Raw genomic sequence first — 126,759 nt, 5'->3', positions numbered from 1 at the left:
TTTCCACAAAATTCTTTCATTTTTATATATATACATATACATATATATATATACACACATTACATGTATTGATCAAATTGAATACCAATATGAATTATAATTATTTTGGTCACACTTTATATTAAGTGTTTTTAACTACTATGTGCTAACATTGAAATACATATAATACAATGTATTTACTTTGTAATTATATGTTGTTCTGCAAAATTCTCACAAGATTCACTTTAGCTGCTACTGAGATTAAGGTACAGTAGGTTTAGGAGTAGGGGTAGGGATTGGGTTTAGAGTTAGGGTTAAGGGTGAGGGTTGGGTTAGGGTTAAGGTTAACAGTGTAACTACAAATGTAATTAATTGCAGGTACTTTAAATGTAAGTACAATGCAACAACATGTATGTACATAATAAGTACATTGTATCAAATGCTTTAGCACATAGTAGTTAAAGGCACCTAATAGAAAGTGGGACCATTAATTGCATGTAGTTGCTGGAAAAGCCCACAAAAAGAGAGAATTAAAAAACAGAAAACTAAAATCATTGAGTAGACAGTGCAAAAATGGCTTTAGATATCAATATCTTTTTCATTTTAATCATTGACCATAAGCTTATAACTACCCTCAGTTCACGGCAAATCTATAATTTTATTTTTTAGTAGACGTAGGGGCACTCACACAGAACAAAAGTTTTACATTCCGTTTAAGCAAATGTGTACATTTTTTATTGTTTGTCTATGTGCACATGCATCAAACAGATGTTGTTGGCCGTTGTGTCATGTGTCGCTGTTTTGCTGTTTCTTGCACCTTGAGAGTCGCATTTGTAAGACACCACGTTAAGTTAAAAGTAGTTTGACTTTTGTGATCTGTTCCATACTGTTGTGCTCCAACCAGCTCTTTTAATGCAAGAATGGGCTCTATTTATTGCTCATTAACAGCACTTTAATATATAGTGCAGTGCTGCCGGTTACCCAGAATTCTTTGCAGCTGGGGCAGATGGCTCTATTATTTCCTTGTTGCAGAATCTCAGAATTCAGTCTTAAAAACACAATTACTATAAAACGTGGAATGTCACGAAATTTGAGATATTTGGGATAAAATTAATGCATAAATGCAGTGCCTTGGGGCCCATATCAACGTGGTTGGCGCTGTCTTGCAGCTGGGAATCAATGTCATCCCACAAAAACAGGGGTGGAATTCCGAGTTCGCCCAGGAACCAAGGGCGGTGAGGGCCCAGACCACACCGATTTATGCACCATCACCCGTGCCTTCAAGGTCAGCTGATATCCCATCGACAGAGATGAAAGAACAGCTATACAACAATCTGGATCTCTTTGCTGCCTTAAATAAGGAGTGTGGGAGGACAGGGTTGGTACACAATTGAAATCATTGTTGCTCAGCCCATCTGCCTATGGCCACATCGACTACTGTTGACCGAGCAACTTGCAGCAGAGAAAAAGATCCAGGAAATGGAATAGGCAGGAATCATTGAGTCATCAAAAAAAGTCCATAGGACATCCCCGAAGTGCTGTTGCGGAAGAATTTTTCCTGCTGGCAGCTCTGTGTGGACTATCGGTGCCTTAACGGCATCACCAAAAAGGACTCATACCCTCTGCCCCACATCAATGTTACATTGGACTATATCGCTGGTTCCAGTTGGTTCAGCTCGCTGGATCTCTGCAGCAGTTCATGGGAGGTGGAGTTAGCCCTGGAGGCAAGACAGAAACCTTCACCATTGGCCATGAGCTATGGCAGTTTAATGTGATGCTGTTCGAGCTGTGCAATCCACCAGCCACATTCGAGAGGTTGGTGGAACGGATGCTGGAAACTGTGCCCCGCAGTTGTTGTCTCAATTACCTCAAGGACCTCTTGGTCCATGCTTGGAACTTTGAGGCTGCATGGCAAAACCTCCAGGAGGTCCTTGCGGCTATCTGCAGATCTGGCTTGAGACTGAACCCAAAGAAGTGCACACTGTTGCAGAGTTTTTGCTGGGGCATGTTGTTGGTGCCGCTGGGGTGGCCACGACCTAGCTAAGGTGACTGCCTTAAGAGACTGGCCCGTAACAAGCGACATCGGCGGATTGCGACCCTTCCATGGGCTGGCCTCAATCAATAGGTGGTTCATCCAGGACTTTGTTACAATCACCATCCCGCTGCACCAGCATTTCTCACATGAACACTACAGCTCAATGCGAGAACTTGAGCAAGGCATCAGGCCACGGCTCCAGCTGTTTGATTTTGTAGTTGTTGCTTTATATACAGTACCTGATAAGGTTAAGTAAACCCGGTGGTGCACTGGGTTTTTTTTCTGTCTTTTCCAATCAACTATATCTTATGTAGAAATGTATTCACTTTTACACTCTGATCAACAAGACCTCATAGCTTGCGTTAGTTGCTGCTTTCAACCTAATTTGACCAATTTTATCAAGATTAGATGACTTTGACCACAATGTTGTGTTTTTACATCTTAGACATTTCAGAAGGCCTGTCAATTTGGGAATGGAAAGTGCTGTTAAAAACAGGTGCTTCTTTAAAACTGGAGATGAGCAGTATTATTTATTTTCTCCTGCCACACATATTGTCGCATTTGTTTGGCTGCCAACAGATGCTGTGGTGCTTGGCATTAAAGGTTTATTTATTCCATAATATTATATGTATTTATTAACTTATACATTGATTTATTATAAATATATTTTTATATAATTTATTATATAATTTTATGAAACTGAGTGTTGCCATCCCGGATGCTAAACGGTCAATGCAGCTTTCCATTTATGCTAAAATAAACAACATATCATAGAGGCCAACTACTAACCATAGTTTACATGCCAGGCACCATATCTTATAGTGAAATTATGACTTTTCATGAATTTACTAATCTTTTAATGAAATCTGTGTTCCTAATAGGCCTATTGGTATTTTGTAGTATTCATTTAATAAAAAGTAAAAAGGCAGTACCTCCAATGTGTGTTGTGCAGAACAACACCCTTTAGCCGTTACCATATCAGCTATAGCACAACCTCTTGTACTTTATTGCTTTAATATAATTTCATCTTTATGTATATTTTTATTTTTTAGACAATATATTTAAATATATTTGGTGTAAAATCACTAGTGAAACATTTATTATTGCCTAAGCGTCACAATTTATTATTGCATGATTTTTTGTTTCCGTTAAAAAGGACAAAAGTTGCAATTGTTTATTCATAGTCTCTAATCATAGGAGAGCAGGCCCACACAGACCAATCTGAAGTATAATTGTCAGACAACCTGCTCTTTAAGAGTTAGAGCAATATAATATTGATTGTTTTTCTTTGCATTGTCTTGAGTGATTATACATTGATTGTTTTCCAAATCACCCCTGCAGTGTCAATTAAATATTTGGCTTTTGCTCACAAAGGCATCTTCAAATGTAGAACATAATTACACACAGAATGGCAGAGCCTTTTGTTATCTGGAATAGGTTGAACTGACATTTTTAGTGTTAACAGACAAAATGCAACGCATGCAGACATTTCCATATTGTTGGTATAAATATTGAGCTCAGCATTTGCGTTTTGACACTGCAGAGTTTTAGTGATGCTAAAAAGGAATCTCGTCCCATGCTGAATATGTACAAAGGGAGGAAGAGGGCAGCCACTGGCATTTTTGTCAGCGGGCACAGTAGTAGCTGAGGTGTAAGGGAGGTGGAGCGGTCTATTTCTACTCCTTTATTCGAAGGTGCAGCTCATGGAGAGATTACTTACCCAAAATGAAAATGATGTCATAATTTACTCAACCTTATATCGTGCCAAAACTGTATGAATTTCTTTCTTCTGTGGAACACAAAAGGAGATGTTCAGTAGAATTCTGAACGGAGACCTTCAGCTATCTGCACCATATCTGCATGGTTTATTGGTACAGTATATGTACATGACCCTGTTGTAGCATTTACTGTTCTTCTTTATGATTTAAAAAACTTTTTTTTTTAAACTCACAATGTACTCAAGTATCTTTTAAGTGTAGATTAAATGGACACATGTTGATGTCATGGTTCCATACCGTTGATGTCTCATATGTGGTTTTATGTGTATTCTCTGTTGTAGTTTGTGTAAGGGCAGGACCCTATACTCAGTGGTACGAGATGCAAAAGTCAGCCTTGATGTGAATAAGACCAGACAAATAGCACAAGAGATGGTGAAGGTAAGACCAATCAAGGCTGTTTTCTAAATGTCAATAAAAATGTATTCACATTTTTGCAAAACATACATTTTTTTCACACAATATTGTAGAGTTGGGACGCTTTCATAACTATACCTATTTAATAAACACCAGGGTCAGAAATTAAATGGGGGTCAGGGCAAAAATACCTCTGAAAGTGACAAAAATGCCTCTGAAATTCAAAATATGGGGCAAAAAATGTATTTCTCTATTCACACTCAATGTACATTACATATTACTGCATAAAGTTGATATTGATATTGATTTAAATTCACAATCTATTGAATTCTAGGGCAAATTTGACCCCCTTAAATGGAAACTGGCCCTGATCAACTCTCATCTAAAGCTATACATTTACTCCTTTACACGTACAGCATGTAATCACATTTAGACATTTTTATTATAGGGAATGGGCTACCTACATGCCAAGGGGATCCTTCACAAAGATATGAAGTCAAAGAATGTATTCTATGATAATGGGAAAGTGATCATCACAGATTTTGGCCTGTTCACAATATCTGGTGTTCTACAAGCAGGCAGGTAGGTCAAAACATACACTAATATGCACTTACTTAATTTTTTATTAATGATTAGACAATTTAAGTCATTTTAAGGGCAACTTCAGACATCAATTTGAACCCCGCACTAACTGATCTCTTTGCAGACAAAATATCTGTCCCAAAAAGTGGTGAGCTGCCTTGTTTTCTACTGCCTAAAGTAGGCAGCTGCTTTCTAAGGGGCTGTTCACCCCTAAAATCTTTTTGCGTCCTTTTTGGTATTGTTTTTCTATATAAACATAGAAATGATTGAAGGACATCTTGTTCCATTGCACCATGTTTTGCTGAACGCCACATTTTTAAGTCTACAGGCCCTATTTTGAGAGTGCTAGTTCTGAGTACAGCACTATGCCATTAATCATAAGCGCAAAGTCAATTGCCATCGCCATGCAGTTTGGGGCCATGTTATTCAGGAAGTCTAGGTGCAAGTGGTTTGGTGAAATCACCAATTGCGTATGCAAAGCGCTAACAGGCTGGCTCAAACTGAATTTCATTCTGAGGTTCTTCTCCGGTTATTGCAGCATGTGCATGCTATTATATTGTCCATTCCCTCAAGAACCAGTGATATATACAAAGACAGCACATTCTTAAGAAGTTGGTAGTGTGCATGGGCAGTAGGCAATGAATTAGAAGAATAGAGATATGGACTTACATTCTTTTAAGCATTAACTGCATCCTTGTTGAATATCAGGCATATTTATATGACAGTGTTGAATATCTCCTTTAGATTGCAGTATTATGTTGCTGTATACCATTTGGAACATTCTTCAGGAGGGCTCCTATAATGCTGTTTATATAGGTAGCTTACTAGATTTAAAAATAGAGCTAGATCTAAATCTAGAGTAGTCCCCTATATGAAAAGAGCTCTGCTCACAATATCTCTGTATTATCAGTGGAAGAGTGACAAATGTACAACCTTCCTCCCTGTACATGACAGGTCATTAAGAACCATAATGACTTTCATAACTGCTTATTAAAACCCCAAGCCTTTATTAAAAGAGTGTGGGCCACAAAGCTACAGTAAATGCAGTTTAACCTTCAATCCTCTCATAGTTCTTTATTAATATCTGTTCCACTGAGTTGAGGTAGCAACAGATGTTATAGACATACAAGTTTGTGGAGATCTCAAACTTGAGGGGAGGGAATTTATTTAATACAAAAAGGGCAAAAAATCTAACCAAAACTCACACAAAGGGGACAAAACAACAAAAACTACCCCTAAGTGGAAAAATACAAAGTAATAATCCAAGCTGGGGAGGGAAACAGGGAACAGGACCGACTGGACTGGAAAAGAGGAACCAGGGAAAGAGCAACAAGACCGACTGGCTGGACCGACAAGGGAGAACAAACAAGACTGGAAACAAGACAAACTTGCCCTGGACAGCAAATATGAGGAGACTAAAATAGGGAGAGAAATCAATAGGTTAACAAGACAGGGCAGGTGTGACTAATAAACTAATAATGGACAAACAAGGAGGCAGGGTATGATGCAAGACGGAGATACAGAAACAAAACAAAGCCACATGCTGTCACAAGACAAGACACCTGAATAGGCATGAGCACACATCGCCAAGACAATGAGGCAATATATGGCATGCCAACCAACAAACAAGATGAGAGAATGCGTACCAACACCAAACAAAGCGATGCCACACATTCTCACACTTAGCGAAACCTGAGTGTACATTGCGAGGCAAACACTGTCGATCCAATGTCGTTTGGCAGTATTGAAATCAAACCTGCCATGATGCATCTTGCCACGTTAATTGTATACTGTAAAAAAATTCAGTCATCTACTCACCCATTCAAAACCCCTTTGGCAGAACATCTTATTTTGTGTAAAAGTGAAAAATGAAAATCATAACAGTTTCAAACAACATAATCGGTGAGTACATTTTTCCATTTTTAGGTGAACTATGCCTTTAATTGAGGTGGCTCTTCCTTTGGTTGACTTCATTTCAGTTTAGATCTCAATTATAAATTCAGCACTTAGAATATTCAGTTTATTATGTTTTATGCCATTTTTTGTGAACTAATTAATTCTATTCTGGCAGTAAATATATAACGTGGTGGAGACCTTCGGTGTAATTTGATTTAGGATCGGGTTTCAAAATCAAGATCTTAAGTTATCATGAGCAAAAAAAAAAAACATTTCTCTCAGATCACAACTACAGCTAGCTGAGGGGAGTCTGGATTTAACATCCCAAACGAATCACCTCCACCTTCTTAATTGAGTTCCACATGCTCCTTTGAGATATGGATCTACATATATACTATCTCCATCCAAAGACAAAGACATGAAATAATCCTTTCTTTGTCACACTCCTTTGAATATGGAAATCCATGAAAATGTTTTGTTGCTCTCTTGCAATGAATGAAAAGGAAACATTGTCTTCTTTATGGCTGGCTGAACTCAAAGACATTCCTTCCTGCAGGCAAGGTCACTGAAGAAACACAAATGGTGGCAGATGTTTGATTTGTTTTGTAAACCTGTGACACACTCTATACATATTGATTATTTATCAGATTTGAAGATATTTTATATAGCAAATAAAATTGCAAATACAAGGTACCTGCCCCCATATGTATATATGTATATGGGGGCATATATAGTGTGGATAAACGTATATACTTATACATATATATATATATATATAATGAGAATACGATTTATTTTGCATAATGAGAATTGCTGGCAGGGTTGAATTGTTTTGAGAATAATGTCAAAATGCGAAAAATTACTTAATTACAGTAATGACGTGAGTAATGAAGCAATTTCTTAATTTAAATCAGCATGTATTCAAGGTAGTATAAAAACATTACAAATTAAATAATCTATACTACAGATTGAAATATAAGCATTATAATTTATTAATATTATTATTAATGAATATATCTAATCATTTATTTTCTTATACTGTATACTGTATGTATATATATATAAATACTGTATGTGCATAGACATTAATATATATATATATATATATATATATATATATATATATAAATACTGTATGTGCATAGACATTAATATATATATATATATATATATATATATTTATATAAAATCAGTAATAATAATAATATTAATAAACTGTCATTTAAAAATGTATTAAATTATTCTGTTTATATTGTACATTAAACAGTATATACACTGGCGGTCAAAAGTTTGGGATAAAGTATATATTTAGCTGTTTCAGAAGGAAATTGGTACTTTAATTCACCAAAGTGACATTCAACTGATCACAAAGTATAGTCAGGACATTACTGATGTAAAAAAACATCAGCACCATCACTATTTGAAAAAAGTCATTTTTTATCAAATCTAGACAGGCCCCGTTTCAAACAGCCATCACTCCAACAACTTATCCTTGAGTAATCATGCTAAATTGCTAATTTGGTACTAGAAAATCAATTGCCACTATATCAAACATAGTTGAAAGCTATTTGGTTCATTAAATGAAGCTTAACATTTTCTTTGTTTTTGTTTTTGAGTTGCCACATATGCTGGCATGTCTTAAGGTCAATATTAGGTCAAAAATGGCAACAACAAAAAACTGCATTCTCTAGAATCTCATCAGTCAATCATTTGTTTTGAGGAATGAAGGCTATACAATGCTTGAAATTGCCAAAAACTAAAGATTTTCAAGGTGTACACTACAGACTTTAAAGACAAAGGAAAACTTCTTCCTCTTTGTCTTCAACCTCTTACAAGGACAGAGAGAGATGTGGAAGGCCAGATGTACAACTAAACAAGAGGATAAATACATCAGAGTCTCTAGTTTGAGAAATAGACGCCTCACATGTCCTCAGCTGACAGCTTCATTGAATTCTACCTGCTGAACACCAGTTTCATGTACAACAGTAAAGAGAAGACTCAGGAGGACTTATGGGAAGAACTGCAAAGAAAAAGCAACTTTTGAGACAGAAAATCAAAAAGAAAAGGTTAGAGTGGGCAAAGAAACACAGACATTGGACAACAGATAATTGGAAAAGAGTGTTATGGATCTTAACCCCATTGAGCTTTTGGGATCAGCTAGACTGTAAGGTGTGTAAGAAGTACCAGACAAGATGGCCACATCTATGGCAAGTGCTGCAGGAAGTGTGGGGTGAAATGTCACATGAGTATCTGGACAAACTGACAGCAAGAATAACAAGGATCTGCAAAGCAGTCACTGCTGTACATGGAGGATTTTTTTTTATGAGAATTCTTTGAAGTAAAATTGTTTCAAATTGTAATAGTAATTTTCACATTATTAATGTCCTGATGACATCACTGTGACGATGAATAAAAGTACCAATTTCTTTCCTTAAGAGCAAAATCTGTACATTATTCCAAACTTTTGGCCACCAGTGTACAGTATATATATATATATATCATTGGCATTACTCATTATAAAAAAAAAATCTTGTTGCCAATATATACATTGTAATGCCAGAAAAAGCATTATATAAATGTAATATACAGTATTTACTGTATTCAGTTAATCCATCCATCCATCCATCGTCAACCGCTTATCCTGTGTACAGGGTCGCGGGGGGCTGGAGCCTATCCCAGCTAACATTGGGCGAAAGGCGGGGGACACCCTGGACAGGTCGCCAGTGTATTCAGTTAATATATATACAAATAATGACATACAATTTTTTTGTGATGAAATTTAAGGTGGGGTGGAATTGTTCTGAAAATAATGTCACAATGTAATATAATTATTAAAATAGTCTGAATGTTCTTTCAGTAAAATATAATTTCTTATTTTGATTTTGGACATGACCTGGACATGTTCTTGACAGGTTTCGTGAGTTTCACCCACATGTTTTAATTGCATTTGTTCCTTCAGTGCAGTCTCTTCTGTCAGTTAATTTTTTATTATTTTTGTTTTATATAACATTTTATATTTGATTTATTATATTTTATATATTTTATTATACTGATGACCGTGATGATGTTGATGCTGTTTTTGGCACTCGTCCAGTTTGTGTTTCTCGCCTCTTCGAAAATGTTTTCATTGGCATCCAAAGCAGTACATCAGCATCCCCAATGGAGCAATATTACACACACTCATACACATCGGCTCATCTGATTATGAGGCTGATTTTGCACAAGTGTACGTAAACAACAGTATGTTGCCAGTAATTACCAGGAAAGGCTACGTCTCCATAGTGACAGGTTTACATTGCAGCCATTGTTCATCAAGTCTGTTGGATGCGTGTTCTGATCAGCCCACCTCCACACCTCTGCAACCATGTGAATTATTATCAGTAGTTATTACGAGGAAAGGATAGTATTTGAGAATGGGAATTGCATGATCTAGCATAATTGCGCATTGTTTATCTGTACAGCTCAAGCCTGGCTCTCAATAGCATTAGTTATGTATTATGACTCAGGTCCTGACTGGGTATTGTAATAAGATCTGATTATTATGGGATTTGGTGTTGTTTGAAATAAAACATCCATCAAAGGGAACAACTAGCAGGTATGGAGTTTAGTGAAGCTGTGTACGCACTCATATTGAAGGATTAGTAAATGTCAGGGATGTTTAAGAGGGGCTGTGTGGGTTTGGGCCTTTTCGAGAGATGAAGTCATAGGAAATCTACATATATGATGGGATTTGACACACTAGCTGTTTTAAAGCACAGTTTCGGAATCAGACGGCAACACCATAGAACTGTCTAATGCATATTGCACACAAAAATGTAATCTTTCTGCTCCATTCTACAATTTTGGACAGTCAGGGTGCACAGGGTTTTATCAGTCCAACAGTAAACAAAGTTGTGCTTACAAGTTCCCAGTATAGTTTTTCAAGATACATGGACAGTCCGTGTTATTGCATGCCGCCAACACACAAGCAATCATTGTGCGCAAGCTTTGGACATGTCTATACAAGCTTGCAACCAAATGGTATACTTTGAAAGTCTGTGCACTCGATCGTGCATGAGACAAAACAGCAGGTGGAAAAACTTAGTACTGTATACCCTAGCATCAAGAAAGAAGTAGTCACTAGATTTGAGCCTAGTTTGAGTTTCTTGGCATTGAATATTTGGAAGATATGTGATGGGGTTTTGTTTGAGACATTCAGTAGACTCCTTGAGTACACTGTATTTATGATTTATATGTACGTTTTTAGAATTACCCACCCCTAAACATCACATAAAAGAGCGAGGACAGTGGTTGGTTGCCTTACATGTCACTCAGACCAGGTTTTCCAGTCTAAATCTGCAGTTCTTGGTAAGAATAAAAGCTGTAGTGTGGATGATACAGTATATTGGTAGTCAAAGTTTAGCTATGCGAGACTAACATTTGACTTGCGCTCATTATATTGGATTTATGTCAAGGAATATTGAGCTTTAAGGTTTTTTTGTGTGGATAATTCACTAAGAATGCTTCACACGCTGTTTTATAATGGTCTTCTCCATTATTTGACCAATGTGCTTTACAACTAAATCTATAAAACACAATTCTACAGTAGAATAAGACTTAAAAAAACAATAAAACAGTAAGACAAAACACATTAGGCAACATTAAAAGCCAGAGAGAAAAACTACGTTTTTAGCAAAGATTTAAAAACCAACAATGTCGGAGCAGATCTTATGTGTATTGGCAAACTGTTCCAAAGCTTGGGTCCAGCTTTGGCAAAAGCACATTCACCACTTTGCTTCAGTTTAGACCTGGGTACAATAAGCAGTCTTCGAGCTAAGAGCTCTGGTGGGATTATATGTACTAAGTAGGTCAGAGGGTTAAGATGGAGCTAAGTTGTTTAAGGACTTATAAACAAATAAGATAACTTTAAAATCGTTTCTGAAGCAGACTGGTAGCCAGTGTAGCGAGGCTAAGATAGGTGTAATATGTTCACTCTTCTGAAGACCTTTCAAGAGTCTTGCCACCGCATTCTGGATCATTTGTAGAAGGACCAAAGATGAGTTTATTCTGTAATACAGGGAATTACAGTAGTCTAAATGGGATGTAACAAACACATCTTTCAAAATCTCTTGTAGAAAGAAATGGCTGAACTTTAGCTAAAAGATGTAAATGGAAAAAAGTAGATCTAAAAACTGAATTTATCTGTTTGTCTGATTTAAGATCCCAAATTCTATACACATGATTTAGCTTGGGAGGCAAGGTGGCTTAAATTAAAATTGTGGGTAGCAGTACCATCAGTGAGACCAAACAAGACAATCTCAGTTTTATTTTCATTTAAATCTAAAAAGTTTGAGGACAGCTATAATTTTATGTCCTTCAGAGGCAAATAAATCTGGGTATCGTCAGCATAACAATGGAAGGATACACCATGTTTCATAAAAATAAATCTGATTGGAAGCACATATAAGGAAAAAATAACAGGGGCGAGAATGGAACCTTGGTGAACCCCCACAGAAGATGTGCTACAGAGGACGTGAAGATTGTCTAGGCTGATTGAAAACCCTCTATCTGTCAGATAAGAATAAAACAAAGTGAGAACAGTTCCCTTCATACCCACACAGTGCTTGAGATGAGATTTAAAGATTCCTTAGATAAAAGATCAGTTATGCACCAAGCATAAACGTTGAAGTCCCCAAGAATTAAAAGTCTACCATGATTTGTGATAATTCCACCTAGAAATCAGCAAACTCATCGATAAATTCCTTGATAGGTTTTGGAGGTCTGTAAACCAGCATGACCACCACTGGGTTTACAGTGTTAATTTGAAACATTTGTAATTCGAAACTATGGAAAGCATCTGTCGGTAGGGGCCAACACTGAAATTTGTTTTTAAAAAGTCCTCCACCCCATCCCGTGGTCCATGGGGAGTTAATAAACATACAGTATAGTACTGAGGCATGAGTTCTGAGAAAGGGATTGGTCTGAATGTCTTATTTACCAGTGATCGAGTGTTTATCAACGCCATCCTGGTAAACCCCACATCGTAAACCGGCTGTGTTTCCTGACATAGCAGGCAAAGATTGCAGGGATTTACTTTTCCATGGCAAATCTGGGGCGATACACCCAAAGAGGATCTGATGGTAGAATCTGAGGCAACAGGTAGAATCCAGTGTTATGGCTCCTCCAAGGAGTGCCAGGAAATGAATTGATCATAGCCCAAGGTAAAGGCAACAGAGAACGGGCAAGATTGAGATGCCAACCGAGTTGCCAGATATGACTTCAACTTGAGAGCGGTAACTCCTTGCTTTCCGCGTCTTCTGCGATTGCAACATTTCCTCCGGGGAATATAATAGTGGTGGCGGCACAGGTAAGCAGGTGTGTTTGCTAGGAAGGGGGGGAGGACAGGAGCATGGTGCTCTTAGAGTGTTGTTAGATAGACTTTGGAAGGTATATTGAATGTCAAAAAGCTGTGTACGGTCATAGACCAGCAGAGTAGTAATTTGCAGAGTTAAAAGGAATATAAAAAGTACAAGATCAAACAGAGCTCCCGGTAGATGGCATGCCACACACACTGGCAGCATCTTGCTCATGGAATAAGAACCGGAATTCAGTGTACAAAAAACAAAGCACAATCTATATAATGAGCTTGTTTTACATAGAAAGAAGACCTGTTTGCATGGAATGACAATGACTTTATTGAAATATTCCAGACACAGCGCTATTTCAGCACTGATCACATCTCCTTAAACTAAATTGCAGGTGGGTAGGGCTAAAATACCATGCACAGAAATGGTGCAACCATTTAGTGAACTCACCCACCAGTGTGTTGTGGTTGATCATGTTTTATAATTCAAGTCTCTCTCTGTCTCTATCTTTGTTTATGTCTCTCTATCTCTCAAGTAGGAGAAAGGATAAGTTGCGGATCCCAAGCGGCTGGCTGTGTCATCTCGCTCCTGAGCTCATCCGTCAGCTCTCCCCGGAGACGGCAGAAAACCAGCTTCCTTTCTCCAAACAGTCTGATGTGTTTGCCTTTGGGTGGGTCAACCCTCTGCCCCCGCTCAGCACCTGTATTCTCGCTCTCACCAGATCTCTGCCTTTTATCACTCAGAAGCCAAGTTTATTCACAAAATTAAGCTTTTGACCATCACCATGCCCTTATAGTGTCAGTCAGCATTCATTTGGGATAATTGACCTAATTAACCATTTCACAATGTATATGTATTATGTAGTGATGAAGTCATCAAATCAGAAAGGTTAAAACACATGGCAATACTATGGAAGCTTTTTGTTAATGAAATTATTAATTGGGTGGCAGGGGCTAGTTGTCACACTTTTTACCCCAGTAAATAATTTCTCAGGCTAGGTCAATTTCAGGTCTAGTTAATTGAACATACGTTGACCTTTAGTGACAACATGTCCCAATAGTGAGGCATATTGTGAGACACTATATGGGGCAAGTTGTCACAATGTAACTGGCATGGAAACCAGTGGCTTTTGTTTCATGTTAACATTTAGGGTGATGGGGGAATGTGTCCCCTCCATCACCAACAACAAAACACCTCTCTTTAAATCTGCACCTGCATTAAGCTGCCCATTACAAATAAACCCTCACCTATCATATCACTTTTGAAAATATGGATTAAAACACTGGAGTTTATGAAGTCTGCATGTACTTTTTGGAGCTTCACGTTTTTGGCACTAATTCATTTTCATTTTATGTAGCTAGAGAGCTGAGATATTCTTCTAAAAATCACAATTTGTGTTCTGCAGAAGAAAGTCATACACATCTGGGATGGCTTGAAGGTGAGTAAATGATGAGAGAATTTTCCTTTTTGGGTGAAAAATCCTGTTAAGTTTACTTCAGGGGAAAATTGAAATGCTACAAAGAGCGGTATCATGGAATCGATTCTCCAGTGCTGTGCCTCCACCAATCAGATTGTATACATTAAAGACCATTTGCAAAACTGGAGCTCCATCTGTAGTTAATTCTACCTGACCCGGCCCTTTCCAGAGGCTGTGAGCGTGTGGGCCAAATGGATAAAATAATGGATGGATGGATGACTAAAGAAATGAAGGAATGCTGCTCTGTTGGGTCCTAACGCAATTGCGTCCTCAGCTGTTCTCTCCATATGGAGGCTCTGTCACACTGTCACTCGATGGGAGCCAAATACAGCACCCATGCAACTGCCCAGCTGGTCACACTAAAGGGACACTACCTAGAGGTGACCCTACGGCAATTCTCCCTTTTGTCCCTTCTGCCTCCTCTTCATTTGCGTTGTTCTCTTGGAATGTGTTATTTTAATGCAACAGAGTTCATCGTGGCTTTTAACAGCAGTAGCTGTGTCATTATGTGGGGTATGTTATGCAAATAATGCTTTTATGTTCGGTTTTGTGGACTTTTTGTAATTTGTTATATGGTGCACACTGTACAGCAGGGCTCTTCAACTACTTCCTTGCAGGGGCCAGATTATCTAGATGAAAATGTGACGGGGAGCAAACTTTTGATACTCCGTATTATCATTGTAACTCTGCCATCATTGGTGTGTGAATGGGTGAATGAGACGCAGTGTAAAGCGATTTGAATTCCGCTAAGGTTAAAAAGGCGCTATATAAGTGCAGACCATTTAACATTTGATTTGTGCAGACAGTTCATGTACATGAAAACACAGATTCACTGATTATAGTCCCTGAGTTGCATTTTCGGTCTTTAGGTCAAACCATGTATTTAAACGTTGCTGTTTATTACAAATTTTTGTTATATAAATTAGGGTGTTTTGTAGTTGTATTAGTTGGATTTAGTGTAAATGTATGTTCAAGTTTAATACTGTCAAAACTAAATATGATAAAAAATGTATAGAATATTGTAAATGGGATAATGAGGGAATAACACACACCTGGCCATGGAACAGCTGAGCAGCCAATTGTCCCATTACTTTTGGTCCCTTAAAAAGTGGGAGGCACATATACAAACTGTTGTAATTCCTACACCGTTCACCTGATTTGGATGTAAATACCCTCAAATTAAAGCTGAAAGTCTGCAGTTAAAGCACATCTTGTTCGTTTCATTTCAAATCCATTGTGGTGGTGTATAGAGCCAAAAAGATTAGAATTGTGTCGATGTCCCAATATATATGGACCTGACAGTATTATTCTCATAGTTGAAAAAAATTATTGCCCCTTTAAGTACTGTTGCTTAAATGTAGTTAGCTGCTTTTTCTGTAGCTAACTGCATTTTCAAATGGTTTGCTTGATTGCAGTTTAACAACTTAATGAGTATCTTGTAGCTTGGCAAGCTAGAGTTCCAAAGTAGCTTCCCCAACACTGACACTGACCAATATGTTATGATGTGACTCAGTCTTGCAAAAGCCACTTCAATTCTATCATTATTTCAGACAAATATTAGATAGTGGTATATTTTTAGTTTGGTTTTAAATAGCAGAGCTTAGATGATTTGGCTTTTAGCAGAGCTCTTGTCTCAATGATTGATAATTAGCTCATAAGTGTGGTTTAATAAACTTTAACACGAGTGTACTCTTTAGCGCAGAATACCATATTTTTCAGCAGTCAACAACTCCTCAAAGTGATTTATTAATTATCTTGGATGACTTTTAACGATATCAGCTACACAGAATGCAAAGTAGAGCACCAGAATTGTTTTAATAAAGCTTTTAACCTGCCGTATTGTGGCCCGTCAGGGAAGCCCTTACAAATCTTCAGGTGCCCTCGTCGCACACTCAAACTACTTGTGAGGATTTCCAGTTGACTTTCTATTGTTCTTAAATTAATCATTTTAATTGTTGATCTATTTATATCTTTTAAGATTTTAACAAATACACCATTTATAAAACTTTTTTTTATTCAGTTCTATGAGATTTTACTGTATTTGTGGGGATGTTGTCAGTAATTTACCCCTCACAATATAGAGATCAAGTACACAAATTCAAACACACATATGTGGGGCTCTGGGATAGTTGTCACACAGGGAAGTTGTCACTAGGGTTTGATCTCAGTAGCGGTTCAGTTTGGAGAGTTTTTAGAGGTTTTGTATGTTGATTTCAAACACCTAATGTAGCTCAAAAACTAATTTTTTTGTAATTTTTTTTTTACCCTCCAATATAAATGTTCTCTATCATACTATTTTTGTATAGCTCTTGGGTAAGCAAGTGAATGTTATCAGACCACACTGGCATACATTAAGACAAGAGTCAATCATACTATGAAGGCAGATTTTTACCGAAAGGTTTAAATGTGTTCTAAGGACTTAAGAACAGGGCATGTTGCCACATTTTTATTGGGGCAGGTTGTCACTTGTGTTTTAAATGTCATAAATGTATACAATTTATTAATTAAAGTATTTGTTGACCAAAACAATGTTTTGTTATTTTTGCATATTACCTTTTCCATTTTTGTTGTTTCATTAATAATGTTGTGCTTCATAATTGTTTTACTTAGACAATTTGTCCGAAAAGCCTACTATAGGCTGTTTAATGCAGTGTAGATTTAAAGAGAGGTATAGATTTTAAATTTTTTTTTGGTGGTTGTGAAGGGGGATGATTGGGGAATATTCCCCACTATTGGGGCAAGTTGTCACAAAAGGTTAACATCCTGCTTAAAATGGTGAAAATATTCAAAAGAGTCTCTTTCTTTCTTTCCTTTTATTTATTTAATTATTAAATTATTTATTTGTTTGTTTTTAGCCAAAACTTTGAGTTATGTGGCTATGTAGTAACTGACCCTGAGAAATATTCACTGGACTAAAAATTGTGAACACTAGCTTTGGGTTTTATCTATTTGTAAGGACTGTTTATTGTTCTTAACTTGAACAAAATACAATTAAGAATTGTATATGTTTTTGGATTTAATGTAATTTAAATAAATATATATATATATATTAGTTAAAGACATTATTTGGCCATTTACAAACATTTGATTAAAAAGCATTGTGAGACAAGACACACAATAACTCTCAGTGTCATATGTTTCAGCACAATCTGGTACGAGCTCCATGCACGTGAGTGGCCCTTTAAGAACCAGCCGGCTGAAGTCATTATATGGCAGGTGGGGAGCGGAATGAAGCCCAACCTCACTCAGATCGGAACGGGCAAGGAGATATCCGTGAGTGTTTCCCTATGAATATCAGCTATTAATCTTGTTCATCATTTACTCACTCTTGTGTCTTTCCAAACCTGTATGACTTTCTTTCTTTTGTGGAACACAAAGGGATATAAGAAGTTGAATCGAATATTTAGACTGCCATAAAATGAAATTGAATTGGGACTGGAGCTGTCAAGCTCCAAAATGGATTAAAATGCTTCTTGAAAGTACCATAAATGTAGTCCATACGAGTTGTGTGCTATATTCCAAGTATTCTGAAGCCATATGATACATTTGTGTGATGAAAAGACCAAAATTGTAACTGTTATTCGATGAAAATCTTCCCTTCAGACGGAGGTCTCAAAACACATTTGCACTTACGCTCAATTCAAAACATTCAAATGAGGTACATTCGCATGGTCCTGACACACATCTTTGCACACCATGTTTGAGTGAGCACAAGCCATCGTATGGCTTTAGAAGACATGGATAATAGTGCATGAGTCACATATGGCTGGTTTGTCATCTGTGAAGCTTGAAACCCCTATTAATCTTCCACTTTCTCTGCACGGGAAAGAGCAGCCTGGATATTCTGCGTAACACCTCCTTTTGTGTTCCACTGAAGAAAGATGGTCAAACGGGTTCAGAACATCATGACATTTAGATCACATTTAGGACCAGAACCTAGAAATCCTATTTTCTTCCATCTCGTGTAGGACATCCTGCTATTCTGTTGGGCGTATGAGCAGGAAGAGCGGCCCAGCTTCTCCAAGCTGGTGGAACTACTGGAGAAACTCCCAAAACGCAACCGTCGCCTGTCTCACCCAGTACACTTCTGGAAATCAGCTGAGTATGTCAAATGAGCTAAGCTCAAAGCGCCTCAAAAGCTCAAAGCGCCTGTTTATAAAACAAACAAAAACATACAATAAAACGCGAAACAATCGTGAAGTAACATTAATGTTAAAATGAAGACTCTAACCTAACCAGAGTCCCTTCTGGATTGTGCATGCATTCTGCTGTATTTAGCAACGTTTCCTAAAGGCAGTGATCATTTCGCATACTCAGAGCACACAACTTCATAAAAGGGAGATGTTTTCATTTTTGGCTTTTTTGATCTGTTTTGCATATATCAAATGCTTGTGATTTATTTCTCATTATTATCTTTCGGTGAATGTTTTTTCTTTCGTTCAACCACATAGTTTTGAGTCGACAATGCATTTTTATAAACAACTGAATCTGGTTTTATTATAAGTGAGTTTTTGTCTGTATTGTTTTTGCTTTGTTTTTTAGTCATGGAATGAATGTATTTATTTTAAGATTTGAAAAATGTACCCTTCAGAATTCTTTTAAACTTGTTTATTTTCTATCATTCACCGTGCACCAGTGTTTCACAGAATTCCATCATGCCATTTATTTTTATGTGTGGCCATTCCAATTACAAAGATTTATCGTAACAGAGGCGGGCGCTGATTCCAAGAATGTGAAGAATGTTTCTCCCTTCCTGTCAATTGTGCGTTCGCAGAATTGCACCGTAATTAATGTGCCAAAGGCTTTGTCTCCGGAAGGCACCAGCGTATGTATATTATCGACACTTGAATTGTATCATGCCTAACTGTGACAAAACAGAATTACCTGGTGTAACCTGCTATTCCTGAGCCTACGAAAATGAAAAGGGATAGATATAGCCAACTGTATCTATCACACTTACAAACCTTTTTATTATCAATGCATACTTAAGAATGTTTTAGCATAATTTAAAGCTTTGCGTTGTTTGTACAAGGCTACACATTCTTGTATTGTAGATATGCGTAACTGTGCACTTTTCACCGTCACGACATTTGTGTATTATTTCACATCACATCTCATTAAAATTACTGTTGCATGTTGCAAGTTATGGAGAGTCCATGTTGTAACAGAACGCTGATCATGTCGAATTGAGTGTGAAGGTTCGAATTCAGTCTCTTTAAGTTGGTGTCGCTAGCTCGGTATGGCTTAAAACGAATCGCTAAAATGCTTATTGCCGTCTCAGCACAGTGCACTCTGGGTACAGACAATCTACTCACATGTAAAGCCATGGTTTATGGGTCATAAACTTGTTCGCAAAACTTGCTGCTGCTTATTTTCAAAGTGCTCAAAGTTTATTTTAGGATCACAAAAATACAGAAATTGTCAAGTGGGCGTTTATTTTTGTACGGTTGACCGTTTTTACATGCATGAGTACATTTTTAAGGGGATCTGTTAAATGTTAAGACCTCCAGAATGGTATCATACAAAGTAGTTTTACTAAACTTAATACAACAAATTAATGAAATAATAAAAATGATGTTAAAGTCTACTGTATATCAGGCCTAGCGAGGCACAGTTTTAAACCTATAAATAAATGACTGTGCTATAATGTTTATAATTATTTTTAAACGGGATCCACGAGTGTGTGGACAGTGTTTTAACGAAATTCATGGAAATGAAAGTAAGAAGAAAATCTGATCTTTTTATCAACCATTATTAGCAGCACCCATATAAGGTCTTTTTAATAGCCTGTGGACTTTGCTTAATAATCTGTTGCTGTAGTTAATATTACAATCTTAAAATCCGACCTCATTGCCATCTTCTATATTTCTGCCACATTATGAATGTATGAACTGTGTTCTGTGTGTATGTGTGTTATTTTCATCTTTTTCTTGCTAGCCACGTTTATTTGGTGGTCATTGATTAATTATGAACACTTCCATCGCTCTGGTTTTAATTTTTAAATTTAATAAATTTTTTCTGATATTGTGTGCGTGTCTTTGCAGATTTATTTGATGGCCTCCATGATTGAGTTTTTTTTTTTTTTTTGTAAATGTATTTCTTGTAAGTATATATAAAAGCTTGTATTTACTGATGCCTTATGGTCCATGGCTTAGCGACTGGTACTCATCACAAGCTCTTTCTTTGCACTCATCCTTTATGAAAATATATGAAAATAAAAAGGTGTTGATTTTGGACATTTGTTTTTCTGTTCGTCATTTCTTTTACTCCTTGTCATGATTCATGTTTTATGTTGTCAGAAATTATAAAGTACATTGTGTAAAATCTTTAAAAATGAAATTTTTAAATAATATACCATATTTATTTATTTGATAAAGTGTTAAATGGTTAAAATATTTGCTGATATTTTATTGAGTTGGATCGAGAGAAAATAAAAGCTTTTGCTAAAATATTTTATTGTAGCATAAGTAAAAAGTCGCTAAAATAAACCATAAATCCTCATACTACTTTTTACAAAATGCAATATATTCACAATTAACAAATTATGTTTATTTAAAGCATAAATTATAAGTACAGATTAGAAATAAACAGACATGATTACATTAAACAGGCCTCTGACCTATCATTTACAACACTGGAACTCAAAGCATATCAAAGCAATGAATCAAGACTTCTATTGAGGCAACTTCCACACTGATACATTTTCCTTTGAAAATGCATTGAATTTGCTATGATTATGCCTCTCATCCTTCCTGAAACTGAAAATTGGAGAGTTTCAAAAATGCTGTCTAGTACCTGAGATTAGTAAATCTCCATCAAACTGAGATTTCAATCCAAAATGTGTTAGTGTGGATGTGGGCCGAATCTAGCTGGCAGGTTTGAGTCAAGAAGGAATATTTTCCCTTCAAACATCCAGAGCTATAACTCTTTTGTATGTCTAAGAATCTTGGTTATAGACACCATGTGAATGCAGATGTCAAAGGCCACACCTATAATGGCTAGTCTTTCTAATGAGAGAATTTTCTGCACCTGTTGCTGCGGTCTCTCCCTATGGTGATTGCTTGCTTTGGGTCAGATCATTGTTTAAAAATTCTTAAATGAGGTGCGTCTGCAACTCACTAGAGATACAGCACATGCAACCAGTTCTCCTTGAATGAACATATTTGTAAACGGATTATTATGTGCTGCATTCTACATTTCGCTTCCGTTGCCTGGTGAAATGAGCACAATACACTACAACAACTGTGCTTTTCACTTAACACAAATCAGGAGTACAACAGAGCTTATGAATTTATAAACACGTATTTTTCGCTCTGTCACTCACACACTGCTATTTTATTTATATCAAAACACTTTTACTCAAACGCATCATTTGAAAAACGATACATTTTAACGCATGTACAGTATTACAAACCCCCAGCCTCCTACATGCAAACACATATTCCAACGTGATTAGCTTGTGCAGTAGCTCATCTGGACTTTAGAATCAGAAGACCACAATTCGAGCCCAGCCAAGCACACAAGCTGACCCATGAGACATAAGTGTAATATAATTGACACAAAAAGATATTGCTTCTGAAAATGTGCTTTTCATGTCGCATTTGATTTTACAACACTTTTAGTATAGATGTTGGTTTGAGTAAGAATGTCTGTTTATCTTTTACGTCTCATTTGCATTTAGGACACTATTGGTTAGGTTTAGGTTAAATATTTAGGTTAGGGAGGTACGTTTGACTCTTTAAAACCTACATCTAATATTCACTTTAAAAGCCTCATCTGATAATGAAACAATTTCACTGGGAAACTGCAGAGAAACATGTAATGGAGCATGTAATTTTGATTTGCAAAAATATTGCCATGGACATAATATTCATGAGATCAAGCTGGGCACATGGCAATAAAATGGGTCTTAAAGGCATTTTACAAAAATGATTACATATTGTTTAACTTACAGTATATATTTTATGTCAAATATTAAATAAATATTAGTTAATTTTATAAATTGTGTTAAATTTCTTATTTTATATGCATTATACTGTATAAAGCCTCATGGTTGTCAACAAAGAAGATGATTCATCCATCCATCTTCAACCACTTATCCGAAGTCGGGTCGCGGGGGCAGCTGCTCCAGCAAGGGGCCCCAAACTTCCCTATCCCGAGCCACATTAACCAGCTCTGACTGGGGGACCCCGAGGCGTTCCCAGGCCAGTGTGGAGATGTAATCTCTCCACCTAATCCTGGGTCTTCCCCGAGGCCTCCTCCCAGCTGGACGTGCCTGAAACACCTCCCTAGGGAGGCGGCCAAGGAGCATCCTTACCAGATGCCCAAACCACCTCAACTGACTCCTTTCGACGCAAAGGAGCAGCGGCTCTACTCAGAGCTCCTCACGGATGACTGAGCTCCTCACCCTATCTCTAAGGGAGAAGCCCGCCACCCTTCTGAGGAAGCCCATTTCGGCCGCTTGTACTCGTGACCTAGTTCTTTCGGTCATGACCCAGCCTTCATGACCATAGGTGAGGGTAGGAACAAAAATTGACCGGTAGATCGAGAGCTTTGCCTTTCGGCTCAGCTCTCTTTTCGTGACAACGGTGCGATAGAGCGAGTGCAATACCGCCCCCGCTGCCCCGATTCTCTGGCCAACCTCCCGCTCCATTGTCCCCTCACTCGTGAACAAGACCCGGAGGTACTTGAACTCCTTCACTTGGGGCAATACGTCCTTCCCTACCTGGAGTACGCACTCCATCGGTTTCCTGCTGAGAAGATGATATGCTTAAATATGTTTATGCAAAACAAATATTTAACACTAATTATAACCTCACTTAAAGGTACTGTAAGTGATGTCGTTGTGCTAACTTTCACGACTGAAAAGAGTGCAACAGTTGGGTTCTGTAGTAAAAATCCAATTTATTTTCTCCATAGGTGAATAGATTTTTACCAATTACTTATAAGCATTTAAAGGGATAGTTCAACCCAAAATGAAAAGGCTCTCATCATTTACTCACATCATGCCATCCCAGATGTGTCTGACTTTCTTTATTCTGCAAGTAGAGTAATTTTCATTTGTATAGCTCTTTTCACAACACACATTGTTTCAAAGCAGCTTTACAGAAAATGAAACTGTAATGTCCGTAAAGTTTTAGAGTCATCATTGTGTAGTTTGATTAAATATGATTGTAAATTTTGTATAAAAATAAATAATTAAATAATAATTGTATTTAGAACCCCAGTGAGCAAGCCGAATGTGACTGTGGCATGGAACTCAATACTCCATAAGAATTTGGATAATGGAGAAAAATAATGTTGGGAGAATCAAGGCTCACCAGGGGAGGGCATTTCCCCTCTGGCTAAACAGCATAAATGTTATGCCAATATTAGTTATTTGTGTGCAGTACTAGTCATGTTTTAAAAATTAGTAAACTAAGTAAGTGTTAAGGGCCATTGTTTAAACAAAGATTTTGTATGAACTGTGATTAATGACTAATGTCTTTGAAGTCCATCTTGGATTAACTGTAGAAGTTCACATAGATTAATTGTCCTTTATTAGTTGGCAGATAAAGGCTTTTGTTGCCAATTAACAGATAGTCTATGCATTCTATTTTAAGAGTGCAGTCCATTATTAGACCAAGGTGATGCAAGCAGAGATTAGTGAGGTGCATTGCAGTTCAACCTGCAGGTGTGGAGTGGTGGTAGCGTAGTGGACTAAAGCACATAACTGGTAATCATAAGGTTGCTGGTTCGATCCCCACAGCCACCACCATTGTGTCACTGAGCAAGACACTTAATCCAGGTTGCTCTAGGGGGATTGTCCCTGTAATAAGTGCACTGTAAGTCCCTTTGGATAAAAGCGTCTGCTAAATGTAAATGCAGGTAATTTTGATCCAAGTTTCAGTCAATGGCATTTGAAGTATCCCATGTCTTATGGTTGCAGTTAGCATCAGTTCATCCTCTGAAGTTCATTGTAATAGACTGAGTGATGTCTGGATGGCACCGGCTGCATTTATTCATTATCACTCAGAGACACGTAGCAGTGGAGTCTGACACCAAACAGGAAAAAATATGGATCTGGCCAGCTCTGTTAACCCAGGGAAACAAATGGAATAACATTAGTGTAGATGCCATTCAATTTATTGCAGAGTTATAGATTATGAGCATTTTTCTGATTCCGGCAGACCTAACTAAAGCAGCCAAATTGTTGATGGATAAATTAGGTGGTAATTATACGAGTCTTTAGTCTAGACTTAAACTGAGAGAGTGTGTCTGCGTCCCAAACAGTGTGAAGAGTTAATAATATTAAGAAGAAGTTCTGAGATTACAGGGAATACCTCTTTTAAGAGCTTAGATCGTATTGGATCTAACATACAGGTTGTGGCTTTTGATGTTTCTATAAGTTTTTTTTAGCTCTCCATGAACTATAACAGCGTAGGATTGAAGTTGCTTGTTAGGAAATTTATGAGGCACTGTTTTCTGAGGTACTGTGACAGATGATTGCATAATTCCAATTTTATTTCTGATGATTTCAATTTAATCAGTAAAGAAATTCATGAAGTCATTACTATTGTACTGCGACACAATATCTAATTCAGTCGAGTCTTTATTCCTAACCAATTTAGCCACAGTACTGAATAAACATCTAGGATTGTTGTAGATATTTTCTATGAGTTTGTAACATTGCTGATCTGGCAGCTCAAACCTGGAGTGCTTTAGAAGACTATATTTATATTTTCTGTCATTACATCAAGCTCTTCTAGACTTTTTGCTTACTGAGACAAATCTGGAAGATTATTAGTGAAGTTATCTTTAATGGTCAAAAGAATAGTTCTGCCTGAATGGTAGTGTAGTGTAGATTGAGTGACATTAGCTGATCACAGCATACAAGATAGGTATGATCTGAACTGTCCTCGCTCTGTGGCAGAATTTATATAGTATCAACATCAACTCCATATGACAGAATTAAATCTAGTGTATGATAATGGCGATGAGTTGGTCCTGTCCCATTTTGTTTGACTCCAAGAGAGTTGAGAATATCGATAAATGCCAATCCCAATGTGTCAATTTCATTATCAATGTGAATGTTGAAATCACCAAAAATTAAAGCTCTATTCACAGTAAATACTAGATCTGATAGAAAATGTGTAACTTAACCAGGGAAATCAGAATACGGCCCAGGTGATCTATATACCGAAGCAAGGGCAAAAGATAACAGAGATTTTTTATTTATATCTGACGGTGTCACATTGAGCATTATTAGTTCAAAAGACTTAAACTTATATCCTGTCTGCTGAGTAACACCAAAAACTTCACTCTAAATTGTAGAAACACCTCCTCCTCGACCCTCCAGATGAGGCTCATGTTTTCAACAATATCCTGGGGGAGTAGACTCATTTAAAATATTTTTTTCATCCAGTTAAGCCAGGTTTCAGTCAAACAGAGTGCATCCACTATGCATCCACTATGATCTGTAATAATTTATTTTACAATTTATGCTTTGGTTGAAAGAGATCTAATGTTTAGTAGACCTAATGTGGTGGGGTGAGCAAGAGATAGACACAGTGGGTGTGAGGCATTTTTTGGAAGTAATAATAAACATAAAATGTCCATAAAGGGGATAATAAAGTGTCTAAGGGGAATAGGGTTCATAATAAAGGGGGAATCTGGCATCCTCGCGGTAAGATGGGGCTCCATGAAGGGTGGGGTAGTGTCTATGGAGTGGCCTAGGCATGAGCTGTGTCTGTCGGCTGCACAAGCGGTAGGTGAGAGGGGAAGGTGACCCGGCCTCTAGCCCGTCGGCCGCAACGTGTGCTGTTCTCCCCTGGCGACTCATTTAATCTGTCCAGGGGTCCAAAGAGTGCGTCCGGTGGTGCATCCACTCGTCCAAACCCTCCCTACTCTGGTCCTGAGCATGCAATGTTGGCAGTCTGTGGACATACAGAGCTGAAATATTCTTCTAAAAATCTTCATTTGTGTTCAGCAGATGAAAGAAAGTTAGACAGATCTGGGATGGCATGAGGGTGAGAAAATTATGAGAGAATTTTCATTTTTTGCTGAACTATTCCTTTAAAGACAGAACTGCCATGAGCTCCAAAGTTGTTAATCAATGGTGTATGCTTCTGATAAAGCCATCAGTCAGCATTATTTAAACTTCATTGTCTAAAAATACATTTAATGGTGAACTTTGTGGTGAAGAACTACACTACACATGATCCAGCAGAGCAAGATCCACCAATCAGAGTATTGTGTCTAAACAGCTCAGCATAGACACCCACTTCCATTACAAATGTTTTGCAATACAATTTAAATGTATTGTTGCTATACTTAATGGCTTTATATTTATATACAATTATTATTTTTAATTGGATTATGTCATTCACAATACTGAATGGGATTCATACCCTACTAAAAGACATCAGTATACAGTTGTTACCTTATGTCTGATTTTCAAATACCTTTTTGCTTCAAATCAAAGTTTTTGATGTTTTGATTCAAATCAGAGCTGGTTGGTTTGGTACATGGCTTAGAACTCTTTTAAGAAGGAAAAAATGAAATACCTATGGAAGAAATGAATGGGAGAAATAACCTCAACCCTTTTTCACTGTTTGCGCTGTCACAGAGACAGGTGTGATTTCTCAGGACACCTAATCAATGATATCTGTCAGATAGTGGGGACATTTTATGTGTGGTTTAAAAAATATTTTATTTAAAAATGACATGAAATTCTTATTAAATTAAATGTTTTGTGTAAAAATCAGTTTCTTGTAATTGACTGGCGATTCACCATTAGCCTGAAGAAATACAGTATGCACAGAACAAACTGAGAGACACCTTCATTAAAACCCATGAACTGCCTCTTAGATGATCCTCCAATTACAAGTAGTTGAATTAATTTATTCCCTGGATCAGAGTAATATGAGTATTAGCTTGTTTGCAAGGATGGCAAATAGAGCACTAGCTTAAAGGACAATGAATGCCAAGTCACACAAGATTATTAGCAGAGAATCTTTTATTGAATGAGGATCAGTACGTTAAAGAGAGAGTGACTTTAATAAAAGAACTGAAGGGGGACTATGCAATTAGCTGTCTTTTCAGTAGCTGTCTATTAAGAGTAGGAAAAAACACACAGGGTTGGAATACACAGGTACACACCTTAAAGCAAACAAATCAAGTTGTATTTATTTAAAATCAGATCGCCAGTACAGCTCTGTTCCAAAACCTAGTGAGTTGCCAACAGAGGCAGCATTTTAAGGCATCATAGGTGCGTTCCCAAGTCGAAGGCTGTTCCAAAAGCTAGGCAACATAATTATGCTACCTAACAGTGTTGGGGAATAGTTTACTAAAAGTAGCAATGTAACTAAATGCATTTTTAGTGTGACGGTAGCTCAGCTATTTTCACAATAGTATTACTATCCAGTAACAAGCTACATTTTCCAACGAGTAGTGGTGTGGGGTCACAAAATGCTACATTTGTCACATTGTATTGTGAACACTGCAATGGAGCCAAAGGAGTAATCAAGCAAGCTCACATAAACTCTCCTCTCATTCTCTTATGTATTGATGTGAAATCCAAATCATTACATTTAATTGGTTCTTTCTGGCAGTTCATGTAAATAAACTAGTTAATATAAATAATTCACTGATTTACTTGAGCCCCACGAAGCCTTAAATGGACTTTGCCTTGTTTTGTTGAAGCAAAATATCAGCCATTATTTGCTGCTATTTATAACAACATTTTTGATTGTTAAATAAAATAGGGTTTTTAATTTAATAGTGTATACATTTATGTTCAATTTAATGTTTCACCCCATTTGTTTGAATGAACTATGGTTTTAATATAAGTAATATAGTAACTTTGATGCTGCATCAGGAGTTGACGCCATAGGAACACCTTCCAGGGGTAGTAACATTGATAGCCTGTACCATCATGCCAATTTGATTGGCTGGTGACACTTGTCACTCCATATAAACAGGAGCACAGCATCACACCAACAGCATGTTCAGGGCAGCGTGGACATCCCTCATGCTCTTGAAACCTAAACCCTTACTTAGCTGTGGATTGCACCCAGTCAGTGAGAACAAGTTACATTTTTACAGTGTGTTCAGTGTGTTCACATTGCACTCATAAAACATTAAACTGAAGCAAACTAAAAGAAAAATGTGCTGAAACATGTCTTTTTATAAATTCCAAATATACCGCAGGTGTTTTTGTCCTTGTGAGGGTTACATCCCCATGTCTGATGGGCACGAGAGTTGTCTTTCATTATTGGGCCTCTTTGGTGATGCTATTGATGCTTTCACCGAGATGTTCCAATAAGCAAAGATGCAATCACTGGACTATAGACACATTCTGCTGTGGCGGAGAGGTTATGCAACCCAGATGGTTCACTCACGATTTACCTCAGTGCATCCTCCAGCTAAACAGAGTGTTGCCATGCCCATTCCTGTGCCTTCCCATAGAGTGGAAACAGAGCAGATGAAACCAAGCATTCCTGATGCTTTGGCACCTTGGAAGTGGGGTCATACGCACACAGACCAGTCTATGGTGGCTCTGAAGAAGGCCTAGAACACTTTTCCATACCCCTGAACATTCCTCTTGCTCCCCCGAGATTCATAACCACGGTGAAGACCAAACGTCTGTATTTGTTGGCTCTGTGCCAAATGTTTGTCACGACCAAATAAAGTTTGCAAACCTCATGGAAGTTGCTCGAGGCACAAACAAGTTAATGAAAAGGGACACATTTCCAGTTTTAATCAACATGGATATTCTGAGTGACCAAGGGTAGGCAGCACTCAAACCCCAGTGGACACTGTACAACCGCTGTGTCCCCTGACCCACTACTTCCAGGGATTTCCAGCTGGGTACTGAACATGATCCGCACATGATATGTGCTTTCGTTCAAAAAGAGGGCGCCACACATCAGCAACATACGTTCCTCCACCATGCTGGTGCAGGATGTGCCAGTTCTACGCTCAGAAGTACAGATTCTCCTCGCTATAAACAGGGATTGCACGACAGGCAAGAGCAGAAAGGTTTTTACAGGCATTATTTTGTGATCACCAAATCGAACAGTGGATTGCGGAACTTACTGGATTTGACAATTATCTGATCATTTTGTCTTTTTGTTCAATGACTAATGTGTTGAACTTGACGTTTTCATGCAAGGTTTTGAACCTTTCATTCTCAACCTTTTAATTTGTGACCCTACTTCTCTCATCCATAATGATTCTGCCATTCTGAATAAACGGCAAAGCAAAAACCAGGACTGGAGTTAAACAAAATTTCTAAACCTTGTTGCTTTACACTAACATTTGTGAATTTGAACAAAAGTTTTGGCCTTAAGCTCAGTTGTGCACTAAAAATGAGCATTTTCGCTCCAGACTTAAGGGTGTCCAGCCACAGGTGTATCAGTATGTACTTTTTTGACATGGGAGGACTTTCTGACCAATTTCATGCTTCAGATGTTTAATTTTAAAGTCATATGTGCAGAAGAGCACAGGTTTTTCTTTATCACAGAGAAGACACCCACACACTTCACTGAGCTTGTGCTGATTAGTCACGAACCTAGGCCAAAAATGAAGAGTGCAGAGAGAGAGAAAAGGGTTATATTTAAAGATTAGAGATAAACAAGGGGCAGTATGGTACAGCACAGCAGTTTGTTGATAAACTGACAATGGATTGACGGTCATGCCAAAAATGCTGATATAGACTTTGTCTTGTCTTCCTTATTGTTTTATTGTGGGTATTTATTTAAAAAAATGTTTTACTGATAACAGTCAAACGTATAAACATGACTTTTAAAATGACCTGTGTTGGGAAGCTAAATAAAAAGAGTCCATTGGGTGTCACATACAGTAAGTGATAGATCCAAAACATGCAGATACACCAGGACCAGGATTTGGAAACACTAGAATAACGGTTACAGTTAAAAAAGCAAAAGACAAAAAGAGAGACAAATGTAAATCATTTTAGCCCATGGCATTTCTGAGCTGCCATCCATCTGTTAACAGTAGAAATGTGATTGTTAGTGCTCAACACACTAGAGAGCAAAACTAACTCTCCTGAACTCATATGAGGAGATCCTCACAGATAAGAGGGGTTTATAGGAATTGACTAAACCATTTATTCATTTTTATTCCTAAGACAACAGACCCATCAAAAATGGAGGACAGAAATATAGTCCCTCATGCTGGTTCAATTTTATCTGTTTTCCTTCTCATAGGCTGTGACAGCAATGGGTTCCTGATCTTCACCAGGCCATTCTATCGCCCTTTTACTCCCATCTGGACAGCATTCTCACAGTTACATCGAATAAAGCTATGGACGGATCAGTCATGTGACAGGAAATCCTGGTGCTGGCTTCCTGTTGATGTGAGGAATGTTCAGTATAGAATACAGTCTATGTAGACTAAAGCTGGTACCTTTGGTAAGAGTTAGGTTGAAGGGTTTGTTCAGAAATAAGAAGCATGCATCTTTTTCGAAATCTGCATGGATGAAGACCATATCTGTCACTCTATACCAAAAAAGAAATAAATAAAATATCTCAACCATTCCTAGAATTTTCATGCTCTGTGAAAGAAGTGTGTAATTTTCTCAATGTTGAAGAAGTAGTTCACCCAAAGAGAAAGATAATTCTGACCTAATTTATTCACCCTTATGCCATTGTAAACCTGTATAGATTTTTTCTTTCGTAGAATACAATAGGAAATTGACTGCTCTTTCCCATACAATGAAAAAGTGATTTAGACTACTGAGCTCTAAAAAGTACAGAAAACAAAACAAAAAACCCCCATAAAAATCTCATAAAAGTGATACATATGACTGCGCTATACTCCAATGCTGTCCGAATTTACGCATCATACACTAGTCTTTGAATTTTTAAATTGTAAAAGTGAAACTTCCAGAACATGTGATGGCTTGCTTCGATGTCCACACGTCTTCTCTAGCCATACCATACATTTGTATTTGAAACAGACCAAAATTGAAGTAATTACTCAGAAAATATTATCCCCTATTTACCTCTCAATTCTAACACATTGCACAATAAAAACATTGATGTCAAATCTGGCACGATGCGCCATGTTTGAATTTGCACACTGTTTTAATACTGTGGTCCATCACTATGTTAGCTTGAGTGATCCAAATGGCAACTTCTGGCTCAACCAATGGCATGAGTTTGGGGTGGGACAACCTGTTTGTTTGAACACTGGCAGACAAGGGGGGCATGGCATTAGGGCAGTGTTTGGAAAACTTTAATGGACATATTTGTTTATTTTGCACTTGACCCCTCGCATAACAGAAGGGGAGAGAAACAATATTTAAATTGAATGGCTAATATTAACTGCTCGTCTTCATTAGAAGAGAAAAGAGGACACATTAATTTCAAAGGCTGCCCAAATTATGTTTTAAAAAACCTTTTGCAGTCATCGGTGGCTAATATCTGATTTCAGTAGATAAAGAGGCAAACGTAATGACTTTTACAATAAATTTATGGGGATTATCAAGGTGGGACGCATAGAATTCATGTTCTAGTGACGGTTGGAATACATAAAAAAATTATGTGTTAAGGAGAATGTGACATGGCGGAGGGCGGGGCCTGGTCGTGATTATATACACCCGGTCCCTTATCAGGCTAATTCTCGCCTCCTCCTTTCCCATATATCCCTTTACACTGGTGCCGAAACCCGGGAAGGAGGAGGCATATGGCATAGTAGAGTTCTCGCCACTACCATCCACCCCAATGGAGCAGCCGCAGCCGTCTGCCGGGGGACGGAGGAGCCCGGCCGCCTGGAAGCGGAGAAACTGCCGCCAACCGCGAGGGGAGAAGGGGCTCGCTGCCGAACACCTGATGCGGGAGAACCGCTGCCAGGGGCGGGGGAGACCCCTTCTGTTCCCCGGGAACGCGGCTGGGCGTTCTGTCTGCCAGGGGCTGGAGGACTGCCTCCGATCCGCCCGGGGAGGTGCGGCTGTCGTTTGTTAGAGGGTGGAGGAGTGGCCGAGGAACAAGCTACGGCATATCGGAGAACTGGCGAATAAGTATTTTAAAAAAAATGTCATCTCTCTTTCCTCTCTCTCGCCCACTGCCTCTTTGCGTCGGCCTTTTCCCTCTCTTTTAAATTTTACAGTGTTTTTTTAGGGAGGTACTACACTTTTACAGGAAGTACTCCCCCCCCCCACCCCCCATATTTTAAATATTTTTGTTTCCCTCCCCCTGTCCCCTCCCAGATTCAGGAAGTCGGGGAAGACCTGCCGGGTGGCTTAGGGTACGCCCTCCCCCAGGGAAAGAGGGGGGGGCGTGTACGTCATGCCGGGGGCTCCCCAGCCTGAGAGGACGAGAGAAGAATGTGACAGGGTGGAGGGCGGGGCCAGTTCGTGATTATACACACCCAGTCCCTTATCAGGCTAATTAAGCCTGCGAGTGGGATTTAGGCCGACTGTGGATGGTGGTGCGACGAGAGAGAGATCGTTCACGGTCAGCTGACCATTATGTGTGTTTGTGTCTTTTGTTTATTTCTTCATTAAACTATTATTTATATTGTTAAGCCGGTTCTCGCCTCCTTGCCCGTCTAAATATCTTTACAGAGAACTATAGGTCATAGCAGTTGCCTAGCATTATTTCTGGTTAGTCTGAAATGTGGGTGTGATTTGGTGAATTGACTGCTTTGAAGGAATAGACAGTTGTGTGTTGCATTTTGAATTTTGACTCCCTGCAAACCTGTATTGCAAATGGCAATCAATAATTGAATATAATGAGGATCACCGTTATTGCGGAGCACAAAATATGAAGACACGTGGAAGTTGCGCTTAAGGAAATTTACCAATAAAAGGGAGAACTGCTCTTAAACGTAATAATGGTAACAGCAATTCTACACAGCGCATGGTGCAGGCGACAGTGCCCTTGGGTGTCAGAGATGAAAAGGAAACAATGATGATGAGCCAATATAGCCGACAGACAAATTTTATTCACTGCAGCAAGTTATTGACATATTTCCTTCTCTCTCTGGCATATGTATAATGATATCAAATGATCATAAAGTTTAGCTATCACTGAGTCTGCTTTAAATAAATAATTAAGGGGTGCGGAGTATCAGACACTGTATCTATATGCATTTGTATGCACTTTGTTTGCCCAGTGAAACGCATTGTGCATTGTCGTTTGCTGGGGTGGAGGGAGGTCTGTTATCATTCTCAAAATGTGGCCCCCTCTGATATTCCACATGCCCTTAACCAGACCATGCCTTGGCAATGCATTGTACTACATTTCAGGAAAAATAGTTAAACTAGTGAACTGAGCCATATATAGAGACCAGAATATCATTGAGACTTGGGAGTGTCCCAAATTGACTTGGACCAGTAAGCAACTACCTATCAACCACCCATAAAACCCTAGCAACCGCATAGCAACACAATAGCAAAGACATTGCAATGCACTAATGTAACTGCTCCGAGCTGAATTCGAACCGGTGTCAGCCGGCATGCTAACAAGGAGTCTAAAGGCTGCAGCCCCTAGCATCAGTCGCTAGTGCTGCTCTTGAGGCCAGGGGAGTAAGGTTTTCACATACCGCACAGCTAACACTTACCAGCTGGCTCCCGTTACACTTCCCCCCCTAAACCACTCTCTCATCCGGGTCATGCCACAACTGTAACCGGTCCTTAAAAATCTTATCTTAGCAACAACATAGCAACACCCTGACGACCTTCACAGCACCATAGTGTTGTGGCAGAGTTTTGCATTGGCAAGCACCACTCACATTTTCAGAAAATGTAGTTAAGGTAATGCATTATATGTAATGCTTTCAGATCAGTAGTTAGACATATTTTATATAAATATTAATATACATAAAAAGTTTAAAGCTTCATGAGATTTCAAACTATTTCACTGTAGGCAATACATTAGCTTTGTCAAGCATTGCCCAGTGTGAAAATGTTTATTAAACATTTGTTCTTCTTTATGTTTTTTCACCTTTCCTCTTTCTAAATATGCTTGTGTTAGTGTGTGTGTGTGTGTGTGTGTGTGTGTGTGTGTGTGTGTGTGTGTGTGTGTGTGTGTGTGTGTGTGAGCGTGTATTTATCACTTTGTGGGGACCAAATGTCCCCATAAGGATAGTAAAACCCGAAATTTTTGACCTTGTGGGGACATTTTGTTGGTCCCCATGAGGAAAACATCTTATAAATCATACTAAATTATGTTTTTTGAAAATGTAAAAATGCAGAAAGTTTTCTGTGAGGGTTAGGTTTAGGGGTAGGGTTAGGTTTAGGTGATAGAATATAAAGTTTGTACAGTATAAAAACCATTATGTCTATGGAAAGTCCCCATAAAACATGGAAACACAACATGTGTGTGTGTGTGTGTGTGTGTGTGTGTGTGTGTGTGTGTGTGTGCGTGCACTTCATTAGCATTCTAAAAGCAGGAAGACTGGCTGATTAAGCTGTGTATCAGTAAATGAAAGTACATCGTCAACAATAACCTGAGTGTACCGCACGCAGTCGACATGCCTCTCAGAAGCGTCTAATTAAAAATGCAAAGCACTTAATTACTTATGATGCGACATGTTTATCATCACATTGTTGCATAAAAAAACGTTTTCCCTTCAACAGCTGATTTCATAGTTCTACAAGTCCTTAACACGGAATTGTAAATTTTTCAATGCGCTCTGCTTTGAGGCATATTTTCATGTAATTTTCAACGTAGGGGAATGATTTGCTTCTTTGATAATTACCAAATAATTAACATTCCAGATAATTAGACCAAACAACTCTGTTAGCAAGAGAATTTATTTATAATCTTAACCTCTGATGATCTGTTTCAAAGGCATAGCACACATTCCCTCTCTCTCATGGCATTTGCTTTAGATATCATCACACTCTGATTAGATCACACTCTTTTTTTTTTTTCTTTAATCAGTTAATTGCAGTTGCTTACATGTCATTTTATTAGTTTGCTTGAGTTTAACTTAATTAAGCAATGACAGAATTTTCATTTTTGGGTGAACTATTCCTTTAAAAAACAGGAAAAGTGAACTTTAAAACCTGTTGTTTGCTGCTGTGAGTTCATCATAGCAAAATCCTTTGCTGTAGAAAAAGGATAAAACGAAACAAACAACTTCTCATATGAACTAACAATCATTGCAGCCTGTCAGAAATCAGAAGTCAGAAATTTGAACTTCACTATATTTTAGATATTCCTAATTGTGTATATTCCTATGAGGTAATAAAATATGGACCTCCTACACCTCTGTATACATCTTTACATTATTGAGTACTTTTATGATGTATGTAAGAATGCTTTGTACTTTGCAATTTTAGGATTATTTGATGAATACAGCACATGTTAATCATTCAAATTAATGTACAATAGTATTTGGAATATCTAAAATTAATTAATAATTTAAAACAAATCTTATTTTAAAGAATTGCAGATAAAAGTCTCACTCAGCTGCCTATGTAACGGGAGCCAGCTGGTACGTGTTAGAAGTGCAGTGTGTGTAAACCTCACAGAGGAGCACTAGCAACTGACGCTTCAGCCTTTTTGTTAGCACACCCACCTCCCATGCCGGTGACACCGGTTCGAATCCCGCTTCAGAGCTGGTTGAGCAGGACCGGTTACACCTACATCCTCTTTTTGTTTTTGCCCATATCAGTAAATACATAAGAACTATTTATTTTTTCTGTTTTTCTAATGGAGTTTGTTGAATTAATAAATGATCTGAAAATCTGATCAATCTAACTGTGATTCATATTTCGATTGCTACACATTTCACCTCCTCATTGAGTGTCCTTTCACAAAACAAATTGTGAGCAAGAATCACATATTGTGCAAAAAAATGAGGATAAATGGCTGTGTACATTTTGTACAGTGATATTTCTATAGTTTTTCTACTGTAAACATATTTATATCAGCAGATGTCAATGAATGTCAGCTCCAGAGCACTGCAAGCCAAGTTACCAAATAAATGTTTTTGTTGTGCCGCTTTTGGTCAGGTTCTACTTTTGCCCTGAGAAATAAAGATTTATTTATGAAAAAGGAGTGATGTATGGTGATGTTTTTTGCACAAGAACAAAATATTGAATGTGCTTAACTGAATGTGTGAAAGTGTTTGTGTGTGTGTGTTTAGAAAAGATACCTAACAGGACACCTTTTAAAGGTGCACTAAGTTCACTTAAAAGGTTTTACACCGAATGACGTGTAATAACAGTCATATAGTGGCAATAACAATGGCTTCATTTGAATGAAGTTAGCCTTCCTTTTTATTCTGGCCCAGCATATGAAGTTCTATCAAAAATATATTTTTTGAGAAAAGAGAAGAAGCAGAAAGCAACGCAGGTTAACCAGAGTGTCTCACTAAGGGGTGTGAGTCATAACTTGCCTCAAGATATTATTAATCTTCCAAATTTCCGCCCATGTTCTGATATTGAAATTAGATCATTAATGCATTATTATTCCCTTGAAAATGGCCAGGGCCTTAAATGAACAGACACAGGCTATTTTGGCTGTCGGCATCTCTTTAAAAACAGAAAACAATTTTCCCCAACAGATATATTGCTGACCCTGATATTTATTCACATAATTCAGACAATTTGCATGCGCTTCTTTAATACTATGCGCATTAGATGACTTTGTCTTATTGCACATTTCCTCTCACAAATCACAATTGATATGATTGCTGTTGTATTTCCTTTGGCCATAGAAAGCTTTGCAGTATTCAAAGGCAGGGACAGGTGTACAAATAAAACAATATATATATATATATATATATATATATATATATATATATATATATATATATATATATATATATATATTTGCATCCACTTGGTTAGATATTTTGTTATCTAATGCAATAACATTCCTACATTTTCAAGTGTCCAAATACTTTCTGCATCATATGAAAATATATAATATTGTAAGCTATAATGATGTTGGTTTTGTATGTGTGGGTTCCATCTGAAATTGGAATCAGGCTGCAGATACAGTGGGTAAATATATTTTAGCTTTGGAGCAAAGGTATTAGATGCTACCAATGAAATGAATAGAAAACTTGCCCTGCCAACATTTTAATTGCATGCTTTTTGTTTGCGTTACGAGCCACTGAATGAATGGTACAAAGCCACATGGTAGAATCCGTAATGCTGTGATTAACTTTTGACTTTTTGCTCTCTCACCATTCTGATGCTTAAAGTGAAGCAACCCAGCACAAACGGAGAGCATCATACTTTAGAGAGAGCAAAAGGTCACAACTTAATCATACATGCTAAACTTGTCTTGCGCTAGTCATAAAACCCTTTCATCTCACTGACAGGTAACAGTTTTCATGACAGTACACCCGTATTTACTGAGACAAACACACACACACACACACACACACACACACACACACACACACACACACACACACACACACACACACACACACACACACACACACAGTTAAAGGAAGATTGCAGGTTCAATACAAGTTAAGCTCAATAGGCAGCGTTTGTGGTATATTTTTCATTTCAAATATTGTTTCTATATCAAGGGGACAGTAAGGTAGTTATGATGAAAGAAAATGGGGCCAATATTTTGAGGTTTTAAATGCAGAAATGTGAAGATTATTATTTTATAAAGCATTTACATTGATTCCTCTGTTAAAACTCAGAAATTCCTTGAGCTGTGCCATTTTATGACACTAAAATCATATTAAAACGCATTTTGGTTACATTTTGTGGCTATGTATTTGATACAGTGCCTATTTTAGGAGTGGTGGTGGAGTAGTGGGCTAAAGCACATATCTGGTAATCTGAAGGTTGCTGGTTCGATCCCCACAGCCACCACCATTGTGTCCTTGAGCAAGGCACTTAACTCCAGGTTGCTCTGGGTTTTAATATGTGCACTGTAAGTTGCTTTGGATAAAAGCATCTGCCAAATGCATAAATGTAAATTTTAATGTTTACAAATTGGCCCCATTCACTTCCATTGTAAGTGCCTCATTGTAACCCAGATTGAAATGTTTTTATTTTAAGAAAAGGAGGGATGAGTCTAAATACATTTATGTAGTTATCAACACAATGCCACAAATGCTGTTGATTGAGCTTAACATGTATTGAACCCAGATCATATCATTAATTTTGATTTCATGTTGTTGTTTGACCAGGACAATGATATCAGTTACTGTAGAAAGTGAAGCTTATGTAGCCTATACAGTATATACAATACATGTTAATGATGTTTAAAAAATCAAGTATTTCTGATTAAAAGAATTCTGTGCTACCACTGGAACAGTAACATTTTCTGATGAAATCGGCATGAATCGCACATGCACAGTCTGCAAATGTTTGGTTTGTAAAACCTATTTTTAATCCCAAAGATGAACATAATGACTATTCCGCAACATGTATTACAATGAATGCCAGGCTTGCCCTTTTAAGCCTGAAAAAATTACTTCTGCAGCCATTATCTCTTGGTCCAGTGGGAACCCTTCAAACAGAAAGGCCACATGTCATCTTGAGCTGGCAAGGTAGCCCTCTGGCCCTTTGCATATTGATAAAACACAAGTGCTGATACTTGTTTTTTCCTTATCACAGAATTAATTAGGCTATGTCAGTCTAATTAATGGATTGAAACCTCCATTTTCACTGCTTTTAAGGAAACCAACATTAACATACACTTCCATTATATATATATATATATATATATATATATATATATATAGTGAGAGAGAGAGAGAGAGAGAGAGAGAGAGAGAGAGAGAGAGATAGAAATGAAAGTTGGACATACACGCCATGGTAAAAACTCATCTCAGTATTGAGATCTCAGGATCAAAATCTCAACCTACAAAACAAATGCACGTGTTACTTCAGATATGGATGCACCAGACAATTATACAATATGAACAATACAACCCAAAACACAAATACACGTCATTTTGTATCAGTACAAGTATTTCAATGAAAACGTTGGTATGAACTCTGTCTCTGAAAATATAAGTAACTTCACCTAAAGCATATAAGGATCCATAACGGAACTCGAACTGGTATCTCCGGCATGGGAGGCGGGTGCGCTAACAAGGAGGCTAAAAGCTACAGTCTCTAGCGTCAGTCGCTAGTGCACCTCTTGAGGTCAGGAGAGTGAGGTTTACACACTGCACAGCTATCTACCAGCTGGCTCCCCTTACACTAGGTAGTAATTGATTACATGTAATCGGGATTGCGTACGGTAATCAGATTACGTAAATCAAGTACTTGTAATTGGATTGAATTAAATTTTTACTAATATATATGTTCAGTAACTCGTCAAGTGTTTTCAGAAGATAGGGAGTTGGGAGGGTTGTCAAATTGCACACAGACAATTTAAATCAATGTTTGGCCACTTGATGTACAGAGATCAGGGCTGGACTGGGAAGAGAAATGGGCCAGGGGTTTTACATGGCAACTGGCCCAAAATTTGTCCTGTTCTGCATATCGCGGCATCGTTTTGTGCTCCGTTCTGGCGGCGGCTCATTTTTGCTTATCGTGGCCCATTCGGCACATTTCGTGGCCGACCCATTGGCTCGCTCGGTTCTCCTGCTGGCCAGTCTGCCCCTGATCAGCCCCAAAGAGCTTTGGCCCACCGGGAAAATGGCCGTTATGCCAGATTGCCAGTCCAGCCCTGACAGAGATAATATAATTTTTAAGGCGACACTGAAAAAACATCACTGTGCAATGTAAACTCTGAGTTACAAAGGTTAATATCCTGTTAACTGCAAAAGATTTAACATCAAATTTAGCTTTCTTGACTTTCTTAACTCCTGACGAACACATTTTAAGTATTATTTGAATTCTCAATCTGTGTTATTTAACTATGTGTCACTATGTGTTTGGAAAGAGTATTTCCATCAAATGCATAAAAATGCCCAAATACACGTCATATTATATTCACAATTTAATCCTATTGCATTAATGGTTAAAAAAAATTGTTTTAGTTTTTTTTATTGTTTTTGTACTTTGCTTTAAATAAATTGCACTTTTGCTTTAGCGATAATTTTGTGACAGTTTTTGTAACGTTGACTCCCAAATATAACTGGTCTGATCACTTAAACCACAGCCGCAGGCTGATCTCTTGAGCCTGATCTCTTGAGCTCAGTTGTTAGAGCGGGTTGTCCACTAATTGCAGGGTTGGCGGATCGATTTCCAGCCCACACGACTCCACATGCCGATGTGTCCTTGGGCAAGACACTGAACCCAAGTTGCTCCCAATGGCAGGCTAGCGCCTTGCATGGCTCTGCCGTCATTGGTGTGTTAGTGCGTGTGAATGGGTGAATGAGATGCAGTGTACAGCACTTTGAATGCCGCTAAGTTTAAAAAGGTGCTATATAAGTGCAGACCATTTACCATACTTAACCACACAAGGGTGGCAGCAAATGCATGACTACATTTGTGTAATGCGCCCTGAGAACTTGTCCAGATTTCTAGAAACGTCCATAAGAAATGCAAGTGACATCAAATTAAATGTTTTAGTTAGGTTGACAGTAATCCAAAAGTAATCGGCTCGTGCTCTGTTCTCAGAAGTCCTTGGAAGGCGCATATGCGCAGACCTAGTTGTCATGGCAACTGAATAAACAAAACCTCGCCTAGTCAATATTTACTCGTCAAGTGCAAGCCAGACAGAAACTAAAAGAAGGAAAGACATTATATTTATTTTTATTAAAATTTAATGAAAGTACATTTAAATTTTGTGCGATCTACCAGCATTGCCTTTGCGATCGACTGGTAGATCGCGATCAACGTATTGGGCACCCCTGGTCTAAACGGACCAATAACAGGATGGGATGTCACAAGATGTGACCCTAAAAATCATGTGATTTAGCAGGGATTACAACATGGAGCAATGAGGAGGTAAAGTTCCTGTGGCAGGGCGGAGGGTGGGGCCGGGTCGTGATCCTACGCACCCAGTCCCGTATTAGGCTAATTATGCCTCCGTGAGGGTTAAAGGCTGACTGCAGGGGTTCGTGCGGGAGAAACACACACATGACGGACATTTCTGTAAACGATCTCTCTCTCCGGCACGAACCCCTGCAGTCAGCCTTTAACCCTCACGGAGGCATAATTAGCCTAATACGGGACCGGGTGTGTAGGATCACGACCCAGCCCCGCCCTCTGCCCTGCCAGAGTTCCTTATTAACATTTACATTTGGCAGACACTTTTATCCAAAGCGACTTACAGTGCACTTATTACAGGGACAATCCCCCCGGAGCAACCTGGAGTTAAGTGCCTTGCTCAAAGACACAATGGTGGTGGCTGTGGGGATCGAACCAGTGACCTTCTGATTACCAGTTATGTGCTTTAGCCCATAACCTTTTAACCTAGCGACATGGATGCAGCATCATTCAAACGTGCTAGTTTTCCATTACCAGCGCCTTTGTAGAAATGATTTATACACAGTCAACCATGATGAATTTAATCAATGAGTGAAAGTGTTCACTAAAAGGCTGGTTGCTGAGATGAAGTGAGCAGTATTTGGCTGGTCATGTGACCCTAACATGGCAGCCCCCATGAGGAGACCCTCTTCATGTAGAAACTAAACAGCTTTTATAAGGAAACTGGTATGGCTGAAGTCTTCATATCACGTGATTGGTCATGATTTTATGGGTCAATATCACCACAGAGTGCCTTTCAACCCTCACAATACTCACACATTTTGATTTTAATTTACCATTCGCTTTATGTCATGTCATAATAGTAGACACTCAAATACTATAATAAATATATTATCTGAGCTCCCACAAATTTTTTTTTTAAATTATGGGCCATTTTTTAGAGCATAAAGCATAGATATGTCCACCCTGTCGTGGACATATAAATTACTGTTAAATATGTTTTCATTGCATTATTAAGATACAAATGATACTTTCTGAAAGGTATGATGTCCCTTTCCTAAACAGGGTTATTTGTTTGCTTTCAAATTATAAATACATAAAAGATTTTATGTAAACCATGTGTTTTTAAAGAAACTCATACAATTCGCACATGTATTTTTTCTTATTTGGAGAAATATTTGATTATTTGGATGCAGTTTATTGTTTGCATGGTATTGCCCCCACACCTAGCACAATGGATTATATAGGTATGATTAAATTATTATTTTAAATATTATTATTATTATTTAAAAATACCAAGATGACAGGGTGGACGAGCCCACGACAGGGTGGACAAGCACACGACGGAGTGGACACATAAAGCAGAACACAAAAAGCATGACAAAATATGACAATGAAACATTTATTCAACTTAAAAAAATAAGGCCGTGTCCTGCCTCAAAGTAATTCCAGTTGATATTTTCAAACCCTAGTTTATATGGTTCTGTGGAAAGTAGGTAGAAATTCCCTTTCTGCCGATATTGAGTGGCTGGCCCGTCACTGAAGAAGTGAAGTTTTTTAACTTCAGGGAACCTTTGCCTTATCATACCAAGTACTGGGTCAAGGTGGGCCCAAATAGCTGTAGGGTCATGTCGTCGACTTGGAGAAATGGAGCAGAAGGCGAGAGGTGACTGGTCTTCAGCAGTGTAAAGTACCCCTGTATGGAGAGTTGCCTGTTGGTGCGATCCTCCAAAGTGGACTGCTTGAATTTCTTGGCCGTATTTGCACAAGTAATTTTCACTAAAATCAATGTGCAGCATGCACTCATCTGTTTTTAAGGTCTCCCTGATTTGCCTGTAGGCTGCGTATTGCCATCTGATGTTGAAGATGTGTTTCTTAAATCTGCTGAGCCTTTCTTGAAATTGGCTAACCAGGTCAGACTCGGTTGTTACGAGATCTCTTTTGACTGTAATCATGGAGGATTTGTCTTCTCTATGGATCCTTTCTGTAGTCCATTGGGCTACACAAACCTCTGCTTCCCCAGGTTGTTTAATGGTTTGATATGCATTGAGGAGGCACTCCCTACACTCACTGTAAGCACATGCCTTTCTCTTTGAAGCACACACACAATTGAATCTGCCATATCTTCTATACTTTTGGTAGACAATATACCATGACTGTGGAGGACATTTGCCATGTCAAAATTTTTATGTGTAGAATTTTCAATGTGTCTGTGAGTAATCTTTTTTGCATTTTTTTCTTTTGTCGTGTGATTGTTTGTTTGCAGCCTGGTTTCATACAGCTAACATCAACACGGAGATAAAAAAAACCTCACTTTCCTCTTGATCTCCAGAGCTGCACCACTTTCTTTTCTCTTCACGGTTGCACAAAGATCCACACTGAGGGTTGCATTTCTTTTTTTGGAGTAGCCAAATGTCTTTCTCTTACAGTTTTTGCATTTCTGTATTTTTGCCTGATGTTCTCAACCAGGGTGGTGTGAAATAGCAGGGCTCTCTTAATGGGTGACCTCACTTTTTGCCCTCTTACCAATTCCCTGACTTTTGAGTGAGGAGACACTGAGGGTTCTTGTCTCTTCATCCTCTGGTACCTCTTTTTGTATTTTTCTCCTTTTCTCTTCTCCTTTGCCAGTTTTGCTTTCAACTCTTTCATTTCTTTCATAATTTTCTTCTTTCTTCTTTCTCGAATCCTTTTTCCTTGAATGTGTTGCCTAGAATACATAAATTACTGTTAGGTTTTTAGGCCAATCACATTTAATTTGGCCTATTTCATCCCTAACTAAATTATTCAACTATAACCAGGGAAGCTATAATAGGTATTAGGTGACTATAATTAATACATTATTTGGCTAAGAGTTATGTTTCTTTTATATTATTCCCATACTACATTTATACTAACCTTGAGGGACCTAGCTGTGGTGGACAGTCCAGCTCCAGTGGTTCTGGAGTTGGAGTCTGCAACTCCACTATTGTCCTGGCTTTTGCTCTGGCAGCTTTCTTTGCCTCCTTCCATTTTTTCCTTTGTAAACGTTTTCCTCTCTCTGTGAGGTCATTAATAACTTTCTTCTTCCCTGTATCTCTATCTTTCCTCCATCTATCCCTTTCTTTCTTAAGGTACGCATCTCTTTGTTCAGGGTTTGCATCCCGGCGTTTTCTGTATTGCCGTGCACTTTCTGCCGCACTCAGAGGCATGTCCTGAGAACAGCAATGATTTTATATTTTTTTATATAACAAAATATTATCTTGTTATATTATATTATATGTTTCCATAAAATGTAATATAACATTTCTATAAATTGCAATATTAACAACAAATGAATGTTATGTCCACCCTGTCATGTGTATGTCCACCCTATCGAGTCTAAGTGGCCGACAGGGTGGACATTTTGGAACAACGACAGGGTGGACATTTTGAGATTCAATTAGCATATTAGCTTACAACAAACTGTGATTAGGTAAATAGTAATTAGTCTGGTTGTTGAAGAGAATTTGGTATATTAAAACGTACATATTTGGAAATTATTGTATTTGAATCACTTCCAGTATATTTTATGCCGACAGGGTGGACATGTTAAGCTTTGGCAAAACAAGTAAGCAAACTCATATGAAGAAAATTTGTTAGTTGTAAAATCAGCAGCTACTCACCTCAGCAGTTGAATTTCCCACCACTGAAGAGATACAGAAATCTGTTGTCCTGATGTCACTAATGGGGGTGGCCTATTCTTAATGGGGCAGATTCCACAATACGACAGGGTGGACATCCATTTAAGGGACATGGACAAACTCTTCTTTTTTATTAAATAAAAATATTGTTTTTATTATAAACTGATCAATACACTCAATTTGAGTAATACCTTATTAAACAAAATATTAATAGGGAAAAATAAATAAAAAATAAATATGATTTTGACTATTTTACTCTCATTCAAATTTGATGAGCAGTGCCTGGGACATAGCAAAATAACATACATCCTCTTATACAAAACTATAGAAAATCTTGAAAATGTATCTAAAGAGCCAAATAATGCTACTGTTATGAATACAAAACTTAGCCTTATATAACACACCCTTTCATAGTCATTTGTATGTTAAGTTATAATGGAAAATTAGTTATTTATGTTCAGGACACCAAAAGGCACCCTACAGTGATATTGACCCACATACATGTTTTTAAGGAATACAACTTTATTAAAAAAAAAAAGAGTGCACCTTTAAGGTGGACATATTGGAACAGTGAAAGTTTGCTACGAGCCTAGGTCCTAAGAGAAGTACAGTATAATAATCCTTCAGAATGAATTACTTACTTATTAATCATTACATTAATGGTGTCTGTTTAAAGAAAGTATATCCACCTTTATTACATTAAGAAAACATTTATCCTGCAGGAAGAGAAACCAGAGCTTAAAGCAACATTTACTTGCACAATTTGACATGGTTGAATGATCTCATCCTCATCCAGAGCTAGCTCATTAGCACATTGCCAATATTTAATTATCTTAGAATAAATGTTTTGATTTTTTGAGTGCTCTCAAAGACATGGAATGTACTCATAGTTCCCCTGTCTGCTGTCTTTGATATCACAGCTCAGTATAGTTGCTAATAAAGTGAGGTTGTTGAGAAGAAGGAATGAGCTTTGTAAGTATGGAGCTAAAAGAGTCTCAATAAAGATAAATGCACACACTACATTCACATATGTATGGAGCTAAAAGAGTCTCAATAAAGATAAATGCACACACTGCATTCACATATGTATGGAGCTAAAAGAGTCTCAATAAAGATAAATGCACACACTACATTCACATATGTATGGAGCTAAAAGAGTCTCAATAAAGATAAATGCACACACTACATTCACATATGCACACACATGATTCATACATGCACACGCAGGATTCATACATGCACACACAGGATACACAACCATATGTAAGACCTTGTCTTGCTCTGTCACTGACCCCTGCATTCTGACAAGCACTCTAAATTACAAAATTTGCTCCTGGGCACTATTGAAAGAGTTGAACAAATTATGTTAAAAGATGAATGCTGATGTTGTATTTCAATATGCAATGTTTATTCAGCAGTATCTATTCTGTGTTGTAAAGGATGATGTTGTGAGGACTTTTATTATGACGGGGGAGAGAAAAAGAGAGAGGAAAAAAGATAAAGAAGCTAAGAAAAGAACTCGTCAGTGTCTGAGGGTTTTATTTTAATATTTCTTTAGTCTTTTAGGATTAAGCCCCGAGAACACCCACAAGCAAGTATTACACTGGTGGCAGCGGTGGTTTTCGTCGGATATTCGAGTTTTTTTAGCTTCGCTGTGCCGTAACGAACTTCAGTGATGTCGGACGAGGAAGCATCAGTGCCGCGGGAAAATAGTGCTCATTCCTCGCGGCCACGCCACGCACAAACCGCTCCAAAGGACATTCCTTTACCGCCACCATTTCGCAACGACGGCAGTGAGTCCTTTCAGCTGTGGGCTTGTCGTTATGAGGTAATTCAAGAGGCTCGCTATAAAGATAGCAGTGTTGATTTGGATGCAGTGTTAGCACCAGAGTTGCCAACTACATTGCCACCTGAACTGTTTATTGTTTGGGACAATTTTCCACCTGAAATTCAAGGCTCATTTGTTGCCGCGAAACAACAGTTACAAGATGCATTTGGTCAAAAAGATGTGATTGCGTCTTTTCAAACATTTCCAAATTCGCGCCACAAATCATCTAATGAACCGATGGAAGTGTATGCTGCAGACATATGTCGACTGGTAAAAGAAGCTTTCCCAGATTTTGAACAAAATGCTTCTGAATACATGAAACTTTCAAGATGTATGGCAGGTTTAGATCAAGAACTTCAGATTAAGTGCCATGAGCGAGGAGTGAAAACTTTTAAAGATGCCTTTCAAGTCGCCACCCAAGCTGAACGAGCACGCCAGGCAGCCAGATTGGTACAGCCAGTTTCGTCTGCTGTGAGAGAAAATTCAGCAGCACAGACAGTCAATGCTATTTCTGACACACTTTTTCTTAAGCAAGCTGTTGTTGATCTTACTAACACAGTCAAAGATCTAAGCAGGGACGTGTCAACATTGAAATTGCAGTTAAATGATCAACGCTGTCGATCTCGTCAAACTCCATCGCCACATCGGCGCAGTCCTTCTAGATATGCTACAGCATGGAGTGAACAGTATGGACGTTCACCAATCAGACATTCAGATACGCGCTCTCCTTCACCTGTTAACTACAGAAGATCCCCCAGCCGTCGCAGTGATCTCTACAGACGACGGGACGACACATACACGCATAATGACAGGGTGGACTCTCCGCCTCAATGCATGGAGTAGTTCAAAGATTGCTATTCTCCAAAATACTCCACTGATGTCTACACTGACTTCTGCGCGGATGATTGGCGGGGACCACGGCATGACACCATGTCATACAACAGCTCATTTCAACGACGAAGTCCAAACACTCATCACAAGCGTGTGACCTTTGAGGAGTACGAAGGCCATCATTACAGACCTTCGCAGCACAGCCTGGACCGTCAGAGTGCTTCACATGGCAACTACCCAGCTCATCACAGACATCGTCAGGGAAACTTCCACTAGCTGATGCGGCGGGGCACACATCAGCGGTTGCACCACCAGCCCCAGATGACACCATATCCATGACAACCACCAACAGCAGCCTACCAGAGAATGAACACTGTTATGTTACAGATCTGACTGACACTTGTACAGCACATATCAGTGGCATTGTTGAAGGTACTGACATGCACATCATGGTAGACACTGGTTCTAGTATTTCTTTCATTAATGAAACCACCCGTGTAAAAGACCACTAAAGAGTAATTTCATTCTGTCAAAGTCTGTCACGGGTCAGAATTTAGACACTTTGGGAACTGTGACCGTTACCCTGAAACTAGGTACACTGACATTACAGCATGACATGCATGTCATAAGAAATGTGAATCAGGGTATTATCCTTGGTTGGGACTTTCTCCAGCAACACCAGGTAGTTTTAAATGTAGGCAAAGGACTGTGTTGTCTGTATGATCAAACTTTACCATTGCTAAGCACATCTCAACTTGCCCCTGTACATTGTACAGCTCAAATAACTGTGACTACCACCATTCCTCCTCAATGTGAGATGCACTGTACAGCCAATCTTATCCCATCTGCCATTAATTCAGGTTTAACAGATGGTTACAGTGGGTTATTTGAGCCATATCCATCTAAGTTGGATGGCATTGCAGTTGCACGCACCCTTACGGTAGCTGAAAACGGGCAGACTGTAGTGCGTATCATGAATCCAACAAACAGCCCTTTTGTACTGCAACCAGGTATGCAACTGGGGGAGTTCACCCCAATAGACCATCATGATGTCATTCAGTACTCAGATTCTGTATGTAATGTGTCTACCCCTTCTACACCTGTGCCACCTCTTCCATTTGAGATTAATAATGGGAATCTGTCTGACCCTCAGATGAACGAACTACACTCACTGTTGCATGAGTATTGTGAGGTGTTTAGTAAGAGTCTACAGATTATGGTAGAACAAACATAGTCATGCACAAAATCAATACTGACAATGCATGTCCCATTCAGAAACGAGCCTACCGTACTTCTCCTCAAATGCGTGATGTGATTCAGTCACATGTGGATGACATGTTGGCAAAAGATATTGTGGAAGTTTGTCATAGCCCTTGGGCTGCACCTGTTGTTATGGTACGAAAAAAAGATGGTACCTGGCGTTTTTGTGTAGATTATAGGGGCCTTAATTCTGTCACCATTAAGGACGCCCATCCTTTACCCAGGACAGATGACACCTTGGATGCACTCAGAGGTTCCTCTATATTCAGTACCATGGACCTTTCATCAGGATATTGGCAAGTGCAGCTTCATGAGGCAGACAAACCAAAAACGGCCTTCACCACTGGTCGTTCTTTATATTAGTTTACAGTGATGCCGATGGGTCATGTCAATGCCCCGCCCACTTTTCAACATTTGATGCAGCTAGTCTTGCATGGTCTGTCCTGGAAAACATGTCTTGTATATTTAGATGATATCATTGTCTACAGCAAGAATTTTACTGAACACATTCAGCACTTGAGGGAGGTTTTTCAACGTTTGAGAGCAGCAAACTTAAAGCTAAAACCCGCTAAATGTTCTTTTGCCAAACATCAAGTGACATTTCTGGGCCACGTTGTATCTTCTGCTGGTCTTCGGCCTGATGAGAGGAACATTCAGAAGGTTAAGGACTGGCCTACTCCTGACAATCCTACAGAAGTTCGAGCCTTCTTAGGCCTGTGTTCATATTACCGGCGTTTCATTCAATGTTTTGCTCATATGTCACAGCCATTGCATGCTTTAACCAAAAAAAGGGAAGCTGTTTGTTTGGACTGGTGTAGAACAGGAAGCTTTCAATTCTCTACGACATGCACTTACTGAAGCGCCAATTCTTTCTTACCCGGATTTTTCGAAAGAGTTTTTACTCTTCACTGACGCTTCCTCCACAGCCGTCGGATGTGTTCTGTCTCAGATGAATGATGTCCACAAAGAAAGTGTCATCGCATATGGCAGTCACATTCTGACACCTACTAAGAAACGATGGTCAACATACGACAGGGAGTTGTGGGCTATTGTTTGGTCCATTCGTCACCTCCGTCAGTATCTCATGGGTCATTCTTTTAGAATCATCACTGATCATAAGCCCTTGCTTAGTCTGAGACAAATGGTTTTGGAAGGAGATCCAACAGGTCGCAGAGCAAGGTGGGCTCTGGAGATTGACCTCTATAACTGAACCATTGAGTACCGTCATGGTCACAAACACGCCAACGCTGATGCCATGTCTCGTCGACCTGACAGGAAGGGTAACATTTCAAATGCCTTTCAGACCAAGCCTGTTCATTTTGTTACTGTTTCGACACAGACGGAGGTAGTCAAATTGCCATCTACTTCTGCACAGCCTGTTTCTTCTGGTGCAGATCCCGCCATTTCTATTTTCTCCACCGTTACACACCTTAGTATGGATCGTGAAGATATACTACAGGCTCAGAAATCTGACCCTGTTTTGAACATTGTCTCTGAATGGGTGTTAACAAAGAAGAGACCCCCATATGCAACGCTCAAAGGTTCCTCTAACGGACTTAGGCATTTCTGGAAAGAGTTTCCAAGGCTTACCTTTGTGGATTCTGTTCTTTGCCGTAGAGTCAGACCTCCACCAGGTGAACAGATACTGCAGCTTGTAGTTCCACCTGCACTACAGCACAATGTGTTTGAGACTTTACATGGTCATTCACTATCGGGACATTTTGGTGCACAAAAGACATTGTAACGTGCTCTAGTGAGATGCTACTGGCCCCAAATGTCTAGGGATATTACACTGTGGTGTGCCCAGTGTCAGGCTTGTGAATCAAGGAGGCCTCAAACACCTCATCAGCAAGCCCCACTGCAAAACATAATCACAAGCCTGCCTTTTGAGAAAATTGCTGCTGATCTAACTGAGTTGCCCATTACACAGAAAGGAAATCGGTACATTCTTGTAGTAATGGATTATTTTACCAAGTACCTAAACCTCTATGCAGTCCCTGATCAACGTGCAACCACTGTTGCCAAATGCTTGTTTGAAGACTACGTGAGCCAACATGGTGTGCCCCAAAGTTTGCACACTGACCAAGGTCGGCAGTTTGATACTGACTTGGTGAAAGAACTGTGTTCCCTCCTTGGGATACGGAAAACACGAACATCCCCATATCATGCCATGTCGGACGGTATGGTGGAACGTGCCAATAGATCCATAAAAGATCAGCTTGCAAAATATCTGTATACTAAGGGTGGGGAATGGGATGCCCACTTAAAATAGGTTGAATTTGGCTACAATATGAGTGTTCATTCCTCAACCAAACATACACCTTTCTTTTTAGCACATGGTAGAGAAGCTCGTCTACCTGCTGATTTTCTCCTTGGTGTACCCCCCGCAACTTCCACGGCAACACCCGGAACCCCAAATGAATATGCATATTCTATGCTTGGACGACTACGCTCTGCTTTTACCTCCGTTGCAGACAATATCCAGACAGCTGGAGCACTGCAAAAGCATTACCACGACCGTCATATCCAGCATATGGCTTATCAACTTAATGATCTTGTATGGGTTGATCTACCAGCTTTGTCAAGACACAAACTCTCTCCAAAATGGACTGGCCCATACAAAGTCTTGAACAGATTTGATTCACCAACAGGCGATATTGGGGTGACCTATGAAGTGAAAGATCTTATTGATTCTAGGTCAAAGCTAAAAGTAATTCACTATAATCGTCTGAAGCCTTACCGCTCTGCGTGGTCACCTGAAACACGTCCAGTGCTGACGTCCCCTCAAAGTGGACGCCCTCCACTTACAGCACTATCAGGCTCCAGACCTTATGCTTTATGTGACTCCTTTGTACCCCAGCCTGTACGGCCAGCTCACCTGATTCCAGAGAGTGATGGTACTTTACCTCCGCTTCCGGTTGAACCTTCTGAGGGTTCTAGAGCCGAATCCCAAAGAGTACTTCCTACTGAAAAGCCAACAACTGACATAAGAACAAGGTCAGGATGTTCTGTGCATCCTCCATTACGTTATAGGGATGTATAATGGCTTCTTATTAAAATCTGTCTCCACATATTCATGCTCATATACAAGTTCATTCCTGAGTATGAGATTGTCTGGTTGAGAACAGATTAAAGTATTGAGTTAAAGAAAAACAAAACTGACATGTATTCAAAATATTGTTTGAAATTCTGAATTGTGTTTTCCCCTGTACCTGAGAGTGTTTTAGTTTGAAATTGCAAAATGTTTGAAAAACATATTTTTGTTAAACATGGATTGTTTCTGTTCTGTTTATTTCAGGAAACGAGGACGTTTTTTTTTTTCATAAGGGGAAGTAGTGTAAGAGTTGAACAAATTATGTTAAAAGATGAATGCTGATGTTGTATTTCAATATGCAATGTTTATTCAGCAGTATCTATTCTGTGTTGTAAAGGATGTTGTTGTGAGGACTTTTATTATGACGGGGGAGAGAAAAAGGGGAGAGAAAAAGAGAGAGGAAAAAAGATAAAGAAGCTAAGAAAAGAACTCGTCAGTGTCCGAGGGTTTTATTTTAATATTTCTTTAGTCTTTTAGGATTAAGCCCCGAGAACACCCACAAGCAAGTATTACACTATGTCAGTGGTCAAACATGAATTTCTTTCAGTTAAAGTATCTGGTAATTTGCAACCGATCATTGTTGCCCTTTGCCCCTTGGTTTGAACTTACAACCTTTTGGTAACCTGTATGGAATTCTAGCCCCACCATCCACTAATAAGATTCAAAAAGATATTTGCAACTAAACTAAAATAAAGTCCACTATTTAGATCTGTTGTGGTGGTGTAGTGGTCTAAGCACCATAACTGGTAATCTGGTAATCAGAAGGTTGCTGGTTCGAGCCCCACAGCCACCACCATTGTGTCCTTGAGCAAGGCACTTAACTCCAGGTTGCTCCGGGGGGATTGTCCCTGTAATAAGTGCACTGTAAGTCACTTTAGATAAAAGCGTCTTCCAAATGCATAAATGTAAATGTAAATGTCTGAGATGTAGTCACTCATCATAAACATTGGTTAACACATTCTTTAGATGTTGTTGTTTGTGGCTAGAACTGTTTGGCCTGACGGGTTATTCCAACAACATTTCGCCTAGTTAGATCAATGGCAGATGATGAATCACAATTCACTGTGTACACTTTTGACTTAGCTGTTCTATAAATTTGCAACCCCAAAAGGGAGACATCTAAGTTCAGTTTGTGAATGTAGTGCAGAAATTAGATTTTCTAATATTTGATTTAAATATTTCATACTTAAATGCCTGTGCTCTTTCAAGAAATATTAAATGGATAGTTCCCTCTGTTTTTTTTCCTTACAATGAACATTAATGGTGACATCATTGTCCCTAATAGTTCCTTAAGTGTTCCACAGAGGAAATAAAATCGTGGGTTTGGAATAACATGAGGGTGAGTAAATGCTGACAGAATTAATTTTCCTTTTTGGGCCACCACACACCAACCATTTCTGCACTGTTCTATTTTTTTATATAATATAATATAATATAATATAATATAATATAATATAATATAATATAATATAATATATCATATATTATATTATATTATATTATATTATATTATATCAATATTATATTATATTATGTATTGCATATTTTTGGGAGATAATCATTATTAAGTCCGATGCTATGCTCCCTCATAATTCGGTTGTGGATATTTATGTCATTTGGGGTCATAACAACTGAAGCGTTCTATATTTCGACTTGGAAAGTCAAGCTTCATATTGGAAAGCGTTAGACGTGCAAGAGCGGAAGATAAACAGTTATGTATCATATACAATTTCTGTTACCCTTCACTGAACAAAAGCAGATGGCAGAATCATTTTCCTCAAACCATGAAATCAGAGCAGCATGGACAGTGAACAAAGAGCATTTTCTGACTTCAATGATCCAGGGGCCGTGCTGCAAGTCACATGCTATAATTATAGGGACCATCTGAAACATACTGTTGTCTACCTGAAATCCAGCTGACCTGTCACAAATGTAACTGACGTCATGCAGTATTGTCAAAAATATACCAGGTATCTAGAGAGGCTGCTGCTATTTTAGATTTGTCGTTCAAAATATTTAAATATATCAGGAATATTCGTCAACTCCACATGGCACCCATTTGGTCAGACTAACCCCCACCCCCCCCTCTAAGCTACCATTCAGAGACAACTATAAGTGAGCCGGAGATTTTATAACATAAGCATTTGCAGACTGATTTCTGCAAAAAATGTAAAACTGTGACGGTGGCAGTTTAAAAACATTACTTTGTTTGTTGGAGCATTGCAACTTGCCAGAAAGCATGAGTTTGACCGATGGCTTCCGTTTGGGAAGTGACTATTTTCTTGTACAATTAAAGGCAGACTTAAAAATATGAGTGCTTTGTGATGTACAGTAAGTGGGGAAAACATTCATTTAAAAGCCAAAGCAATTTATAAAAGATACTTTATTATAATTCGCTCTGATGAATCGTTCACAATAAGGCCAGAGATGTGTATTAGGATAGTAAATAGATTCATTTTGAATCCATGTTGACTTTAGGTTAAATGTTCCTTATCTTGTATCAAGATAAGATTTAATGGTCCTTATCTTGTGTTTTGGTTTTATTCCAGATTCAGGTTAATTTATAGCATCAAAATATTTCATTGGAATATGAAATACAATCATAGATTAACATTACAGAAATTTTGCTATTACAGATATTCTGACAAAAAAATTCAAACAAGCTCAGAGTAATTGAACAATTCATAAATGTGTTATTCATTTTTATTCACTTTATGTAATTAAGTTGTGAATTACCCATCAATAAAATCTATTACAATGATTACTCTCTATGATAATAGTAATTCGAATCTTAGTAATAATAAAAGGCAAGCAAGAGAAGTATTTGTCCCCAAACTAAGAATCTGCTGTGTTGAAGACTGACTCAGAATGAGAAACAACGACATAACTAATAAAGAAAAAAGTTTCCATGGCAACCCATGGGGGTCAATAATACCTGACCAGTTGAAATTACAGTGGTGCATGGGATTGCATGAAAGTGTGAACTTGTAAAGGAGGAAAAACAGAATTCCATGGGACTATTTGTGTGCTTGTTCCATTATACATGTGTCACCTTTACACAGACAGGAAACATGGCAATGTGTTGCAATGTAGCACTTCCCACAAACTGAAAAGAGCTATAAAAAGAAATGCCTAAATTGTAACATTTGTAATTTTAGCTAAAATCTTGAGCAGCTTTCAATGAAAGAGGGCATGTGTAAGTTTGTGTGATGCTCCACAGTGGACGGTTTCATTAGGGGGCAGATGGCAGCACTCAAGTCGGAAGTGACTGACATAATGGCTCGACCAGGCCGGCAGGCTGTGTGTGTGTAAGTGTGTGTGTGTGTGTATTTGCATTTGTTCACGTCACAGATTGAAAATCTGAACAATTGAAAAAAAATACAATTTAAACAACTTCACAGCTCAAATAATTAAGTTTTAACAGAAGAATGAAAGTAAGTTCTTCTATAAAATTATAAGCTTCACATTTCTGTGTTTAAACCCTCCAAAATGGACCCCATTCACTTCCATTGTAAGTGCCTCACTGTAACATTGATTTTTGCTTTTTTTTTTATTAAAGAAAAGGAGGAACGAGTCGAAATAATTTTTGTGGTAATCAACATTGTGCCACAAATGCTGTCGGTTGAGCTTAACTTGTATGGAACCCAGAATATTCTTTTAAGTTTTTACTTTGTGATATTATTTTCTTAACAATCAAGCACACTTTCCACTTAAGTGTCATTAATTTAATGCAAATATATATATATATCATGCTAGTATTTTTTGTCTTGGCTTTACATTGATTTAAAAAAAATAAATAAATATTTTATTTCCATGGCAACCCATGGGGGTTACTGTAATACAATAATAATAAAAAAAATCATATTTCCTCTTAAGTTTTAGGACCATTAAGGTATTTTTCTTTGTTATTTTATTTTCTTAACAATCAAGAATTTCCCCCCTCTTTTCTAATAACCGTAATGCACACACGCAAAAAAGACTTCTCAAATATGAATACATGTACATGTACAAATGTATGTATGTATATGTATATGTATATATATATATATATATATGTGTGTATATATAATTCAGATTGTATTTATACAGGATGGTATTGTTTGTTGTATTGTCTTTACACTGATTTAAATAAAACACATTGAATTATAGTATTTTACTGTATTACTGTAAAAAATACTGTAATAAAATATGAGATCACCTTTTGAGAATAATTGTTTAAAGATGTAAAAAAAACTAAAATATAATAATAAAAAAAAAATAATACATATATTTTAAAGCAAAATGTTTTTTATTTGTGTTAGACAATGTTGGGCTTTTGTTCTTTATATACAGTGAAAGGTTACCTGGACGTGTTGTTTGGATATTCTCCCACAGTCTTATCCAATGTACTCAAACAAGCTTAATATGTGCTTAATATTTGATATTTGCAATGCCTTACTTGCACTGAAATAACTTATGCCATGTTAATCTTAGAAGTTAAATCTGTAATAAATGCAATCTTGTTTAGTAAAGTAATCTTAGATTTTGTACATTTGTTTTGCTTGGGGTTACCTCCACTATACCCCCTGGAATCTACACCCCTGATGGTATGTGTTGGAGTTAAAGGGATAGTTCACTTAACAATGTACATGAGTAATGAATGTTCCTATTTGAGTGAACTATCCCTTTCTAATTAGCTTGATTGTATCTGTTGTTTGAATGCAAACATGCCAAAAATTGTGTTGTATAGGTGCAAAAGTGATCAATATCAAGCAAGTGCTGTCTGCAGCTTATAATGCTGCAGACAAACCCAAACCAAAGTCTAACAGAAAATTTGGGGATTTCTGAAATGAGAAAAATTACTTTTTATTTTATGTAGGACTATGAATTCGTTTTTACCATTGAAGACATCACCAAAGACTTTTGGGGTCAATTTTGACTCAGCTCACTTGATTTATTTCCATTAAAAGATTGTATTTATACATTAGAGCTGTTTAAATATTTTACACAGCATGGACTTCATTGTTCATTGTTCATTGTTAATATGTGCCTTAGCACTTACCAAATAAGCAATATCTAGTGATCACAAAATGTTTCAGAATCTTTATTAAACAATTACATTTCCCACAATATACATTATTATTTGTTGATTTCATGCATGTTACTGGATTTAACTCTCATGTTTCCCTTCTCAACCATAAATCGATTATCTTTGCAATCTGGGTGGATTTTGGTTTTACTTTTATTTAATTTGATGTGTGTGTGCACAATCTGCATGTTTAACTGATATGCATACATGTGCACTGATCAACATAACGTCTGAAATTAAAGATGAAGTACAAATAATATTGTGCAAATATTAATTCCCACAGATGCCAGTGCTGTGATGTTGCAAAACCCACCCATTGAGGGAGGCAGGCTGAGCGATCGGGTGGGACGGATGACAGAATGACAGCAATGCGCGCGGCGGAATAAATGCTCGCGCATCAGAACGGCAGGAGCGCAGAGCGGCTTCTCACTGCACGCGCTGCTTGTTGATATAGCGGCTCACGCAGACATGCCACGCACCTTTTGAGTGGAACTTCAAGAGACAACTCAGAATCTTCCATCGGAATATTGGCAGGGGGATAAGCACACTTTTTGAGACAGTATTTGTACAATTTGAAAGTGGAAAGGTAAGTTGCATTGCTTTATTTATTTATATATCTGTTTTGTTTACTTCACAAAGTATGCAAAATAATTTCTTTGCACGTGCTTTGTGAAATGCATAGATACGATGACGCTTTGCGAGTTCAACGTGCTGTAAGGGCTTGCATGTGCTGTCTCTAGCTCACGAGCAACTGGTGTGTCTTGCTGAACACTGAAGAAGCTGCATACATGCTGATGTGCATCAAGAATGCAGGTCAATGCTTATGATACCCCCTGGACAGTGCACACCTTTAGTTTAAAAGAATGAATATTTATCGGCTATAATTGATTGCGTGTATTTGTGTAGGCTGATTTTGAGCAGTGACCCTGTTTCTAACGCTCTCTAACAACACAAGACAAGACAGCAAGGGATTTTAAGGCAATTCACACAAGTTTGAGGCATGCACCTTTAGTTTAACAGTAAGAAATCTATGAAAAAAAAAACCAATAGTTTAAAAGCAAAACGCCCCCAAAAGAGCAGATCACCAGCTATATCATCATTGTAGCTATAACAGATGTGATTTAGGCATCCTTGTTTTATTGATATAGAATTAATTTTATGAACTATAAAGCTACATTTTTGTTACATTCTACTGACTATCTTTTATAAGTTAAAGTTAGGATGACATCAAAGCTTGTTACCTGTCCAGGATCATCTAATCATCCTATATTTAGTGTGCATTTCTGCAGTTGACAAATGCATAAATGTGTCACCCACTTTGAAATAAGTCAATACATTCAATTTGATATCAGTTTTGTTAATTATAAAGAATTTGTATCAGCGAAATGGAATTTCGTCAGCTTTTTAAAACTTGTTAATGTGCAGCATCGTGAAGTATATATATAATATGGGGAAGCATGTTATTATGATGATATGAGAGGAACTGTTTGTTCTGTTTGGATGAATATGTGATTAGCAAACCAGTCTAAAATGTTATAAATCAGTAAACCATGCAGTTGTTATCTTTAAAATAATTTGAATTATTTTGACCCTTAAAAATGATGTTTATTGGTGAGAATTAGTTAGGTTGAGCCAGTAATTTTTAACATTTGACTTGAATAAAACCAGTTAATTTAGATGTCTCCACAGCTGCATGCCTCTAATGCCGAAATATAACGTGTTCCTTAGAGAGTTTAGATATGTATCATGCTTAGTGGATGTTTTCCGCAATGAGAAAATTGCAATCAATGACTTTATCAGTGCAAGTTTGTCATACATTAATTTTGTTATGCACCTACAGATGTTATGCTAACAATGTTCTATGCAGTTCTTTAAAAATCCAATGTGTCATGCGCTTATACACAATAAGTTAATAGATCATGCAGTTAAGCTGCCTTGCTATTTAAAGTAGTTAGTACCTTTGCCTATTTATCATTGCATAACAGTCTTTGCAGTTGTAATGTCTCACTCCAGGATTCTGAAGCTGAATTAGCAATGCCGCTTTTTGACTGAATTGGACAATTATTGTTCACATGAGGCCATATGCGTTTTGTGCTGCCAAGAAAGGCAAGAGGCAGGAGGGCTCTAAAATATAGAGTGTTTCTTTAGATGATAATTTTGTTAAGACTATGCAAGATGATGCACATGCTGGAATGCTTTGGGTTTGTCAGCAGAAAGGATGGAGTCAATTGAAGTCTACGTCCACAGCTTGTACAGTGATGTGAGTCACCACTCAATCGCTGAAATTATTACAAAATATATATTGAACTGAACGACTTCCTACTCTACATATCATTTCTGGCATTCAGAATTTAGAGTTGTGCTCATAGGTTTGCATACCTCTTTCAGAGTCTGTTAGATGTTTGAATTTTGTTTTTAAATTAAGGAGACATCATACATTTTTTTTAGGTATTTCCCTGAAGAAGCTGCATAGGCAGGGGCAAAAATGTCATAAAAATGTTGGGGGGGACAATAAACATAACAATTCTCAAGAGCAATTTTTGAAGGGGACACCAAGTTTTTTTTTTGTTGTTGCCCCGTTTGCATTTGTATTATTTTATTTCTTAAACAATTATTTTAAGAATATATCATTATATTATTTACAATACACATATTTTAATGATATTTTAGAGGGGACAACCCTCAGAGGGGGGGCTGACCCCCTGCGATTTCCGCCTATGTGCATAGGAGATATTTTAAGTGTATTCAAGACAAAATAAGAACTTAAATTACACTATTTATCCTGTTCTCAAGTTTACATGTACCCTTGTTTCCTAAAGATCAGTGACTGTTTGCTGCATTTTGGGATAGTTGTGTATGAGACCCTCAACTGTCCTAATTTGTAAAGCTGGATCTTAACATCGAGCCACTGGAGGAGATAAGATGAGTGGATAGCTTAATATTGAGTAACTTATTGAATAACTATGGAAATAGTTCAGACTGAAGCCAAAACATAGTCTACCCAAGTACTTGAATGCTTCTAGTATCGTAAGCAATATTTAATGCGTTGTTGCACAATTTATAACACAACGCAGGTACGCGTTGCATTCTTACTATTGCCAGAAGGGGCGGTATTGCGGACGTAATTGTGAATATCCACTTCTAAGTTGAGTTTTCTCTTTCAAGCCAACTACTTTCATGGTGAAGCAACTCTTTGAAAAGAATAGTGCTGAGCAAGTCAGTTAAAATCAATTATTATTGCAAGTTCCCTGAATAACAACACATCCAGTTTCATGGCACATACTTTTGAAAGTAACTCTATCGCCCCCTTGAGTAGTGAAGTGTGTTACCACCACAATAACGCAAGAGCGCACGTCAGTATATTTAACAGTGCCGCGCGTTGGCCAAATGCAAAGTTTGTCAGTATCAGATCATCTGTAGTGCCGCTTGGTCAATCAGATTAGAGGGCTAGAATGAACTGTTGTTTAATATATAAATAAATAAAATATTAATACAAATAAATTATGATCCCTCTCATTTAGAAAAAAAATTATTTGGCAGATCTGCAAGGGGTGTGAAAACTTATGAGCAGAAGTGTACACTAAACCAGTTCTTGTCTATGAAATGTTACTCATTTCATTCAGACATAGTTGCAAGTAATTGAGTTTGACTGTTTCCCTTAAATGTCACAGGATGGCATTATTATAATGACGAAAATGATTTTCGGTTACTTGTCTTGCAATTGTGCTTTTGAGATGTCTTTGCCTGCCTTGCTTAGCGCCTTTGACATGTCACCTTTTCTTTGTCACGTTCAACTCAATTACAGATCAGCAGTGAGACACTGTAAGTCACAATGCAGGATTCTGAGCCCAGCGTGTTTCAGCTACAGCCAAACATCATCTCAGTACGGCTCTTAAAAAGAAAAATTGGTGGCCTGGGCTTTCTGGTCAAGCAACGTGTGTGCAAACCACCCGTCATTGTATCTGACCTCATACGGGGAGGAGCCGCAGAGGAATGCGGGTTGGTCCAGGTTGGCGACATCGTCCTGGCCGTGAACAACAAACCGCTGGTGGACCTGAGCTATGAACGGGCGCTTGAGACCCTAAAGAACTTGTCGCCTGAAAGTTATGCTGTCCTCATACTCCGTGGACCTGAGGGCTTCACCACTCACCTGGAGACCACGCTTAGCGGAGATGGCAAACCCAGAACGGTCCGCATCACCAGGCCGGTCAACCCAGCGTCAAGCAACATGACCAAAGATCTCAGGGCTATAGAGAACCTGTCCTCTACTTCCACGCCTAGGAAGGAACCCAGAGAGAACAAACCTCTGATTCCTCTGCTCGCCCAGGAGTCTCTGCTTCGAGAAGGAGGCCATTCGCTCCTTAACGGGGTGGAGGAGAACAACGACCTGCTGAAAGAGATTGAGCCAGTGCTGAAACTGATCAAGAATAGCAAGAAAGACATCAATGGAGAAGGGCAGACAGTTGTGGAGAGGAAGGATGCAGAGGTGCAAGTGGAGAGGTGAGTGATATCAGCTTATGGGTCGATGACAAAAATATATTAAATGCAATTCACACAGAACAGAACTGCCAACACTTTACAATAAGGTTGTAGCTATTTGATAACATTAGTTAACATGAACAAACAATAAACATAACTTTTACTGCACTTATTAATCTTGGTTAATGCTTGGTTTGTTAATACTAATACATTTTTAATTAGAAGTTGTTTACATTAGTTAATGCATTTTGAACTTGCATTGACTAACAATCAATGCGAGTCCAAAATGCATTAACATTGATCAATTGTGGTGGTTTTTCTGTTTTTTTAAATACATTTTTTATTTACTTTTTTATATATAAATTAAAACTGGTAAATGGTCTGCACTTATAGAGTGCCTTTTTAACCTTAGTGGCATTCAAAGCACTTTACACACTCTGGGTGTCTCATTCACCCAATTCACACACACATTCACACACCAATGACGGCAGAGCTGCCATGCAAGGTGCTAGCCTGCCATTGGGAGCAACTTGGGGTTCAGTGTTTTTCCCAAGGACACTTCAGCATGTGGAGTCGCTTGGGCCAGAAATCTAACCACCAACCCTGCGATTAGTGGACAACCCGCTCTACCACCTGAGCCACAGCCGCCACACAAGATTTAAGTTAAACCAGATTAAAGGAATGTTCCGGGTTCAATACAAGTTTTTGTGGCATAATATTGATTACTACAAACATTTATTTAGACTTATTCCTCCTTTTCATTAAAAAAAGCAAAAATCGAGGTTACAGTGAGGCACTTACATAAAAGTGAATGGGGCCAATTTTTGGAGGGTTTAAACACAGAAATGTGAAGCTAATAATTTTATAAAAACACCTACATTAATTGTTCCGTAAAAAATTATTTGAACTGTAAAGTTATCTAAATTATAATTAGTCATTTAATTATAATTTATAATACAGTCATTTTAAGGTTTGTTGACATTATATTGTCATGGTAACAAAGTTATAAAATTGGCTATAACTTTAGACATAACTTTAGTGATTTTATCAAACTAAAATTATGTTTAAATGTATATCATTTATGCCTATACTTTTGATAAAGTGTGTATTTTAATGTTCAAAAATGGCCTCAATTCACATCCATTGTAAGTGACTCACTGTAACCTCGATTAAAATTTATTTTTGTGGAAATAGACATAATGCCACTAATGCTTTTCAATTGAACTCAATTTCTTTTGAACTTGTACCATTCCTTTAATAAAACCCCGCTAGTTTTATAGTTGGCAACAGCGATAGCAGTATCATTCAAATGGTAAAAAATAAATGGCTGTGCGCAAAACCACGGCGTGGTCAATAAACGAGGTGCAGACGTTCCTCTCATTAGTAGCTGAGGAGATGATCCAACGAAAGCTGTAGAGGCGGCGCAGCTATGATGATCAGCCTATAATCCCACCCACATTGAGGCTGCATTAAACTGCAGTGGAAAAGCAAGCTCAAAAAAGTGAAGCGAGCAGAGCCGAGTCGAGTCGAACCGTAACGTGCAGTGGAAAAGTGCCAATAGACACTCACTAGAATACAAGAATTCAGCAATGCCCTGGCAACCATTAAAAAAACTTTAACATCATCATGGTGACTTTTGCACCAACTACAAGACATACTCATGCCTGGAGTTCACAGTAATATTCTGAATACAGTAGTTTACTAGGAAAACAAACTTTAACATTCTACACCTGACACATGATAAACCAGGCTAGCATTTGAGAAACAGTGCCACAAGATTGTCATTTCTCCTGTATGATCTTATTATCTAGTACCTGTTGTGGGTTCAATTATGGGTTGTGGGTCTAATCATAGGATCTGCAGATGGCAATCTGATTTGGGTATTGTAAAGGGAACAATGGAAAGGAGGAGGTGAGAACCAACTTGACAATATAAATAATAGTTTAATGAAGAAATAAACCAAAAACACACAAACATAAACACAGAGCAGCTGCATGTCATTCTCTCTCTCTCTCTGGAACCGTCGTCACCGTCCGCCTTTATCCCTCGTGCGCCCCCATCAGGCTGATTGGCCCGGCCCGGCCCGGCCCCGCCCTCCTCCGCTCTACAGGTATTTTACTAAAAATAATCCCTTGCCTGAAAGCATCAACTTGAACATTGTACTCATCAAATTCCCCAGGATATGATTCATAACATTCCAGGAAACCACTAACCTCAAGAGCTAAACAATCTTTCTGATATGTGTGCAAATAGGTTATGAATGCATTGTCCTTTTTTTTTTTTTTATTATTCAGCACTGACATTTAAGAAGCAGGGATGAGCCCACTAACCTGATTTTCTAACATGCACTTCTGCAAGAAACATCACGTACCTGTATTCCCAGAAAGGTCTTGTTTAAAAGTTCCAAGTGGTAGAGTATGAGTAATGAGGTACACTACAGCCAATTACATGAGCACTATGACATTTATGAAGCACAAAACAATTACAAATTCCAAAACAATTATTTCCTTAGCGTAAAGATCATAATATTAGATCGCTCCTAATATAATCAGTGAAGCCGTTCAATAAAGCTGTCTGCGTGACCTGTGAAGGATTTCTTTTTTAATTATAAAAATGTTTTTTTGACTCTTTCTTCTGCGCTTGATTCTATAGAACTTCAGCTACTCTGAGAACTTAGCAGTTTAATACTCCAGACATTGTTGACTTGTGTGACAAATTGTTTGTTATGTTCCTCATTTGTAAGTCGTTTTGGATAAAAGCATCTGCTAAATGACTAAATGTAATTTAGTGAATTACTAGAGCAGCTTCATTAATTGGAGCAATCAATGTATCTGAGCTCTACCTCTTAAACTTACAAATAGTTGGCATACATTTTGTTTGTGTGCTACAGTTGTTAGTACTGCACGTATCCAGTCGTCTCGCTTCACTGCAGCATTTCATGCGTCCATTTGTGGTTGCTTTTTCTGAGTTCTAAACACTTTAATTTCCATTAGTTCCAGGAATCCAGACATCATCCAGCCACCGAAAAACATGATCCACATTTTAATAATACCATTTTATTACAATTGTGTTGATTGTCACTAGTCACTATCAATTAGCACTTCCTGCTGTTGTTTTGAATGAATTTGACAACAAGCCGGAAATTTTCAAGGGAAGTCACTTCCTTAAACTGATGTATAGTCCTTGAAATGGTCTACACAAAAATGTACAACCTTTACTCCCAAAGAGAAAAATTAATGAACCAACAATGTTATTCAGAATGACAATCAGAATGAGCTGTATTGCCAAGTATGCTTACACACACAAGGAATTTGTCATGGTGACAGAAGCTTCCAGTGCAAAGAGAATACCAAAAATATACATATACGACATACACAAGCAAACATTTGAAATATACATATAAACATATAGACGTAAACAGTGAAATAAGAATACAAATAAGATACAACAGATAAATATTTAGAGGAAACTACAGTAGGGCAATAATAATATTGTCCAAATATGTTATATTATATGTTATATACAGATATACAGTTATGTGCAATGTGATTTAATGTATTGTGCAGAAGAGGTAGGATATGTCAAATAAATATAAATTGAATATAAATATGAATGAATAGTTGAATGTGCACATGATTGTATTGCCACAATGGAGAGTAATGGGGGCAGTTCATGAGGTGAATGGCCTGAGGGAAGAAACTGTTCTTGTGCCTGATGGTTCTTGTGGTTAGTGCTCTGTAGCGCCGGCCAGAGGGCAACAGTTCAAAAAAGTAATGTGCTGGGTGAATGGAGTCCAAATCGACTTTGGAGGTTTACAATTCTTGGAGGGTGGGAAGATGAGAACCAATAATCCGATCAGCAGTCCAGACTATCCTGTGAAATCTTCTGATTTCTGAATTGATAGCTGAACCAAATCAGACAGTTATAGAAGTGCAGAGGACAGACTCAATGACTGCTGAGTAGAACTGGATCAGCAGCACCGGTACCAGCTTGAACCTAATCAGGTGGCAAAGGAAGTACAACCTCTGCTGGGCCTTTTTCACAATCAATGTGGGTCTCCCACTTCAGGTCCTGTGAGATGGTAGTGCCCAGGAACCTGAATGACTCCACTGCTGCCACAGTGTTGTTTAGAATGGTGAGCGGGGTCGATGCTGAGGTGTTCCTCCTAAAGTCCACTATCAGCTTCACTGTTTTGAGCATTTTCAGCTCCAGGTTGTTTTGACTGCACCAGTGAGTCAACTGTTTAACCTCCCTTCTGTAAGCTGACTTGTCATCATCTTGGATGAAGCCAATGACAGTAGTGTCATCTGCAAACTTCAGGAGCTTGACCGAGGGGTCCTTGGCAGTGCAGTCGTTTGTGTACAGGGAGAAGAGAAGTGGGGACCGCACACATCCTTGGGGGGGCACCAGTGCTGATTGTGCATGTGCTGGAAGTGAATTTCCCCAGTCTAATTAACTGCGGCCTATCTGTCAGAAAGCTGGTGATCCACTGGCAGATAGAGGTGGGAACCGAGAGCTGGGTTAATTTATTCCATATTTGAGCAGGGATGATGTTGTTGAAAGCCAAACTGAAGTCCACAAATAGGATCCTTGCATAATCCCTGGTCTGTCTAGATGTTGAAGTAAGTAATGCAGTCCCAAATTGACTGCATAATCCACCGACCTGTAGGCAAACTGCAGGGGTCCAGTGATGTCTTTCAGGTGGGCCAACACCAGTCTCTCAAATGACTTCATGTCCGCAGACGTCAGAGCGACAGATCTGTAGTCTTTAATCCTGCAGTCTTGGGTTTCTTTGGGACAGGGATGATGGTGGAGTGTTTGAATATAGTGTTGAAGATCTGTGTGAAGATGGGGGCCAGCTGGTCAACCCAGGCTTTTAGACAAGTGGGTGGAACATCATTTGGGCCCTGTGCTTTCCTTGTCTTCTGCTTAAGGAATACCCAGCACACATCCTCTTCACAGATCTTAAGTGCAGGTTGAGTAGCAAGAGGGGAAGAAGGGGGTTGCAGGAGGCATTGGTGTTTGTGTGAATTTAATGTCAGAGTGTGAGGGTGTGAGACTGGGCTTTTCAAATCTACAGTAAAACACATTCAGTTCGTCAGCAAGTTGTAGATTCCCTACAGTGTTGGGGGATGGTGTCTTGTAGATGGTAATGTCTTTCAGGCCACTCCACACTGATGCAGGGTTGTTAGCTGAAATCTTGTTTTCCAGCTTTTCAGAGTAGCTTATTTTAGCTGCTCTAATCTCCTTTGTCAGTGTGTTTTTGGCCTGATTATACATGCCTGATTTTAGCTGTAAACCATGGTTTTTCATTGGTGTATGTTAAATAATGCCCTCACAGAAACTGATATATGATGTCACAGTATCTGTGAGCTCGTTCAGGTCGGTGGCTGCAGCTTCAAAAAATCTCCAATCAGTGCAGTCAAAACAGGCTTGTGGTTCCAGTTCTGCTTCACTGGTCCATCTCTTTACAGTCTTAAATACAGGTTTTGTTGATTTGAGTTTCTACCTGTAGGTTGGAAGAAGATGAACCAGACAGTGATCTGAGAGTCCCAGTGCTGCTCTAGGGACAGAGCGATATGCATCCTTTAATGTTGTGTATCAGTGATCCAGAATATTTCTGTCTCTGGTTGGGCATGTAATGTGCTGTTTGTATTTGGGCAGTTCACGTATTAGGTTTCCTTTGTTAAAATCCCCAAGAATAATAATTAGTGAGTCTCTGTGTTGTTGCTCCGTGTCTGTAATGTGTGAAGGCTTACAGTTGAGGAAGAGCACTTCTAAATTAATGCATCACATCTTCTTCAATGCTGTTACATCTGTATACCATCTTACATTGATGTAAAAGCATGTTCCACCACCTCTCATTTTCCCCGATAACTCCACGATGCAACTCCGCTCTGAACAGCTGAAAGCCCGGCAGAAGTAATGTGCTGTCCAGATTGTTTTCACATTAGGATTCCATGAAGCACAGATCACATCTGAAAGTGAAAGTTAAAGTGAAGATTTAGAGTAAAAAATGGGCTTAAATATTGTCCTGTTTCTCACCCAGACCTATTATATCACCTTTGAAGACATGGATTTAAAGACTGGAGTCATGCGGTTTACTTTTATGTTTCCTTTATGTGATTTTTTTGAAAGATAAAAAGGTCTGATCACCATTCACATGCTATTTTTCTAAAAATCTTTGTTTGTGTTCTGCTGAAGAAAGAAAGTCATTATACATCTGGGATGGCATGAGGGTGAGAAAATGATGAGAGAATTTTCATTTTTGGTGTATGTAACACAGTTAAAGGATGGGCAAGGAGGAGGCGAGAACCGGCTTGTCAAAATAAATGATAATTTAATTAAACTCAAACCAAAAGCACAAACATAAACACACATGACGGACATGCCCGTAATTCTCTCTCTCTTGAACCATCGTCACCGGCCACCTTTATCCCTCGCGCACCTCATCAGGCCGATTGGGGACCGGGCACGCGATATTCCACCGGCATGATGTACACCCCCCCATCCCTGGGGGGGTGTATCTTGCATCCCACGTGGTCATCCCCGCCTTCCTCGCCCTGGGAGGAGACAGGAGGGGAAAAAACAACAACAAAATAGGCGAGGGTAAAGGCCAACACGGTGCGAAAGGGAGAGAGAGAGAGAGAGAAAAGCTCACTCACCGGTTCTCTGATGTACCGTCGCGTGGTCCTCGAATACTCCTCCACACTCAGGCGGACGACAGCCGCTCCAACCCCGTGCGAACCGGAGTCAAACCTTCGACCCCCAGCGGGCAGAACGCCCCTCCGCTTTTCTGGCAGCAAATGGGGACACTCCTCCGCCCCTGGCAGCGGCTCTACCGCTCCGGGTGGTCGGAGAGTTTCTTCCCTCCTCCCCTCGCGGACGGCGGTCTCTCTCGACCCCTCCGCGTCTCTGGGGATGGCAGGGCACTCCTCCGCCCCCGGCAGCGGTTCCCTCGCTCCAGGCGGTCGGTGTATCCAGTCCCCACTTGCCCCGCGGACGGCGGCCGTTCCCCGTATCCGGGCGGTCAGGCAGCGGCGCTCCCCTGGGTGGACGGCAGTGTCGAGGACTCTGCAACGGGCATCCCTCCTCCTTCCTGGCTTTCGGCACCAATGTAACACAGTTAAAGGATGGGCAAGGAGGAGGCGAGAACCGGCTTGTCAACATAAATCATATTTAATGAAAACTTAAACCAAAAGCACAAACATAAACACACATGACGGACATGCCCGTAATTCTCTCTCTCTCGAACCATCGTCACCGTCCGCCTCATCAGGCCGATTGGGGACCGGGCGTGCGATATTCCGACCCGGCCCCTCCCCCCTCCGCTCCACAGGGTACTATCCCTTTAACCTAACCAAAAAATCGTACCCTTATCCAAACCCTAAACCTAAATCAAAGGAAAATAATTTTTGTGTAACACAGAAAAAAGAAAACACTGGCATTTGCATGTTTTTGCCATCTCGTACAAATTATTACAAGTTGTCACGAGACTGTGTTGAACAATTAATGAAACAGCAAAAATGTACAAGGTAAAATGCAAAAATACCAAGCCATTGTTTTGGCCAACAGACTTTATAATTAATCAACTGTATAAAATTGCATCATTTTAAACACACAATGACAACCTATGAATTTACTTATAAAAGTAAATTACAAATAGCTCTGAGAATGGTCGGTTTTCGGAGTGCACATTATTTTTGATGAGTGATTTTCTATGTGTGTATTTGGTGAGCCGTCATCAAATAACAAGTCGATATCACAGTGTATTTATTCCATTCTCTCTGTGAGATTATTCTTGCATTGAATGCTCATTTCATTCTTTAGTGAATGGGAAGAACTAACAGGCAGTGCGAGAGTGTGAAGCTTCCAGCACCACTGAAGATAACATGCATAATGATATACGTGAATATCATTGTCATTTTGTGATCACCCACAGACAGATTTCACATGCTCTAATTAATTCTATCCTAATATAAATGTTATAGTGTCCCAGACAAACCAGTATAATAACCAGTATTCAGTGTAGGGTAGTAACAAATTACATGTAATCTGGATTACTTTATGAATATCAAGTACTTGTAATTGGATGAAAATAAATTTTAAAATACTTGTAATTGGACTAAAGTTACTTTTTATGGATTACATGTTGATTAGGCAACGGCAGTAAATTGTTCATAATTGATTGATCACCGTAATTTTTCTCTTTTTAAAATCATTGACATGTTTCATTCTAAACCAGCCTGCCTATGATATACGTTCAGTAACGCTTTACGTGTTTTTAGAAGAGAGGGGGAGGGGGAGTGTTGTGAAATTGTACACAGACCTGAAAATCATCAAATCATCCAACAAAATGCCCAAATACACATCATTTCATATTCATAATGTAAACCAATTGCATTAGCGTCATACAAGTTAGTTTTGTGAATTGCATTAGTACTCAGCTTCAAAAATGGGAATTAATGCACTTGACTCCAAGCAGTTGCCAATCAGCACTCATTTGATTTACATTTATTTAAAATGTAAAATATTTGGCAGTTTAGGTCTATAAAAAAGGCTTTTAAATGCAATGATAATGGCTAAAATTACCCCAATTTGAAATGCCCAATTCCCAATGCGCTTTTAAGTCCTCGTGGCCGTGTAGTGACCTGATCTGGGTGGCGGTGGACAAATCCCAGCTGCCTCCGCATCTGTGACCATCAACCCAAACATCTTATCATGTGGCTTGTTGAGCGCATTGCCACGGAGACATAGCACATGTGGAGGCTTCACACCATCCACCGCAGCATCCATGTTCAACTCAACACACTCCCCACCAAGAATGAACCACATTATACCGACTACGAGGAGGTTACCCCATGTGACTCTACCCTCCCTAGCAACCGGGCCAATTTGGTTGCTTAGCAGACCTGGCTGGATTCACTCAGCACGCCCTGGATTCGAACTTGCGACTCCAGTAGTGGTCGCCAGCATCTTTACAACTGAGCTACCCAGGCCCCCGCAAAAGGCTCTGTAATAGTTGTCTCTGCACATTGACCGGAGATCAATTTTTCTATATGAGAAAACATAGATGGCTGTTTACCATTCAAAACAAATCATGCTTTTCTCACTCTTCTCACATTTGTGGTAAAAGTGTTACTATCATGCTCATCATGCAATTGCAAATGAAAAAAGTGTCATGTTCTGAAAGTGTTTGTGGACATTTTAATGTTCATTATACATCTGATAGATTGATTTATATTTTCAATGCATTCAGTATATGTGCATTGGATAAATGAGTTACAGTGCAGTAGATTACTATATTTTTTCTCCTTGATGTTTGTGTGTGTTTTAAACGGGGATTGAAGCTATTTATAATTTTATTTGATTTTGTGTTTTAGGTTTGGTGGTGATTCTTTAATGCTTTGATAAAAATGTCATTACACATTGGTATCCTTGACACACGAACCTTTAGAATAAATTCAGGGTTAAATACAATTTAAGCTCCATTGATGGCATCTGTGGCATGATGTTGATTACCACTGAAAATATTTTCGAGTCGTCGCTCAGTTTGTAAAATCAAAGTTAAAAAAGTGTCAAAAATGGAAGTCTATGGAGGTAAAGTACCTGAGTGAACAAGATAAAGTTAATCTGCTGTGCAATGTCCCAAATTTAAAGGGTGATTTAGACAACTTTACTGATAAAATTCTAAACTTTACAGAATACTTCATGAAAGTGTTTCAATTAAAATATGAGCATCACATTTCTCTGGTCTGGTCTGGCCCCAAAGACTTTCATTGTAAATACATTAATATAAACACATAGTTTTTGTTGTTGTTACAAACTGAGGGCAAAGGTGAATTTACTTTCTGGAGTAATAAACACGTGCTGTTGATAGAGTTTAAGTCTTCCTTTCTTGAATGGAATTGTTCTTTAATGTACAAGAGGAAACAAATGCATTAAAAGGTTAACTTTTAGAAGGAACGTTTTTTGAGTGGGTGTCTTTACTGTACCTGAAAGCTTGTATTCTGAACTGTGCTGAACTGTTTGTGATTTTCAGAGACCTTGGTGTGGGAAATGGACAGAACGACCAGCTGGCGTTGGGTAACGACAGAGTGTTTGATGACCTCTGGAGAAAGGATAACATGCCTACGGTGCTTAACAACCCTTACTCTGAGAGTGACAAGGTAATGTATGGGGTAAATGGCTTACAAGTGTCTTTAAAGGACTGCGAGTGAGTCAGTAGTCTATCATCATTTGTTTTCCAGTTTAAAAGGTGCAAGTTTAGAAATATTGGAGCTGCATTTACTGTATACCGTATATAGCCTAATATTCTCGACAGTGAGCTCAAATGCTCAAGATGTCTGTCTTGCAGTCTTAAAGGGATAGTTAACCCAAAAATTAAAATTCAAACATTTACTTATCCTCATGCCAACCCAGATGTGTATGAATTTCATTCTGCTCTGCAGGTCCACACAATGAAATTGAATGGGTACCAGAATTTTGACGCTCCAAAAAGCACATTAAGGAAGCATGAAAGTAATCCATACGACTCCAAAAGTTAAATCCATGTGTACAAAAGCAATAAGATAGGTGTTGGTGAGAAACAGATCAATATTTAAGTCTTTTTTCTTTTTTTTGCTATAAATTCTCCTCCCTGCCCAGTAAGTGGCGATATGCATGAGGAAAGGGAATCGGCAAAAACAAGAATGTGAACGTAATTTTGGAACTTCAAAATGTTGTTACCCATTCAATTGCATTGTGAGGACCTACAGAGCTAAGATATTCTTCTAAAAATCTTTGTTTGCGTTAAGCATAAGACAGAAAGTCATACACATCTGTGATGGAATGAGGGTGAGTAAATGATAAGAGAATTAAAATTTTTGTGTAAACTTAACAGTTCAGATGCAATTACATAATATTATTTAAACATAAAGGTACCAATTATAATCAAATTGCCTGATGTTGTAGGAGAACCATAAAGGATAAGTAAAAAAATTTTAAATCTCAGTTGCAACACAAAAATAGCAATAAATATTCTTAGAAAAAAATTCTAATATGCTAATCTTAAGAACCTACAGTATAATCAAAAATGTATAGCTCATTCACAGAGGCTCTCGTGTTTACGTGAGAACTTGCGTCATGCAGCACTAAAAAGTTCTCGAGTCTCAATAACTTACTGTAACAAGATAAAAGGGAAAGGAGGAGGCGAGAACCGGCTTAACAACATAAATACTCATTTTATGATTAACTTAAAAAGACAAACACATGCCAGGCAGCTGCCCGTAACTCTCTATCTCTGAACTGCCTCCTCCGGTCACCTTTATCCCTCTTGAGGGCTTGATTAGCCTGATTAGGGACCGCCCTCCTCCCTGTCACACTTACATTTTAGGTTCTCAACAAAACCTATTTTATCCCTTCTGAAGACTTGGCATATTACACCAGAGTTTTTTTGTAAGCTTTAAAGTGAGTCTCTATTAACTACCATTGTATTGAATAAATGGCCTGGGGTATTCTTTTCAAAATTTCTATTTGTATTCAGCATAAGACAAAAACGCCATACGGGTTTGTTACGGATAGTGGAATTTTCATTCTTGGGTTAATTATTCCTTTAAAGATTTTAAACCCAATGCAGTAAAAATAATTATTAAATGAATATTATTTAGATGAGCCTAAGGTGTAGCTAAGAACCACTGAAGATCATTATTCGTAAAGGAATATTCCAGGTTCAATACCAGTTAAAGTGATAGTTCATCCAACGATGAAAATTCTCTCATCAGCATTTGTGGCTTAATGTTGATGATTGCCACAAAAAGAATTTCGACTCGTTCCTTCTTTTCTTTGAAAAAAGTATACATCAAGGTTAAAGTGAGGCACTTATGCACACTGCACAATAGAAGTGAATGAGGCCAATTTTTGGAAGGGTTAAAGGCAGAAATATGGAGCTTATAATTTTAAAAAAGCACACAATCCGTGTTTTACTGGGAATAGAGGTTTAATGGCGTTATGGAAAAAAGTTGTAAAATTGGACATAACTTTACACAAAAAAGGTTAGTTAGCATTTTCATCACACTAAAATCATGTTAACCAAAATTATGCCACAAATGCTTAAGTTGTATTGATCCCAGAATATTCCTTTAAGAGTGTATATGCAAGTTGCGGTTTCCTGAAGATATATTGTTCCCTGTACAGTGTTTTACTAACATTGCGCTGCCTAGTCATAACGCATTTGACAATATTCTTGACATTAATTAAGGCAGTTTGCATTCAGCCATGTGTGAATAAGAAAACATATTGTACAATTGTGTCAAATGCACTCTATAGCACCTGTCAAATGGTCTTCTCTGTTCCTGCCAGCACAGTGCTTGTATACCATGTGCTTCTACATTCTCTGTGGTGCTTATATTTCACATCAGCACATGACTCTCTCATCTGGCCACTTGTGACGCATTATCCCTCTGAAAGAAACCGGATAGATGGAGGCAATACAAGACCAAAGAAGCCAAGGAATGAATTAGTGCAGCTGCGCGGTCCAAGAGAACAGAGAAAGGGAGTAGTTCTTTCGTTCTCAAAATGTGGAGTCTGGTGGATGATTAATCGTCAGTGAGTAAGATGAGGAAGGGAGGGGTGAGAGAATACAAGAGTGAGAGAGAGAGGAAGACAAGAGCATGGTTCCAAGGCAGCATGCGTTTGTTGTGAGACTGAATGAGGCACGATGAATTAGTGTGACAGAGAAAGATGCTTACGTATTTGTTTAGATAATGAGTGTTGGAATGATAAATGATCCCAAAGAGACTGTATAGGTAGCTGATGCTTTAAAATGTTGGAGTTCGCACAGAAAAATTACAGCTGTGTCCCAATTGACATACTTAAACTATGCACCTAATGCAGAGACAGTAAAGGACAGGAAAAATAATGGAAGTTTTGCTTTCCAGTTAAAAGGGCTAGCTGACTTTTTGACAGAGGCGCCACCTGTTATTTTACTGTAGAATGTGCATGGTAAATCCTTGATGTTTTCACACTAAAATGATGTTAACACGCAGGGCCATTTCTGACCATTTTGCCACACTAGACGATTTCGTTATTGTCGCCCAGGGGGTGTTTGTTGCAAGCTAGAGTGGCAACCTCCTCATTGGCGTCCCCGTCTGGTGGAGCGACCTAATCAATGATGGTGTTGGGCGGCGTCTTTCCTCCTTGCCTCCCACCCCAGCTGGTGGCGCCCTAGGTGACCATCAGGTTCACTTGTGCCTAGAAACAGTGCTGTTAACATGTATAGACCGTATACAGAGTAGCGCCACATTTGATTTTTGACGTGAATGACAGCGAAGCTGTGAGGGATACATGTAGGATTTGTCTCAATTAGCTCCCTGTTGTTGAACTCTTTGAACAACAGTACATTACCCATTGAAGAGAAATAAAGATTTGTGTTAATATAGTCCATAATGTTTACGTGTTGTGGCTATACTTTTTAAACCGTGTGCATTTTAATGTTTATAGAGTTGGCCCCATTCACTTCCATTGTAAGTGCCTTCCGATAACCATGATTTTTGCTTATATATATATATATAAACAAGAGACAATTCAAAATTATTATTATTATTATTTTGTGGTAATCTACCTTAAGCCACAAATGCTGTCAGTTGATCTTAACATGTATTGAATCCAGAACATTCTTTTAAATCTTTATTACTCAGTGATTCTTCTTTTTTTTTTTCAAATAAAAATACCTAAACATCCTTAAAATAAGACTAAATAATAAGCTAAGAGAATACTAAAAAAAAGAATATGATTTTGCATTGTAGATAGGAGCTGTACTGCCTGTTGCTTATAAAAGGCAAAAAAGCAAAAATGACCGTCAAGTGAACCGACTTGCCTGATATGGACTTTAAAATAGCAACATTCTCAATTTGTCATGGGAAGGTCTTTTCTTTGTAAGTAGTCAGACTATGCACAAGTATTGGGACATACTTCCAAGTCATAAAATTGAATCTTGATACCTTGAGACTCTTTTGTTTTGTTGGCCTATTGTTTCTGTTTGCATGTAAACATTAGCATCAAGCTAACTCTCTATTACATTTATACATTTGAAGTAGGCAACTTCGGCCTTGTATTCTTTGGGACTTTTGTACAACTGAAAACATCTCCGTCAGATATCCATCACAAGCAACTCCTCTTCTTTTGCGTAAGGGGTTGTTGACAATAATGGTCGAAAAATATAGGATAAATATGCATCAGAACTTGCCTAGACCTGCATCCAGACACCTTTGGCATCTCATTTGTAAAGTATGATGATTAGGTATGAACTAATTTTAATCTTCTGTACTATTTAGGCTGGATAGTATGCAAATTGGAACTCTTTGGGCATGTGTTTAAAAAGTGCTGACTTATTGTGTAAGTTTAATGAATATTAAAAACATCATACGGATGTTCCATTAATGTTATTTTAACCATGCTTTTTCCTAACCTTTACATAACATTAGCATTGTTGGGACATTGCCTCTTAGGTGGGAAGGAGTATAAGCTGTGATTGGGAAGAAGTCCCACTTTATTAACTGAATGTTCTCATCAGGTTGTTATGGAATAGGCTACTTAAAAAATGTTGTTTTACATTTCTGTGTCAAGCTTTAAATGGAACAGTTTTTTTTTTTTTTTTTTTAAAGACGTGTCTGTGATTTGCAAAGCTAACCTTGCTGACTGACACTTGTCGACAAAATGCGTGTTTCATTTATTTAGTGGTGGAAAATCCACTGAAGTGACAGAAGTGTGAAGATTTAAAATGTTTGAGATGATCATAACTCTTCACTCTGCTTGATGGGGTTCAGGCTCTTTAGAAATTGTGAAGAGATGTCTAAGGCTAACAGTTGCATCGTGACTTAATTAAGCTCTAAAAAGGCATGTTCGCCCAGTGGAAGTGGTTTAAACAATTGGACAGACAAGCTCCACATGATACATACACAATGATAGACAGATACATAGATAGATTCTAGTGTGCAGTGAATGTTGAATGCTTATATCGAATGTTCGCCTCTCAAGTGCTACGATGTGGAATGTGTTCTGGAAGTGTTGATGTTGTCGATTTTTCCACCCCGCTTGTCCACGTGGCCATGTGTGTTGTCATTGCTTCGGGCGATGCCGTCATGTAAACAGAATCCTCACAATCCTTGAAACCCTTCATTTGAAGTTCCTACACCTTTTTCATTCTTGCTGCCTTCCTGTCATGATTTACACTCGTATATTGAAGGATGTATCATCTCCAATTTTTGTCCTCAAATTTCACTTCTGACAAGATTATACTTCTCATCCGTTTTGCTTCAGATGTCTTTTCCAAAAACATGAGTGCAGCTTTCTTCATGCCAAGTGAGTGTGGTGTGTTGGCTTTTAGATAATAATCGTGTGCTGTTTAAGCCAGAGAAAGTACCACTGTTGAAAAAGAGGGAATTCTCTGTCATCTGAGGAGAATTAAATCCAGTGAGTAGAAGAACACCCACGATTCTTCCAAAGGACAGCAAACATAATGGGCCAAGATTCAAGTTTTCATTCATATGATCAGAAACTGGCACACTTATGCATGTGATGTTGTTTTGAAACTGCTGGTCTGTAGACTGTGTCTTATGAGGAAAAGACAGCTGGATTTACATTGGATTCCTTGGAACAGAGAAGTCCACTCCTGCTTGATTCTTGCATTTTGCAATTAACAGTCATCTTTTGAATGGCAAGTCAATAAGTGTATTCTATCCTGTCAAATCAAAGCTCATTTAGGCCTTTGCTTAATAGTGCTAATGATCTTTTCAAAATCTTTGAGTATGTAATTTCTTTCCTTTTCCTGCTTGCCAATAGGTAGAATAGCTACACAAGAGCAAAGAACTTTGCAAAGAAGGCTCATTGCTGTTAATCGTCCTTTTGGAAGTTGGTTTACTGCTTATATAAAAATTAGGAATCTCTATCAGCAAAGTATGTCAAGAAGTGGTTTAGCCTAGCAGCCATGTCAAGATGATTCAAAGTCTATTTCACTCTGTTAAAAGTCTGCCAAACAAATTGGTCATTAGTGAAACATCTATTGTAATATGAAATGTTAAGTTGCTTTAAAAAACTGTTTAAGTATACATGGCTACTTTGGATGGCTCTCAGTTGAGAAGCATGCATTTTGCCTGGATAATGGTGTAGTTATGGTATCTACCAGCAGGGGTTCAAACCCTTCAAGAGAATGCTCTCCGTGGGGGATTGGTCATATAATTAATGAACTGTGAATTTTATTGTATAAAACTATTGGCCAACTACTGAATGAAAATTAAGCTGCCATTAAAAAGGTTTAACATTTGTTCCTTCACACCAACAGCCGATATCCCAAGAACAAGTTTCCCCCACAAAGACTGTACAGAATGGAAGTCCATCCAAATGTCCAAGATTCATGAAGGTGAAGAATTGGGAGACTGGAACACTGTACAGTGATACTCTACATCACAGCTCTAGCCAGGTAGGTTTTGAAGCTGACTCATAAATAATCAAACAGCGTTTAAACAAGTTTAAACCCCTATAGCTGAAATGATACCATTTATGTTGAGTTTGTACCTATAAATGTATTATATATGAATCTACTTGAGAAGATCTCTGAAGAAATGCCATCTTGAGTTTGTAACTGCAAGATTGCAACAAAAAAGTGGTTCCATGGTAAAATTATGGCATCAGATGATAATACTAAACTTTAAAAACTTGAACCCTGATATACATTTTGTAAGTTTATGGGGGACTGTAATTACAACAGTCAATTTTATTTAATTAATTTTTTTAAATGGACATTTACATACACATTTTACATATGCTCTGTATATAAATGTAAATATATGAATTTTAGAGACTGGGGGGAGGGGGGAGGGGGGGGGGGGATTCACAGTATGCCCACCTCTTCATACTCTACTTCACCACTGTATTAAAGCTCATTTGCATGTGAAAATAGTGAGTGGCAAATTTGAGGCAAGTTTGTTGCAAAAGAGTTTTTGTTAGGGAACCTAATGTGGTTTGCTGGTATTAGCTGGTTAGAGGACTAAGCCCCTAAAACCACCAATACAGACAAGTCAAACCAGCTTGGCCATACTGGGAGACCTTTAGCCTGGTTTAAGCTGTTTTATGTCTTTAAGGGTTTAACTTTAGTTATTGCCCCCCAGTGTGGACACAAATCTGTGCTAAAACATAGCTGCAGAGCTCTCAACATTCGTCAAAATCTGAATCATTCGTCTAAGTGAGGGTTGCGATGTTCTGCATATGAGTGCCTGGCTTTGCATGCTAATTGATGCTAATTACAGATGGTATGATTTAGAATATATCACATTCTGAGGGATTTTTGTGTTTGCATCTCTAAACTCTACAGAATGTAACAGCTGCAAGACCATTTTCACTGTCATTTATGGCAAGTGAATGCAAAGAATATAATGAAGTCTTTTTAGTTTTTTAACTTTCTCTTGATTAGCACTGGTGTATAAATGCTAAGTCAGTTAGCTGCAGTCACACAGGTTTCCCAGTACTAGCCACACATGATTTACATGAGTTATACCTAGTATTGGTAAGGAACTAACTAAAGTAGTGACACTGCTAACTTAACAACATTTTTCAGTAGCGTCTAGCATGACAGTTGTTCTGCAGTTTTCAGAACATTTTAGCTTTTTTAATAACAAGTAGCAGTGTAGCATGATCAAACAGTAATTTTATAATAAGCAAACATGCTTTTCTAGAATGTCCTTTCTCTCATATTTAGCTTTGGAAAGTCAGATTCATTATTATATTATTTGCAATTTCTGTACATTAACAGCAGGGTCACTTCAGACCATTCTGGCGCCCTAGGCGAGAGATCCCTGTTGTTGCTTCTGTTGGGGGTGCGTTACGGTGGCCTCCTCTTTGGAGCACCCCCCACCAAGCATGCTGTGCCCTAGGTGACTGCCTTGTTCGCCTATGCCTAGAAATGGCCCTGATTAACAATTCAATTCAGTGCTCCTGCTGAAAAATGTATGGCTTAATGTAGCCTTGGGTGATTTTCTGGTCTTAGCTGGTTCAAGCTGGTCTTTTAGCCTGGCCAAGATGGTGATTAGCTGGTTTAGTCTTTCAGCTAGCTGGTCTCCCAGCCTGACCAGCTGACATGTTAGGTGGGGGGTGGGGGAGTCGCTGTCCTTTTCTTTTTGGTCAGTTCTGCATAACGCGGGGGCTCATTTTTGCTTATCGCGGCCAATTCAGAGCGTTTTGCGGCCAACCCACCGGTCCGCTCTATTCTCCCGATGGCCAGTCCGCCCCTGATCAGCCCCAAAGTGCGTCGGCCCACTGGGAAATTGCCCAGTATACCAGATTACCAGTCCATACTTGGTCATGGTTGTGATAACCTGGTTTAGTTTTCTCTGGGCTACTCAGAAACTGAGTAGGAGACCGATTGTACAGACTGAAACATAAAAATGTGCCAGCCCTCAATTAAGCAGCACAAGACAGAGCAGGACTGTCATTATTTTTACTTTCTGTCTTTGTCACTCCACCCCTAATGCAATAAACATTTTAGCAGATACTCAAATTGACAGTGCACTTCAGATCTAATCTTATTACATTGACCATATGAGGATTTTCCTCAAGGCGATGGCCAACTTCCGCCTGTCTCTTTACTTCATATCTGAGCTCTGATGAAGCCTGCCACTTCTCAAGCCAATGGATGTTTGCAACAACATTGCGTTTTTCATTAGTTTCCCAGTAATATGATCATTGTACAAAGACATAGTGATAAATGCTGAAGCTCGTGGAGAAATGAAGTGGAGAATTTGATTAGTATATCGTCGCTGTCTGATGAAAAGCACGTTAATTCCAAAAAATGCATTTTTCAAGAGCATGGAAAAACTATTTTTCTCAGAAACAAATTTGCAAAATGATTAAAAAAATAACACAATTAGTCACCTTTAGCACCATAAATAGAATTATATCATTACACATCTGTTAGTGAACGGTTCGATATTTTAATTGGATTTGCTTGGATTTTTGTTATTGAACATGGTTTTCTTATCGTGGGATCCAGTGGCGCATGTTCAGAACTCAGTTTGTACTGTAGGTTATCAATTGATAGTGAATTTATTTTGGGATATAATCTGAGCTTTCACTTACTATTTTAGATCGATATCAGTTTTATGACTAGGGTTTCTAGTCCAGACATTGAGTAGACAGTTCGGTTTAGAGACGCATTTTCCAGGTCAGAAATAGCTTTCACTCGCAGTTTCGCAAAGATGGAAATCTGGAAAATGTATATGGCTGGTATAGTCTACTTAATAAAGCCACCTGACATTGTGTGTGCATGAATGGCTTTGGTTGTCAGGGAAATCACAGAGCCAGCGCAATGTAGGCAATCTCTTCACTACACTTTAGCCAGAGAGCTGAGGTAAATTAGTTGACACTCTTCAAAACATAAGGACGGGACATACGTGGTTTTGATGGACACTTCTCAAGGCCAGTGGAGATACTTGTTAAACAGTTAGCCTTATTAAACATCTTTTCATTGGTCATTTCGTTGCATTTTGTCTATCGTAAAAAGGACAAATTGCCAAAAGTGGAGATACTTGTTTTTCATCAGACTGCGACGATGTGTTAACCATCGTAGTATGGTTATAATTAGTTTAACCAGCATAAACAAGTGTCATGTTGCATGATGGTCAAGGCCTTTTTCACGAATTTTCCATCTGTAGCACGTAAGTGACGCGTAAAGTCTTGTCTTACTTTTTAGTTTGCCGTCAATTTTACCAGGTTATAGTATTCATGCACTAGTATGGGGCCGAATGTGTTCTTGCACTAATAAAGCTACATTTGAAAAAGGCTGTTCTCCTTAAAATGCAAGCAAAATGAAATGTATTTTGAAAAAAATATATATATATATTTTTCTATGTAATATATTTACAACTTGGATGTAAATGTGGTCCTCTTCCTCATTTGATATTATGACGATCATGTTTATTCAAGTTTGACTATGCTGGTCCACCAGCTATACCAGCATAAACCAGCCTGAACCAGAATTGACATTTCTACTTGTTTAAACTTGCCTGCTGTTGCAATGACACTGCTGCACTGCTCACATGCTGCAAACACAAAATGTTCAAAATGGGCATCTATCTGTCCCATATTTCCCAGAATGTTGCAGCATGTTTTAATGAAATATTCTTCATTGTCTAATTGTGCTAGTTGCATTTTGCTTTAGGTGCCTATCTGCACTGAGAGTGTTTGTATTGGGTCAGTTATGACGCCGAACCAGCACAGTCGCAAGCCAGATGAAGTACGAACGAAAGAGGAACTTCTACCATTGGCTACAGATTTCATCGACCAGTACTACACATCGATCAAAAGGCAGGCCAACAACTTTAATCTGATACAGAGTTCTAATACAGAACTTCCATTGCTAACTGAATTTACCTATATATGTTTGGCCACTATATGAGCAGATGTGGCTCCAAGGCCTATATTGACCGACTGGAGGAGGTCAAAAAAGAGATAGAAACCTCTGGAACATATCAATTGAAGGACACCGAGCTAATCTACGGGGCTAAACATGCATGGAGAAATGCAGCTCGCTGTGTGGGACGGATCCAATGGTCTAAACTACAGGTACTTAAGTAGTTCTTTAAGTACTTAACCCTTGTGTATCAATTAAAAAAAGTTACACATAGGTTCATTATGGACAAAAATGGCCATGTCCAAAAACTGTCATAAAAATATTATAGATTTATATTTTTTCCACTTTCACTGACATAATTTTTTAACCAGCATCAGCTCTAATCATAATGACCAAACATTCATTCATTTTTATAATTTTAACCCTTTAAACGCTGGTTTGTTTACATAATGCCACTGTTGTTTTTTTAGGAAAAAATGAAAAATAGTAATTATTTTCAATTTAATAGATGCTAAGCAGAATTTTTTTCTTTGATTATTAGAGCCTCAGATATGTCAATGATTAACAACAACATTCATTTTGATGCTTTCATATTTTTTATGCAGTATCAGATTTAAAAAAAGCTACCACTTAGGTCCATGGACAAAAATGGCCATGTCAAAAAAGTGTCATAAAAATATTATAGAATAATATTTTTTTCTACTTTCACTGACTTATATTTTAACCAGCATCAGCTCTAATCATAATTACCAAACATTCATTTATTTTCAGAATTTTAACACTTTAAATGCCGGTTTGTTTACATAATGCCACTGTTGTTTTTTATAAAAAATATAATAATTATAATTATTTTCAATTTAATAAATGCTAAACAGAATTTTATTATTTTTATTATTAGAGACTCAGACACATACAAACCACACTCTGAAATCCATACCAACACACTCACACAATTATATATTCATAATGTATCTAATTGGCTCTATAATATGCATAAGCCAAAAACAGCAGAAAACAACAACAAAAGCGATGATATGCCAAACCTGAAAAAATGGCACGATCTGGTAAAAAATATTTAAAATGTAAATTTTGAAGCCTTGCCAACATAATGAAAGCATGTTAAACAAGATTGCATAATTTTATAGTTAAATGGCACTGGGATTAAAAATCGCAGTTTTAATGGGTTTCAATGTGCCATTTTTGTCCAAAACGACGCTAAGAGGGAGTATTTTGTGTAACTAGTGCAAAAAATATTTTTTTAAAGAAAATAGGGTGAAATATAAAAATTCCAATAAAAATTCACACCTGTGGAAAATTTTATGCAGTTAGCATTAACACAGACAAAGTTATCAAAAAAACAAAACTGAAAAAGCCAAAAATGTCCACAAGGATGCACAAGGGTTAACTTGATGTGATATAGCCAATTAGAATACTTTGTTGGTACTGAAAGTGTTTTTATCAAACATACTCCTAATCGTAACCTACCTCTGAAGTCAGAGGTGAAACGATAGCTTGAATGTTGTTATAATGAGCATGAAATCAAAATTGACCCTATTTACTTTTTAATACATATTCCTGGTCATGTTGCATATTATTCCAAGGAAAATAAATGTTTGTTTTACTAATTATTCATAAAAAATACAAAAACAAAATACAAGTCTATTATTCTTTACTATTTCTTTCAATTTGTTGGGAAATTGATTTAATTCAGAACTATGTTACCTAATGGAATAAAAGTGCGTTGCATCGTTTCATGTTTATGTATCACTTTAAAGTAAATGGTAAATGATCTGCACTTATAGCCTTTTTTAACTATAGAGGTTACCAAAGCGCGTTACACTGTGTCCTATTCACCCATTCACACACCAATGGTGGCAGAGCTGCCATGCAAGGCACTAGCCTGCCATTGGGAACAACTTGGGGTTCAGTGTCTTGCCCAAGGACACTTTGGCATGTGGAGTCGTGTGGGCCAGGAATCAAACCACCAACTTTGCAATTAGCAGCCGACCCGCTCTACCACCTGAGGCACAGCCGCCCCTAACCCGCTAACTCTGATCAAGCCACTAACCCAGTCATAAACTTTAACCCTAAAGTCTAATTGGTTAGTAGAAACGTTGTTCCAGAAATGTGTCCTAATTGGGTTAATTAATTAAGATTCTGTCTTCATTTTTTATATAATTTTCCATTTTTGGTACTTTGAAATAAGTGAGACCTCTTTTAGAGTCATTTAATTATTCAATATATAGTAATATATAAAAACATTATAGTGTAGCATGTATGTTATTTTTAGGACATGTGGTTTAAAAGTTCATCCTAGATTTTAAAGTGCAAAACAAGGGCTTAGCCAGGAATGTACTTTTCGGTGGGCCTCAATAAAATTGTATGGTCCAAGTTTTCACCCAATGTTTTTTTTTATAATTATTTTTTTTAACCAATTTTCATTTTTATTCAACAGTTCTTTACGGAAGAGGATTAGGGCCAAGCAATAATAATAAAAAATAAAGCCATCTCGAGATTAAAGTCATTATAATGGGAGATTAAACTCGTTAAATTTCGAGAAAAAAGTTGAAATACAATCTTGAGAATAAACTCATTAAATATCGAGAATAAAGTCATTATAATGCGAGATTAAACTTAACGAGTTTTTTCTCGAAACACAACGACTTTATTCTCGATATTTAATGAGTTTATTCTCAAGATTGTATTTCAACTTTTTTCTCGAAATTTAATGAGTTTAATCTCGCATTATAATGACTTTAATCTCGATATTTAATGAGTTTATTCTCAAGATTGTATTTCGACTTTTTTCTCGAAATTTAACGAGTTTAATCTCGCATTATAATGACTTTAATCTCGAGATGGTTTTATTTTTTTATTATTGCTTGGCCCTAATCCTCTTCCGTAGTTCTTTCACACTTTCCGAAATCAGAATTTATATTATTATACATTTTTGCAAATAGTTAAACAAAAATGCTATTTTGATGTCAGAGAATAATCTCTAATATTCTGAGTGGTCCTAGCGGCCCAACCTTGGCTACGCCCTACACAAATCTTGATTTCTGCATGAAAACATTTGAACACAGGTTTTACACACATCTATCCGTAAACACAGTTCATGTATGAGGCAATATTTTCAGAGTGCCAAAACTTTGAAGTGTGTAATCCACACATGGCTTTGCATCACCAAACCTTCACCTTAAAATGAGCAACAATAGTGTGACACCCATTGAAAAGCAGTGCAACTACATAGAAAAGCTGTGAAAATGGAAAAAATCTGCCCTAAAAAAAAATCAATTTTCTTTTCCGTTGAGGTGTTTGATGCTCGAGACTGCACGACGGCTCATGGAATGTTTAATTACATCTGCAACCACATCAAATACGCCACCAACAAAGGAAACCTCAGGTTAGTGTGGCCATTTTTCACCCCTTCCCTTTCTCTTTTCTGTTTCTCCTTTTCTCAGCTCCTCGCTTCTTCCCCTGTCAAAGTGTGTACTGCCATCCTCTTTTCCACCTTGTTCCGCAGCCCTCAGTACAGCACCTGCCACAGCAGAGCCGAGCGCTGGCACCACTGCCACATTACACAGCTAATCATACATGACACTTACTCTATGTTCGCTTTAATTAACGTCAGTCTAACAGAATGATTAGAGCCTGAGTGAGACAGAGAGAGGGGAGTGAGGAAAGGAGATTTCATATAAGAAGAGAAGAAAATGCTTTTATACAACTTGGAAGCCTGAAAACCGCACACTTGAGCAGTCAAAAGCCCCCGCGCTTACTTTTTACATCATCAGGAACTGTCAGAATGAACGACAGCCGGCTCCTACACTTTTTCAATGCATAGGCAAATCAAGGCACATTTCCCTGTTAGCAAGGGGAAGCTTCCTGGTGCATTTGCAGGCAAGCTGGTGACCCAAATTTCATCCCAAGTCATATGTTAAGAGTGACTTGTTACTTAGATTACTTTGGACTGACAATTTATGCTCTCAGCATGATGTTTAAGTCGTTAAAAAAGTAAAGACACTATTTGATGATGTATTTTCATCAATGGGTTGTGAATTTACTTTCCTGTGAAACAAGATGAACAAATGCTGTGAAAATATTGCTTATTGTTAGTTTGTAGTGAACTAATGGAACCCTATTGTAAAGTGTTACCATTTGATATTGAGTATTAGTAAGTAGCTAGAACTAGTTGTGACAACTTCAGTATTTAGTAGAAATCCTGAATTCAAAGCACAATTTATTTCTGTGTTTTACATATTTTCTGTTGAAAGGAAGTTGTGGTGGGATATAATGAAGAGCTTTCCCTTTATTACTAAATATCCAATAGCTTTTAGTTTTTGTTCAGAACCAGTTCAATATTTTGAACTGCACCATAGCTGTTTGTTTATCATGGCTTTTTTTTCCCTTAAAGGTGCACTCAGTAACTTTTTGTTTGTGTCATCTTGGAGTGTCGAACTTACAGTGACACATAGTGGTGTGGATGAAGCATCATTCAAACTTTACAGTGTTCAGTTACATTTATTTTACATTGACATTTTTATGCATTTGGCAGACACTTTTATCCAAAGAGACTTCCAGTGCACTTATTACAGGGACAATCCCCCCGGAGCAACCTGGAGTTAAGTGCCTTGCTCAAGGACACAATGGTGGTGGCTGTGGGGATCGAACCAGTGACCTTCTAATTAACAGCTATGTGCTTTAGCCCACTACGCCACCAGCACTCAGTTAATCATTTAATTTAATTTAATCCAAGAGCGAATGTGTCCAATAACAAACTGGTTACTGAGATTAAGTGAACAGTATTCAGATGGTCATGTGATCCTATATTGGCAGCCCCCATGAGGGCACCCCTGCCCCATGTAGAATAAAACAGCTTTGATAAGGTTGCTGATATGACTAGACTCCTCATCTTATGTGAGTGGTCATGATTTATTACATATGTTTAAAAATTAAAATGAATTTCTATAGGATTAAAACAAAAATGTATGGGGAAAAAAATTACTGAGTGCACTTTTAACAGTTCCGAATATTTGGATGGAACACTGTATTGAAATACTCTGACAGTGTTTCCTGCAGCGCTTTAGTCCATCTAATATACACAATATTTCTGAGTCCCATGATGCCTTGCAGGCAATGTGGGCGGAACATTTTTGAACAATCGGCAGCACTAAAAAGCACAGAAACTTGGGAACAAATGAAAACAGAATCACAGCGAGGCAATATTGTTCATCCCCGCCCAACTGTTATTGATGACAGGTGGGAGGATGGTGGCCAAATATCCCACTTAGAAGCATTTTAGTTACTTTATTGAGTTTATTGAGTCTAAGGATGGAGAAGCTATGAGCAAGCTGAAAAGCTCCAAAGCCTATCATTGCCTTCACAGCTGTAAGACTGTACATGATTTGAGGACTGTCAATAATTATGCTTATTTTAAAGTAGATATTGAGTCTAGTCAGAACCCGTAGAGTCTGTTCTACTGAGATTGTGTACTTATTGCAGAGGCAGGGCAGGTTCAGCTAGTAGGATGCTCATGCATTGCAGGGTTCAGGGGATGAGACGGTCATGCTGCTGTTATTGTTTGGATAAAGTACAATTATTTTGCATGAGATTATGGTGTTCTAGGTTTTGTCTAGCTTTATAATTTTAAGTTTACATAATCTCTGTATTTTAGTGCAAGCCTAAACCTAAATGAAAAGTTTTGGTGTTGACCAAAAGAATGATCCTGTTGATTGAATTTTGTTCTTGTGTAAGAAATCGGGATGCATGTACCGTTCATAAAGAACCACATATAAATAGGTTAATAAAGACGGATAAAAGGACTACAAAACTACAGTTATGATTTCACTAGGTTAACTGTCTTAGCAAGAAGATTATAAGCGTAAATTCACATAGAGGTATCCCAGCATCAGCGCAATGATCTTTGGTCTCTGATGTGCAGATCGGCTATTACCATCTTCCCCCAGCGGATAGACGGAAAGCATGACTTCCGTGTGTGGAACAGCCAGTTAATCCGGTATGCAGGCTACAAGCAGCCTGATGGATCAATACTTGGAGATCTGGCTTCTGTGGAACTTACTGAGGTGAGATTAAAAAGCTACACTGCAACTGGGCTGGAAGGGTACCAGCTTGAGGTGACCAAGTCACAGACATCACCAAAGTTCCTTAATGGCACCATATTAATATAATGTCAACATAACAAGCAGAGGCTTAGGAATAATCTGAAAAGTAAGGGGTGGCATATTATAAAGCATAATGAATATTCATTTGGTGACAACTCCTACCCACTTGAATGGGGAGATACAGAAATCACCAAAGCTGTTTGCCAAGCTTGCATTTCTTGTCAAATCATCAATTAAATCTGACCAAATATTATCATAGATTTTGATTCTAGCACCAATTTGTCCAGCTTTTAAAATATGATTATTATTGCTTTAAAACCAGTAGGGGGATCAACTTAGCCTATGTCACATGAGTAGTAAACTTTTTTAAAGAATATTCCTCTTGTTTCTCTTAACATCTCTGTAAAAAATCTGTAATGTTTGTAATTTGTAGATCTGTATGCAGCAAGGATGGAAAGCTCCCAAAGGCCGTTTTGATGTTTTGCCCCTTCTTCTCCAAGCCAATGGGAACGATCCTGAACTTTTTGAGATTCCAGATGATCTTATACTTGAGGTTCCCATTAGACATCCAAAGTAAGAACCACCAGGCATTCCTCATGATCGCTTAAAATACTCCTCAAATGTTCATCCACCTAGAAAATGACAATAGCCAATGTCATCCATACCAGAGGGAAATCACATATCAGAGAGGCTGTAGTGTTTACAGCTTCAGGAGGCATAGCAACGAGGAACTCAAGCTGAGAGTGTATACTCAGGAACGTGGGATAATTTGGCATAAAATTGGCCATCTTACTAGATCCTGTTTTTATGATGCTGAGCGCCTTTAACCCTCATGTTCTGATGAGATTGACTCTAGTGTTTTTTATGTTTGGGGTTCCAGAAACCCCAATGAAATATGTGTAAAAATAATAAGTAAAGTAGTATTTCGAGTTTTCCTTTCAAATTTTTTAATTATTTCATCTGACCTAATCAAAACCCCTTAGGCTAAGGGCTACAGTCCAGCAAAGTTTAGCTCCAACCATAATTAAACACACCTGAAGCAGCTAATCAAGGTCTTCAGGAGTGCTTGAAGATTGCAAGGAGGAATTTTGGAGCAGGGCTGAGTGTAAACCAGCCGGATAATCTTACCATTTGAAAACTTACTACATTTATCATATTTTATACAGTATCGGTCATCTCTGAGAGCCCCCCCAAAAAAATAATTTTAAAAATAAAAAGTCATTTTTCATTATTTGTTAAAAATACTGCAATCAAATTATTTTCATGACTTCCTGTTCCGTTAATGGTTCATAAATGTGCATTTTTCCACTGAACCGGATGCAACACCATGCTAAAATGATATGACCGTGTTTCATGCTACCACTTTAAGCATGAATTTAACATGCCACTGCAGCAATGCTATTGGATCAGCAGCTTGAAACATGCAATGTGACCAGTGTAGTCTTATTTCCAAACAAATTACTCTAATGAACCGGTTTGTTTGAATCTACAGCGCAACCAGTGTTGCGCAATTCCGGAATGAATGACTCTAATGAGCCGATTCTTTTGAATCTTTAGCCTGAAACATACAGCGCTTCCAGTGTAGCCCTATTGTTTATGACAATGTGCAGTTAAAAATAAAAGAGTTTTGTTGTAATTTGTGGAATTCTAGAAGTATGAATGAATTAATGAAATATTGTAATTATCTTAACATCTTAAAGCGAATAGTTCGGAAGAACACAAGAAGATTTTTAGAAGAATATACTGTAGGTCCATAAAATGCAAGTGAATTGGTGCCAAATTTTTGAAGCTCAAAAACGTACATAAAGCCATCATAAAAATAATCCATACGATTCCAGTGGTCTAATTAATGTCTTCTGAAGTGAAACACTAGGTTTGTGTTAGAAAAGGATAAATATATATATATTTTTTTTACTAGAAATCTTTACTTCCAGCTAGCTTGAGGTTTGTACATTGATGAGGGTGGAGTTCAAACTGCTTCTCGCATGACGTAAGCACGTAAGCCTACTCTGCAGATACTCATATGTAGATCCCTTATGCTTTTTTAACACAAAAGGTGTTTATGTAGCGGTCTGAGCAAGGAGCCTGGTCTGTGGCATCTCCTCCACTCACTCACTTGCATTCAAACCGATTCAAACAGCCATCTTTGTTGACCATTCCAAGATGGCGCCACAGTTGATCAGAATCAGCTTTATGTATTCAATTGATTCAACCAGCTGAACGAGGCATCTATGTATGATTTCCTATGCTCCTCTATTGTAAACAATGCACTTCAGTTTTTTGGGGGGTGAACTAATCCTTTATCATGAGGATTGGTTGATCATTACAGACTGATAGTCTAAGAGAAGATCAGATACTTCTCCGGTAACTAAACTAATACCAACATTAAAAAGTCAAATTGCAAACAAATCACACTTTCTGATCAGAAATAGCAACATCCTTGAAACTCTGATTGGAATACTATACACTATTCACAACAAACCCTACCATTATAAGACCGCTAATCATCAACACTTGTTTTCCCAAGATTTGAAACTTTCATCACCATTAATATAATGTCCATGGGTGATTTCTTCAAAACACTCAAAGCCAGCTGACAAACCAAACAAGCATTTAAAATACAGCTGATTGCAAACATACATTTACATAAGCGAAGAATGTGCTGGTATTTTGCTGTTACAATTATGGGCTCAATCTTGGCAATATGTAGCACAGTAATTGTGGGAATGCTAATGCATGGATAAGCCATTTCACCAGAGCACTTCGGTTTGCAGCATTAGCAACAGGCACAGGTGGAACTGGCCTCTCAGTGCAACACCTGAGAATCCTGCAGGTGCTCGTTTGGAGATAATGATCGTTTTGGCAGGGCTTACTATGCGTGCGTATACTTACAGAGAAATTATAATGAAATGGTAAACAGCACTCCAATCTTAAAATTGTACATCTGCATAAGCCAAGGAAATCTACTGATGTACTATATTATGCAAATAATCCTCAAGAACTTCTGCTGCACTGTTTCACTGCCATCTCAATTGGGAATGTGACAAAAAAAAACTCTGAACTTTTTGCCACATTAAAAGAGTGAAGAATGTTTTATAATCACACATATAAGCTATGCTGTCCAACTTCCCCAGTCATAAGTGATTTCAGTTGTTGGCCATCTTGGTAGGGTAGCAACTGTTTTGTTATCTTATATCTACTATACCTGAATGCAGTAAACGGCTGGACTGGTAATCTGGCATACCGGGCATTTTCCCAGTGGGCCGAAGCACTTTGGGGCTGATCAGGGGCGGACTGGCCATCGGGAGAACCGAGCGGGCCAGTGGGTCGGCCGCGGAACGGGCCGTTTTTAGATATTCCTCTTTGTGCAGGTTTTTGACTATGCTTTTCTTTGTGTCTGTCTAGATTTGAATGGTTCCAGGATCTGAATCTTAAGTGGTATGGCCTTCCTGCCGTGTCCAACATGCTGCTTGAGATCGGGGGGCTGGAGTTCACCGCCTGCCCCTTCAGCGGCTGGTACATGGGGACCGAGATCGGTGTCAGAGACTTCTGCGACAGCTCTCGATACAACATACTTGAGGTACCACACCAGCCATAAATCTAGCCACACATGGTTAAAAATGTCTTTGGTGTCATGAAATAATACAAGTCACTTTTTACACTGTATTACCACACTTTGAGCGTTTAACTAAATTTCACCATATTCTTTGATTAATGTGCATATGCATTAGACATTTACCCCAACAATAAATGAGCAATGTCACATATGTGGTTAATCAAACATTATATTAGATTAAGTTAATTATATGGTTTAATAAGCACTGTTTATCGTGTATTGAATTGCTCCATTTGCTAACAGAAACACAGATTGTTAATTTACAAACATGCTGTCTTCAGTTATCATTGTTTTATACTCATCCAGTATGCCTCTACTCTACATTTAATACACCCATTAACAATAAACATTTTAAATGAATGACATCCTAACTTATATTAATCTGCTGTGATTTCCAACTGGCTTTCTCTCATTTTACGCTACAGTAATCCATCTGCTGAGGCTCTGTTAAAGGAACAGTGCACCGGAATATTTAGCACGTAGAATTTTTCGTATAAATGTATAAACCATAACCATACACATCTGCTCTTTTTCATAAAACAAAAGCAAATAGGGGGCTGTCAGGCTCTATAACGTACAATAGAAGTAATCAATGTATTGCACTATATTCCAAGCTATACAATAACATTTAAATGAATATTTCGGATTCAATACAAGTTGAGCTCGATCGACAGCATTTGTGGCATACTGTTGATTACCACAAAAATGTATTTCAACTAGTCCCTCCTTTTTGTTAAAAAAAAGTCAGAGGTCCTCCTGTTGAAATCCACTTATTGAATTTATGGAATATAGGTTTCCTAATCTCTCTTGATCTTTCCGGTCTATAGTGACAGATCACGAATGGCAGTTCTATTAACCCCAGTTCAGATCCTGGGAGAATTCGGTACGAATATAGTCCTCTCTGTTCAGTGTGATTAATTTCCTACATTTCAGGAAGTAGCCACATCAATGGGGCTGGACACGAGGAAGACGTCATCCTTGTGGAAGGACCAGGCCCTGGTGGAGATCAACATCGCAGTTCTTTACAGCTTCCAGGTAGCCTAAAGCTCAGCACATGAGCGAATCTCACAAAAACTAGTAATAAATGATAAAAATGATCAAAATCACACAGAAAATGAAGCCTATTTTTGGACATTACGTTTTTTTGGCATCGTGATGTATTTTCAATGACCTTGCCCCCCATTCTCATTACTGTAATGTGTGCAACATTTAGATTTTGTTAGTAATTAGCATTTTTGCTCAGTGGCAGAATCATCCTGTCTGGGAATTTTTTTTATATTTATTTGTTATTAAAATCAACTAATACTACCTTGACATAGAAGTACTGCATGTTTTAAATTATATAGCATTATATTAATTTAATAATTTAGTTTTAATGTATATTTTGCGGTGTCATTGAAAATAGTGTCACATTGCAAAACTGGGTAGCTCAGTGAGTATTGACGGTGACTACCACCCCTGGAGTCATGAGTTCAAATCCAGGGTGTGCTGAGTGACTCCAGCCAGGTTTCCTAAGCAACCAAATTGGCCCGGTTGCTAGGGAGGGTAGAGTCACATGGGGTAACCTCTTGTGGTCACTATAATATGTGGTTCTCACTCGCGATGGGGCGCGTGGTGAGTTGTGCATGGATGCCGCGGAGAATAGCGTGAAGCTTCCACGCGTGCTACGTCTCCGCGTTAATGCACTCAATAAGCTACGTGATAAAATGTGCGGATTGACGGTGTCAGATGTGGTGCCAACTGAGATTCATCCTCCGCCACCCTTATTGAGGCGAGTCACTATGCCACCACGAGGACTTAGAGCAAATTGGGAATTGGGCATTCCAAATTGGGGAGAAAAAAATATTTTAATGGACCATGATTAATGAAAACTAGTATTTATTAAAATAAAGTATTGTTCATTGTTAGTTCATGTTAAAGAGATAGTTCCCCCAAAAATGAAAATTCTCTCATTATTCACTCACTCTCATGATATCCCAGGTGTTTATGACTCTCCTTCTTCACCAGAACATATTTGAAGAAAAACAGAAAAATATCTTAGCTCAGAAGGTCCTTAAAATGCAAGTGAATGGAGATTTCTCTTTTTAAGCTCCAAAAATCACAGACAGTCAGCATAAACATCATCCATATAACTCTAGCCGTTAAATGAATGTCTTCTAATGAGCTTGCTTTTGATGCGAAAGTATTTTTTCCCTCTAAATTATGCTTCCTGTCAGCAGCAGTATGTGTGTTTGACGTTATTACATTGGCATTTGAAACTCGCAAGAACTGAGGCTCATGTATCACAGCTGCGCTGTTTGCAAGTGAGGAGGAGGAACACTGTACAGTAGCTTGGTTGGATTTGGTTTGGATCTGTATTTATCTGTTTCTTTACACACAATGATGCATTTGTGTGCTCATCCTGGATGTCTCAACTGAATAGAGAACATGAGATTACGTCTGTCTTTTGGCAATTGGACTCCACCTTCTTGTGAAGCTTACACTCACATTGGATTATAGTTAAAAACTACTTAAATATTGATCTTTTTTCACACCAAAAGTGATCATATCGCTTTAGAAGACATTCATTTAATCGCTGGAGTCATATTGATGACATTTATGCTGACTGTCTGTGATTTTTGGAGCTTAAGAAGAGAAATCTCCATTCACTTGTATTTTAAGGACGTAATGAGCCAAGGTAATTTTCTGTGCTTCTTCAAATGTGTTCTGGTGAAGAAAGTCATACACACCTGGGATATCATGAGGGTGAGTAAATTAGATAATTTTCATTTTTGGGTGGACTATTCCTTTAACTAATGTTGCTAACTATGTTATCAAATGGAACCTTATTGTACAGTGTTAACAATGTTCTCATTAATTATTCCCATATTTCTTTTCACAGATGTCAAAGGTTACTATAGTAGATCATCACTCAGCCACTGAGTCCTTCATGAAACACATGGAGAATGAGTACAGGGTGAGAGGTGGTTGCCCAGGCGACTGGGTGTGGATAGTGCCACCCATGTCTGGCAGCATCACACCAGTTTTCCACCAGGAAATGCTCAACTATCACCTGACGCCTTCTTTTGAGTATCAGGTAAACTTGGTTGTCTAGGTTGCAGTCATAAGAAGATTTTGACTTTTAACAATTGAACCTATGTGTAGAGTAGAGGGAAAGATGTATTTGTATGCTTAATTAATTTTCAGTATTTTTCAAAGTCTGAACTTTTTTCTATAAAATAATAAAGCAAGAAGTCATTAGAGGCCAAGCATTATAGAAATGTTACCACTGTTAAGGGGTGTTGTTTGGCACAACATGAAACATCGCCTACTAATATAGTTAATTCATAACTGTAGGCTGTTTAGGGATGCCAAGCAAACATTTTAATGGTTTGTAGCAACTTGGCAGATAAAAGCCAAAATTTTTTCAAATAGATAACATATTTGAAAAGGTTTGAGAACCGTTTTTTTATTATTTTATCAACCTAAGGAAGTCAAATTAAATATTAAACAAGCTGTTGTATTTTCTGTTTATTTTCTTTGGGGTTTGCATTAATGACAACCCTGTTAACAAAATGTAGGACATGAGAGTCACTTGATCAGAATTGTACTATTCATATTAGTGAAATGAGTTTCTCTATTTCTCTCTTTCTTGCTCTCTGTCCAGCCTGACCCATGGAACACTCACGTGTGGAAAGGGGTGAATGGAACACCCACAAAGAAAAGAGCGATTGGCTTCAAGAAACTTGCCAAGTGAGTGGGTGGAGGGACCGACACCTTTGTATTTGTGTTGTGCAGGAAGTGTACTTTGAATTTGAAATGTATGGGGCACCGTAATGCTTCCAAATGCCAACGGTCTGCAATACTCCACATTTACATTTATGCATTTGGCAGACACTTTTATCCAAAGCGACTTACAGAGCCCTTATTACAGGGACAATCCCCCCGGAGCAACCTGGAGTTAAGTGCCTTGCTCAAGGACACAGTGGTGGTGGCTGTGGGGTTTCAACCAGTGTACTTCTGATTACAAGATTACCAGTTATGTGCTTAGACCACTACACCACCACCACTCCACATCTTTCAGCCCCATTTTTTGTAATTACAGCCCATAGCCAGAGAACTTTAGCAAGCTATTTTGTTAATGGCTGTTTAAGAGTGATTTTCCCAGTATATTACACTGGAATAATGCCTGAATGCAGGGTACAGCAGAGCGCAAGTGTAACTCACTGAATCAGACTCGGATGTAATCAGGTTTCCCTCAATGTCCCTTGCCGTTCAGTCTCTGAGCTATTATAGTAATTGCCCATAGGATACAAGTAGCTGCGTTTATGTGATTGTGTAGTTGCAGAAATGGGGGAAGTGACTGTCAGCGTGTTAAACTCTTGCTGAGAGAAAGCAGAAAAGGATAATATTCACGCCGGTGGTGCACTTGTTGGGCAGCGATTGTCACAATAGAAACAATTTTCAGCCAAGCTGGTTTAAGAGCAGGGATGGGTCATCCAACAAGAAGGGAGTTGATTAGTGAAGTCGCCTAGTTAATCTAGATCTGTTTCTCTAGAGACAATATTTTCATTAGTGTGCTGACATCGTGCTGTTAGACGGTTGGCATTGTAAAACCCATTCGGAAAAGTCACGTTTTACAGTTTACCTCTTTTAAGCACTGCTGTTGTAGCCATTTACATTTATATGAAAATGTTTTGCCACTGCGTCCCGTCTCATGCTGGTTTTTTACGTGGCTCGTTGTACAATAGCATCAGTTTCCTGGTGAAATGAACACTAGAGGTGCTACAACAACAATGACTTTTATGATTTTTTTACACAAATCACAAATAAACCAGCAGATCATCAGTTCATAAACACAGGTTAAGGTTTAGGGTTCAGGGTAGAGAGGTTGGTATTGTTGAATTAAACCTCTATAGAGCATTAAACTTAAAACGCTCATCTGTTTGGGAGAACATTTAGCTAGTTTTTAGCACCACACAGTGGAAATTTCTCTTCAGAACTGCCACAATATTTGTAATGAAGCACATGATGGGATTTAAAGAAATACACTCACTGAGCAATTTATTAGGAAGACCTGTACACCTACTTATTCATGCGATTATCTATGCAGCCAATCATGTGGCAGCAGTGTAATGTATAAAATCACGCAGATACGGGTCAAGAGCGTCAGTAACTATTCACATCAACCATGAGAATTGGGAAAAAATTTGATCTCTGTGTTTTCAACCATGGCATGATTGTTGGTGACAGACGGGCTTGTTTGAGTTTTTCTGTAACTGCTGATCTCCTGGGATTTTCACACACAACAGTCATTAGAGTTTACTTATAATGGTGCCAAAAAACATCCAGTGAGCGGCAGTTCTGCGGTCAGAAATGCCATGTTGATGAGAGAGGTCAACATACAGAATGGATACGGTAACACAGATAATCACTCTGTACAATTGTAGTGAGCAGAATAGCAACTCAGAATGCACAACATGTCAAACATTGAGATGAATGGCTACGACAGCTGAAGACCATGTCGGGCACTTTATTAGTACCATAGTGTTACTTAAAAAAGTGCTCAGTGAGTGTATTTCACCACAGTCACGTCATTTTCACGAGATCAGGTGGATTCTGTTACATTCTGTTTTTAAACATCTCCTAAGGTACGTGTCCAATCAGGGACAGGTGAATCCCAAAACCAACCTTAATTATACAGGACTACCTTGAGAGCGATTTATCTTCGAGTCATTCATGCACTGTCCATTTTAAAAATGCTATTTTGCTCATCCCTATTTTCTGTAATTCATCCTTGCTGACATACCTCTATGTGCTTGTGTACGTTTGTCAGAGCTGTGAAATTCTCAGCCAAACTCATGGGGCAGGCCATGGCCAAGAGAGTGAAAGCAACCATCCTTTTCGCCACAGAAACGGGGAAATCACAGGACTACGCAAAAACGCTCTGTGAGATTTTCAAGCATGCGTTTGATGCCAAGGTAAAATAACAGAGGCTTCTCTAATATCCACATCTCTGAGACCTTTTTGTACTGGTACAGAAGTTTTGAGGTCTGCAAGTTACAGCACGCTTTCACAGTAAATTGTGCTTGTATCTCAGAAGCTCAAGAAAAATGTGATGTCTCAAAAATGGCCCCTTTAACCTCCTGAGATCCAAGCATGACTGCTGTGTGTATTTTCAATTTCCCTTTTGATTTGTAACTAGTTGCTCCTAATAAACAAGCAAAAAAATTATAATAATAATAACAAATAAATTCTAGAGCAATTCGTTTTCCTAAAAATGTATGTCCATATATGTGGGACTAAGTTGGGAAATTTTAAATAATAATAAGCCATAGAAAGTCAAATTTTTTTCATCAAATTGTTTATGATGTGTCCAGGAGTGTTGGTTATTCATGTTTTTGAGACGTTATAGACATTACAGCTGAATTTCTATAAAGCTGAATAAACAATTCTTATTCAAAGCAATGGCCAGCATCATCCAATCACTGCCAACCACATAAAAATAAAATATTGCATTATAAAAGTTTTAATCAATGTACTAATTATCATTGTCCCGTGTCTGCCAAACATGTTGAGTAGTGATGGGTCGTTCTCGAACGAGTCACCTTTAAGAGCCTGCTCTTGTAGGTGAACGTTGGGAGCCGGCTCGCAGATCAGAAGAGCCGAATCTATTTATACAAATATAAGACAAATTAAGATATGAATAATCAAAAGATTTAAATGAATAGAATTAACTAATTCAAAGAACGAAAAAAGAAATAAAATAATATAGGCCTAAATGCTCAAGCGTACACACATTCGTTGTGACTGTCTGCTCAGACTAACAGCCTCACATGTTGTTCCTGTCAATCAGACAAGCAGTGTCAACCATTGAACCAAAGATGCGTGAGGGAGGGCGGAGCCAACTTATTATGTTGTTCAGATTGTATTCATTTTGAATTGTTACATTTATATGCACTTTGTTTATATACGTTAATAATTTATACTTTAAATGAACATGTGAAATAGCATCCTTCTTTTTTACATTTATTTCAATTTGTGGGATGCAGCAGTTTTGCAAATTGTTATTTATTTTTCTTTGATGTGGTGCGCACGCATCACATATGCTACACGCATACTACGCAGTTTGCTTAGGGCACCAACTCCCTAGGGGGCCACCATCTTACCCTAGGAGGGCACCAGAAAGTCCACCGGCTGCCCTTACTCACACATTATATGTTATTCAAGGACCCGAAAGCAGTTGCGGAACACAGGCGATCGCTTGAAGCTCATATCACGGAATGCCCATCACTACTGTTGAGTGATCCAAACACCATCTGCAGCCTGAAACTGAACTTTTGGTCAGATTTCAGGAGTGAATGCACTTAGCTTCATAGAAAGCTATAGGATGCACCCTTGCTCCCTATTTAGTGAATATCTTAACCTTCAGTTTGCTGTCTGTCTGAATTGGTCTCAGAACAGTTCAAAATGCACCTTAGTTTTATCCTAACTGCATATAAAGCCTCTGAAAGCAAAATTTTTCAGCTTTTAGATGAGCATTGATTCTCAATGTGAAAATGCACAGTCAATATAAAGGAATGCATTTACTTATATTGATGAATAGAACCGTATTGTACAGTGATAACAAAATAAAATATAACAAAATGTATATTAAAATGACCCACAGATGTTTGTTGAAAGTTATTAAAATAACTAACTAGTTTTTTCAACTTTTGAGGGAATAATGTCCCATTTTCCACAGATGTGGACCTTATGTTTATCAGCACGCTGACGTGCAAAAAATGAATGGATTTATTTGTAGTGGCATTTCAAAGTAAACTAGAGTCGCTACTCTTTACAACCAAACAGGTTTCAATAAAAAAACTTTAAGAGGTTTCTTACCAGAGGCACTTTTGTTGGCACTGCTTCACGGAAATTGACATCATGCTGTTGTGTCACGTGATGTGGTATGCCAGAAGTTTAACCCTTAAATGGCAGTGTTGATTCTTCAGTCAGTTTTAATTCATTTATATTAAGCATTGTGTATAGCGAAGACAAAATACAATGTCCACACATGTGGACGTGGGGTAATACAATGTTAAAATCATTTTCATTCCAGATGAATGCTTTAAATGGATTTGCATAAGCATTGATGTAGACAGATGACAAAAAGCCAAAATGACAAAGAGTATTGATGCAAGGCATGCGCATCCACATGAATAAACTAGAATCCCCTTTTCAATGCAGTGCTACAATGAGTGAGAAAGCCATTTTCGCACAAAATCAAGCTTGGATGGCACAAATGTTTCTTGTGCCACAATTTCTTCTCCTCCAGTGCAGTAAAATGCCAAAGGACATGAGAATTGACTCACCCAGGCATTGAGCTGTGGTTTCAGATAAGATTGCGTTACACTCACAGCTATGAAGCGCATTAAAAAAAAGATAATCAAAACTGTACTTGATCAAATATTTAGCCTTAGGACAGGAATATGCTAAGTTATTTTTAATATCTTGCAGAATAATCAATCTTGGTCATGCGCTCGTTATGACGTGACTAAAATGCAGATGACGTTTATATACTACTTTCTCTCTCTCTCTCTCTCTCTCCACATGTCCTAAGTGTGTTTGCCCTGTCACACACGCTGATGCGTCTTTTCTGTTAATTGTATCATGGTGCATTAGCTGCTCGTTAGGCGCCGTTCAAAGTGTTTATTATCGTCACACCCCTTATGGGGATATGTCAGGATCAAGCAATAATGTGCCTCCCATCCTAATGCTCATTGCGTGATTTTTCACACTAACAAACCCTCAAATATCCCCAAACACTGATCAAACATTCAGCAATTTAAATAATTAACAAACTTGACTCCTGGCTTTTGAATGAAATGGAAATTCAAACACGTTAAAAATGTGTCGTAGTTGAATAATATTTGGAGAAATATGATGAGTGTGCAGGCATATACACATCCTCCCTACCCCCCTCCTTAGTTTGCTGTTAGATGCCTTAGATGTGTTCTGCACCTATACCCAACTTTCTTTGATCATGCAAACTTTTCAATTTTTTGTCCACACATGTTGAGCCATGGTGCTCATGTGGAACACACAGGTTTGAATCTGGCCTACACCACTGTATTAATACATAATAAAAGTGTCAACATACCCTTGAAAATGATTAATTTAAATTTCAAGATAGATTTCATTTTCTGAAGTCATAATATCGAATAAATATACTGTAGTAGGAGAATTTTGTTTTAAAATATGTATAACGCAGCACCATTTATTCCTGCAGGTAATCTCAATGGATGAATACGATACAGTTGACTTGGAGCACGAGACGCTTGTGTTAGTGGTGACCAGTACGTTCGGCAATGGGGATCCTCCTGAAAATGGAGAGGTGATGTGTTATAACACACTTGTTACACATTTATTACACATTTATAAGCATGCATTTCCTTAGAAAGCTCCAGTGTTTAACTGAGCACATCAATTATATACTTCTTCTATAAAACAAAGTGTCAAACATTTACAACTCATAGTAATATGCTTTTATCGTGTTCAAAACAGGACTTTGCACATACTGTACACTATAGAGAACCTGCATTATACTGGAATTTCTTTACATTCCTGGCTGATTTTTAAATAGGCGTGGGAAGGGACAGTAACTCATGTCTCCTTTTACTCTTTCTCTTTTTTGCCACGCTGCAGAAATTCGGTGCGGCACTGATGGAGATGAGACATCCCACCACCAGCGTGGAGGACAGAAAGTGAGTGTGTGTGTGTGTGAGTGGAGACACAAGCTTGCGATTCTCTTCCTCCCACCCATCTGCTTTCCCATAATTATTTTTTTCGGTGTCCTCCGCTAACACACAAACACACACCTACACCCAGTCTAACATATTTCCAATAGACACACATGCATAGCATGCATTTTTTTCTCTCTTCTATGCACTCCATCCTTTCAAACATGACCGTCAGTTGCATATACACACAAAGAAATCACACTGTACAATTGTCTATCTAATGTGTCACTTTTCTATATCTCTCTTAGGACATACAAAGTGCGTTTTAACAGCGTCTCTTCATACTCGGATACCCGCAAGTCCTCCAGCGATGAGCCCGAAGCTAAAGCTAACTTCGAGAGCACTGGACCACTCGCCAATGTCAGGTAGTACCTGTGTGTGAATGTGAATGTGTGTAAGTTTGTTTGTTTACGTTTGTATGTGTATGTATGGATGAATAAACTCCGTTAAGAATTTTTACATTTTGATTTCATTTTCATGACAAGCAAATATCTCCCCCAGTTCTCATTACACTACAGAAAATCGTATTCTCGTTAATTTAATACATTTTATAAATATGTATATTATTTATTCATTTTGTAATAATAATAATAATAATGAAATAATAATTGTATTTAATAGCAAAAAGATTATTTATTGACAATATTATTTAAAAGTATTTATTACATGGTAGAACTTTTTGTTTAATTTATGTTGATTTTGGGAAAAAATCGTAGTATTACATTATTGATTTACTATAATAGAGTAAAAATTATTTTAATGCAAAAAGTATAATTAATTTGATATGTATTAATATAACAGATGTCTATATTATATAGCCAACCTTCTCACCACAATTGTACAGTGCGGTTATCGGAGTTACCATAGACTTCGAATCAGTCTGCCCATTCTCTTTTGACCTCTCTTGTCAACAAGGCGTTTCCGTCAGCAGAACTGCTGCTCACTGGATGTTTTTTGTTTTTGGCACCATTCAGAGCAAATTCTAGAGGTTGTTGTGCGTGAAAATCCCAGGAGTTTAGCAGTTTCAGAAATACTCAAACCAGCCCGTCTGGCACCAACAATCATGCCACACTCCAAATCACTGAGATCACATTTTTTCCACATTCTGATGGTTGATGTGAACATTAACTGAAGCCCCTGACCGTGTCTGCATGATTTTATGCACTGCACTGCTGTCACTCGATTGGCTGATTAGATAATTGCATGGATGATTGTTGGTGCCAGACAGGCTGGTTTGAGTATTTCTGTAACTGCTGACTCCTGGGATATTCACGCACAACAATCTCTAGAATTTAATCAGAATGGTGCCAAAAAAAAAAACTGGATGTTTTTTGTTTTTGTGAGGGGCAGTTCTGTGGATGGAAATGCTTTGTTGATGAGAGAGGTCAACAGACACAAAGTCTATGGTAACTCAGATAACCACTCTGTACAATTGTGGTGAGAAGAATATCATCTCAGAATGCTATTCTGAGATGCGGGTTGGCGCTGTTTTGGTGGCACGAGGGGGACCTACACAATATTAGGCAGGTGGTTTTAATGTTATGGCTGATTGGTGTGTGTGTGTGTGTGTATATATATATATATATATATATATATATATATATATATATATATATATATATATATATATATATATATATATATATATATGTATATAATAATGTGTGTGTGTTTGTCCTTGGTTTTCTTCAGCTGTGTGGTCTCTCTGACTTAAAAGTGCAACTTCTTAAAAACTGAAAAATAAATAGAGCAAAAGAACATAGAACAACCATCTAAAAGAAATTTCCTGTAAAAAATATTTTTTTCCGAATGCAATCAATAGGAATTTCACACTTTTATACACTCGGTTGCTTGTCAGCTTTGACTTGTGAGCTTTACATTCATGCATGTATTTGTGTGGCATCCTTTCTGTCCTTGAATATCATCCTTTTAAATTTTCACAGTTTCAATTCAAAGCTCACAGCTTCTGGCCTGATGCCCACAACTGACCCAAAATTACACAGTATTACACTTTGTTTGGGGTATACAGTAAATCATTTTGTGTGGGTAACAGATTTGTGGTGTGTGTCTTTGTTTGTGTTGGTGTGCTTCATGTGTTTTCAACACTCGTTATCTCTCAGATTCTCTGTGTTTGGCCTTGGATCTCGGGCATACCCACACTTCTGCGCTTTTGCCCACGCAGTGGACACGCTGTTCGAGGAGCTCGGTGGGGAGCGAATCCTCCGCATGGGAGAAGGAGACGAACTCTGTGGCCAAGAGGAATCCTTCAGAACATGGGCTAAGAAGGTCTTCAAGGTACTGCCCAAAGCAAGCAGTGAGCTACACACACATCTTTGCATATCATTTTTCACATTTACACATTTTTATGGAATACAAGAGATCAGTTTAATCTTGAGGCGGTATGTCATTGCTTTAGACAAAAATAAAAGTAAACTGGAAAAAGTGAAAATGTGCAGTTCCTATTTTTGTTTTACTTATTTTTTATTTTTTAAACCCGTTTTCTCCCCAATCCCACTACTTAGTAGGTCCTCGTGGTGGCGCGGTTACTCCCCTCAATCCGGGTGTTGGAGGACAAGTCTCAGTTGCCTCAGCTTCTGAGACAGTCAATCCGCGCATCTTATCACGTAGCTTGCTTTGCATGACACCGCAGAGACTCCCAGCATGTGGAGACTCATCCGTTGTGCACGGATGCTTTGCGATCCGTGCACAACTTACTACACACCCCTAAATAGCCACTAACGTGGTCTCGACCCCATGTGACTCAACCCTCCCTAGCAACCGGGCCAATTTGGTTGCTTAGGAGACCTGGCTTGAGTCACTCAACACACCCTGGATTTAAACTTGCGACTCCAGGGGTGGTAGTCAGCGTCAATACTCGCTGAGCTACCCAGGACCCTGCAGTTCCTACTTTTTAACTTAAAGTCAAAATTACATTTAATTCAAACCCTATTTGCTACTTTTATGTATTCCTGGTCTTATTGTGCATGATAAATCAGGGCAAGTTATTACAAAGAAAGAAAAAAAAAAAATATTTTTCAAATCCAACTAGCTTTTTTCTTGTTGAATATCCTGTTTTACTCTGAATCACTTTTAAAATGTATTGTGGATGCTATTTCATGTTGAATTTAACAAACCATTATGTACCTGACGTGTTTAAAAAAACATGAAGAGCGAAAGATTACTTTTGTTGGTGTAACCTAAAGTAATCCAGTTAATTTTGATATTTTTGGATATAGTCACCACATGAAGCACATTTATAGGCTACTTGACTTACTGACAATTTTACTTTGTATTTCAGTGTGTAAGAGCAAAAACCCTTCCACCACATCCACACTAATTCGTTCATTAAAAATCCAAAGTATGCAGTAATGAGAGCATTTTTGAAATGCTCAGTTTTCAATGGAGAAAAACGATGTGCTATTGTGAACAAGATGGATAAAATTAGCAAAATGTTTAAAGAAAAACATTAGTGTGGATGTGGCCTTATACTTCTGCTTTAGTTTTTACTGTACATGATTAATAGCTCAATTACTTTGTCTTTAATAAACATTTAGTGAAATTCATCTGTTTTGACATCAACCATTTTTTGTCCCAGGCTGCATGTGATGTTTTCTGCGTTGGTGATGACGTGAACATCGAGAAAGCAAATAATTCCTTGATTAGTAACGATCGTAGCTGGAAGAAAAGCAAGTTCCGGATGACATACACGGCAGAGGCACCGAAACTGACACAAGGTAGCTGCTGTATGATCGTCCATTTATTAAAGAATGACTCATCATTCCAGAAAGCCAATAAGATTCTAGCAAATTAAATTAAGCTTAAAGTCTTTCCCTGTGAATGGCGAAGCTTTTTTATTCACTTCAAATTTATGACGCATGCCAATTGAATTCCATTTTAGTGCCTCATTAGTTTGACACAGATTGTCTTTGCGCGCTGTTAGCTTTACAGAGAGAATTGCAAACACTTCTTTATTCAATTTATAAAATTGTAAAGCAAAACAAAGCATTTAGGACTTTCAACTGCTGCATATGAAGTCCTCTAATTGATCTTGAAATGGGGCAGCCATGAGTTTTATAGCAAATGAAGTCGTAGGGCTGCTTAACTGCCTTTCAAGTTTTATATGTGGTAATTACGCAAAGCACATTTTTTAACAGCTGATTGTTTTTTGTGTCCAATTTCAGCGCTTTACAACATTCATAAGAAGAAAGTCTATGGGGCCAAATTTGTTCAGAGGCAAAACCTACAAAGTGCCAGATCTAAGTATGTTTTTAGCCAGTATTGTCAAATTTTGCATTTTCTATGGGGCATCTTTTTAAAGCCTGCCTGAGGTTGTAACAGTAACCAAAGTGGGTGGAGTATTCATTATTGTCTGTATAATAACAACTCCAGCTGTTATATATAACTTTTTTCTTTTTACTTTTTGTGTATCAGCCGATTGACTATATTTGTGCGGCTTGATGCCAACAACCACGAGAGCCTGAAATACTTGCCTGGTGACCATTTAGGCATTTTTCCTGGCAACAATGAAGATCTAGTTACGACACTCATTGACAAACTGGAGGATGCTCCACCTGTCAATCAAATCGTAAAGGTGGAGTTCTTAGAGGAGAGAAACACGGCATTGGGTAACTATGAAATATATGCAAATGTATTTTCTGATCATCATAAGATGTGCAAATACAGTTGCCCCAAAAGTACTTGGACACTTTAGCCACTCTTAAAAATTGATAAATGCCCCTACATAAGGCAATAACTTATTATCCACAAAAAATTGGTTTTGTAAAAAAATGCTAAGAAAAGTAAAGTTAGTTCTGAGAAAAGCTCTAGCATCAATTAACTGCTATTGCTACTAACTTTTATAATTTGTTGTGTATTTTAAGTGATACTCAATTGTATAAATACTTTTTGAGGCTTCTGAATGTGAAAAAGAAAATGTGAAATTTTTTTATATATACATTCTTCCATGATAGTGTCATATAGTTAGTCATACAGCAAATGTGAGATGAAAAACAGAACAGCTGAAGCAACCACATCATTTTGTTGCACTTCTATGGCACTTTCGGCACACGTGTCAACACGCACTCGTTGCTGGACTGTAAATATGTATCTGTGTCTCACATCTACAATATAACTTCTGAAGACATGAATTAAACCACTGGAGTCATGTGATTAACTTTTTATGCTTTTTGAAGCTTCCAAATTCTGGCCACAATTCAATTGCATTGTAAGGACCTGCAGAGCTGAGATAATCTTCTAAAATCTTCTTTTGTGTTCTGCAGAAGAAAAAAAGGCATACACATCTGGTATGGCATGAGGGTTAGTAAATGATAAGAGAATTTTCATTTTTGGGTGAACTATCTCTGTCATGTTTTAATATAGCCCCACTGTATCTTTAACAACTGGTTAGCTCCAGTAACACTAGTTCACTTATAGGTAAGATTTCTCACCAGACACCCTTTCTTGTCGAGAAATATATCAAAGTGACCAAACACTGGGCAGTCACATACATCGAGACAACTGGGTTCTTTGTAACTCTTTCTTGTTGAGAAATACAGAATGTCAGGATGACCAAACACTGGGCGGTTGCCTATATAGAGGGCCACTGGGGTCTGTGTAACTCTTTCTCCTTTATTTGACAATCATTACAACCTATACTCTGTTGCAGAAGAGCCATTTTACAAAAGTATAGCCTATACCTTGCTCACACTATCAGGACACTTAAAGGCGAGCTCCGATTAAACTTTGCTACAATTATCCATTTAAGCAATTTTAACCGGTGAGAACTGTAATGGTTTTGTTTTGTTAAACTGTGCTGGGAGGCACAAAAATTGAAATCGTCAGCCTGTGGGGACATTAAAACGCTCTTACACTCTCACGCGAGGAATAAAGGCAAGTTGTGCTGGGAAGACTACAAAATCTTGTTTTTTCCAGACTTAGCAAAATAGACTCAAGTGAAGCGGGACAGATTCAAAGAGTGTAAAAAATTGTTGCACCAACAGAAGGTAAGCTTCCCACTGCTCTATCCGGCTAAGCTGAGATTTGATGGCAAGGATGGGCGTAAGACATTTACATGCCCACAACATGCTATGACCTTCATTAAATCAATGGAGTTAGAGGGTAACTTTGCCTGCACTTGATTAAAAATACAGACGACACATTGTGCATTTTACTGACGCAGTCTGAGAGGTTTTGTTGTCCTGTTGTCTGCCCACTGGCTCCTGCCTGACTCTTTCTCTTTTCTCCCTTTGTTAACTTGTTGTAGAGCTCATTTGCTCATGTTGTGGATGTTATTGTTTACTGGGGCCTATTTTATTTTAAAATTTTTCATGTTATTGAACATATTTATGTACAATGTAATGGCATGGTTTATGTGCTTGCTTAACGACAGCTTCATCCAAGGTGGATATGCGTCGCTTCACGAGTGATGTCCTTCCATTGATGGCAATCTTTGGCAAGCGTTTGTAGGTGTCCGGTCCAAGTGTTTGCCTATGCTTTACGACTAAGATTAAACAGCTTCATAATAAATTGTTCTGCTGCTTTTTCAAAATAGCGTTTAGTGGTTGTTAATACACCACCTCGAGGCCGCTTCCAGCGAGGGTCATTTGTGCATAGGAAAGCTTTTTATGGTAGCCTATCCTCGGGCATGCTTAGCACATGTCCGAGCCATTTCCAACAATGTTTGGTAATTAGTTCTGATAGCGGTAGTTGGATTCCGCATCTTTGCCGAATTTCCTCATTGGTGATTCTGTCTATAAGGCGAACTTTCGTGATAGACCGCAGGCAGCGGTGGTCAAATATTTCTAGTTTTTCTAGGTCCCCTTTCTTAGTGTTCCACGATTCAGATTTTTGTGAATACCGCTGTAGTAAAGCAATTTTGTAAGCACTGTCACAGAAGGTAGAGTTTTGCTTATTCAGGGCAAGACAGACATATTTTGAGTCGGGGGACAAGGCAGGGAGACCTCTTGCTGGATACATAAATCAGAGAGTTTTTTTTCCCACCAGTCCTTCAGTGAAGTCCCACAAATATGAATTAAGCCTTTAAAGAAATCTATTACAATCTTTGTAGTTCCAGGTTCACTTATTCCAATAAGGGTATTAGCAACTTCGTAGACCCATTACACCTTCCTAAATTGATAAATGATTAAAAAGACTTTCTTAACTCCGATATTACTTTGGTGGAGCTTGTTGAGGTACCGGGGCCAAATGGTTTTGCCGCAGAATTTTTTAGCTCTTGTGTTACAGAACTGGCTCCAATTATGTTAGAAGTTTCAAATTAAAGAAAGGTGAACTACCGCTAACTATGACGCAAGTCCTGATCAGTCTCATTCTTAAAAAATATAAAGACTCAAATTAATGTAAAAGTTATCGTCCAATTTCCCTGATCCAGTTAGATTTAAAAAATATTGTTTAAAATTCTGGCTAATCAATTAAGCAGAGTAATTACATTGATTATACATATACTGTAGATCAAGTGGGGTTTATTTATGGTCGTAGATCTTGTGATAATATTAGAAGTTTTATAAATATTATGTGGTCAGTAGTAAATGATCAGACCCTGATCGCTGCAATCTAACATGACACTGAGAAGGTGTTTGATAGTGTGGAATGGGATTATCTTTTTAAGATTTTAGAAAAATTTGGGAACAATTTTATTGGGTGGATAAAGTTTTTAAAACAACCAGTAGCGACAGTGCAAACTAATGCCTTCATTTCATCTCCTTTCCCATTGTGAACCTTGTTACACTATGCTTTTAATCTCAGACACCTTGCCCATTGGTCTCTCCCAACTGAGAGAGCCCCTCCCTGGTACAACATTGAACATGCGGTCCTTGCCCCGATCTCACCATTGCAAAGTCTTTCTATTAAATTGCCTAAAGAAGCAAAAATGCATCCTATTATTTCACATTTACATTCAGTATGGACAAAGATTTCTCGCATGTTCAATTCTGATACTTACCTAAATGTTTCCTCAAGTATATGGCTGAACCACAAATGATGAATTAACAAGTTCCCCCAATTAACAAGTTAGTTTGCATTCACATATGTCAAAATATACCATAATATATGTCAAGTCATAAATACGTCACACGTATTCAAATGTGGTTCTTTCGTGTCTCAAAACCGAACGTGATGCATTAGTTTGAATACGAGGAAATGCTAATTAAATCTGAGAGTTACTGTTGAGGTTTAAGTAATAATACAATTTCAGTCTGTTCCTCACACAAGTAATCTTTTGGCTTAAAAAGACACAGAGTTGTGTAAACTACTTTTATTTTGCTTGTATTGTCTTTTTTGGTGCTAGACGCTGTCTTATTGCATGTAAAAGAGCACTCGTCACATTCTGCTAAACTTGTGTGCATTCGAAGAAAGAACGTCAAATGAAATATCTGCATTCTTAACAAAGCAGTGTAATTGGTATCACAGTGCTGTCTGAATTCTCTTTTGTAGGTGTGATTATTAACTGGACGGACGAGAGTCGTATTCCACCCTGTACAATCTATCAGGCTTTCAAATACTTTCTGGACATAACCACCCCTCCAAGCCCTGTACTACTGCAGCAGTTTGCTCCTCTAGCGACTAATGAAAAGCAGAGGAAGAGACTGGAGGTGCTCAGCAAGGTAAGACAACACCGAGACTCTGTTTACACCTGGTATTTTTTTTCGGCTGGTCCGATCACAACTGTGCTAAATACAGGAATAAAAGGGGTCCAAAATGTTTTATGATTGGATCACAAAAACCACATTCGGAAGTGGTCAAAAATCAGCCAGAATTCATAAAAAAAATTAATTGACTATGATGAAATGTTTGCAAAAATACATTACATGGGTTATCAAACGCATTGTGGCAGTTTCGAGATAATATGTCCACTGTGTGCCACTAAAAGTGAGTAAAATGTTCTCCCGAACAGATGTGTTTTTTAAGATTAATGCTGTATTGAGTTTTGAATCCCAACCCTGAAACTAAACCTAAACCTAACAGATAGTGTCATAAAAAGCAAATGTGAAATAAAAAAACTCACTTGCTGAAGCAACTACATCATTTTGTGGTGGTTTTTGTTAAACAAAATGTGTTAAAGTAAAAATCACCTAATCAATTAATCATGCACTGTAGTAAAAGTGTTTAGATGTTATAAGATAGCATTGTGGTAAAAAAGAGTGAAACGTAATTGTTAGGGATGGGACAATATGTTGTACTTGTCGGTTCTATATAAGTTATGGGGGTTTTTGATTCGATATAATAACACTTAAATGGCAAAGCATGACAGAAAATTCTTTATTTATTTATTTTTATTTGCACAAAATGCAAATAATAATTTATCATCAAAGTAAAGTTTTTTAATACACAATATAAATGCTCAAAGTTTAAACAATAAGCATTTTTCATACCTTTCTCTGTAAAAAAGTCAAAACAAAAAAAAAGTCAAATAAGCCTTTAAAAATAGAGGGCTACATTCAGGCTGATCAGGTGCAGAACAAGCAATAGAACTGAACAGAGCCTGTCCTGAAAGAGTATGTGAAAGTGTATATTTATTTTTTAATAATTTGTTTGTCATCATTATTATAATCAGATTTTAACTTTTTAAAAATATACAAATTCTACATTCTATCAATTAATATTATATCACAAACTTGTATTATAATAATGTAATGAGCTTTACATTTTTTAATTAATGTGTACAATTTACAACTAATAACATTGAGTTTAAATTAATTTCACAATTGCGAAAATGGTACTGTCACTTTAAGAGTTCAGCGTGCAACTCACAGACTTGCACCCGCAGATGTTCGAGAGAGAAGTCAAATTTTTTTGTGATTTAAAATGATCATTTCTTTGTACGTTTTTATTTGACTGTAAAGAATAGTACGTTTATTAAAAGACACATTATTCAATAAAAGTGGAGTGCGGGATCCAATCTTTGATGGACAGACAATACATGGGAGAAATTTTCTTTTTTTAAATCTCAAGCACTTTTCAACAAAACAAACCGGTTTTAAAATCGTCTGATTGGAAAATTTGAAAAAGCGCATACATACCATGTCACCTGTTGTACTCTACCTGCCCCGAGTGGGATTTGAACCGGCGATCCCCTGCATGGGAGTCAGACGCGCTAACAATAAGGCTATAAAGCTATATAGCCTGTAACGTTACTTGCTAGTGTGTCTCTTAAGGCCAGGAGAGTGAGGTTTACACACTGCACAGATAACACATACCAGTAGTTACCGCTACATGTATTACATGCACAAGAACTTCCGAAACTTCTTCAGAGTGCCTGATGTCAACAGATTGAGCAGTGACATACATGAGTAGCATGCACATCTGGAGCTCAGGTAATACAGGTGTTCCACTAAAATAACTGAAAAGATTGCTTGAAATATCACACATGTTCTGATTTTTTCCCCCACGCTTTCTTTAATGTACTGACGCTATGATTGATGAATGCAGTCATAAAATCTGATCACAAGGGGTCACAGGAGGCTCTTTTTAATGGCCACATGTAAACAGCAATAGTGTCACGCCTGACGTCTTGATATCGGATCACCTGAAAAGCATCTTAAAACCAGGTGTAACAGGACCTGGATGACTATACATGAATACAAACACTCATACATTCTCATAATTATCATATTTGCATCAATAGCAGGCATATTAAAGCTCTGTAATGATCTGAGACCCATTGTCAAACACTTTTTCCATAAGAGACAAAAGCTGTCACATCACCACATGCATCTCTGCCTTTCCGTTTCAAATCGGCAGTAATTTTCTCAGTTTGATAACTTATTACCTGTGAAAATCAACCCCCCTCTATCCCGCATTCTTTTTTCTCATTCTCTCTGTCTGTCTTTCTCCCTCATGCTCCCTCACGCATGCCTCTCAATGTCAACACTGTGAGCTGTCCTCTAGATGCGGAAATATTTCTTTCATTGCCTCCCACTGAAACGTTGGGTGCAATTTTTCGTAATGTAGCTAGCTATAATTGGCTGCTAAGTTAGTGAGTCATCCTTTCTGGTACAAATTAGTCTGATGAATGAATAGAGCAAACGAGAGAGGAGAGAGAGATTGACAGTGTGATTTGAAGAAGTTCTTTCAGTCGAGTTCACTACTGGTTCCTAAAGGCATGTAAAGATGGTAACTCCCCTCAAGTGTTTCTCTAACTAACTGATAATAAATGTTGTATGGTTTTCTTTTCTATATACAGTATAGTTTAAAGGATTTACAGGTGAAAATTTTCATAAGCTAATACTGTCAATCACAATGTAAGTGTATATTCATAATAATATTCAAAAATTGAAGGGATAGGTCACTGAAAAATGAAAACGTGGTCATTATTTTCTCAGGCTTATTTCAATATAAACCCATTTGCTGTTATTTTTCATTTGGAACACAAAAGGAGAATTTTTGAAGAATCTTCATGCAGCCCCTTTTTTTATACAATAGAGGTGTCTCCCACCCACCACCTCATTTTATGTGCTAAGCTAAGGCTAAGTTTTGCAATAAAGGATGGCAGGTGAATGGAATATCTCAATGACCAACCAGCGGCACTCTGAAACGTCATGTAAATGAGAGTGCCTTTTTCCTTATGGATTAAGAGAAAGCAGATTAACACACCTGGAATATGCGGTTTATAAGGTCATGTAAATGCATAAGTGCAGTTCTTACAGCTTTTTGAGTAGTGTGAGTGTGCATGAACAGATTGGATAACAAGTCAACACAGTATAGTCAAGTATAAAAATAAAATATCGACTGTCCCTCATATTCGTGTAAATGTGCTTATACAATGGGGGAATCCTGAAGTTTTACGTAAGAGGTAAACCCCACTATTGCAGCGCAATTCTGTTGCAGGTTGAGACAACTCAAACAACTTTCAAATACAGAAACAACTCTAGAATATCTGGAAATAAAGCGAAGCAATGGAGAATAAAATAGCAAAGTCTACCTCAGATGCCATGTTTGTTATCTGCACAAACATGGCGGGAAATTGTGTTGCTGTGGAGAAAGCTGCTTACTGATGGAAAATGTAACTGGATTTAGTTGCCTTCAGAAATGTCAAGAGATGACCATTTTAATCAGTAGGAGACTGATAAAAGGAATCTGTAAAGGAGAACCAACTACGTCGCTCTGTCAGAATATTTCAATTTAGCCCTATATAAATTTGGGGTTCATTTTTTAATAATTTACATTCCAATCCCAACCTCAAAATCAATGTTTTACTGTCAAATGTGAATCTTAATGCACAAAATATGCAATATTTTATGCATTTTATTGGTAACCTCATGGGTGCTACCAAATCAAGTGCTTCTGCCACGTTTTCAGCTGGCCCTTTGAGGGCACTGTGGCAGAATGATCCACCCCTCCGGCTCGTCATCGTTGCCCCGCCTCTTAGGGCTGCCCTTCAGCCAGGCCCAGGGCAGGAGAGTGAGAAGAGGTGAATAATTAATAAGCCTCATTCTGACAGCTGTGAATTAAGCGCACATTAAAGTGTCTTTAAAACGCAGAGCACACCTCTTCTCGGGGAGCCGGCTTCAAATCTTCATGTGTGCACTGGCATCCTCGCATGCCCAGGACCAGAGCTGGGAGGATTCGGACAAGATGATACGCCGCCAGACCCACTCTTCTGACCCCTGGCCAATTACATGAGTCACCGGGGGAGAACTGCACATGTCGCGGCTGACAGGCCACCTTCCCCTCTCACCAGCCGCAGGCCGTCAAGGCCGTTCATTATACCCTATATTACTAACATTAACCAATATAACCTTATTGTAAGGTGTAACCAAATCATACAGATTTACAGCGATAAATAGAATCTTCCCTTTAACAAGGGATCTGAAAATACCTTTCTGGCATTGTTTTAGGCTCACATGACTAACACTTTTGCACACACTATGATTTTGGTAGGTTTTTTACTTGCTTCTGACTGTCACTGATCCAACGATTGCCTTGAACTACTATTCAAGGATTAACAAGTCAAGTCATTTTTATTTGTATAGTGCTTTTCACAAATTATTCTGTAACAGAAAATGAAGCTCTTATGTCTGTAAAATTATCATTGTGTGGTCTAAAGAAAAGTTTTTTGATGTCATTTGATTGGAAAGAAGACTGGGTTAATCTGTTCTGTGTCTGCTCAGGGTTTGCAGGAGTATGAGGAGTGGAAGTGGTACAATAACCCCACCATAGTGGAAGTTCTGGAGGAGTTCCCATCCCTTCAGATCCCCTCCACTCTGCTCCTTACCCAGCTCCCCCTCCTACAGCCACGGTACTACTCCATTAGCTCCTCTCCAGACGTTTATCCAGGAGAGATCCACCTTACTGTGGCTGTGGTGTCCTACCGCCCCAGAGGTAAAAATCAAGATAAAAAAATTTGTTGCTCAGAGGTTGCACATTGTCTTAGTTTCTATAAAGTGACATTTTAAATAAATCCAAAATTACAACAAATTTATGAATCTGTGCAGCCAATATTTCAAAAGAGTAAACCTTATGAATGAAAGTGTGCACAATGTGATTTCAGGTCGGTTGGGCGCGGTGCTAACTCCATTAGAGGTCTCTGTTAATTGTTCACGTCTGGAGCTTGTCAAGTTTAACATCAACTAAGATACGACATCATATACACTTCTTGAAATGTCTATGTTAATGTATCGCACAATTCACTCGTAATGATTCCCATGTTTTTATTTATAGCTTAAGCCTGAGCGCGATGTAAAATTTCTGACCTGAAATGATTTAACGTTGGAGTGGTTTAGCCATCTCTTAAAGTTGACCACATTTATATCCACATCAGCGATTAAGGTTATTTACTGGTTAAGACTTTATTCCGAAAAAAAAGTTTAAATGCTCCATAAAGGTTTAAATGCTCCATGGATTATTCATCTATTAGGAAAATTCATCCTTAGGTAAAATGAAGAAACTTTTTTCTTCTTTAAACTGCGTTAATTTGAAAATGTTAAGTGTTTTGAACCTGTTAAGGTGCTATATAAATGTAACATTATTATTATTATTATTTATTTTGTATTTTTTTTAACTAAATAATGGTGTCCTATCTTAAAAAATCCTGATAGACTTACAGGACTTTCACCTGTTTGTAGGCTATATTGATTTTATTTTAATTTCTTTTCATTTGAATTTGTATTTATTCACTGCAAAATGTGGGCTTGACACCTCTTCCCTCCAGAATAATGTTGTTATACATGTACAGACAAACGGAAATTCTGTTTCATGCAGATATTAATATCTGAAATACCAGGAGAAACCATACCATATTCCAGTTAATCAGGCCTACAAATTCAGCTTCATTTGTTAAGAAAGAAATAATAATAAAATAATATTTTTTAAATAATAATTGTGTATTATTATTATTATTAGGCTATTATTGAGAAAAGGCATATACAAGGCATATTTTAAGAGTAACACTTAAAAATGGGCATTTCGTTTTGAAACTTCTGGTTTAAGCCCTGCCCACACCCGGTTCTATCCGAATACAGAGACAGATACAGATAATTTGTCATATGAACAGATACAGATACAAATACAGAAAATGGCTTCGCTGTACACTCCTAATGTGTGAGATTATTGGTGTCTTGTTTTAAATATAAATATTTATTATCGTTTTTAGATAAGTAACATATCTTCCACTTAAAAAATCTTTTTCAATAAGAATAATTCCAGTGGTGACAAATTCGCCATTTGCGCTTCGTATAATCTTGTTGTTCTCGAGGACCCCTTCACACCTGGTATTAAGATGCATTTTGGGTGATCCGATCACATGTGGTCAGGCGAGATGCATCGCTGTTTACACCTGGTTGCTTAAATGTGTCTGGTTTGACCATTTGTGATCGGATTTGGAGAGGAAGGACTCTGTATAAGGACAACATACAGTACATCAATCACCATGTCAGAAAAGACAAAGAAAATGTGAAAAATAATGCCACTTTCTCCCAGATGCATCTGAAATTTAATCTAAGCACAAAAGCAATATTTTGAGCAGAATTGTCTATTATTTTAGTGGATTACTACCTGTATTAACCTGAGCTGCAGATGTTCGTGCTTCTCATAAGTGTCCCTGCATATTGACAGACACACTAAAGAAGATCCGTGAAGTTCTCGTGTTTGTGTACGTATCCACTTTTTCAAATTTTCCCAACGGACAGTTATTTCCATTTAAAGTCGCTTGTAACCGGCAAAGTTAAAACTCTTGTTAGGCGCAGCGGTTGATTGACAGATGAGGTGTGGCGCTTCACTGCTGCCAAGACGCATTCTGGACGGATAAGCATTTACACCTCAAATGAGATGCGGTCATATGCGTTTATGACCACATTCGTATGTGGTTTTTGGAATCTGATCCCAAAACGTTTTAGACCCTGTTTAGACCTATATTTAGCACTGAACACTTGATCGGATCACCAAAAACGCATCTTAATGCCAGGTAGAAATGGGGTCAAGAAGAAGCAATTGAGGTTTAAAGGAGATTATATTTTTGTGACTTTTCTTTGTTACACTAAAGAAATACATTTTATTTTAAATAATTAAATGGCCTTAAAATTTCAAAATACAATAAAATGTACAGTGCTATAAGTGTCCAATGCTTATTTTTCATCCATCTTAAACCAAGATTGTCACTCTTAACAGCCTCTTACGTTCAACAGCTGGAAAACCCAACCGCAATATCATATTAATAATTGGGTGCTTAATAAGAGACTATGAACTAAATTAGTGAAATTGACTCAAGTGCCTAATGAAGTGTGAATAATCTCTCTTGTCTGCCAAGCTTTTGTGATTGTCACTGGTATTTGATTCAGGCTGTTATAACAGTCCAATAACTGCTCCTTAATCAAAATAGAAGGTCTGTTTTACCTTATTTTCTTGGACACTAGAATTTTCTGAGGATCAAATTAATTCTAGATCTGTTCAGTTGCTGTTAAGCCTTTTTAGTTAACACTCACTAAATAGAAACAGTGATCTCATCTCTCTTTACCATTTTAAATGCATTGTAAACATGTAATCATGCGCATAATAGGCAGTTAAAATGTAGCAATTTCACTCTATTTGAAGCATGTGATGTCAGCACTGCGCAGTTCTAAATTACGGCACATTAGATCAGTGTCACAGCGTGTCAGGTAAAAGGATTGTGTTTTATCCCATCTAGATGGAGAGGGTCCCATACACCATGGAGTGTGTTCCTCTTGGCTCAATAGCTTGGACCCAGAAGAGACCGTGCCATGCTTCGTCAGAGGGTAGAGCATTGATTTACTCCACAAATATGTCCATTAATGCTTTTTTAAGTGGATTTGATGGAATCAATGGATGTATTTTCTGTTTCAGGGCTCCAACTTTCCGTATGCCAAAAAACAGTCAGGTTCCATGTATTCTGATTGGGCCAGGCACTGGAATCGCTCCATTTAGAAGCTTCTGGCAACAGAGACTATATGAAATTGAAAATACGGGTAGGCATTCGATGCACATCCATTCATCCAACCATACATTGTTACGTTTTTAAAATGTTTTGCTTTGTTAAACTTTCACTTTTGGTGTGAATTTAATTATCAGGAATCAAGGCATGCCCTATGATCTTGGTTTTCGGCTGTCGGCAGTCACAGATTGACCATATTTACAATGAAGAGACCATCCAGGCCAAGAACAAGGAAGTGTTTAAAGAGCTTTACACCGCATACTCCAGAGAGCCTGGGAGACCAAAGGTGTGAATGTGAATCCTTGTCAAATTTCAGCTTGGATTATTCAAATCCATTTATGCACCAAAAAAAAGGAGGGTTTTGCCAGATTGCCCATGCGAATTATCAAGAACAAGGAGGATAATGATAAAGTGTTCTTTTTTGCTCCGTCTTTGAAAAGCAACAACCCCGAACCAGTTTTGCATTGGAAATATTAATCAACTGCATTGTTAGACCAACATAAAACTTGATTCACCACAGCCAGGGATAGCATGTGGGTATGAATATATGCCCGCCATATCCAGCTGTGTTCTGTTATGTCCATTACTTCTCAATTTCTTATTATTTTTCCATATTCTTCTCAGAAATATGTCCAGGACGTGCTTCGTGAGCAGTTGTCTGAAACAGTCTACAAGTCTTTGAGAGAAGAAGGGGGTCACATCTATGTTTGTGGAGACGTCACCATGGCTGGAGACGTACTCAAAACAGTCCAGCAGATTTTCAAACTACACGGCAACATGTCTTTGGAGGATGCTGGCATCTACATCAGCAAACTAAGGGTTAGATCTAATTGTTTTCTATAGCTATTATATCACTATTACTATTGCTCAAACTTAGGGTTGTGGATTTGAACAAACCTCTAACTTAAAGGAATAGTTCTCTCAAGAATGAAAATTCCCTCATTATTCACTTACCCTGATGCCATCCTAGATGTGTATATCTGCCTTTCCTCAGCATAACACAAATTAAGATTTTTTTAGAAATATTTTGAAGCTCTGCAGGTCCTTATAATGTGAGTAAACAGGTGCCATCAGGCTACTGGCTATTTGACAGTCCAAAACGCAGACTGCATAAAAGTAATCAAGTCGATCAATGAATGTCTTCTTAAGCAAATCGATTGGTTGGTGTAAGAAACAATTCGATAATTTAACCCTTGTGCATCCTTGTGGACATTTTTGGCTTTTTCAGTTTTGTTTTTTTGATAACTTTGTCTGTGTTAATGCTAACTGCATAAAATTTTCCACAGGTGTGAGTTTTTATTGGAATTTTAATATTTCACCCTATTTTCTTTAAAAAAATATTTTTTGCACTAGTTACACAAAATACTCCCTCTTAGCGTCGTTTTGGACAAAAATGGCACATTGAAACCCATTAAAACTGCGATTTTTAATCCCAGTGCCATTTAACTATAAAATTATGCAATCTTGTTTAACATGCTTTCATTATGTTGGCAAGGCTTCAAAATTTACATTTTAAATATTTTTTATCAGATCGTGCCATTTTTTCAGGTTTGGCATATCATCAGCTTTTGTTGTTGTTTTCTGCTGTTTTTGGCTTATGCATATTATAGAGCCAATTAGATACATTATGAATATATAATTGTGAGTGTGTTGGTATGGATTTCAGAGTGTGGTTTGTATGTGTCTGAGGCTCTAATAATAAAAATTAAAAAAATTCTGTTTAGCATTTATTAAACTGAAAATAATTATAATTATTATATTTTTTATAAAAAACAACAGTGGCATTATGTAAACAAACCGGCGTTTAAAGTGTTAAAATTCTGAAAATAAATGAATGTTTGGTAATTATGATTAGAACTGATGCTGGTTAAAATATAAGTCAGTGAAAGTAGAAAAAAATATTATTCTATAATATTTTTATGACACTTTTTTGACATGGCCATTTTTGTCCATTATGGACCTAAGTGGTAGCTTTTTTTTAAATCTGATACTGCATAAAAAATATGAAAGCATCAAAATGAATGTTGTTGTTAAAGGGTTAAAATTCTAAAAATGAATGAATGTTTGGTCATTATGATTAGAGCTGATGCTGGTTAAAAAAATGATGTCAGTGAAAGTGGAAAAAAATATAAATCTATAATATTTTTATGACAGTTTTTGGACATGGCCATTTTTGTCCATAATGAACCTATGTGTAACTTTTTTTAATTGATGCACAAGGGTTAAAAGTTTTTTACTTTAAATCGCTGCTTCCACCCAGCGCTATATTTCTGTTTGATATGAACTAACTCTCTTGTGACGTACGTTCCTCTGTTGTATACAATGCATGCGCTTCCGACCTCTCGCATGAACGCATCATTGCGCTTACATCACTAATGCGTCGCCTGCTGGCAGAAATCGATTTTTTTTTAAGTCAATAAAGTTTTAATTATCTATTTGTTTCTTAGACCAACCTATCAGTTTGCTTCAGAAAACAGAAATTGATCGAATGGAGTTGTATGGATTACTTTTATGCTACCTAAATATGTCTTTTGGACCGTCAAATAGCCAGCAGCCTGATGGCACCAATTTACTTACATTATAAGGACCTAAAGAGATTCAACATTTTGCAAAAAATATTAATTTGTGTTCTGCTGTCAAACACATCTGGGATGGCATCAGGGTAAGTGAATAATGAGTAAAGAGAATTTTCATTTTGGGGTGAACTTTTCATTTAAGGTATTAAAATTTGATGCGTAACTTGTCCCACACATTTGGTGCTATGGATATAAATTATGCCTCAGATTGTGTAGTTTATTGAGGAGAGGTGCTCTATTATTTTTCTAAACAATTGAACATACGATTTTTGGCTGGCTGAATACAAAACAAACTAAGACATTTTCTTAGACTTACATTGAAGGAGCAAACCAAGCCATATCTATAGATCAGGGGCCGGTTGCATAAACTATTTTAGACTAGTCTTACTAGTTAGATGTCTAAAACTTTGTCTTACTAAAGACAATTGCTGTCTTTAAAATGTTTTATGCAACAGGCTTTCTAAGGCATCTTTAACTTGTCATGCTAATTGTTATCTGCAGTCTTAAAGGTGCTGTAAAGATATTAATGAAATAAGTGTCATGAGATATCTCACTGGTCTCTGTGGCAGCTGTAGTCTTTGTAAACAGCGGACATTGTAAGCAGCGGACATTTTCACCTGTCAATCATTTTGCTCGTTCTCATAGTGTTGTATTTGAAGTGGATCATTAAGGCTATGATTCATAATGTTTGTCAGTTGGGGGCGCTATTGTGCCACTGTTTAATTTGACAGCCACAGGAACAAACAGTGCTGTTCTTTTGCTCGGTTTTGGTCTCAAAATAAACTTTGGAGGGCGGGGTTTTGGAATGAGGTGGTGTGGCTAATTCAACAGCTCAGTCACGGGAAAGCTTCAGAACAGTAAAATCACTTACAGCACCTTTATGTTAATGGCTATGTTTATGCAACCGGCCCCAGAATATCATAGAGACTTGGGGATAGGCTCTTTTGACTTGTGCCAGTAAGCAGCCACCCAGAACACCCCGACAACCACCCACAATACGCCAGCTTCATGGCAACGAGTTTTACAAAGGCAAGCACCACTCACATTTTCTTGAGACAATGAAATAAATATATATATATTTTGTTCTGCTTTTATGTTTCCACCTGAATGCTTTCAGCTATAAGAGCATCAGCCATAATAGCAATTACAGTTCCTCAAACCATTGCAGCTATTCAACCATTGATGTTAAACTGAATTATTGTGCACAAACAAAGGGTAATAAATTGTTAGGTCATCAGAGAAGTTCCAGCTTTTTTTTCAAACTGCCTTTGCCTACATCTTCTCTCCATTTGTTGAAGGATGAGAATCGATACCACGAGGACATTTTCGGTGTCACCCTGCGCACCTACGAGGTCACCAACCGTCTAAGGTCGGAATCTATTGCATTCAACGAAGAAAGCAAAAAAGACTCGGATGAGTAAGTCCTACTTTCTTATTCCTCTGCAATCTCTTAAGTCGCCTTGGGTTATCTTTGCTTGTAGGAGGACCTTGTGCTCTGTTGATTACTGTCGATACAGCCTCTGGACCAGCATCACTGAATGCCAGCAGTAACCATAGCGACGGAGGCTGAGAAGTGGCTGTAGCGGAACAGGATTAGTGAGAAAAGAGTGGATGTGCCATTCTCTGTTTGTGCTCTCACAGATAAGAGCTTGTTCATGCCGTACTCTGCCTGAGAGCGGAGAGAGGGAGAAGTGCTTTAACTGTAGCATGCTTAACTGGCCTGTTTGCCAAATGGCCACCGTAGTTCTTGTAAGAGGTACCAACTTAGATTTTTGCAGTTTTATGATCAAAGTCCTTCTGTTGGAGGACAAGAGGTACCTCACATTCTCTCGCCATTTGTCATTCAGCGCATTGTTATGGAAGTAAATAGGTGACAAAATTTAATAAATTAATGTATCATGAAATGTTCCAATCAATACATACAAATACGAAATGTGAGTAGAATTAATTCAATAAGGAGTTAAATGTTTTATTTTTATTTTTTATGTATTTATTTATTATTTAAATATGAAAAACATAATGAAATACACTTTGAACTGTATGTCATGAAATTATGAAATATACAATGAAATGATGATCAATCAATTTAAAAATATAAAATTAAATAAGAAATGTATTTATTTAAAATGAAAATTCAATGAAATGTGTGTGTAATGAATTAAATTGGCATATATTTATTTTATTATTTTAAATGAAAAATGAAATGCGCCTTGAAATGTAATGTAGCGGAAAGTTATTTAAAACATCATGAAATAATAATTGAATCAATAAATAATTGCACAATAAATAATGCAGTAAATTGTGAGCATAATTAGATATGGCACGTGAAACGTTTTAATTTAAAATAAAAAATTACCTGAAATACTACATTAAATAAACCTTGAAATGCAATAACACAGACAAAAATAAACATTTCATGAAATAACGAAATACTTAATGAAATTTTGCAATCAATACAAATAAATATATGAGCATTCTGTAATTAATCAGATAAGGCATGGAGATAAGGCATGAAATTCTATTATTTGATTTTAATATTTAAAAGAAAAAAGACCTAAAATGTAGTATAGTGGACAAAATAAATACATACATCATGAGATTATTAAATGGGTGGTCAATCAGTAAATAAAAATACAATGAAATGTGAGCATAATTAAACTAATAAGGTATGAAATGTATGTGTACAATGAAAAATGACATGAAGTGCTTCATTAAATACACCTTGAAATTAAATATAGTGGACAATGGGCCAAAAACAAATATATATATATATATATATATATATATAATAATTTTTCAATCAATAAATAATCATCCAATGAGTTGTGAGCATAAATATATAATGCGTGGAATATATTTATTTCGTTTAGTTTAGAGCTTTATTAATCCCCATGGGGCAATTAGTTCAGACTGTCATGGTGCTTCACATACATAGACAACACTTAATACACATACATACAAATACTCAAAATACATAAAATATATAGAGGGAAAAAATAAATGAATAAAATATCAATTATGTTTGTTACATAAATGTATAGCTTCAGGCACAAAAGTACATTTATGATGTTTTGTGGAACACCTGATTGTCCTTAAACGTCATCCAAGGGGCATCCACTCAAAATAAAAGTTCAAAGGGTGTGTGCCATCTCCCATTATTTTATGCGCCATCCTCTACACTTGCTGTTCATAATAAAGTGTACGACTACGTAAAGAAACGCCCATCATTTTTGAGCACATGTTTACAATACCTTGCAGACGATATTTGTTCGTCATTGATGATGCAACATCAATAATGAATTGCAACATTTCATAGCAAATGAATGTGTGTTGTTTTGTTTCTCCGTTTGTATCTCTTTTAAACTTTGTTCTCTTCTCTCTTGTCTAGGGTGTTTTGCTCAGTCTAATTTTCTGTCTATCTTGCTGGCTTTTGCTCAAACGCTCCAAAATCGGCCAATGAGAAGCATGATGAGGTCAGCCACAATATATGAAAACTGTGCCAAGTTTGTCTGTTGATTTCTTAAACAGTTTCTTCTTTCCTTTTTTTCTTCGAAACTATTTCATGTTCTTCGCTCATTTGTTGTGCATATCTATGATCAAAACTGGCATTATTAAGACAAGTACCTTTCACTTGAACACCTAAATGCACTTTTTTGTGTGTCTTAATGCTTTTGTATCATTACTGGCCTGCGTGCGCTCAGACATGGCCTGCCTTTGTCATGTTTAAGCAAGATTAATGGCTTTCCTGATGTGCAAATATGCATAGATATTGACTTCAATATTATGAGATTGAAAGTATTTGGTTTGCGTCAAGTTTAGTGTTTGGGATAGTGGGCATATTATGATCACTTTGGATTAAAGACTAAATCTCTATCTGAGTCAACAAAAAAAAGAGTCTTCTTTAAAGGTGAAGTGTATAATTTCTGCAGGGTTATAGTGCCACCAAATGAACTGACAAAAATAATGATGTTTTAAAACAGGTTTCCCGAACAGGTTTCATGTCCTTATCATCTCTCCCCATATTAAGCTGGGATATAACAAATAATTTTTACATGGAAATACAGAATTTACCTTTAAAAGAACCCTACTCAGACCCCTTTAAGTGGACCAAGAAGTGAACTGAGTGAGAAAGAACCCAGTTCTCTTTGTGCTCCCACTCTCCCTGGCCTTAAAAGTGGGCTCAGATCTCATTTTGGTCCATTTTAGTCCCCTATCCATTCACACTGTTGTTGTTGTTGTTATTATTATTATTATTATTATTATTATTATTATTAAATTGATTATTGGAATAGTAGTATGCAAAAATATATCTCAGACCCTGTGAAAACACCCCAAGATTAGACATGGCATGTGTACCAACAATCAACTTTTTCAACACATAGTTGTTCAGCATTTGGCGATTTTAAAAACAAAATTCAAAACCACACATTCAACAATTTCTTATTTTATTCCTTCCTTTACTAATTATTATTATTATTATGATTTTTTTTATAGACTGAGAATTAGCCTACATAGATGAGTTAGACCTGTATAAAACCACACTCTGCATATTATCACGTCTAAAGTAAAGCCACACTGCTAATTGACCGTGCAATGGTAACCATGCATCTTAACGTGCTAAAGTGTCATGCAATTTGGTTAGAAATCCTGAGAGGTTATTGTAAATATCTGTCTTGTTCACAACCCTCAGTAGGGAGAAAAAGATTGACATTTTTCAATGTTAATACTTGCAAGCGTTCTAAAAGATCTATCAGGAAGATTTATTGCAAAACACTTTTAGTGTGGCTTAATTCAGCATCTATCATGAATATGTCAGGTCACGCTTGCCTTTTGCAACATGGAAAAACCATCCATAATTTTCCATGAGATTTTTTGACATGTGTACCTTTTAAAGTTCCCTATCACCTTCTTTCTTTCTCAATTTCTCTTAAAATGGCAGTGGCAAACTCTTGATTTTGATGTCAAGTCACAGTATTAACTGCATACAGATGGTGGCCAAAGGCTGTTTGATTGTCAGGGGACAGCAAGCCCCAGTGACTCCACATAGAAGCGTTTACAGACTTAAAAACACAGTATGCCAGCCTTATCAGTAAGTCAAACACTGATTATGACAATAGATGTTAATGAATTGTAAATACAGTTGGTACAACTGTGCTAACTGTACAGTTACCCACACTTAAATATAAATGTCATTGTATTGTATCAAGTGGCATCTGGAAACTGATGGAAAACAACGTTAGAGCTTTTCTCTTAAAACTAACTTTACTATACTTTGCCATTTATGCAATTACTTTGAACCATTTGGATTAACCAAGGTCATTTTACTGGATGTATGATGTCAGTTCACCTCAAGTTCACACAAATGTCCTAGCAGAGTGTCCACATTCCCAGAAAAAAGGTACTGTTTAAGGTACAAAGCTGGAACTGGGGCGGTATCCTTGTTTTGGGTACATATTTGTACCCTTAACGAGAAAAAATGGCACTTCCAGAGGAATAAAACATATAAATGTACCTTTAAAGTTTCACAGTAGGCCCTTGGGGTGTTTTCACACCTGTCTCATATGGAGTATTTGTTTCTGCACCTGGCGTGTTTTCTTCCTTAGTTCGGTTTTTTTAGGCATATGTGAACATGCAATCGCACTCGGATCCACACCAAAAAATCGGTCCGAGAACACCTAGAGTTGGGCAATTCAACATAATGGACCAATGAACCAAATATAAAAACCACAAACATACCTGATGGATCTTTGGAGAAGACATCTGTAGGTCAGCACTTTACTGTAAGTCATCATCAAAGCACGTACAGAAGATAGCATTCTGGCGACTATATTAGATATAGTAGCATATTTTAAATAGGAGCTGTTTCATAATTTCTGAGGTAATTTTAGTACGATTGCTTCTTGGATAGTGGCAGAACCCAGGTAGGATGGCGTCAGCAACTTTTTGAAAGATAAACAAAAACAAATAAACAACAAATAAATAATTTTCCGTTGCTTCACTCTTCTGTTTGTGTGTGTGTGCTTGCGTGCGTGCGTACGTACGTGCGAGAGCAATCTCTGTGACTGTGATAACAGGCACTTTTCAATGTATATTCAATGACGGATAAAAATGACCATGATATAAATTTTACAACTCATGTCATCCGTGTCGGATTAAGTGTATTTGCAACGCAACCTCTGACTGGAACGCACATTCTTTTCCATGCGGTGATGTTTTTCATAAGCACAACATTACTCGATAATTTGTAATGGTTGACACATTTTTACAGACATATCATTTAAGCTGTATGTCAAAGGATGTGCTGAATCTCTGGACAGAGCACAAACATTCTGACCAAGGGGCAGTGGCGTAGCCAGAAACAAGGCTTTGGGTGTGCCAAGTGAAAACTTGATATGCAAGAGATTAAGCATACTAATTTCT

The 126,759-nt window shown here is 37.9% G+C and overlaps 2 protein-coding genes across 3 annotated transcripts in view; both read left to right on the top strand.

The window, feature by feature from the left end:
• Positions 1 to 20,664, top strand: part of LOC127641873 (kinase suppressor of Ras 2-like) — a 116,185-nt gene extending 95,521 nt beyond the window's left edge. The window contains exons 17-21 of one of the 2 annotated variants that reach the window (XM_052124698.1): positions 4,074 to 4,170; positions 4,595 to 4,728; positions 13,507 to 13,638; positions 17,589 to 17,718; positions 18,414 to 20,664. In XM_052124698.1, coding sequence (XP_051980658.1) covers positions 4,074 to 4,170; positions 4,595 to 4,728; positions 13,507 to 13,638; positions 17,589 to 17,718; positions 18,414 to 18,560 — 640 coding nt within the window. In that variant the 3' untranslated portion in view covers positions 18,561 to 20,664. Of the gene's footprint in view, positions 1 to 4,073; positions 4,171 to 4,594; positions 4,729 to 13,503; positions 13,639 to 17,588; positions 17,719 to 18,413 lie in introns of both variants that reach the window. The other variant, XM_052124690.1, reaches the window with a different exon arrangement.
• A 40,177-nt stretch (positions 20,665 to 60,841) lies between these two features.
• LOC127639901 (nitric oxide synthase, brain-like) lies at positions 60,842 to 123,791 on the top strand. Its single transcript, XM_052122232.1, has 28 exons — positions 60,842 to 61,509; positions 71,531 to 71,657; positions 77,807 to 77,944; positions 81,677 to 81,822; positions 81,918 to 82,080; positions 85,180 to 85,271; positions 87,807 to 87,948; positions 88,421 to 88,560; positions 91,393 to 91,567; positions 92,537 to 92,638; positions 94,485 to 94,679; positions 95,250 to 95,335; positions 97,419 to 97,563; positions 100,854 to 100,958; positions 101,270 to 101,328; positions 101,613 to 101,729; positions 103,485 to 103,659; positions 104,960 to 105,098; positions 105,546 to 105,624; positions 105,796 to 105,989; positions 109,813 to 109,982; positions 114,489 to 114,699; positions 117,500 to 117,587; positions 117,676 to 117,797; positions 117,901 to 118,049; positions 118,388 to 118,582; positions 121,638 to 121,756; positions 123,728 to 123,791. The coding sequence occupies exons 1-28, from the start codon at positions 60,842 to 60,844 to the stop codon at positions 123,744 to 123,746; spliced, it is 4,260 nt and encodes a 1,419-aa protein (XP_051978192.1). The 3' UTR covers positions 123,747 to 123,791.
• Positions 123,792 to 126,759: the final 2,968 nt, after the last annotated feature.

This window comes from Xyrauchen texanus, chromosome 4 (genome assembly GCF_025860055.1).
Source record: "Xyrauchen texanus isolate HMW12.3.18 chromosome 4, RBS_HiC_50CHRs, whole genome shotgun sequence".
NCBI classification, from domain to species: domain Eukaryota; kingdom Metazoa; phylum Chordata; class Actinopteri; order Cypriniformes; family Catostomidae; genus Xyrauchen; species Xyrauchen texanus.
Note: the sequence above shows the minus strand (reverse complement) of the source record. Positions and strands in the feature narration are given on the sequence as shown.

What these genes read in the sequence shown, in the direction of transcription:
- LOC127639901 (XM_052122232.1), top strand. Translation starts at nt 60,842, where the DNA reads ATGCAGGATTCTGAGCCCAGCGTGTTTCAGCTACAGCCAAACATCATC. An exon ending in TACTACACATCGATCAAAAG is followed by an intron (nt 81,823 to 81,917) that starts GCAGGCCAACAA and finishes CTATATGAGCAG; the next exon opens with ATGTGGCTCCAAGGCCTATA. An exon ending in TCTACATCAGCAAACTAAGG is followed by an intron (nt 118,583 to 121,637) that starts GTTAGATCTAAT and finishes CATTTGTTGAAG; the next exon opens with GATGAGAATCGATACCACGA.